The 144,179-nt window shown below is 33.7% G+C and overlaps 1 protein-coding gene across 1 annotated transcript; it reads left to right on the top strand.

Annotated features, from left to right (window-relative positions):
* Window positions 1-39,004: 39,004 nt before the first annotated feature.
* LOC149548095 (uncharacterized) lies at window positions 39,005-113,469 on the top strand. Its single transcript, XM_089792115.1, has 5 exons — window positions 39,005-39,921; window positions 50,220-50,256; window positions 50,390-50,626; window positions 50,738-50,785; window positions 112,401-113,469. Exons 1-5 carry the CDS (start codon window positions 39,620-39,622, stop codon window positions 112,929-112,931), a joined length of 1,155 nt encoding a protein of 384 aa, XP_089648241.1. The 5' UTR covers window positions 39,005-39,619; the 3' UTR covers window positions 112,932-113,469.
* The last annotated feature ends 30,710 nt before the right edge of the window (window positions 113,470-144,179 follow it).

The following is a 144,179-nucleotide window of genomic DNA, read 5'->3' as shown; positions in this document are numbered from 1 at the left end:
TTAGCTTTCAATCTACCATATTTGGGAAATTTTATCCCTTCTTGGTTCATCAAAATACCCAACTGTTCTATGTTCTCATGTGCATTTAAAGCACTTTCAAATTATTTTTCTTCTTTATCATCTTTTTCTTCATTTTCCAATTCTTGGAGTATCTATTCTACAAGGGTTGTCTGATCATCTATCTGTCTATAATCTATTGAAAGTGGTATCTTCCTGATACTACCCACCTAAATACCATCTCCTTGTACTATTATCAGTCTATGTTTGGTTATTTGTAAGGCTTTACTATTCTTATCTTCATCCTCAATGATTAGCAAATCTTTTTTTTAAGTCTTCAAAGGTATAGTTGTCTCCACCTAGTTTTAAACCTCAATGCATTAGATCCTCTTTCTATAATTCATTGCTTTTATCTATATTTTCGAAGTTAAATACTTGGATCAGTTCATCAGTTAATAGTTCCAAATTTTCTTTCTCAGTCTCATCTGAAATAACCATTTCCAAGTCTTCATCCCTTACCATATCATTATTCAAGAAGTCATGAAAATCTTTTGTTAAAATTCCTTTTATCTTACTCTGGTTGATTTCCTTTTCCTTGTGCTTTCTGAAGATGTGATCAAGTGATTCTCTTCTTGTGGATGGTGTCTGCCAAAACTTGGTGAATAGATTTATTGCCTCTTTATTGGAGATTATGGTTTCCCTCATAGGTTCTTTTTTCTATTGCTACGGAGTCTCCATTTTTTCTTCTATATACTTAGCCTTTCTTCATTTTGGAGCTACATCAAAAAATAGACAGTTATTTTCTATTTCTTCAAGACTACTAATCATGTTACCTAGGGGCTTTTTGTCTTGAGAACTAGATTCTTTTTTTGTTGATTTTTCTTCCCCTTTAATTACTTTTGTATTCTTGGCCTTCTTTACTTTCTTTGATCTTTTCTTAACCTTTTTTTGCTGAAAACTGTACTTTGTTGCCTTACATTAGCCATATCTTGATTAGTTTTTTCATTTCCTCTGTTTAGTTCTTTGGGGCTTTGATCATCACAAGTAGTATGAATTTTCAAATTAAGACTAGTTCCTTCACAATCCTCCATATTTAACAATTCAATAGTTTCTTTACTATTCTCTAATATTGAGAGCTTTTCCTTTCCTTTACTTTGAGATTTTTTCCTTTTATCCTCTTGTATTAGCTCTACTACTATTTTTTTATCTTTCTTGGAGATAGGGGATGGGCTACTTCTAATCTTTGTAGATGGACTTGATTGTATTGTCTTATCTTCTCTTCCTGCACCAATCTCCAATTCTAGAACTGCTTTCCCTATTGTATCATGATTAGTCTTCAAGAGGCCTTTCTCATTTATGGAATTCCTCTAGCATTCTCTTTGGTTTCTTATATTCATCATAGGAAAGGTATCTTTAAGGTTCACAGTTGATTGCAAATTTTTAAAAGTGATTTTTCTCTCATTATTTAGTCTGATTATTTCTAAAGTTTTACCTTCACATCTGTGGAAGTTTAAGTTATATATAGATATATTTGTTATTACTTTGATAGTTTGAATTCCAGTTAATCAACAGTTTGATATTATTGCAATATTTAAAAGAGGCATCCATTCCAATCAAATCACCAATTGAAAAACCTATTTTCCTGATAATTTCTAAATGCATGGAGATCTAGGTTGGAATCAAGAAGTTTAACATCTCTTCCTTAGAATCTGGAAACCACTTAAAGAATTTAACAACATATCCTTTAAATTAACTATCAGAAATAAAGAGGAAGTCTTATTTAACATATTATCATTGTAGTGAATATACACTAATCTATCATGATGGTGAGAGATACTTACCTAATTTTTGAAGAAGTCCTTTAGCCAATTAATGAGATTGATCATTTCTAATTTTGGCCCATTCCAGAATGCAAATATACAAACATTCTGACACTCCTGATATTGATCTTCACTATCCTAATTACTAATAATTAGGAACTTTTCCTTATATTTATTTGAGTTGGGTCTAGGAGCCATAAGGGGTTGAATATCAAGATGAGTAGGAGATTTGAAGAAAGAATTCCTACGATGAGGGGGGACATATGTTTTAGGAGTGGAGGAGGAAGGATTGAGACTTGTGATCTCAGTCTTCCAAGGATGAATCTTACAGAGATTTGAGGAATCCACGTAGGTTTTAGATAAAAAACCTATCTATTGAGAGAACAAGGAATTTTTATTTTGATCTGCATATTTAGTGTGATTAAAAAAGTGGATTTTTTTGTCAAGGCTTAAAGTAGAGAAAATGATATGAGGTCAAAAACTTTTCGGGCTTGGGGAATTGATTAATTTGGAAAAATCACTATCAACAATTTGAGGGTTTACTAGAGGTTTACTAATCTTATCCTAATCCAAGAGGATATGGAGTGAAGAGACTTGATTCGAGTCCATTTCAACTCAAGCTTTGATATTTCCATTGAATTTTGTCACTATCTAAAGCCCTATCCTCTCTGTATGTTTTGCCAAAATCTCTAAAAAGGTGGCCCCTAATTTTTTGTAATTTGTTCACTGCACATTAAGCTATTCCAGAACATTTGGCTCATTTAAGACCAAAAATGGATTCGTCATTTTAACAGCATACTTAAACTTTGCAGGGTGTTTGAAATTATAGGAAGGGGGATCAGTGTAGATTCTCCCCAACTTTTTCCTTTCCTTGCTAGGGTTTCAGGATGCCTGCAATAGATACAACACTAACTAAGAGTTAGGTTTTATGTAATTTACAAAAAATCCTATCTTTTTAGATTGCCAGCCTCGATAGTTTTGTCATTTGTCTTCGATTGCATTGTTCCCATTTTTTGCATTTCTACATCTGCTCTGATTGTCATTTTTTGTATGACATTTAGTATTATTAAATATATTTTTAATTAAAGATAAATTGTTAATATTTTTTACTATGCTTTTAACTATTAATTATAAATTAGTAGTTCATTTAATTATGAATATTGAAATAAACAATTGAGAATCCAAATGATTAATATAAATAGTAGAGAACTAAATTAAGCAAAGTATTATTAATCTTCCTATTTGTTGATATACCTCTTTAGAGGAAAATTGAATCATTTTACGATGTTCATCGAAGAGCCCAAAATGGTGAATAAAATCTTCCAAGCCATTTAACAAAGTGTCCTTTATCTAGGAAGATGTAAAGTGAAACCACAATTAATATAAGAAAGAGATGGTCCAAGAGTCATGAATGAGTTATGGAAAATAAAATTAACCTAATCCATTAATATATAAACCTTAGAGAAAGTACATGTGACTAATTATGCAAACATTTATTTGGTATTTTATTTAGTTATTTGTGTTTAGGTGACTAAATATCAATTCACTTACTTAGTCATTTATTTAGTAGTTTATTTAGTAATTTTTATTTGGTTGATCTTGTGATTTTACCTCGTGACCAATTTAGTCACCTATACCTCTGAATTGCAAAGGAATAGTAGAATGTGATCAATTTTAGTCATGTGACTAAAATTTTTCATGTTGTGACTAAAAATTTTGGTTACATATTTTCCAAAATGCACTAGTGAAGTTCAGGAGGCTCTCTTTTGGGAAGATTCATGGGATGGACTTCCTCCACCCAATAATTTTAATTTACCAGCCAACATTAAAAATACTCTTAACGAATATGTGGAGACATCATATAAGTGATTACAAACATATAATCAATGACGACCAACATGGTGATTGGAAGTGGAAATCCATTGAAGAGACAAATCTGTTAGCTCAAGAAAAATAATTTTTGAGCAACTTCTAAAAAAATAAGCAAGTTAACCACAAAATGGGATGGATAAATTAATTTGGGGTACTTCTAAGAGTATAAAATATTGTGTCAAAATATGATATGAAATGATAATTGATTCCCAATATTGGGAAAAGATATATATTCCTCTTAATCTCTATTGGGATATTGCATATCTTTCCAAGGCAAGATCATTTCTTTGGGTAGCTATGCAAAATAAAATCTTAACAGTTGACAAGTTTACAAAGATGGGTTTTGAGGGGCCTTCAAGATGCTCTTTACAAGAAAAAAATTTAGTCAACTAAACACTTATTGTTCATTTGCCCCTTTTCTAGGAAATGCTTGCAATGGCTATGCCAGAAGCTTACCTAGTTAACAACATTTCGTGACAACTTAAGAAGTGTTCTAAAAAGTTGGCCCAAAAATGAGTTTTTTAGGGTCTATAGTAATTTATGGAAAATATCTCCATCCACACTTTTGGGAAATATGGAAGGAGAGAAATAGAAGAATATTTGGTAACAAAAGGATGGATTTGACCTTGTTCCTTAGTAAAGTAGAAGCATGTATATTTATAGTGGTGGAAAATAATAACCTCATAATCTCTCGTAATGAATAAGGTTCCTTGTTTAAATGGGATGCAAAAATGTGCAAAATTTGGTTTTAGGTTTTTAACCCACCTATGACCTAATTTAGTATTTGATAAAGTCCACGATATTAAAAAAATTAACTTGATTAATTAGACATTATAATAATCTATTCAATATGGAAAGGGTCTGATGTTGAAGTTTGTATTGATGATTATCCAAGAAAAATATTTGAAATCTTGCATACAACTTTCACAATATGTAAAATTAATGAATTCATATTAAATTAAATTGCCAATCGCAACATCATTCACCATTCACCCTACAATGTGTTAAAGCCAAGTAAATGATAAGTTTGAATTATATTTCCATCTATGAAACTTATTTTAATTCAATTGCTTATTGAATTCTACTTGTTGCTTGTCATTGTTCTCTTTTGGAATCTACAAAAAAGAGAGCCATATATCTAAATCCAAAATCTGTACCATAGAGATCCCTCAAAATCAAATGAGCAACTAGAAATGGAACAAAATATTATTTATGTAACATGAAACTAAACCTAAACTCTTGGAAATAATTGATTCAATCTAATGTCATTCCTAAAAATAATAATAGTCTTTTTGATGCATAAATTATATGTTTGAGAGTGATGGAGAATTCTTCATGACATTAGGTTGGAGAAACTCGCAATTTCAACAAATTTTGTATTTTCCTTGCCAAAAAGAGGTAGCAAAAGAGCTTGTTTTAAACATTTTAAATAGAGAAACCAAAATTGCAATTAAAGCAATGCAAGATCTTGTTCCTAATGTTAAAAAGGCATATTTTCCAAAGATTGGAGATATGATAGAGAATTGAGCAAAAAAAATACAGCACATGTTACCTTAAAATAATAGATAAAATTTGAGGAAACTTTTTTTCTTATAAAATTGGATTGTTCAAGAGGTGAATCATGTATTAAGAAAATTCTAAAGTTCAATATAATTGAAGACCTATTTTTAGTGAGTTCTTGCAAATTCTGAGAACTGCAAGATCAGGCTCACATAAAACTTCATCATCTTCTTCTAGGTGCAAAGAGGAACTTGGTTGAACATATAATTTTGATTGATTGAACAAATACTTGAGAGTAAATCATTGAACATCAAAGAGATTAGTATGACTATCTTGAGGATATAGTAGAATTAGGGGCAAATCATGCATAGAATGCACAAGGAATTTCCTGGAATAATAGTATGACCTTAAATCCCTTTTATAGGACCCCTCCTTAACACAAGGTCTGAAAATGAGATTTTTAAGATTTCAAGATCATCAAAATTAAGTTACCAACCAACAAAATAGTATGGTTATGTTGTGTTAACAAGGAAGAATGTTTCACATTTCATGTGATAGTAGATATTTTTTTATTTTCAAATATTCTACCTGTGTGTAATTAACATGAACAATAGTTGTGTTTTACAATAGAGGTTGTATGTTTAATGTACATATGAGAGAGTTAGGCTAATCAAATGTGTGTCAATGCATAATTACGAGCTATGATAAATCAATATGTGAGCTTCTTTGATAAAAAATCAACTGGTGGGAAGTAGTATCTAGAATCATAGATGATATCATTATAGTGCAAGATGTTATTCTAGATAAGGTGAGGTTAATTTATCATAAACACAACCAAATTCTTTGTGAGCTCAAAGTCAAAAATCTATGTTCTAAACTTCTAAGCATTCAACAATCAATGCCCATTAACTATTGAGGGAATTCATTTTGATTTGGATTGAATAAGTCCATCAAAGAATATGATTACTATCCAAGCTATGGATCAAACAACAATATGAGGACCATCTAAGAATTTGGCATCCATTAAAAGAAGTAACTACACTAGAATTGTATATTGCATCTGCATAGATTTCAAACTAAAATTGAAGTTATTGTAACAATTAGGCAGCCATATAAATAATCCTGTAAATTAGTAATTTTATTGGAGATTGGTATTGATGATTATCATAGCCTTATGGTATAAAAATTCATAGGTTGGGAACTTTCTTCAATATATTAGCTAATGCATGGATGGCTTTAAAGTTCAATTCTATATAGTGTGGCAGTTGAGTGTTCTAACATTGGGAATAGTTCCTTTGATTGCACTTGTAAGAGGTTTGTATGTTTTTTTTATAACAATCCTTATGAGTAGGGGTAGAAAGGCTTATAATAAGGCATGGGACATTTCAAAAGAGGTGTGATTAGATTGAATTTATTTTCTTTTCTTTTTCCCTAGATGATTTTCTACACTTTAAAATAAAATGAGGTCATGAAAAAGTTTGTCCTAAGAGGAAAAATAAGATTATTGGTAATGTTTTGAATGTAGACCTAAATAAATTAGTTGTATTAACTGGCATAGGTAACTAGAAATTTTAGGAAAATTTATGCATTTATTAGGGAGGAGAAAGAAGTTAAAGCATACAAAAATGCTTTGAGGATGACACGTGAAATTGTGAAGAAAGGTGGGTTAGCTAAAGGTTTAGGGTTGAGATCCATACACACTCTTCTCTTCTTATTGTGGACATTATTGCTCTAGTTCATGAGTCAAATTGTGCACAAAAGAGTCATAGGTGAAGGGGAGGCCTTCACCACCATGCTTAATATATTCATTAGTGGCCTATAAGAAATGCATTATGTAAATTTGAAAGGCATTGTAGGATAGTAGGATGCTTGTAGTTAAATGCTAAAAGTTATGACAAAATTTATACAAAATTTTTTTGTAGGTTAGGTGTCACAATCTTAAGTTATCATTATAAGATGTATGTATTATATTCTTGCTAATTTTTTGGTATTCTAAAACATACTTGTTGGAACTCTCTACAAATGTAGTTCACTTGGGTAAGATGCACCAAGTTTAATCCATTTTGGATGGGCTTGGACATATATGCTTACTCAATTTTCCTAATGATATACTAGGATCATGTGCAAAATTGAGCACTATGAGTCAAAAATACTGCAAAAGGTAAGGAAACATATAATTATAAAATGTGTGCTTCATCTATCCCTCTCACCTAGATGTTATTATCTTTAAGAATCTTAACTTTTGCATTCCATCATGAAAGGTGGTGGTCATTATTGGAGGGAGTGGATCTGGAAAAAGTATTATCATCTCAGTCATCCAATGCTTCCATGATCCTCTTTTAGGTACAGTTAGATAAATAGCTTGGAGAGCTTCTAAAGAGAATGAGAACCACCTTTTGTAATCCACTTTTAGATATGAATTTATAATCTATTTACAAATGCATATTTTATAAATGAAGAGGATAAATAATTTATGTGTAAATGTAAATCCATGCCAAAATACTAAAGTAGGGTGCTTGGCATGGCACAATCTATTAATAGTTTAGTTTATTTAAGTGAGAGAATAACAATATGTTTTAACAATATATTTGGTCTATCAAGACAACTGATGTTGGATGGGCATGACATCCAAAGCTTGCACCTTAAGTGGTTGAGATAGCACATGGACCTCGTTAGTCAAGAGCTTGTGTTATTTGCAACAATCATATGAGAGAATATACTTCATGGCAATGATAGTGCAACAAGAAATGAAATTGAGTGGGTTGTAAAGCTATCAAATGCAAAAATATGCTTTGATTCCATTTAAATAATATTATCCTAGTATAGAAAATAAATAATAGTGAGAACATGATTACATTGAAAAAATAGAAAAAATTGTCAAGATGTCTATCATGAAGGGTTTGTTGTTCGAAAGGAGTCTATATAGTCTTTTAATGTTTTATGGAATTATCAATAAGTGGTTTTAAACTTTGGACATAAAGATTAATTTCCAACTACCTTTAAGTGTAACAGTCACAATCATAATTCACATCTTTGTCCCATAAGCTTTCTTCATTGTTATATGATTGTTTTAGGAGTTGATATGCATACAATAAACATGTTTCCATTGTTAATGGTCTCTTCCTATTGACCTATGACCATCTCACTAACAAAAGGGAATAGTCCTAGTCATAATTATAAGGATAAACAAATAGGTGGCATGTACCTAAGTTGGAGGCAAGGTTTCTATATTGAATAGGATCATGAAGGAAAAGTCTCATTATGTATTCAATATTCTAGGATGTTTGATAATTGACTATGATCTTTGTTGATTAGATAACTAGGGAGTTTGGTGATAAAAATTTTGTGAGTAATCAAGAGTTGTTTCATATAATCCTATTGTGGAAAGAGTCATGGTATAGTATCGTATTGTACCTTGAATCACATATGTCATATTTGTGTGTTTCTTAATAGGATATCACATTTCTCATTGAAATAGATTATAGCCCTGATTGAATGTTCATCAAAACATGGTCATGTTTGGGATTTCACCTTCTAGCACAAGAAAAAATATTTATGATCCAAGTGGATTTATTTCTCTCTCCCATAATAATATTTAATCCAACATTTCATGATTGCATCTAATTTGAATTATAAATACACATGGTTCAAGGACCTAAGGAGTTTTCCCCCATTTCATGATGTTTTCGTTGCTTTTATTTCCTGCTAACTAATTTATCTTGTATACATTGAAAGGGATTCTTAGCCTAACATCTATTAAAATATATTTCCTTCCTTCCTAATGAATATATAATCCTTCTTGGAGATTATGATGCTTGCATGAAGCTGCAATAAAACTTATTCATGATCTTGCAAATGATGGGCTTTATCTTCAAAACTTAAATGATGATAGATTTATCTTAAGGACTAAAGCTCACAAGCATAGTCTTATCATTGTTTATGGTAGACACCATCTTCAACTAGGAGTATCTCATAGTCTCCACATTTTAAACAAGCTTTCTTGTTTTCCTACTCTACTTAGATATGTATTCTTCCCCCAAATCAATGGTTATAGAATTTTTTGTTATGTTCTCATAAGAATATACTCCATTTTGACTCTTGTAGAGAAATATTTAAGAGTCTTTATTTTCCTTTATGTTGTATTAAAGGTAATGAGCAATATATAAACTTTATATGGATTGATAGATCCCATTTAAGTAAGATTAAAGAAAAAGATATCTATAAATAATTAGTTAATTCTTCTAATAGTTCTTATTAACAAGTGCTAGATTATTTAGATTTAGGATTATAAGTGGCATAAAAAAATTTAAGATTTTGTGGTCAAAGTGTGTTGAGCCTATAGGGTTTGCTTCAAAAGGCTTCTTTAATTATAGACTTCTTGATAAATTGAAGCAATTTCAATATAAGAACAAAGAGATTATTAGTAAGAATTCTTAATCTTATGAAAGCAATGACAACATGGATAATTCCAAAGATGATACTGGAGAGCATAGTCACCCTTGAAAGAAAAGATAGCATAGGCTTATTGCCCAGAAAATTCAAGAAATCAAAGTGTAAGATAAATTATGAGAGAAAAAATGAATTATGACATAGATGTCTTTTAGCTCTTTTTTGGCTCAATGGTTAGTCATTTTTTTGTTATAGAATTTTCAATAAATTCCCACATCCTAATGAAAAAAAAAAGGAAATAACTTAGAGTAAAGTTGGGTCTCGCTCCTCAACAAGTTAAGTTCTAGTTCCAAAATTGCCAAACATGGCTAAAAGTAAGTCATGAAGATCTTTTTTTTATTAGAAGATAAAAATAAACATAATGCTAAAATTCTAACATTTTGGAGGATGTCATGAAAGGGTTATACTGACAAAAGAAGATAGGGAATAAATTGATAAAAAGCATGGCCTAAACTTTCATACTTTAAAAAATGAGATACTCAAAAAAGAACCTACTTCATTGCATTTGATTTAGCTATATGGTTTTTCTCTCTGTCATAATTTAGCATTATATAGAATTATATTAGAAGGTAGATAAGCAACAAATATGTTTCTTAGAGTTTTTGTATTACATTTTAGTTCATTTATTTTCTTTGGAAGTTAACTACAATAATTGCATGGAAAGGTAAGAGATACTTATGCTCTTATTTTTCCTTATGCTTCTCAATTCTAAGTTTTAAAGTAGTCATGGTTCTTTTATATCTTGTTCACATTCTTGTGAAAAAAAAATTGCTCATTATAATTGCAAGTGAGCACTCTAGTGTAGTGGTATGTCTTGGTGAGTTGTGCAGTTTGGGTCATCCATGGACTTCTCAAGTTGCATCTCTACTAGAGTACTCAAACAGAAAATGAACTTACTAGTGGTCCAAAAGTTTGTGGCTTGCCATGTAATGCTAAATAAATCCCTCATCCTACATTTTATCTTAGACTTTTATGGAGCTCCTTAACTTCAAGGAATGTGAGAAGAGGCTATGGTGCAAGAATTAACATGAAATTACTAATATAGGATACATAATGCTTAGATCTAAGAAAATAAAAATAATGTAAATTTATAGCTTTAATTGTATATCAATCATTTAGTAGCTTAGGCTAATAAATTTCGAAGTATCTTGACTCCAATACTTTTAAAAATTAACATTTGAATAAACAGTTTTTATCATATTCTTGGTTTTGCAATTTTTTTCCTGATATTGGTGGCTCAATCCTTGATGTGCATCATGGTTTTTTTGTCGAGTATAGAAAATGTGTGATCTTTGTTTCCTTTTTTTCTTAATATTTTTAATTTTTGGTTGTGGCCAAGGTAAAAGCACTTTAGTAGCTTTAGAATATATGATAACATGGAGTTAGGAATAATTTTAAATGCATCATGAATTTGCAAGATTTGTTTCCAATGCTACAACAATGAAATATTTTAATTAATACGCAAAAATCTAAGGGATTTCCCATGCTATCTTACAAATAATTTTGTTGTTTACTTGTTCACTATAAGTTATGTGTTTGTAGCTCTTCTATATTTATGGGTGAGTGAGGGTAGAAGTAAGCCTTGGCCAATGGGACACAAATATGTGTTTCATAGCCTTTGAAATCTTGTTAGGACTCATCGAGTCCTTCTACATTTTGAGTTGAGTAATCCTAGCTAAGTCATAGGGATCCAAGAATTTCTAGAAACTTTCCCAATGAGAGAGACCCCAAATTCCTAGTTTTTGCTAATCCTTCCAAGTCTTATCAAGTCTAGAGTCAGTTTAGCATTGTTATGTTTGTGCAAAGTCTGAGTCTGATTTTTATGCTTCAAATTAACATGTTGAATCCTAATTATACTTGAAGCTTTCCTAGTAGTTGTTCGGGAAAGAGAAGGGAGAGGGGTTTGAATGCAGGTCATCATTGTGTATATGTTCCATCTTTACCACTCAACTTAGCTTGTTGGATTAGTGAGTCTGTAACTCTTACCATTATGCTTATTAATATCATGCATTTTAGCACTTCTTTATATCAGGCTACTCAAATTTACCAAACATCAAGGGCCTCAGTGAGAAGATATCTCATGCCACATATTATCAATCATCAAGGGCCAACACTATTTGTGGATTGAGTTAGCTACATATAATGAACTATTGTATATGAAATAAATCAAACATATACATAAAGATAGAACTCGGATTATGAAACAATTCTTCAAGCACCTTGAGCTTTTTGGGTAAGTTGATCCTTTCCCAAATTTTCACAATTAATGTTTAAAAATATTACCACATGAGGTTGGACAAAATATCCATTTAAACTCACCTCTAAAATTTCATGTAGTCTCCTTTGAACTTCAATATGCATCTAGAGAGTTGCAATGAAAAAGAAAAAAAACCATTGCAATACAATTAATTGAATTTTATTAGATACAATTCTAAAATATTATGATCAATGTAAGACAACCATTTGAGTGGACTCTTACTTTGTCATATTAGTTCCCATTATGTTTGGGGTAGTATTATTGGCACCTTGAATCTTAGATGTGCTACATGATGCTAAAGAAAATTTACTTTGTCATGTTAGTTCCCATTATGTTTGGGGTAGTATTATTGGCACCTTGAATCTCAGATGTACTACATGATGCTAAAGAAAACCTACGAGAGATCCTCCATGAGAGTTTGTTGCCATGAAACCTCAAATAATGTTGCCCCTATCCCATACAATGATATTTTCACTCTATATTTTGTACAAAGAAAGGGGAATGGAGGAACATAGAAGAAAGAAGAAAAATCACTCGAACTTTCAACCATGAATCTCAATGTCCTTGTGATATATGGTTTTAATCTGAAGATGCTTCCAAACCCTATATTTTTGTAAACATAAACATGTGTTCTATATTATATAATGATACATAGAAAATCTAATTTGAATTTTTTTGTAACTTACTTTAAGCTTGAAATGGATAAAAGAAAAGAAGCATGTACTCTTATGTATATTGATGTATAGTGTGTATGAATCAATACTAATCATAAATATTATGCTTAGAATTTCCACTTTATCTAATTCTATACCACCCCAAATCTTTCTTATATATGGAGATAACTTCTTTAGGTGGTAAAGAGTAAGCTCTTTAACACCCACTACTATCATCAAAGACTTTGGTGTCACCTCTAAAAACAACATAAAAGAAAATCAATTTTTAATGTCTTGATAACTAAAGAGTAATTTACTTTAAGATAGATCCAAGTTTTAACATTGTACACAATCAGTTAGTTATCACATTAAAAACAAGGCAAGATTCACATAGGAGAAAGCTAATTGAATTAGTCTTGTGTAGATTTGAACATGATTTCAAAATGATTATATCTTGATTCAAATGGTAAGTACACTAGAGTCATGCAAAATTCAACACTATTGAAAGATGATTAGATATAAATACTCACTATTTAGACCTCCAAGCTAAGAGGTTGCATTTACAAAGTGCTCATGGAGCTTGCATCGTGGATAGAACCATACCCATTTCTATGAGAGTTGGGTCTCTTTTCAATAGGATGGGCCTCTCACAATGAGAAGAGGTAGACCCATTTGAGGAAATATAATTATTAACCTGATACATGTTCTTCTATAAAGCTTAAGTGAGTAAGCTTGAATTTCGAATCAAAAATTTAGGAAAATTGCTGAAAAAACAAATATAGTGGAGACAAATGAAAGAAAGCCCTCCAATCATTTTTAGTTTTCATAAAGGGTGTAATTAGAAAACCCTAGGATTTGACAATGAAGGTGAAGGGAAACTCTAAAAACTACAATGGATATTACCTTCACTATGAAGTCCCTACAATCATGACATGAAGACATCAATTTAGAACTATACGATCCTCTTATTTTCAACAACAATTGTGTAGGTCTCACAACTTTGTCACTCTTTACAAAGGTGGCTTGTGCATATGTAGTCTTAGAAGATTTGGAAATGAACTAAATCAAAAATACCCAAAATATGTTGCCCTATGTGATTCATTTCTCTTTGTTGCCATTATGTTTTTTATTTTCCCCTATGATAGTGATTCCACCCTTTGCCACCATTGGTCTCTTTCCTACATAATGAAAAAATATGTGTTTTTGGTCTTCTTTTTAATTTAAGATTATTAATTATTAAAAATAACTTAAGTAATAACAAAAGCTATTAAATAAAATTATTCATACAAATAATATTAGTCTTGAAAAATATTATTTACTTAAAATAATTGATTCATGTTATTTTCAAATAGTATATCTCATTTATCAAATAATACTAATTGTAAAAATAAAGGAGAAATTGGGGTTTTAAGAGACTTTAGAACTTACCATATTTGACCAAAAAATTTGTTAATGCAAGGCATCATGTATAAGCCAGGCATAGAGATTAGTTGTTGAAAATTGGTGAGTCAACTCTAGGAAAGATGAATGTATACAAAAAGAATTGTTGGAATGAAACACATGTAACCTCAAAATAGGCTTTCATAGAGAAAATGCATATCCACTTAACTAGAAGGAAAATGACTAAAATTTGTCCATGAATTTTTACTGCAAAAATCAATTGGCTGAAATTCCCTCCAAATGAAAATGCATACCAACCGTTTCATACTTTATAAAAAAAATTAGCATTTATATGATAAAAATATTTTAATTAGTAATAAATTATCAAAATAGATACTATGTTTTTAACTACGAGTTATAAATTATTAATTCTTTTATTTATGAATATTGGAAAAAACAACTAAGAATCTAAATGAGTGATATAAATAGAAGAGAACTAAATTAAACAAAAAAATATTAATCGACCCATTTATTGATATGTCTCTTAGAGGGAAATTGAATTGGTTTGAAATTTTGATTAAAGAGCCCAAAATGGTAAATAAAATCTCTCTATCCTTTTAGCAAATTGTCTTGTATATTAGAAGATGCAAAGTGAAACCATAATTAGTACAAGAAAGAGAAGATCCAAAGGTCGTGAATGAGTTATGGAAACTAAAACAATAAAATTGACCTAATCATTAATAAATGGACCTTAGAGAAAGTGAAGAGATGAAGTACAAATGACTAATTATTAGTGACTAGTTATCCAATCATTTCTTTAGTCATTTATTTGGTAGTTCTTTATTTGTTTGTGTTTAGGTGACTAATTATTAGTGACCAATTATCCAATCACCTATTTAGTCATTTATTTGGTAGTCTATTTAGCCATTTCTATTTGGTTGGTCTTGCGATTTCACCTAGTAACCATATTAGTCACTTGTTTAGTCAACTAGAGCTATGAATTGCAAAGTTATAGTAGAATGTGATCAGTTTTAGTCTGTGACTAGAATTATTTGTGGTGTGACTATAAATTTTAGTCACATAGTCACATATTTGCCAAAATGTACTAGTGTGGGTAAGGCCACTACAACTAATTTAAGAAAGTTCTTTTATCTTGTAGTTAAGAACACAATCAAAGGAAAGAAGTCTTCTGATCAAATTAAAATTTGTACTAAGTATGATTCATTTGATCCTAGTAGTAGTAATAAATTTGAGTCATCTGATAGAATAGTTGATTGGAGTAATAAGTTTGGACAAACTTCTATGATGATTAATGAAGAGGAATTGTTGGTTAAGAATGAGCATGGGATGTGCTAAATCCATTCAAATGTTCATTAGTCCTTATAGAACATCTTTTGTCACCTTGGTTATCTGATGCAGGATCATCCTTAGGTTGTTGGCAATCTTGCATCACCCAAAAAGATATTTTCTTTGTTTTTTGTTTTTTGTTTTTGTTTTTTCCTTCTTGTTTGACACTTTGAGTTGCTAATTACTTGATTTCTTGTTCCAAATTCCTTGGACTTGGCTTCTTGTTGTGGACCTATCTTGGATTATTATCCTATATTCATAGAATTTAATGTTACATATGTTTGGATTTAAGTTTTAGCTTCTTTGGTGCTAATTTCCTTTGTGGTTTTTCCAATAATGCAAAGTATTTTACTTCTGCAAGGTTCTGTTGAAAGCAATTATTCAATTGTATGTTATCTTTGATGTTACACAAAATGTCAAGATTTACCAAGTAGTCAATATCAGTTGAGCTCACTCGGGCATTGAAGATAGTTTCTTGTGTATGCTAAGCATTCCAGTGATAACCAAGTTAAGAGTTGGTATCTACCAAGCTCACTCAGGCATCGAAGGCAGATCTTGTGTTAATCGAGTTCACTCGGTTACAAAAGGAAAGTTACAATGGATCCTGTATTGATTGAGTTCACTTGATTACCAAAGGATAGTCTATTCAAAGTCAGTATTGACCAAGTTGGGTCGGTTAATGAAGAGTTTCTCCGAGTTGACCGAGTACTCAATTATGTATTAGCTGACTGATAGCATAATGTTAGCAGACTTAAGGGATGATAATCATTTGATTATATGTATATTCAAGCTGACTTGACAAGGTAATTCATATAAGTATAAGGTCAAGTTGAGGATTGAAATGTGAATATGTGGAATTGAAGAAGATGAATTAAGGAAGCAAATTGGAAGGATATTTGTAAGAGGACAGAGTATGATTGGGCTACAAAAAACATTTGGATCAAGGAGGATCAAGTAATCAAGCTAGAACTAAGATTTGAATCAATAAAGTTAGTTGCATCAACAATTAGGTCAAGTCATTATAATTACTCTCTAATAATTATAATAGTGAATCAAATCTTCTAACAGAGATAGCCTAACATCTATTTGCCAAATCCTCTAACAAGGTGGCATTTCTAGATTGAAGTGTCTAAAGACCTCTAATAAGGCCACTCCTAACAAGGTGAATTAAATCCTCTAACAGGGTCACACCTACCAGTTTGTTTTGTAACCTTTAACAGGGCTGGCTCCTAATAGGGCTCACTTCATAAGAGTGAGAAATAGTAACTAGTTGCAATTGGTGGTTTTCCCAAATTGAGTTTCCACGCTAAATCTTGGTGTCTCATGTGTTCATGTTATTTCCTTTATGTTTTTACAACTAAGTTAATTAAGGTTAATCACATCTAATATCTTAAGGTGCATATTCAGTGTTAACTAAGTGGTAGTAATACATTCTATGCTAACTGAGTTACAGTAAGGATTTGTGTTAAAGTTTTGTTGACATCTTAAGGGATCTTGGATTTTTTTTTGTGGTGACTAACTCATCGCTCCCCTCTTAGTTATTCATTCCAACAATTGGTATCAGAGCATTTGGTGCTTGCAAACAAGGTTTTAAGGACCTAAGCTAAAGATCAAGATGTCTTACAGAAGGGAAATTTCTAAGTTGAACTGAGATAACTTCAAAGCATGGCAGGAACTTATGAAGCTGCATTTAGCAACCATTAGAGACAGAGGCCTAAAATACCTAGAGAATAAGTATGTGGCACCTACTTGACCTTTGATTGTGGAATAGATTCAAGAAAAGAAGAATCACAACATAATAATGATTGGCATTGCCTCTACTCTCAATTATGTTGAATTATATGAAGTCAAAGATTTTCCTACTGCTCGTGAGATGTGGATCAAGTTGAAAGATATCTATGGAGGAGATGAAAATGTGAGGAGAGCTAAGGTAGAAAGTCTAAGAGGTGATTTTGATCAAATGAAGATGAGAGAAGATGAAAAATATTACATAGTACAATGAAAGAATTAAAGCAAGTGTGAGTGCGATTAGAGCCTTAGAGGAGAAATTAATGATGTGACAGTGGTCAGCAAGGTACTCATAACTCTTCTGCATATTTATGTAATTAGAGTTTTAGCTATTCAAGAAATGGCATGTGATCCCAAACATGATACAACTTTGAATGCACTAGTGGGAAGGTTGGTCCAACCTTTGAGTTAGACAACTTTGATAACTTTGTTCCTAACTTTGGTAATATTGAGTTTGCATTTCATGTTAAGCTATCACTCAAAAATAAAGATGAAAAATCTAAAAGAAAAAGATCTAAAAGTGAAGATGAAGAAGATTTTGATGATGACCTTGAAACCATTGAAGCCCTACTTGTAAGAAGATGCCCTAAAGGCAAAGGAAAGTACAGAGGTAAAATAACCCTAATCTATTTTTCTTGTGAAGAAGTTGGTCACATTGTTGCAAGGTGTCCAAACAAAGAAGGCAAAAAAGAAAAGAAGTACAACAAGTATAGAGGCAAGAAAGATTTAAAAAGCTACAAAGATAACAAGGATAAAGGTAAGAAATCTTGTTACATGGCTAAAGATTTTGATAGTAGTGATGATGATGAAATGGTTTACATTGCTATTAAAGATGAATCAAATAATGAAAATGATAAGATGGCCCTCTTTTCTCATATTATCAAGAATGACACATGGATCATAGATAGTGGTTGTTCTCACCACATGACTCGTTATAGATCAAAATTTAAGCACTTGGTATATTATGATGGTGGGAGTGTCAGATTTGGAAAGGATGAACCCTATTATGTTAAAGGAAAAGGTTGCATTGCATTGACCAATCAACTCAGATGTGACAATCCCTAGTGGGTTTAAGGACTGAATAACAATTTACTTAATGTGGCACAATTGAACAAAGTTGGATTCAAGGTAGAATTCATGAATGGAAAGGCCAAGCTGTTGGATGGGAAAGGAAATCTAGTTGAACAAAAGGTAATCTATTATATCTAGATCTAACTGGAAGTTTATGTTTCCTAGCTCAAGTAGAGGAAAGTTGGGCTCAAGTAGAGGAAAGTTGGTTATGGCATTAAAGATTGTATCATGTAAATTTTGATAACCTAATCAACATAAGCAAGAATAGAAGAGTGAGAGGCATTCCAAGCCTAAAGAAACCTAACATGGGAATGTGCAAGAATTGTCAAATTGGGAAGATGGGAAAGACAAGCTTCAAAAGAAAGAATTATCATTCTAAAGAAGTTCTAGAGCTAGTTCATATAGACCTTTGTGGACCTATTAGCATAGAAAGCTATTGTGGGGATAAGTACTTTATTTTATTTGTTGATGATTATTCTAAGATTATGAGAATGATGTACTTGAAAGATAAATCTGAAATATTCAAAAAAATCAAGTTGTATCTAGCTAGAGTGGAGAAAGAAATAGGAAAGAAACTAAAATGTCTAAGGTTAGACAGGAGGAGAATTCATCTCAAATGAATTCAATGAAAGAAGAATCAAAAGATAGGTATCTACACCTGATACACCTCAATAGAATGGCATAACAGAAAGAAGAAATAGATCCATATGGATTGTGCAAGGACACTGATGATAGAGAAAAACATTGCAATCAAATAAAGGAAGGAATTAATCAACAAAGCAGTTGATACCTTGAACCGAGTTTAGCTGAAGAAAGATTTAGAGAAAACACCTTAAGAATTATGGTATGGCTATAAACCTAATGTCTGTTATTTCAAACTATTTGGAAGCAAATGTTATATCTTAAAGGAGACAAGGAAAGGAAAAATTGATGTGAAAAGTGATGAAGGCATATTCCTAGGACACTCCAACAAAAGAAAAGCATATAAATTTATGAATCTTACTACTCACAAGGTTATAGAAAGTGCACATGTAAAAATTAATGAGTTTGTAGAAAAGATTGAAGAACAAAGCAAGAAAGAACTTGAAAACTACAGAAACTTTATCTACTACAAACCTAGTACTTTACTTGAAGTTCAAGCAAATGTATTTGGAAAAATACAATTTTCACCGCTCGAGTCCCCTAAATGTCTAGTTCAACCTGAGTCATAATCTAAGGGACCCAAGTCTCAATTAGAAGGACCCGAGTCATAGACAGTGGGACCTGACCATGATTCAAAATATCATTTTGAGCATGGTGAACTGAGTTAATCAAGTCCAAATTCCAGAAGGAAGGAACCTATACTTGCTAGATATGTCAAAAGGTATCATGCACCTAAGAAAATCATTAGAGATCAGTCAAAAGGCATGATGGCAAGGAACAAACTAAAAGATACATGTTTTCTTACTGAGTTTGAACCTAGAACTATTAAAGATGCATTAGAAAATGAAAGTTGGATTGAGGCAATGAATGAAGAGATTGAACAAATTGAAAGGAACAAAACTTGGACTCTTGTCCTAGACCCAAGGGCAAAAATGTAATTGGCACAAAATGGGTATTCAAAAATAAGTTGGATGAAAATGGAGAAGTATCAAGGAATAAGGCAAGGCTAGTATGCAAATGTTATGCTCAAGAAGAAGGTATTGATTATGGAGAAACATTTGCTTATGTTGCTAGAATAGAAGGTGTTAGAACACTAATTGCTTATGCTACACATAAAGGATTCAAAGTATATCCGATGGATGCAAAGTCAGCTTTCTTGAATGGAATCCTAGAAGAAGAAGTCTACATCGAGCAACCAAAAGGTTTCATAGATACTAGCAAAAGGAATATGGTTTGTAGATTACACAAAGCTTTATATGGTCTCAAACAAGCCCCTAGAGCCTAGTATGAAAGATTGCATTGTTATTTGGTAAAAATTGGTTTTCAAAGGACAAATGACAACAACGGTCTATACATCAATGAAGGACCAGAAATGAAGATATTGCTAGTAGAAGTTTTTGTAGATGATATATTATTCACTAGACATGATGACTTGTGCAAATCTTTTTCTGAAGAAATGAGTAAAGAATTTGAAATGTCAATGTTTGGAGAGATTAATTTTTTTGTTGGCTTGCAAATTCAATAGAAGAAGGATGACATCTACATTACTCAATCAAAGTACATCAAGAAAATATTGAAGAAATTTGGAATGGAGGATTCTAGATCAGTTTGAACACGTATGTCTACTAGACATAAGCTTTCTAAAAATGATGATTACAAAGAGGTAGATTAGACTACATATAGATCAGTGATTAGAAAACTTCTGTATGTAGTGTACACAAGACCTGATATTGCACTAGCAGTTAATATAGTGGAAAGATTTTCTGCTAATCCCAAGGAAAATCATATGATGACTATAAAAAGAATTATGAGGTATCTAAAAGGTACTAAAGGCTATGGTTTGTGGTATAAGAAAGGAGGCAACCTTGAATTAAAATCCTTCACCGATGCTGATTGGGAAGGAAGTATTGATGACAGGAAAAAGCACTAGTGGTGGAGCATTCTTTCTTGGAAAGAGGCTAGTGTCTTAGACAAACAAAAAGCAAAATTGCATCTCTTAGTCTACAATAAAAGTAGAATATGTTGTAGTAGCAATCAATTGTTCCAACATCATTTGGTTCAAGCAACTATTATCATGTATGAAGGAATAAATCAAGGATCCAATAGTTATCTTTTGTGATAACACTAGTGCAATTAACATTTCAACTAATCCTGTGATGCATATCAAGACAAAACACATTGCAATAAAATATCATTTTCTAGGAGAATTAGTGCAAGAAAAAGAGGTGAGATTGGAACATGCAAATACAAAAGAACAAATTGCAGAAATATTCACCAATTCATTATCCAAGGATGCATTTTTGTATCTAAGAGGTAAGCTATGGGTCATCCCCCTATCTGAAGCTCCCTAAATAGAAGTTTAGTGATGCATCAATCGAGCATTTTACAGAGCAATCAAGTTGATGCAGTATTATCAGAGTAGATTGCATATGAATTAGTACATTAGGTACATGGCATATCCATTGATTGTTGTCTTTGGCATGAGATGTCAAAGAGGGAGAGTTTTTTGTCATATGAGAAATTTTGTATTAGTATAGAGGAAGAGTTTGCAATCATATCAAAAAAGCTCTCAGAAGGAGAGTTTGTTGTCAAGTCAAGAAGGAGAGATTAATGTTAGAGGGAGTTCTCACTAATAGAGGGAGTTCTAGAATCAAACTAAGGAAATTATCTTTACTTTTATTTTTCTCTAAAATTTCATTATACTATGACATGTTGTGTTTCCATCAATGTCAAAGAGGGAGATTGTTGAGAACAATTATTCAGTTGTATGTTGCCTTTAGTGTTACACAAAATGTCAAGCCTTGCCAAGTAGTTAGTATTATTCAAGCTCACTCAAGCATTGAACATAGTTTTATGTGTATGCCAAGTGTTCTAGTAATAGCCAAGTTCAATGTTAGTATCTATCGAGCTCACTTGGGCATTGAAGGTCAATCATATGTTAACCAAGTTCACTCGCCCACCAAAGGAAAGTTAGCATGGATCCTATATTGATCAATTTCACTCAATTACCAAAGAATAATATGTTTAGGGTCAATATTGATCGAGTTAGGTTGGTTAACGAAGAGTTTCTCTTAGTTAACCTAGTACTCGATTCTATATTAGCTTACTAACAACATATTAAGTTTGGTTAATGTTAGCTGACTTAAGGGATGATAATCATTTGATTATATGTATATTTGAGCCAACTTGACAAGGTAATTCATATAAGTATAAGGTCAAGTTGAGGATTGAAGTATGAATATGTGGAATTGAAGAAGATGAATTAAGGAAGCAAATTAGTACGATATCTGCAAGAGGAAAGAGTATCTGAGTTGACCGAGCTACAAAGAACATTCTGGATCAAGGAGGATCAAGTAATCAAGACAAAATTGAGATCTAAATAAACAAATTTAGTTGCATCAGTAATCAAGTCAAGTCATCGTTACTCTAATAATTGTAGTAGTGAATCAAATCTCCTAATAGAGTTAGCCTAACAACTATTTGCCAAATCCTCTAACAAGGTGGCATTTCTAGATTGAAGTGTCTAAAGACCTCTAATAAGGTCACTCCTAACAAGGTGAATTAAATCCTCTAATAGGGTCACACCTAACAGTGTGTTTTTTAACCTTTAACAGGGTTGGCTCCTAACAGGGCTCACTTTAGAAGAGTGAAAAATAGTAACTAGTTGCAATTGGTGGTTTTCCCAAATTGGGTTTCCACATTAAATCTTGGTGTCTCATGTGTTCATGTTATTTCCTTTATATTTTTGTAGCTAATTTAATTAAGGTTAATCTCATATAATATCTTTTTTGTAGCTAATTTAATTAAGGTTAATCTCATATAATATCTTAAGGTGCATATTCAGTGTTAACCAAGTGATAGTAATATATTCAGTGCAAATCGAGATACAAAAAGGATTTGTGTTAAAGTTTTGTTGACATCTTAAGGGATTTTGGATTTATTTTTGTGCTAATTAATTCACCCCTCCCCTCTTAGTTACTCCTTTTCATTTCCAACAAGTTCATCCCTTTTCACGAGGTTTCATGGCTTTGCATATAGTCTCTTGGATCATGTGAGGACATATTTCTAAGGTTGTAGATGTTCTTGTGATGTATTATCTATTTAGTCATTTAATCTTTATGGGTTAATTCTATAATATATAGCATGTTTTCTATTTTGGGATAATGTGAACTCAAATCTGACTTGTGTACCTTGATGGCTACATATGTAATGTAGATGTGTCTTGCAAGGGAGAGTATGGTCAGTATAGAGAAGGAAGTGACAACAAAGGCTCTAAGTAAAAGAGTTGGTCTCTAATCTGGATTATATGTACTATAATTGGGTAGGCTTTATACCCTGACATGTATGATGTTCATCTGATGTAATTTAATATGATCTGTTGTTAATAAAAGAGATCATTTTCAATTGTATCTTGTTTTTTATTTTGTGTTGTCTTTGTGTGTGTGTGGGGGGGGGTGTTGGAGTAACAACATTAGGGATACACCACCATTGTAAATCACTTTATAATGATCTCTAAAGAAATATATATTGAGAAAATGGATAGTGCAATCAATGAACCTAGGGTTGTAGCTTCAAAGGAGAATGATCTACATAGTCACTATGGTGGGAAGGAGAGGCATTCTAATGAGGGATTCTCTGATGTGGTAGATGGAGGTAGTCAAGATGGAGGGTGGTTGGTAAGTTTTAAATGAAAGAAAGAAACAAAGGCAAAAAAGGGCAAAGTATTTGATCATACATTGAATGCAGATAATTTAGAGAACCTAATTTGTTAACATGTCTATGGATTTTTCAATAAGTTTTTATTGGAGTTGGTTCCCCGATTTTAACCACCCCTAGTTTTGGAACAAGCTAAAACTCTGATATTTTAAAAATATTAACTCTTTATTGATTAAAAAAAATTTAACATATTAACCCAACATAAAGTTATATATATCTAGGGATGATACAATGATTTTGCATAGTTAAGTTGAAGAAATCAAACATCGTACTATAAACTTATTTGTTAATATAGTAAGCAATGTAAGTTTATGGGAATGTTTTTGAAAGACTTTTCTGTAATAAATTTGTGTGCAATTTATGTGTGTCAATGTTTACTTCATGAACTACTTTTCATATTTTGAATTATGTTAGCATAACTTCTCTTGTTTTTTTATTAAGGAAATAATGTTATTAATCAAGGATTGTTATTATTTCCTTCCACATGTATTCCTATATTTATTCTTCTGTAACTCACGTGTTGTGAACTGTTGTAACATTCTTGTCATGGACATACAAAATGCAATGCACAACAAATAATTCAACCAACCCAACTATCAAGGTGTCAGAGTGTATGTTTTACTTAACCCACACTTAGGATTAAGTCATACTTAGTGGTTAGGTCTAATTTAACAATAACATAAAAGGTTTTACTTTCAAGCTTAGATAATTTCTTGTCTCACCACATGTGCACACACGAGGTTGGAGACTTTGTCATGTCACCTCATTAAAGAATTATAATATCCCCTCCACTTCTTATGAGAGGTTGCAAATACCTGTCCATTGCCCTTCACATTTATACACATCAACTATTTACATTTGAGAGTTAGTCATAGTAGGTTCAAACCTTCTCTCCTTGCACTCATCTTGTACATATTCAGGTGTTTTATTTGATTATGTACATCACTAGTCTAGTTTATGTTAAATGATGTGTTGTTTGTTATTCATTCTAGTTTATCTATAAGTGATTATTTGTTTGCATCTTTGGGATCTTGATTTCTCCAACATGGCATTCAAGTCTAGGACCACTCTTCACTTGGGATTTTTATAATCAAAAATTGTGTATAAACTATATAACAAAGTTGCAAAACTTTGATTTTTTTAGTAGAGGCTTAATTTACTCTCTACCCCTCTCCCTATTGTAATCACCTAAAAATGGTCATCTAAACTATTAGCCCCCTTTTCAACATTTTGGCTAAATTAATTTAATCATTTACCTAGACCAAATTGCTAATAATCAATTTATTTGATTATAACCTATAGTTTGACTATGCTATCCTAAGTTCATGTCCCCTTTTAATTAAATAAAAGACCCCATTCTTCTAACCCACTTAAAGTGCACACATAAAGTCCTTTTTCTATTTTGCAATTAAAAAGAAAAGGCTTTGCGACTTTTGTCTTATATGACAAATCAACTTATATTCTATTGGTTGACTTGTGTGTGCACATGGATCACTCCTCTTTTCAAATTCCACTGTTGATCATCCACCATCTTCATCTTGATCTCTACCATCCGTATGACTTTAAAAGGGAGAGAGCTTTCCCCCTCAAAGCATCCATCTTTTGAGTATTGTTATGCTGCAGGTTTTCTAATAGGTTTCTTTGGAGCTTTGTGGAGAACTTCTATTTCTTGTCTACATTCTCTCATACCATAGCATTTTAGCTTAGATTTGTGTTGCATGTTAGTTTAGCTTCTATTTTGCAATAATCTATCTCACATAGCTTAATATTTGGATTCTAACACTCTCATACATGTTTTAGCATAGTTGCATTTTGCATTCTCATCTTAGCTTAGTTTCCATACTTGCATTGCATTCTTGAGGAACTCCTTGAGACATTTGCATTCTTGCATCTTGTCTTTGGAACCTCCCATTGGATGGTTTACTAGCAAGAAGAGTATTCCCAAGGCTCAGTTGAGAGCCCTTGAACTTGAAATACACTCTCTTGCACTCCATGGATAGGGAGCTCTAAGCCGGCATCCAAGCATTCCAAACTCATGGAATCATTTGGATAGAAGGGTTTAGAGTGGGACAGTTTCGAGTGTACACCTATCTATTTTTATTTTCTTCATCACATATACACACATGCAATTGGAGACTTTGTCATCTCACTTGATTAAAGTATTGAGATATTCCTTCCCTATCCCATAGGAGGTTACAAACATTTGTCTATCACCCCACACATGTGCACATATTCACATTTTAGAGTTATCCACAGTAAGTTTGCACCTTCTCACCTCACATAAATCTTGTATTTATTGGGGTGTTCTCATTTGATTATGTAGTTAGGTAATCTACTTTATGTTTATTGATATTTCAATTATTATTTGGCTAATTCTGTGTGTGAGTGATTACTTGGTCATGTCTCTTGGATCTTGGCATGTTCAACACCAAGAAGACACAATATATGACTTTGAATATAAGTAATTGACTAATCAAATTATTATGTATTATTATATCTTTACTTTTTTTGGAATTTTTTTTAAAATTATTTATTTATTTATTTAAATACGTAAAAGGCCACAAGGCCAAATGGTTAAAAATAAATTTGATGTCCATTTTTTTGAGATATCTAAGATTAGGGATGGATTATTATTCTTAATTAAAGTTTAACAAATTTAATCATTTGATGCTAACTTTTTAACTTCCAAATTTGTAGTTCAACTTTGTTGATATCCTTATTGAAGTACATGTCAAAATAAAATAGGCCAAGATCAACTTGTTAGAAGTGCAATTAGTACATTACCAAATACAAGTCAATATTTTCAAATCTATCGTACAATCAATATATACTGTAGTAAATTATTTTTATTATATATATATAAATTTATTTATTTATTTTAATTTTTGATGAAGGTATGCTCTGATACCACTTGATGAAGGGTGCTCAATAATGTGGAATTACATAATTTTGAAATACAATATGCAAACCCACATGGGTGTCTTCTTGACAATAATTTACAATGTAGATTTGCAAACTATCACCCAGAGTTGTCCTAGACAATGTACGAGCATTCCTTAAATAGGCATTTTCACACTACTTGGGAAGTTTCTAGACATCAAACCCTAACCCTTGAGACCGACTAGCTCTAAAATTACATATAGAGTCAACCCAATAGACCTTTACAATTTATTTTGGAAATTTTGGTTAGCCCAAATTTGGAAGGCCATAACTTTCAAACAATTGCTCTGATTTTCTATTATTTAACTACTTTTCAGAATCCTCAGCTTTTGATCTATAGGGCTTGACTAGCGCAAGCTCTAGTTAACCCCATTTTAGATTCCATTCATGACCTCTAAGGTCTTCAATGGTGAATCTAAATTTTTTATACCAAAATTGTACAACAAAAATCTATAATAAATCCATGAATACTCATGATATGGCACTAAGCCTCAATTGGTAGACTAATATATCCAAGATGTTTTAAAATTAGGACATTACAAGCTTGTATGACTGACTCACTAAGTAGCAAGCTACCAGAAACAACAACTCTACACTGAGACAACCCTAATTCAAGAAACAAAAAGGAAATACTTTTGGGTTATGCAAGATTGTTCTTACACCCAGGATGCTCTTGCATCAATTTTTTTTGAGTGTTTTAGAACATCTATATTTAATCTTTATTAGATTATATCCTAAATAAATTTTATCCCTCTACTATTATTACTATCTAAGTGTAATTGTCTTTCTAATTGTTAACTTATCAATTTTATCTTATTAGTATCTCTTCTCCATCCACTCCTTTATTAGCAACATTACCTGCTTCTTTATTACTTTCTCTAAAAATATATTTGATGATTGTTTCTTCAAACTAATCGACTCTATAATTTTATCCCTCTACTATTATTACTATCTAAGTGTAATTGTCTTTCTAATTGTTAACTTATCAATTTTATCTTATTAGTATCTCTTCTCCATCCACTCCTTTATTAGCAACGTTACCTGCTTCTTTATTACTTTCTCTAAAAATTATATTTGATGATTGTTTCTTCAAACTAATCGACTCTATCCAAGGCATACTCAAGTTTAGAATGTAGGATTCAATTAGGGTTTCCTTTTTTCTTAATGCATTTAAAATAATTTGTGAATCACCATCTATAATTAATTTATTAATTATGATATCTTGACTGAGTCTTAAACCTTCTATTAGGGCTTTTAATTCTACTAGATTGTTAGACATTAATCCTAAGGGTTTGACATGTTTAATTTGACATAGGTCCTTATCTGAATAAATTTTACATCTTAGGCTCGGTGATCCTAGATTACCTCTAGAAGCCCCCATGAAAATTTAATTTTGACCATCCTATAGGAGGAGGTTCCCATTTACATTCTTTCCTAGCAATCTTATTTGTTTTAGTATAAATCATTGGAGGAATTATTAGATTTAGATTAAACCAATTTTTTTGGATTTCTACATCCCAATCTCAAAAGGATCCTTCCTCCTTATATGAATTTCTAAGATTATTATTGGCTACTTCGCTTAAGTACACCTCTAATTTTCTAAAGAAGTATGGTAGATCAATCTTTGTGTTACAAAAAAATTCTTTTGTTCCTTTCTTTCCATGTTTCTCATAGAAGAATAGATGGGGATATTTTCCACAGATTATTATAAACATTAGAGCTTCCATATTTTGGCCAACTACTTCAAAAATTTAAAAGATTTTCATAAAATGCAGAATTCTAGTTTAATTTCTTACATACCCTATACCAACATTCTTTAGCAAATGTACATTAAAAAAACAAGTGTTCAGTTGTTTTAGATTTTTTTTCATAGAGAGGACATCTTGAGGGTCTTTTAAAACCCATTTTAGTAAACCTAACTATTGTTAGAATTCTCCTTTGAAGAGCTTCCCAAAGGAAGATGTATACTTTAGGAAGACATACCAAATCCCAGCATAAATTTAGAGGAATATCAATCTTATTCCATTGTTTTTAGTTTATTATCTTTTCATACCTTAATTTAACTTTGTACTTTCCATCTTTTTCTACACCCCAAATTATTTTATCTTCCCTTTCTTTATGGTTTGTCTTTTTTTAATGTAAAATTTGACTAAATATGTGATTCTCATGATCTGATAAACGGATTTCATCTAAAGATTTCCATTGCCATTTTTTGTAAAGGTTGTTATTTTTTTAAAATTTTGTAATCACATACATACTTACCCCATAGATTTGTCAAGATATGTTTTATGTTCAATGGTAGATTTGCACTATCTGGGGAAGGAAGCCCATCTCATGAGTCCTCCCAAAATAAAGCTTCTTGTCCTAAACCAATATCCCAAGTTAGATTTCTAGCTATTAAAGGATGACAACTTAACAGAAAGTTCCAAATTATTGATCCTTTTGGTAGATTTATTGTTCTAAACACAAACAAAAGATTATTGTTGTCTAAATATTTATGATATAAATTTTTGGCCCATTTACTATTATGTTCTTTGAACATTCTCTAAACAAGTTTAGCCCCTCATGCTTCATTTTGCCAACTCAAGTTTTTAATTCCTAAGCCTCCATACTCTTTATGTCTACATATTTTATCCCATTTTATCAATGCTTGTTTTCTCTTTTCTTTAGTTCCTTTCCAAAAGAATGTTTTAATTTTAGAGTCTAATTTCCTTTTAACACCTTTAGGTAGTGGTAGACATGACATATGATATATAAGAATAGTTGAAGAGCTACTTTGATCATTGTCATTCTTCCAACTTTAGTTAACCATTTGCCTTTCCAACTTCCCATTTTTAAAATCTATTTTTTCCATAATTGAGTCACAAGCTTTACCTTCTCTAATACCTTTTTCAAGTTGGATCCCAAGATATTTACGAGGGCATGTTCCTTTTCTATATCCCATAATTCTACAGATGACTCTTTCCATTTCCTCTTTTGTATTTATGAAGAAGATTTCTGACTTATTTTCATTTACCTTTTGTCCTGAAGCTTCCATGTAACTTTTTATTGTTAGATTAAAATTGTGAGCTTCTTCCTTAGTACTTTCTCCTGGTAAAATAGTATCATCCACAAATTGCTGGTGGGTTATTTTAGGAACATTTTGAGTAACTATAATGCCTCTTATCTTCCTTTTAGCTTGAGCCTTTGTTATTCCTCTACCAAAAGTTTTTGCCATAATTATAAAGAGGAAAGGTGAAATAGGTTCCCCTTGTCTAATCCCTTTATAAATACTTAAAAAACCTTCAGGTGTGCCATTCATCCGAAGAAATATTTTTGGAGTCAAAATATAATTGTATATTAAGTTCTTCAATTGACGAGAGAATCCAAAAGCTTCAAGAGTTTTATAAAGAAATATCCAATCTACTTTATCATAAGCCTTTTGAATACCTAACTTCATTAGCATGCAAGAGTCCTTATTTGTTTGTACATAGTGAATTAATTCCTGAATAATAACAATATCATTGAAGATTGACTTATTGGGAACAAAACCTGTTTATTCCTCTTAAATGAGTTTTGAAATAACTTTTTTAAGTCTATTGGCTAACACTTTTGAGAGAATCTTGTAAATAATATTACATGTATAACCCTATGGGCCTAAAATCTACTGGATCCTCATATTCTAAATTCTTTGGAATTAAAGCTAAGAAGGTATTATTAATAGCCCCTAATGCTTCATTTTGCCAACTCAAGTTTTTAATTCCTAAGAATCCATAGTCTTTAGGTCTACATATTTTATCCCATTTTATCAAAGCTTGTTTTCTCTTTTCTTCAGTTCCTTTCCAGAAGAATGTTTTAATTTTAGAGTCTAATTTCCTTTTAACACCTTTAGGTAGTGGTAGACATGACATATGATATATAAAAAAAGCTGAAAGAACTACTTTGATCATTGTCATTCTTCCAGCTTTAGTTAACCATTTTCCTTTCCAACTTCTCATTTTTTAATCTAATTTTTCTATAATTGAGTCCCAAGTTTTACCTTCTCTAATACCTTTTTCAAGTTGGATCCCAAGATATTTACAAGGGAAGGTTCCTTTTCTATATCCCATAATTCTACAGATGACTCTTTCCACTTCCTCTTTTGTATTAATGAAGAAATTTTTTGACTTATTTTCATTTACCTTTTGTCCTGAAGTTTCCATTATACTTTTTATTATTAGATTAAAATTGTGAGCTTCTTCCTTAGTACTTTCTCCTAGTAAAATAGTATCATCCACAAATTTTTGGTGGGTTATTTTAGGAACATTTTGAGTAACTATAATGCCTTTTATCTTCCTTTTAGCTTGAGCCTTTGTTATTTCTCTACCAAAAGTTTTTGCCATAATTATAAAGAGGAAAGGTGAAATAGGTTCCCCTTGTCTAATCCCTCTATAAATACTAAAAAATCCTTTAGGTGTGCCATTCATAAGAAGGAATATTTTTGGAGTCGAAATATAATTGTATATTAAGTTCATCAATTGACGAGAGAATCCAAAAGCTTTAAGAGTTCTATAGAGAAATCTCCAATCTACTTTATGCCTTTTGAATACCTAACTTCATTAGCATGCAAGAGTCCTTATTTGTTTGTACAGAGTAAATTAATTCCTGAATAATAACAATACCATTGAAGATTGACTTATTGGGAACAAAATATATGTCTGTTCCTCTTAAATGAGTTTTGAAATAACTTTTTAAAGTCTATTAGCTAATGCTTTTGAGAGAATCTTGTAAATAATATTACATGCATAACACTATGGGCCTAAAATCTACTGGATCCTCTTATTCTGAATTCTTTGGAATTAAAGCTAATAAGGTATTATTAATTTTGGTCAAAAGAGATCCAAAATTCCTAGTTGCCTCAATTGCTTTCTAGAGACCGTCTTCTATTATATCCCAACACTTTTGAAATTACAAAGGTTTTAAAACCATATGGTCCTAGACATTTATTTGGATTAAGTTGAAAAAGTGCATCTTTAATTTTTTCTTTGGTAATTTTTTTAATTTAAGCTCTTATTATCTTCTAAAGTTATTACTTTAAGAATTGATCCTAACATATTATTTTGAGCTATTAAACTTGAGAATTCATAATTATTAAGAATTTTAGTATAATATTTAACAAAAGTTTATGCTATCTCATCAGGGGTTTCCATTACCCTACCTACATGATCCTTGATTTTTACTATTCTATTTATATTCCTTTTATTGATAGTACTATTATGAAAAAAATTGTATTCCTATCTCCTTCTAACAACCAGGTTTCTCTTGATTTTTGTTTTCAATATATTTCTTCTTTTGTTAAAATAATTTCTTGTTTAGCCAAAAGTTTTTTTTCTTTGATAAATTTATCATTGTCCACTCCTCCCTTAATAAATTCTTCATTTAAATTTCTTAATTCCTCTTCATTCTATAATTTATCTTTAAAAATGTCATTAAAGTGTTCTTTATTCCATTTTTTTATTTATTGTTTCAAAATATTTTAGTTTTGATACAAAATTGAAAATTCATGATCCTTCAAAATCCTCTTCATACCACTATTCCCTAAGGGCCCGTTTGGCAACAGGAATACAAGCGGAATAGGCATATGTAAATTCTTAAAATTTTGAATTCTTCATTTGGATACACCAAATAAGAATTGGAATACGAAGTAAAATAGGAATACATATTCCAATTTTGGCCCAAAAATGGGGTTTTGCAATTCCACCCAAATAGGTGTTATTGGAATATGTATTCCTATTCCACTTTTATTTATTTTAGAAAACATAAATTTTGAGGTCCATGAATTCCCCATCAAATATTGGCTGAACCAAACAGAGAATAGGAATACGTAGCCCCATTTTCTATTCCAAAATAGTTATTCCTATTCTCTTATTCCTATTCCCATAGCCAAATGGGCCCTAATGTTATTGAGAAAATCTTTGTCTAAAAGCCACATTTTTTCACATTTAAAAGAATTTTTTAATGGTTTATGTGGTTCACCTATTTCTAGCCTAATTGGGTAATGATCAGATCCTACATTAGGAAGAATGATTGAACCAAAAGGGTGATTAAAAGAAATAAAATTTTCTTTGAATATAAATCTATCCAATATTTCTGCTATATTACAAAAACTTGCTCGTCTATTGTTCCAAGTGAAAGTTCTATTAGTTGTTGGGATATCAATACAATTTTCTTTTGCAAACCAATCTTTGAAGTCTAGCATAACCTGGGAAATGGTCAAGATATCACCTACTTTTTCTCCAAAGTCTAGGATAGCATTAACATCTCCCCTAATAAAATATTTTATAAAGGATTTGTTTCTAGATAATTACTTGTTTCATTCCATAATTCTTTCTTATTCAATGTTGGAGTTGGTCCATATACATTTATTAGAATAAACAAAGTTTTGTTTTTAAAGATTTTAACTTTTCCCCCATCCAATTACTTCTTGAAATGACTAGATTAAATTCTACCCTAGTAGGATCCCATAAAAAACCTATCCCCCCAGATGCCCTAGCTGATTCAACCAATTCTATTTTCCAAAATCCCATTTTTTTCTAAGTTTCTTTCCTTCTTCTTTATTAAGTTATGTTTCTTGAATTAAAATTATATCAAATTCAAATAATGACAAGTTATGTGTAAATGCTTTTTATTAGGGGCATTAAGATCCCTTGTCTTCCAAGTTGTTAACTTCATGATTAAGTGGAAGGGAGCTTCCCCTTTCCTACATTCAACAGGTTGTTAATCTTTTTCTGGTTGCCAACTAGACTTGTAGTTGCTCTAATTTCAGCTAAAGATTTTCTACCTCTTTTCCTACTTTGCTTGCCACATTTTGGTTGAACTAATCCTTGTATGCTAGCTTTAATACCTAGGTTATCTAGATTATTACTTGCATTCCACACACTTTTAGAAATAAAATCATCTTCATCTTTATCTAAATAATCCTCTTTCTAACTCTTTCATAATTTTGTTACTTATTTCTTTATCCTTTTCTACAACTTCTTTGATTATTGATTTCGAAGTTTGACAATTTACTTCGTTTATACTATCCTTCTCTTGTTGAAATACTTCTACAATCCCAAACTCTTCCCAATTTTGACTTCTATATTTATCCCTTTCTAATTCATCCAAACTCCCATTATCTAAGTCTTCTTCATGATTTAATAATTTAGGTTCTCTTAAAAACATCTCAACTTCTATAAGAATAAAATTACAAGTATTAGTTTCTACTTCTGCATTTCCTCTATATTCTGAAATAGAGTTTGAATCCTTTTGCTTGAGTTTATGCTATTTTTTGAATGTATTAGATGAATATCTTCTCCTATCCTTACAATAGTATTTAACTTTGACTCACTAATAACCTTAATTAGATTGAGAGTTTTTGTATTAGTCTCTAGATCTTCATCTTTAGAATCTTCCATATCCATTTCCATAATTCTTTCAATTAGCCATTTTTTTTCCTTTAATGCTTCTTCATTTTCCTTATTTTTTGAATTAGACTAAATTTACTCAAGATTATTTTATTTATCTAAGCCAACTCTCTCTAGGATAGTTTTAAGGGTCGTATTTGGAATTACTCTATCTAAATCTTTAAAAGGTTTTTTTCCATTGAGAGGTGTCTGCCAAAATTTGTAGAACTTTTGCTTAGATTTCTTAGCTCTATTTCTTATATCATTAAAGCCTTTTTTTGCTTCTTCTAATTTTTTTGTTCTATCTACTTGAAGTTCGATATCTTTTGTGGAATTATTTTATGTATCATTATTTATATTGATTTTTCCCCCATCTTATTTATCTCTAGTGATTTTGTCTCTTCCTGATTGTTGATCTGGTCAAACTCTTCTCCATCTTTTGAATTGTTATTAACATCTTTAGTTGATTTGTTTCTTTCTAATCTTTCTTGTATTCTTTCTAAATGCTTGTTTGTTATGTTTTATAAATCCAATAATGATCTTTTTTTTGTACATATTTGCTCATTTCCTTGAATAGGTTCTAGTTGTAGGGGTGTTAGACTCTCATTGTTCTTTTCATTATTTTGTTCATGACTCTCACCTTGACCCCCACCTTAGATAAATATATAACCTCTATGTGCTTCATCCCAAAGGGTTCATTGATCACTTAAATCACTTTGGATTAATATAAAGTCATGGATCAATGTTTTATGCATCTTAAAGTTCTCTCTAATATCTTCTATTTATATATTCTACTTTACACATATCTCACATAGTTGTAAATTGTTAATATTTTCCTCATCTACATAGTCCACTATGTCCTTATTGTACTTTGGAGATAAGTTTCCTAGATCCATAGACTGTTTTCCATTCTCTTGGTCCCCTACATCCTTATTTGACTATTTTTTGGATAAACTAAGAGATTCTCTTGATTTCTTTCCTTCCTCCTCTATTTCTCCTTCCTTAATTTCCTCTATGTGTTGGCATATCTTATTGGCTATTTTAACACTTAATCTATTTAAGCTCTTCTTAGTTCCTTCCTCTATAGATTCTATCAATCAATTCTCCTAATTTATTGTGATTAGATTTCTATTTTATTTTATTCCATTTGATAAAAAAAGGAAGCACTTCTTTAAAGTCAAAGCTTCTTTTATAAAACTTAAAATTACCTATTGTAGTATTTTGGAAAGGATCTAAAATGATAGTTTCATGAATCTAGCCATCATATTTATAATAGTTGATGTTATAAATTGATTTGTTTGTAATTACTTTTAATGACTTCAATTCTTGTAGGTTTGTTTCCATATTAATTAGGATTTTGATATTGTTTGAATTGTTATAATTCACTTCAAAACCTATCAATTCTCCTAAAGCCTGACCAATGCGTTTAAAATTTGAATATGTAGAAGCTCAGTTGGTAATGCTTTGATAGATACCCAAATGAGTGTTCGTAGTTTTTAAGCATTACATTCACTAAAGTTTGGGCTCCATTTTATGAATTTCACAAAATAACCTTTATAAAAATAAACAAAACATGAAAGGAAATAATCTCTAATTATTTTTTCTTTACATTGAATATATACTAATGTGTTAGATAGGGAGGATATACTTACCTGTTCAACACAGTGATCTTTCAACCATCTAGGTAAATTCATAATTTTAGCTTCTAACCTATTCCAATATATAAATAGCCCCAAATTCTAACATTCAAACCATCTACTTTCAGTGTAGTTATCGCTGATTATCAAGATATTTTCATTCTCTTTGTTATTTTTTATATTTGATTTTGGTTGATCTATTAATCTAGATGTGTTTTCTTGATTCTTTGAGCTTCCTTCCATTTTATGATTGAATGCAAATTTTGTCGTAACTATATCCTTTACAATTTTTTTGTTAGGCATAATGTACACATTGTCATTTTTGCTCCTCTTTACTGTTGAAGAAATTGTTCTTTTGTAGAATATGAGATCACCAGCTATTTGGATCCTTCACATTACTTCTTTTATGAGTTGTTACTATTGGAACCCGATTTGCTTTTGAGACATGATTTTCCAGGGTTCATCTCTCTTGATATTGTTGGATCTCCTCTATCTATTTTGAAACTTGTGAGGATTTGTGATTGTGAAGAATTGTCATCCCCTTCTTCTCCTTATAACAATATTTGGTTTTTTCAAAGTATTTTTTTTCTACTTTTCAATGGATATCGATGCTGGGTTTTTATCTGATTGGTAGGAGTTGTTGACCTTTATGATTTGATTATTCTCTTTGCTCTTTCTAGCCTCTAAAAATTCTTCCAATTTTCATAGTACTTCATATTTGTTGAATGTAGATAATGGTTTCAATACCACACATTTTGTTTTAACAAAGTAAGAAGCAAAAGAGTTTGTTTGGTAATTGGCTTTTCGCAAAGCCATTTGAAATAGATTTGGTCAATGCTTTATATTTATCCTTACCAATTCCTTTTATAATCGATCCCCTCTGTATGATGATCCACCTAATATTGCAATTGACCTATCATTTTATTTTATTTCCACTACTTCTTATTTGTTTGTTGCTTTATCATTTTCGTTGTTATTTATTCATTGCTTCTTAAGTTAACCAATTTATAGCTTTTCAATGGATCAAAAAATAATGATTGTTGGAAGTTTAGTCGTCCTCTTGTCTTCGAAAGATTTGTTGTTTTGAAATCTATTGTAATTGATGTTGGAAGGCTCTTTGGCTTATCTGTCGACGACTCTTCCCATCTATTTGTAGATATCTGTAATCGTGTTTGCTTGATATTATTATGCACTGCTTGATCCTCAGATTTGCACTTGTAGATGAAACCACTGTGACCTAGGCTTAGAGGAATTGCTCGAGGAGCTTTATGACTGATGTCTTTCTTGGTCTTCAAGTTTTATTTGCAAGAAAAATGCATGAGCTAAGACAAAGTCTTGATTGCTGTCGTTTGTGGTGATGTGTGGCACCAAGTACAGATTGGATCCACTTGAACAATGAAAGTTGAGAATGCAGATCAGTGTGTGGACTATGGTGTTTGGTTTGCAATGAGTGTCGAGCTCAATTTCCAACTTCATGGTAGAGGATCATATTGCTTGCCAGTATCCACCAATAAGTGTGCATATAGATGCCATTGTTGCACTAGATTGTGTGTGTTAGTAAATAATTTTTTCTCTTGATTTTAAACCATGAAGAGGAAAATTCTTGATAAACTAACAGATTGAATTTCCACAAAGGTGCAAGGAATTCTCTGCTTAGTATTGCTTTAGAATAATATTACGTGCAACTACCATTTGAAAAGATATTCATTAATTCCTCTTTTGAGGGAAAACCTTTCTAATGAGTATTTTTTCAGAAAATACTTAAAAACTTTAAACAATCAATTCATAAAAATGAAGAGAATGTGCAGGCTGAAAAACAATTCTCATCTAACAACAATAATCATCCACATGATTAATCATTAAAGATGAAAGCGACTTAAGATTTTTCCTTCTTCCCTCCAATTCTTTCAACCTCGAAACAAGATTTTAAATTGGAACGAGACAATGCAAAGCTTTTCACAAATGACTAATCTCCTTAAGAAAATATACCATTACAGAATATACAACAATACCTATTCCAAAAAAACTTTAAAATATAAAATTGCAGAATTTTATATTACTTGCCATAGCCAAAATTTGCATCAAAGTTCAAAGTGTAGACACTTAATTAAAAGTAGTTATGGTTTTGCATCTATCCAGAGTTAACCTCTTTACAATAAAATTTCCTACTTTTAAAGAAATCCTACTCGAGTAGTTTCTCAACTACCCTAACTCCCTTTCCTTAAAATCCATTTTCCAATGCCGTACAATTTTTTCACAAATACCTCCTATTACAATAATAATTAATTCTCTTAAAGAATTAATCATTTTAAATTCTCTTTCCAATTTATCCTACCAATGCAATTACAATAATAACAATTAATTCTTTAAAAATAATTAATTATTTTAACATTCCTTTCCAAATATAATCCCCTCCATCAACTTACCCGATTAACTCTTTTACTTTCACCCTCATATTATAATAATAATTAATTCTTTATAGAATTAACTATGTGAGAAATTAATGTTAGTTTGAATCAATTTGATATTTAATTACTTTGCATTTAACTTGAATGATATTAATAATATAAATGCAAAGTAATTTGTAAGTTTTAAAGGTTTCTAATCTCTCACTATTGCGTTAAGAGGGGGGATACTTAGGGTTTCAACAACGTGCTTGTCCTTCGCTGCCATTTTAGGCTCATGTAAATGAACTTTGTATGTTATTGTTTCTAATTCTACTTTTCGGCCTCCCTTATTATTTTCACAATTTATATTTATAAAAAATTATTCACATTAATATTCACCATTCGTAATAAAATAATAATATTTACATTAACAATTTAATCAAATTTTATAACACATCAATATTACAACATAAATAGTTAAAATTTTAATTATATCTACACTTAGAACCTAAGATACAAAAACAAACAAACAAAGTTTTATAACTAATTAATCTAAATAATTAATGCCCATTGGCATTCTACAATGGTAGAATGGGTGGAGTGAGATGGTGTGAGCGTGTTAATGTTAACTTTTATTCTTTTAGATTAAATTTGACAACCATCTACATGTCAAATGTTTAAATCTTATTATAAATAGAATATACTTTTAAAAATAATTTAATAAATACTACATAAAATATTTGTTTAAATTATAATATTTGGACATATCATTCATTTTTTAAGAAATTAAAATAAAAAGCTTAAGTTAGTAAAACATTAAAGAAATAGAGATCAAAGAAATATAAATAATTTTAGATGTTGTAAATTAGATTATAATAATTTTGTAGTGGATATCTATTCTTAGATAGATATTTTTTTAAAATATATTTTAAAATTGATTAATTATGACTAGTTGTTACAAGTAGTTATAAAATAAAAGTTAATTTATACCACTATCATTATCTTGTCGTGATAAGTATTTTCGATGGAGCATCGGCATGGATAGGAGCAGTCTTATTTGCTGTGTTGCAATAGTGGAAGACTTGTGGTAGGTAGGGTAACCATTTTAAAATTCGATTAAAATTCAGGTGCGGGAAAAATACAGCGCTCATTGTCTCCCGTCGCGGTTAACCAGTCTATTTCAACTTGAAAAAGTTGGAATCTTGAAACATAAATCCATTAAAATAATAGGGAAGGAAAATGGCTTTGACTGTCGTTCAAACATTTTTTGACGCCCGGTGAGTCGAACACCTGTCGTCTAAATAAAAATCCAAAAACAAATACTAAGTTTATCAATACGACGTCACCTGGCAAAAGAGTGGCGCAGTGTCCTAACATGACCACCGGCTTCAAATTTCAATCGATCATATGACCAGGGGATCAAGAGGCACAGAATCTGAGGCCTGGCGACCTTTCCTGATTATAGTTCTTCAGTTATACATCACGCAAGAAATCTAGAAAGCAGTGCTATCGCTTCTGCACGATCGGGCCAAGGCTTCGACTTCTGCTACATCTCGTCCATTTGTGCCCCGCTACTGACTGGATCGGACAATGGAATACCTTTGATACAGATCTAGGGCTAGGGTTAGAGAAACCGGACGATGGAGGAACTGAGCTTTTTCGTTTACCTGGCTGCAGGGCGAGCTGTCAACTAGACAGGGCGGGGGTTTGACGGCGGGTCTAGAGCAGGAGCAGGATTTGTGTTTGAGGGGGAGGCAAGAATGGGGGGAGTAACCTCTTCCATGGCGGCGAAATTCGCATTCTTTCCGCCAAATCCGGCTTCGTATAAGATAACGGTTGATGAGGAGAGGGGGCGGTTGATGATGACGGACGTTCCACAGCGGGAGAATGTGGAGGTGCGGAAGCTGCCGACGAGGAGAGGCCAGGAGATAGTGGCAATGTATGTGAGGAATCCCACGGCTTCCTTGACTCTTTTGTATTCCCATGGAAATGCTGCAGATTTGGGTCAGATGTACGAACTGTTTGTGGAGCTCAGCCTTCATCTTCGCGTTAATCTTATGGGGTTCGTAGCGCATGGATCTCTTTCTCTCAACGACATATATGATTTTTCCATACCTTGTTTGCTACGCTGTCTTATGTAGGATCCATTACATTGAGTTTTTGATTTTCGAAGAGTTACAAGCTTACATCCTGAAATTGCTTATTCTTTCAGTTTTACTTGCGTAGCTGTCTTCGAGACCGGGTTCATCTTCCGGATTAGATTGCGCGAAATTTAATATATTGACAAATTTTACTATTGAAAGTTTTCTTGAGCCAACGTGGTGCCTCGTTTATTTAATATGATCTTCATTACTGTTCATGTCAGTGTAAATTTTTATTTTTCAAGTTGGCAGGTGATACTCACTTGGTGCGCTAATCATTGTCTTCCTTTAGTTTATCATTGAAAATAGAGGGTTACCTATTCTTCAAATTTAGGATTTGGCTGATTGCAATTCCAGTGCTGCTTGAAGAATAAACTTTTATGGCTCTCGAGAGCTAGAAATATCTACAATTATCATTAGTAGTCTCTCGGTAATGCTGGTTCAATTCACATTATCATTACTAGAGTCTCGGAAATGCTGGTTCAATGCACATCTTTAAATGACAGATTTTACTTTTACTGCGACGATTTCAAGTTAGTACAAGTTGTGCTGAAATCTCAACTACTGCGATAACCTTTGAATGTGTGCTCTTCTGTGCTTGCGTTTTTTTGATCGCTGGCGAACTTTCTTTGAAAACCTGTATGGAATTTTTTAAAAAGAAATTAGTAGAAGTTGCGCGGAAGTATCAAAATACCGTGTCTCCTCGTGTTTTTTGTAATCTCCAGCTAGCTTTCTTCAGTATGCTAATTTTAAAATCTATAAATCCATACGCACTGTTATACTGGAGCCAACAAATTGTTATCAACTTAGAATAATTTTTTTATCAGGTGAGATGAATTTTTTTAGTATTTTCTAGGGTGGTTTTGATGCTTATAGGATTTTTGGAGAAGTGCGTTCATTCTGCAAGTACGTTTGAGAGAACTTAAGCACTTCGAGAACACTTATTCTTTCTTTCTTACAAGAGAATTAGAGCCAATGGAGCTTAGTGTATTGCTTTTTGAAAAAACAATAAACAGTTAGGGGTGAAACTTAATGTTCAGACATACAGAAAATACCTCCTAGCCACGAACTGATGTGTATTTGATGGTCCCATATGCTATCATCGGGATGGGGCATGCATGCTTTTCAGATGTTAAATGCTTAAAAAGAAAGTAAAGAAGAATTTTCAACCACAAGTGCTTTAATAAGGGAAACAATGAATGGTTTGCCAGGCCTTCCACAGCCATGAACTAAATCTTTATTAAGGTATAAACTAAGCGGGTGAAAGATGAATTACAATTCTTGAATGAAGAGTTTAACTAATACTTTTTACTTCAGCATTTTATACGTATTCCAATATATTCTGGAATTATATAATAATTCTACATGACATTTCTTGATAATTGCTATTGCAAGCAAGGCTCTGCTTGTATTCATATACATTGTATTACACCAATCTTTTTACAAACATTTGCTTTTATATGTCAGTGAAAGATGAATTAGCATTCTTGAATGAAGAGTCTGACTAATTCTTTTTACTTTTAGTATTTTATACACATTCCAATATATTTTGGAATTATGTTATAATTTTTACATGACTTTTCGTGATAATTGCTATCAAATGTAAGGCTGTGGGTCTTCATATACCTTCTGTGTTACACCAAAAGTTTTACAAAGATTTGCTTTTATAGATCGTTGATAGTACATTCAATACTTGAAAATCTTTTTTGTTTACAGAAAGGAGTGTTATTGTGATTCACGAATCCAATATGGATTTGGGATCATTTGATGTCTCTATTGTTCACCCTAAATGGGATTAATGAATGAATCTGGGTAACATATGTGCTGCTTTGGTTTTTTCTGACTATCTGCAGTCGGGTTGTTTAACTGTTATTTTTTCACAGTTCATTGTTACTCTGCACAAGAACATAAGTCTTTTGATGCTTAATAGTGGCTTTGTTAATACTTCTCCATAATTTCGTTTTATGCTTCATTGTTGTAATGTTGTTATTGTTGTAATGTTGTTACTCTGTTAATGCCAGCAATCTTTTATAATGTGATACAATTGATGACATTTATGAGACACATGCTTATAAAAGGATGCTTATCATTCCTTAGGTTTGTTTCCAAAAATTTCCCCCAATACTGCATGCTAAAGAACCAAAACTCAGAATCGGCAAGGTCGACTTGAATCGTGAATCGGCTACAAATCGGCAAAATAAAAAACCTTGAAAATTTTAACAATTTAAATCTTATTTCATGCACCCTTCATCAAATAGAAGCTGACATACATAAACAAGGAACATAAATGATAAATCCATCATATACGTAAAATGTAAATTGTAGCTGAAGTAAATAGAAATAATAGGATCATAATGAGTCATGACATAGATATATAGAATTATAAATGTTGTCAAATCATAAATGAATGTAAGATGAAGATCCATAAAACCAATGACATCAAATCATAAATGTATGTAAACTGAACATCCCTGAAACGTATTTCTCTCTGTAAACAAAATGAAAAAACAAGTCTCTAGATCAAGCCTCATTCATCATCATCCTTATTATTAAAAAAAAGCTATGTTACCCGGGGATGCGTTTCTGGCAAAAATTGATCCTATCCCCACATCCCCCCGTCCTGGAAACTCGGAAACTTCCAGAAACCTTTCCCTTGGCTGTCCCATAAAATTAATGTTTCAGTTTTGATAGTTTGTTTGATTTCCACCCTCATGTGAACTGTAAAGTTAAATTATTTAACACAAACATTATATGTTAAGGTTCTAAAATTTATATAAGCATGCATTATCCATGTTTTTATACGAATATTTAAAATTTTTCTGTATATTTAAAATTTTCCCTACTTTTTATATAGCTGTTCCCACTGCTGTCCTTTGCCATCCCCTGCTCCGAGAAAAAAAAATCTGTCTCGGAAACCCATTTCCCCGTCCCCACGTCCCCCTGTCCCGAAAACCTGGGGTAACATAGAAAAAAAGAAAAAAGGTAAATAAAAATCATCACTTTTTTTTTTAATGCTTTTGAGTTGACTTTTTTGGCTGCTATGCAGCCGATGAATTCAGAGAAGTTGTAGACAGGTCTTGATGAAGCCACTAATGGCTGGAGAATCTTTCACATTGCACATCTTCCCAAGAAGCGTTACAAACTCAAAACATTTACCCATTTTTTTGACAATCTCCCCAACTATTCAAAACACAGTGAAAATGTGCCCATGTGTCGGCACCAAGCTCGAGCGATGTTACACTCGGGAAATTATTCAAAGCGACATCACTCTCGCATAGTCGATATCCAATAACCACTTCAATGCTCTGTGCTCAAAAATATTATAGCTTCCTATGAGTGCACCAAATCTGTGCTCAAAAATATTATAGCTTCCTATGAGTGCACCAAACTTGACGAAGAACCATTTTTCCAAAATTTCTTACATTTACGGCAATGGACTAAGTAGAGCTCTACAATTGTTTCTTACAGAAAATTCCTCTGCTCAGAAGCTCCGTTCATGATGGGAATGGTCAATCTTTTAACTCCAAACTATGAGCCCACACAGCCAGTTCATCCAAATCTTTGCTTATGTGGATGATAAATATTAATCCTTTGCTTCTTCTTTGCACACCACACTAACGGCAAGGCAGGTAAGAATTTACAGAAATGCAAGTTGCTAATATTAAGATAATATCTTATACTTTCTATAATGGTCAACTACTTGTCTGTAGTCCGTCTTTCAGTCTAGATAGGAATGTTTCCTATCCTGTCTCTTTTGTCTTCAGTCCAGATAGGAATGTTTCCTATCCTGTCTCTAGTTTTGTTTCTAATTTCGTTTTCTGCCTACAAAAGAAACAACGTCCTTGTAATTCTTTATAAGGAACACATTTGTTCCTCTATTAATCAATCAATCATTTGGAAATCCGTTAATCTGCCAACTCTTCTTGAATCTTGTAACATGGTATCAGAGCTATTACTTAAATTTTTCCGTGAAATTATTTGTTTAAATTTTTTCAAAATTATTTGTGTTGAATTTCTCTAAAACCTGCTTAGGGTTTTCGGCCTAGAGAAATTCCCGAACTTGGGTCTGCCTGTGTTTGTTCAGCACACTCTAGCCCCATTCGTCCATGCACATCGATCCTTGAAGAAAAATCTGCCATTTTTTATCAAGAAATCTGAAGTTTTTTCAAACTTTTTTCAGCTAGGGCCGTTTCTTTTCGAAACCCTAATTTTTGAGGTCGAAAAAATATTTTGTTTGCAGATACTTGGTGGGTTTTTCGAGAGCTCAACTGGGTTGTCGTCCGTTTTTTCTGGGTGCTTCGATTTTTGTGCCTCGATTTTCGAGCCAGCGGATCCAAAAAACGACAACAGATTCCTTCTGGGTTTTTCAAGCTCTCTTCTAGGTCATTCTCTGATTCTTTTGGATCTTTCGTATTTTTGCCTCGAAGAACCTGCCTTCACAGATTTTCACAGTTTTTCATTGGAAAACGTGCCATGGCATCTCTGACAAATATTTAGCTCGAACATAATTCCAAATTCAATGGTCGCAATTATGGAACTTGGAAGCAGCGCATCATCACAATCTTCGAATATCGAAACACCGATCAACTTGTTCTGGGTGTTACGCAGCGTCCGACTTCTCCGGGTCCTGATCAAGGTGAAGCTGCATTTTTCGCCTTCTGAATTTGTTTCTGTTTTTATGGGTTTGTTGATTTTCTCCTCAAAAATCATTTCAAGTTGTCTGTAATACGCAAGGTTGTGTGAGATTCTGGGTTTGTTGATTTTCTCCTCAAAAATCATTTCAAGTTGTCTGTAATACTCAAGGTTGTGTGAGATTTTGGGTTTTACCGTTTTTTCCACAAAAACGAAGTTTTGTAATTGCAACTTATTTTGAGTCATAGCACTCTTCTGGCAAAGCTTCTTGGTTTCAGCATTCTGTAGATCCAAGGAGGCTCTCAGTTATCCCAAAATGTTCCGACATCCGTACGTTGACCATTAAGGGAGGGTATTAAGATAATATCTTATACTTTCTATAATGGTCAACTACTTGTCTGTAGTCCGTCTTTTAGTCTAGATAGGAATGTTTCCTATCCTGTCTCTTTTGTCTTCAGTCCAGATAGGAATTTTTCCTATCCTGTCTCTAGTTTTGTTTCTAATTTCGTCTTTTGTCTACGTTGTTTCTTTTAGAAACAACGTCCTTGTAATTCTTTATAAGGAACACATTTTTCCCTCTGTTAATCAATCAATCATCCGGAAATCTGTTAATCTGCCAACTCTTCTTGAATCTTGTAACAGCTAACAACCGGAATACAGTTCCTCACAAAATGATTATGCCTGGTCAAATATTTGCCGATCAAGTATCTGCTCCCCAAACCAATGTTCCTCCAAACATTATAATATCGACCTCAGCATATTGTAGATGCAACTTGAATTACCCAACATAATAGACAGCTCCAAGGACAATTTTAACAGTAGATCAATTCATTTAGTCAAGGAAGTAACAATGAAGGCTCAATGCTTTTCAATAACCAAGGCACTGTATTCCCCAGCAATCATTTCCTTAAAAACATTGAATCTGTATAATTCCGACAACAGGCAATACATTCGTCTAACAGTAATAATGATCATTTGAGACTAGATTCTGCTTAGAAACCTTCTTTCACTTTGCATGAAACCAGGATATCTGAAGCTTTGGGTGCGGTACTTCAACAACACATACAATCTTCTACAGTAGCAGCAAATTAAAAAAAATTCCCAGGTTCTGCAACTGAGTTTGTCTCCTCACAGCAAGCTCTGCCTTCAATATACTATAGTGTGACAGTTTCTTAAATGAGTCCCATATATTAATTTTTCATACAAACATTTCAAAGCCCGTGACACAACATGAATTTATTTATTCGCTCAGTAATCCTCAGGTGTTGAGCCTATTAAGAAAGTTAATCTTCTTTTCAGATATTAACACTTCTAAATAACTATATAATGCAAACTCCCTTTTTAGTCAATTTGCTTCCAAGGAAGTTTCAATAACACCTTCTAAAATGTTTTAGCACTTTTGTCCATGTGCAATTTGTTTTCCCAAAAAATTACAAAACTGTAAATTTTTTTCTGATCACCAGGCAGTATGCAACTGAAATTACATCTGTAAATATTTTGCACAAATTTCATGGGATGGCAAGATCTATGCTCTCTGATACCGCTGAAATATCCCAGTAGGATATTTATCTCCAAATTTTCTAACAAACAGTTTCAGAATATAACAGAGAGAATATGCAATGGAGCCCAACAATATCAACCAGTAATTGCTCATATAAATTCTTCACAAATACGTTATTGCATTATACGTCAGAAATACAATAACATGAATAACATCTAATCCAATCTTAAATACAGTCACATAGTCAGATTGGAAAGAAACAATAAGATGCACCTGTAGACTCAAATGTGAATCCTCTGTAGTGGATGAATTGGGGCTACGTCCAATCCACCTTGAGAATCTTTAAGGTTTCCGTCCTCTAGCTTCAACAAGAGAAAGCTAGCAGCTTTCCAAAGTTCTGCAATGAGAAACCAGAAAATCAATCTCAAAATCCAAGCATGCTGAAAATGAATGAGACTTCCTTTCTTAATGCTCAACATTGACCCTTTAGCTGCCTTCTGTATTTTCATCTTATTCCCGCTTTATGTCACTTTGGGCCACTTTATAATATTAAATTGACCCCTTTTTAATTATGTATATTATGTTCTCATAAGTTAATTTAATATTACATGAACAAGTCCTTAATTTCCTAATGTCCCAAAAAGGGGACATTGCAAATTCTCTCTTAGTAATGTCGATTTGCTTGTCTTTGCTATAGGCATCCTCGGGGGTATTGAGCTTCTTTGAAAAGGCTTTTTGGTCTGCTCTTACTATTGAATCTGTCCCTTGCCAAGTTGAGAGCTGGTGTCATGGTTTTTTTGAAAGTTGTAGGGTTTAAAGCTTTTAGTAACCCTTTAAGAGGTTCAGCTAAGCCTTCAACGAAGAGCTCTATCAACCTCCTTTTTGTCACATTAGGCCCCATTACAATGAGTTTTTCAAACTCAGCTACATAGTCTTCTACTGTGCCTTTTGTCTCAATTGGGTTAGGTTCCTAAAATGTATTTCTGGGTTTGCCCTATCAAATCTCTCAATCAATCATTGACAGAATTTCTCTATGGTTGAAATTGTGTCATGTCCCTGAGTTGCCAACCAGTGGTTATATAATTCATGAGCTACTCCTTCCAAATGTAAGGTTGTGAATTTGATGGCCTCTAACTACGCCATTTGGTTTAATGAGAAGTAAGTGTCAAGTTTTGGTAACCTCAATCCGGCTGTGGTGGTGCTACTTGTTCCATCAAAGTTGGGCTTTGTAATTTTCCCCAAACAGTGCTGAATATCCTTCCTTGCATACCCTTTTGTCCTATGCCCTCCTTTTGCTTTTAGTCCACAGTATTTGGTAAAAGTCATCCCATTTTTAACCGCTTCACTTAGGGTGTGGTATTCAGCATGAAGGCAATCCATTTCATTGATTTGACCTAATTGTTCCTCACCAACTTTTTCGTTTGTCAAAAACATATATCTGAATGTTTTGGCTGAGATTTTTTCTTCCTTGGAATTGTTGTTCTCATCATTATTAAGAAAGCTCCTTTCTCTCCTATCTTTTTCAGACTTATCACCACCAGGATTTTGATGGATTTCCTTCAACAATTGGGCCACTTCCTTTAATGTCTCATTCACACTGAGATGCAGCTCCTCAATCTTTTAAAGAAAGCCCTTACTTCGTCATCAGGATTACCCATGTTGGTACCTCTGCTCTTTTTCTCTCATTAAATAAACCTATAGCTGGCAGGATTTTTAGCTCTGATACCACAGAGAGATTCCAGATATAAAACAGCAAACTTTCTTTGCCAACACTTAATAACAATGTTCTATGTTAATTTCCAACAAGAGATTAAATTATCCATCAATTTGAAGGAACAACATTTACAATAATATTGATTTCCATTATACTGGTCCTGCTTGCTCATAGATCTAGAGGTTGGATTGCTGGCTTACACCAGAGACTTACAAATCAGACTGATCTACATCTTTTAAAAGTCGATACTTTGGTTTCCTCAGACTCAAATAGTCACTGATCATTCTGATATTGCTCGGTCACTGTTCTTGGTAGAGATGCTATACTGCTTTTGTTGGAAGGCACACACATGTGATCTGTGACGTGTTAACAGTCTGTAATTCCATGTCTTCTGTCTCCAGTAATTGTATCAGCAGTATGCTGAAGGTTTACCTTCCACTCCGCAACCTCCTAGTTTCAGGATCTTTTGGTTCCTGGCCTCACACGTTTCCAGTTTCCCTGTGCTTGTAACATGATGAATTGTATTTGATGAGACTCAAATTGGGTAAATCTGCCCAGATGAAACAGCAGCGAAACTAGGGTTTGCGTCCTACATTGCTATGTCTCCAGAGATAATCATCCCAGCAGACAGGTGCTATGCACTCAACAATTTTATCTAGCATGCTGTAACTAAACAAAGGCCTCACCATCAACAAGTGATCCAGCCAAGTCAGCCTAAAAAGGAAATAAAAATATTTTATTTCTAATTTTCAATCACTTCTTAAGTCAGTCAAGGCCGACCCTACTTGATATTACTTTGTTTAAATATCATTTATAAAGCAAATAAAAGAGTGCTAATGAGCACTGCTTGGCTGGCCGACCAGCCCTTTTAAATCGGCTTTTGCACAAACCTGCAACAATATTCACAGATAAAACACCAAAGCTGATCTTCATTTTTTGGAATACAGAGGTCCAGGATGCCTATCAATGGGGCAAATCACATGTATCACAATAGGTGGCATATGAAAACAGTGAAAACACCATGCAGGTGGTATTAATTCAATTTTTTTTGTCCTTTGAATTCGTCCTTCATTAAAACTACTGATATGTTCCACCAACATTAAAGATTGTTCTCATTGCAAATGGACTGCTATCTTTGAAAGAGAGGGTTTCCTTTGTCTAAAATGATACTGTCAACTGGGAGGTTGCTGAAATTTGCTACGATTGGGAGTTGTTCAATGGCAGCATTAACAACAGCTACAAACTATTTGCAACCCAACTGTATTACCTATAACATTTCCTAAAGGTGACTGAATTGATGGTTAGACGCAATTTTTGAGCTTCCTCTAGTATTTTGGTCAGTTTCCAATCTATCAAAGATTTTTCTCTTAGTCCTTCAATCAGATTTTTCATTTGTAGCTTTCTGCAACCCCAAAAATACTGCTCTTTTAAGGCCTTCTAACACTGCCAAATGTTTCACTTCATTATTCAAGTTTTTAATAATTGTAATTTTCAATTTAGTCGTGTATTGTCCAAATGTTGTAGTTCACAATTAGCCTTGCTTGACTAGTGAGCTGGCTGTAATGGTGAAAGACTGAGTTTTAACCTTACTCAGCCTGTGAGCAGGCTATCATATATAATTGGCATTGGATACTAAATTAAATAATGGATGGATGAGTCAAGAAGATTGGAGGAACTGAGATATCAAACAGATGACAACAATGATTTTAAGGAGCTTGATTTAACTAGAAGATGCTATAATGTACAGTGATACACAGTTATATCTTCTGTTTAAATATAATCATCATGAAAAAAGAGTACTGCATGGTGCCAATAGAGTGCATTTAACATGATTTATCTATCATTGCAGAGAAATACCTCGTATAAGAACTACATATTTTAGAAATTTCCGTTGAGCTTAGGTTTGGAATGTAACAAATGTTCACAGATCAGGCAGAAATAGATCATCCAGATAATTTGCATTTGTTCAGTCAATTTTGTTGCTGTTATGGTCTTTACCCTCTTGTCCAGCCAATGCAATGCCATGGCAGCATTTCCAAAAAGTATGATTATGATAACATGGATAATGTTTTAACTGTCCTCCTTTGAACCTGTCTGCAAAATTGTAAGGCCAACACATGGCAAAATCAGGGATACTGCATTTCAGCATTGGCAGTCTTCGTAGTTGACCTTAATGATTTGGTTTATGCTAATGTTATATTGTATCAGTCCATCCATGTTATGGTAACTATTGTGGGATGATGATAGAGTTTCATTGTTTTGAAATAGATATGTTTTCTGGTTTCAGTTAAATGTTCTATTACTTGCATCAATAGGAAATTTGTTTAGCCAAAGTTTGTGATAAATCAGGTGTCAGGTGCTTGTTTTTGCAGGTATGATTATTCTGGGTATGGTCAGTCTACTGGCAAGGTGAGACTTGTAATAAATACCCACTCATTGTTCTAATTATCAGGATGATATCTGACAGGTTTAAAATTTTAAAAGTGATATTCCATTGTTCTTGTTCTGATATAATTTTACCTTTCTTTGTGTTCTGTAATAGCCAAGTGAGCACAACACTTATGCTGATATTGAAGCGGCCTACAAATGTCTTGAAGAGCAATATGGAGCAAAAGAGGAGGATATTATTTTGTATGGCCAGTCTGTTGGAAGTGGTCCGACTTTGGACTTAGCAGCACGGTTGCCTCGTCTGAGAGCAGTTGTCCTCCACAGCCCGATACTCTCTGGCTTACGTGTTATGTACCCAGTAAAACGAACCTACTGGTTTGATATCTACAAGGTATTGATTGTTTTATATTCTCTCCACTCAAATTGTTATGCTAAGTCAGTGCGTATTTACCTGATGCTAGGTATGTCACTGAGCAGATACTTGTGCCATTCTCATGTGCAGAATATTGATAAAATCTCTCTTGTGAACTGTCCTGTGCTCATCATGCATGTGAGTTATCTTATTCCGTTTTTTTTAATCTACATTGAAAATCCTAGATGATTACAACATCCCCAAGATATGATGATTATTCTAGTGGCTGATGATCTCCTCAAAGTCTTTCATTTTCTTTGATGTTTTATTTATTTTCAGGCTACCTCCATAAATATTTTTGTGGAAGTTCAAGCTTGATTTTTTTCCTTTTTTTTGATCAGTAAAAGGCTTGTGCCAATATTTTATTTATATTTTTAAAGATTACACTGTTTTTACCCTGTTCAGTGTGCAAACACTGGGGGAAAAGAATGGGGAAGAAAACCCCCAGTGTTGCCTGAGACAATAACATCCCGTCTACATAATAATACATTTGCCTCTGATTCTTAACAGAGGATTTTGGGAGGGTATACCCTCCTGTATGTATGCGTCAAATTTAGCACATTTTACATAATTTCATTATTACAAGGTTTTGAGAAGGCATACCTTCTCTTACATTTGTTCATGTCTTTTTTGTAATTACATTTTGATTGTAGAGGTATTATGTTAGCTTAGGGATTTGTTTTCTCTTTTCACTGCTGTATTTCCTTTGAGTGTCTTTCATATGTCCATTGTTGATATCCAATTTCATTATATTGATCCTTCAAAATTGGTGGATCATATCTCAATATTTCAAACCTTTGAGCCTGTATTGTTGTAATTATTATCATGGATAAGGACTTCATACCCTGCCCCTTTACCTCTAGTGGTCTATTATCTTTGATATTTGCACCTGTTATTGAATTTGAGAAATACCTGCATATACTCATTCTTGGCCAAGATTGTTGTTAGATCAATGTTATATTCTGTCCACAACTATGTCTATTCATCCCATTTCTCTTTATTTTAATCTGAATTGTTAAAAGGACTAGTAAAAGGTTTATTTCATCAATAATTAGGAGAATGCTCAAAGCTAATTTTGTTAAGGAAGAAAATAAATGATTTTGAAGATAACTGAAGATCAACCAAATTGAGAAATTAAAAGGGTAGGACTGATGCTATGGATGAAAGTACTAAAAAGCACTGAAACCAATCAGGCAAAGATAACAGAAAATAAGAGGGGGACAAGGAAGAAAGGAAACAACATGCGCAAACAAGAAAGGCAAGGAAGAAGAGATGAGAAGCAAAAATCTTGAAGAAGGATACTTCCCCCATCTTGTTGTAACCATCGATCTCCACTCTTGGGTACAATAACAAAAGAGGAGACTATATTAGAACAAGAAGGAACAAAACAGAGAGAGAATAGGGAAGAAGGATGCAGAAGGGAAAGCGTCAAAGCAAAGAAGAACCAAAGAAAATAGGAAGAAGGATAAAAAGAGAAACTAAGAGGAAGAGACTGGAATAGGAAAACGAGACCAAAAACACAAAAGAGTAGAAGAGAAGTTATCTGGGGACGTGGTAAAGTTCGGAAGCCTTTAAGGCTTTCGAACATACTATATCAACCAAATAACCATACTTTTAAAGGAAAAAGTAGCACAGGATAAAGGAAAAAAGCCTAATTTATGAAGGAGCTAAAAGCTCAAGATCAGCTAAATCTGACAAAGAAAGACAAAAGAGAACAGTTGGTAGAGAAATCTGTCAGAGAATCAGAAAAGAGGACAGAGAAACAGACACCAAAAGTAGAAGTAGATAATGTTATCAACCAGTGATTAGAAAATCGGAATTAACATTGAGCATTACTAGATCTATCTTCAGTGATTGATATTTAGCTGAAAAACTCTAGCTGATTAACCGATATGAGGTTATATTGTTCTAATACTGTTAATTATGAATGCATTTTAATTCAAGAAAATTGATTAAATGATAAATAGTGATTCTAAAGAAAGCAGAAAGTGACTTCAGATTGAAACCACAGGGCTAGATGCTCAGCATGTTTGTAGAGTTCAAATGAGCTTATTGTTTGCCCAGACCGAAGTTTTTATATAATGCTTATTGTAAGACTAAAATATACTTTTGAGAATGATGACAATCTGGCTTAAATTGCAAGTTGTGATCCGAGTGTTCAAAAATAAGACCTTCTTGAGGTTTGGTGTATTTTAACTGTGAATCTCCTATTCTTCTCAATGGATAGATATTTGCTAATGCTCTTACTATATTTTTCATAATGCCCTGTTGAAACTTAATTGAATATCTGTCTTTTACAGCTTATACAATTCCTTTGTTGAATAAATTTTAATCTTTAAGAAGCTATGAAGAAGTATGTATTGCATCTTTATTAAAATATAGATACTTATTCTTAGTAATTTAGAAGGGTGAGGAAGGCAATGAAAATATTATAGCTCAGATTATGAGATGCCCCTGTCTCCTTTGTTTTGTCTATTAGTATGGATTGCCCTCGAGTCGATTAACATATTGTTCCCCTTTTTTAAATGCTAAAATGCATTATGTGAGCCTTTACCATTTCTATTTAAGATAACTTGAGGAGAGATTCATTCATAACATGCATTTTGGTTGTTCTCCATTCATTTTCCTGAGTATATCTACTGCTTTAATAAACAAAAATTGCTGTAAAACTGTACAGAAGAAAATTGACATTTAATTCTTAAGGGTTCGTGTATTTATTTTGATTAACTAGTTTACAATGTTCTGTTACGATTCTTCCAAAAATGTCTTCTGACATATTTCAGAATCAAGAGCTCATTCAACAAATTAGAAACAAAACAGGGTATTAGCTTATCTGTCTTACTGACCTTCCCAAACTATATATCAAAATCAGGATTCCCCATATTACTAAGATCAACATATTTACAGACCTATAGCCCCTGCCGACAAAAGTTAGGACCTATCATATCTTATGACCAGTCTAATTCTTGTTAGCTAGGTATTTTGTAGTGTTTCTAATAACTTAAGCTTTTAAAAGAATATTTTCCCCCTCCACACCTTTGTTTGCAAGATTATCAGCTTCTTTATTCCCTTCTTAGTATATGCGCCTTATAATGATCTCTTCGAATTTATCCATTATCGATATTGAATATTCAAGTTTAGAGTTTAAGATTCACTTGGGGGTGCTCCTTTTTCTAAGTGCATTTAAAATAATTTGTGAGTCACTGCCAATGATCAGTTTCCTTATACCTATTTCTTTGCTCAGGATTAATCCTACAATTAGAGCCTCTAACTCCGCTAGATTATTTGACATAACTTCGAGTGGTTTAGCTCGTTTTAATAAGCATAAGCCTTCATCTGCTTGAGGAGTGCATCCTAGGCCTATCGGTCCTGGGTTGCTTTTGGAAGCCTAGTCAAAGTTTAACTTGAACCAACCTGTAAGGGGAGTTTACCATTTACATTCAGCCCTGGCTAGTTTATTTGGTTTTGAATATATAAATGGCGGGGATCAAATTAAGTTGTACCATTTCTTCCCTTCTGCACCCTAGTCAGAAAAGGAACCTTCTTCCTTTTAGGTGTTTCTAAGATTATTATTTGCCACTTCTATAATGCATGATTCTACTTTATTTAAGAAGGAACTTAATTTCATTTTTTCATTACAAAATATTCTCTTGTTTCTCTCTTTCCATAATTCCCATAAGAGTATGGATGGTGATATCCTCCATAAATTGCTATATACCTTCGAGTTGTCATGTTTAGGCCAGCTTTCAAAGTTAGTAATGAGTGTGTCAGGAAAGGCTGATTGCCAATTTTAGTTGTTGACATAACCAGTTCCAACAATTTCTAGTGTAAGGGCAGTTAAATAATAACTTAATAAGTGATTAACTGTCTTAGAGTGATTCTCGCATGATGGACATCTTGATGGGCACTCAAAGCCCATCTTGGTAAATCTGTTTGTTTGTGAGGATTCTATTTTGTAAGGCTGCCCAGAGGAAAATGCCTGCTTTTGGTAGACTTGCTGGATCCCAGCATAGATTGAGGGGAATATCAATCTTGTCCCATTGTTGGGAATTTACTATCTTAGCATATCCTATTTTAAGCTTATAGTTTCTATCCTTTGAGGCTCCACATATTAATTTGTCTAGCCTTTCATTATGATTGACTTGTCTTTTGTTCAGAAATTGTTCAAAGGAATATTTCTCCAAAGGTGATAATGGTGCATTTTCAAGGGATTTCCATAAATAGCCTCCATATCGATTGTTGTTGATTTTTATCTTGTAATCACTAACTCTCTCACCAAAGGTTTTTGAGAATATTTTTGATGTTTTATGGGAGATTTAATTTATTAGGTGCAGGGTTCCCATCCCATGTGAGGTTGTTAATTATTAGTGGACGACAACTCATCATGAAATTCCAAGTTCTAGATCCTTTTGGCAGGTTTTTGGTTCGAACAAAGTAATAGGATTGGTATTGTTCAAATACTTGGGATTCATATGATTTTCGCCCATTTGCTATTGTGTTCTTCACACATTCTTCAAATAAGTTTAGCTCCTAGAGCCTCATTTTGCTAGCTCCAGTTTGTTATCCCTAGGCCTCCACATTCTTTAGGTCTAAAAATGTTGTCCCATCTGATCAAAGCTCGTTTCTTCTTTTATGAAGTATCTTGCAAAAATAAGTTTTTTAGCTTACTATCTAGCTTCTTTTTAACACCTTTGGGTAATGGCATACATGAGATATGGTACGTTGGGATGGCTGACAAAACTGCTTTAATCATCGTTGTTTTACCTTCTTTTGTTATCCATTTTGCCTTCCAACTTTCCATTTTCTTCTCTATCTTTTCAGATATCAGTGTCTTCTCTAATGCCTTTATCTATATGTATTCCATGATATTTACATTGAAAGGTTCCTTTTTTATACCCTGTTATATTACAAATGTTTCTTTCTATTGTGGCGTTTGTATTAATTGTATGAAGTTTAGTTGGAATGACTTCTATATTCATATCTCCCACTAATACTGGGGTGATTTCAATTCTTAATTTTGGATTTTCTATGTTTAACTCTTCTTGAAATGCAGTTGAATCTTCATTACTTCACTCTCCTTTTGATACTATTTCCTTATTCAACCTCAAGCTTTTTTCCATTGTGGGTCCCTTCTCGTTATGGTGCTTGCTGTGATCCTCTTTCAACAATTTGATTTGATCACATCTGTCGTTATATACTAACATAGTTTCTCTAATTAATTTGCTGTGTTTTCTTATATTTTTTTGATTTCTGATGCATGTGATTTCTGATCTGAACAAATTTTCACAATGCTCCAACTTCTTTATCTTTCCTTGCAGTGTTGTTTTTTCTAAAAAATCCTTCACATGATGTGTCATAATTCCTTTATTTTTGTCTAACCTGTCAGATCTAACTTCATGGATCTTCTTGAGATCTATTCTAAGTGGTTGAGGGGTTGTCAACTGAGTTTGGACCGAGTCCTCTATTATTTCCTCTTCCTCAATTTCTTGTTCTAGAATTTGAATCTTACTAGTTAAACACTTCTGCATAACTTCTTGCTTTTCTTGACTTTGAAACCATTATTCTCTTGGTATTGTGGTTGCTGTTCCAAATTTTGATTGCTTATCCCTATATGAAAATTTCCTGTTTAGCTTAGTTGTCTTTGGAACCACCTTATGAAAGCATATTTGCTATTTCTAGAATTTGGATCGAAAAGGATGATTTTTTGAATGTAATCTTGGAATATTACAGTTTGTAAATATATATTGATCTAATAGTCATAATCTTGATTGGGGTCAAAGTTCAAGAATTCGTTTTCATATTAACTAAGATTCTAATATCATTCAAGGTTTGGGAACTATATTCCAATTCTAGGAATTCTCCTAGGGCCCGTTTGGCAACGGGAATACAAGTGGAATAGGCATATGTAAATTTTTCGTTTGGATGCACCAAATTGGAATTGGAATACAAAGTAAAATAGGAATATGTATTCCAATTTTGGCCCAAAAATGGGGGTTTGCAATTCCACCCAAATAGGTGTTATTGGAATACGTATTCTTATTCCAGTTTTTATTATTTTAGAAAACATAAATTTTAGGGTCCGCAAATTCCCCATCAAATATTGGCTGAATCAAACAGAGAACAGGAATACATAGCCCCATTTTCTATTCCAGAATAGCTATTCCTATTCGTGCAACCAAACGGGCCCCTAAGAAATTACCTACTGTTTTGATTACATGGGTGTGAATTAATTCTAATGGGAAATTTTTGATTTCAATCCAAGTAGGTTTGTGTATTTTGCTTACATGCGTACTATCAATGTTAGGGACCCATTCATAAAAACTGACATTGTAACCTTGGAGGAAATAATGAGATTCATGTAACGTTTCATCCCTAGTTTGATTATTATTACAATGTAGATATGCTAAAGTATCAGAGAGAGAGAATACTTACTCGATCCTTGCAGCCTGAAATTAACTATTCTTCCAAAGAAGTTTTGTCTGGTTTTGGGGTATTCCACACAACGAATAGTCCTAGGGTTTTGCACTGGAACTCCCGATCCTCAGAGCTGGGATTGCTTATTATTAGAATGTTTTCCTGCTTGTTTTGGTTCATATTACCCTGTTGGTCTGTTTTCTTTAATTTCTCCTTACTTTCTGATTCTCTAAAACCCTGAATGGTACTGTTCTCTAAGACAAATTCTTCTCTCTTCTTGTGATTATGCAATTTCCAGCTATCTGAATTCTACATCCATCTTTTATTTTCCTTCTGTTTTCTGTAGGTCATCGGTTTAAAAACCCTATTCCCAGAGTATTGTTTGTAATTCTTTGTATCTAATTCTGTTGGATGGGACATCTTCTCCTGCAAATCCGCTTCTGGACCTTTGAAAACCCTTGATATTTGTTTTGTTCCTAATGGAATTTGGTTAGCTTCTTAAATTTTATCTTTAGCATCTTCGGCTGTTGTGGGTAATCATTTTTGGGCATCTTTCTTTCAGATTGTAGTTTGCCTTTTTCGCAATGCAGAGCGCCATTCATAATTCCTTTTAAGTAAACTTATAATTTTTCTTAATAGTTTTATTAGTATTGATCCTATCCTTATTTATGAAGTACTGAAAGAAATTAATTTTGTCTCAAGAAAATTTCAGCTAGAATTTATATTTCTCCATGTACATGATATGAGCGGTTGATTATCGTTTATAACAAGCATTACATACATATATGTTGTTTTAGAACTTAAAACATGGGATACCATACAATGGAGAATATTGTGATTGGAAAGTTTCTTTTATTAGTTAGATCATCTATCCTTTGTATTAATATTATCTTACAAAGAAATCAGCTTGGTATTTGAAAGCTGTCAATGTATCTGCAGCCATTTAAGTTGAAATCCTTCCACTTTCGCAACTTTCTGACATTTCCTGCAGGTGTATATTTCTGCCTGAAAAGCTCTAAACAAATCTCCCCCCTCACATAATTGCCCTGGTAGGCTACATGTTACAAAAAACTTACAATAGGATATACTACCTACATCAGTAATTATGTAATTTGCCTTTTTTGTGATAACCCTAAGTCTTGCCCTAAAATCACAAACTTTATCAAAATATGAAATTTTATATAGTAAGATAAATTCTGATTTATTTTTTAATTTGTTTAAAAATAAGTAGTTATCCAATAAATTATCGAAATAGTTTACCATAGCGTTATATAGCATTATAAATAAAAATTTCATCATATAGATCATATAACTAAATTCTGAAATGTATATGTTTATCAAGTTTGATTCAATAAAATATAATATAATTATATTTAATTTAATTTAATATACCAGTTTCTTAAAATAAAAATAGGCAACTAATAAAACGTAATATTTAAATTTTTTTATAGTTGTTTTTAATATACCTTTTTAAAATTTATGATAATTGAAAATTTAACTTATCAGCATTTCAATACAATTTAATTTGTAACTCACAAAATTTAAAGCATATCGAGTGCTTCAAGACAATCCTAAGAAAAATTCAAACAAAAACAAATCACAGTAAAAGTTGAACAGGGAAAGAATGCGGCGGAGGAAAGATTGCAGGAGAAGTTTTTATTGATTTGAGAATGAAGAGTTTGCTAGCCACAGAAAGCACTCTCCTCTCTCAGTGTGTCTCTTAAGTGTGTCTTATGGACGAGCTGTAGAAAATGACGGAAATAAAAGACACAGAATATTATTTTTTCACCCAGCAGTAGAACTTAGTGAGTGCTCACATTGACTTGCAAGCAAGAATATTTTTTAATCGCCCAAAGTGATTTGTGTGATCAATAGGGATAGAGAACTATATTTTATTTAAAAAGCAAGCATTTAAATACTGTTCAAAATCCTAAAAAACACTTAATTTAACATATTTTACAGTATGAATAATTGACCGAACTTTACCAAATTCTGCAGAAATATTTGAAATTTGGTAAAATTTGAGTTTCATCCATGGAATATATATATATATAGAAATTTTTTAGTAGGGTTAATAATCACAGATTCTCATCATAAATCATTAGATAGTTCATGTCACACGTTCATTTTTTAATATTGTAATATATCCCCTCTTTGAAATGGATTTAATTATATTTAATAATAAAAATATAAAAACATAAAAATAAATAATAATTAAGTATAATATATTATATGTAAAAGAGTTAATTTAGGAAACTATTTGTCCAAATCATAATTCCTGAAGCTCGAACTTAGCTTGGACTTAGCAAGGCAGACTTGACTCGTGACTCGGCCATGACGCCAATGATTTGGCTACGACTCGACAAAATGAAAAAACCCTTGAAGTTTAGAGATTTAATGATTTCAAACTATTTTCATGCACCCTTTATTGAATATAACTAAAAAATACTATAACATCATCAAATGGAAGCTAAACATACATAAACAAGGAACATGAATGATAAATCCATCACATATTTATATTGTAAATTCTAGCTGAAGTAAATAGAAAACATAGGATCATATGACATAGATATATAGAATTATAGATGTCAAATCAGGAATGTATTTAAGATCCATGAAACTAATGACATCAATGTTCCATGAAACATGTTCGTGTAATTATAAAGTGTGAAGTATAAATAGTAACACTGTAAACAAAAACAAGTCTATATGCTCCAGCTCTTACTTAAGCCTCATCCTTAGCCTCAACCTCATCCTTTGAGTATCCTTGTTTGCCTTCTAAAAAAGGTGTCTAAGGTAGGTCCTAAAGGATTGAGTAGCCATAGCCCCCACCCGTGAGGTTGACTCATGATCAAAATCAACAATGTGTGTGTTATTACGATAATAGTTAAACGTCTATTATTAGTTAATGGTAATCTATTTGTAAATGGTAATCTATTTGTAAACTTGTAAATATTAAAATGTTTCTAATATTTAAGTTAGTTGTAGATGATTGATAGCTAGAATAGAATGTTTCTGTTCTTTACTATCATTTCCTAAGGAAACATCATTCCATTCATTTGTATATATGACCTCTTGGTCTTTGTTAATAATAAGCAAGTATTAACTAATTACTTTGTAATATGGTATTAGAGCCAATATGCTCAAGCTCTTACTTAAGCCTCATCCTTAGCCTTAGCGTCAACCTCATCCTTTAAGTATCCTTGTTTGCCTTCTACAAAGGTGTCTAAGGCAGGTCGTAAAGGACTGAGTAGCCATACCCCCGCTTGTGAGGTTGACTCATGATCAACATCAACAATGTGTGTGTTATTATGATAATAGTTAAACGTCTATTATTAGTTAATGGTAATCCATTTGTAAACTATTGTAAATATTAGAATGTTTCTAATATTTAAGTTAGTTGTAGATGACTGATAGCTAGAATAGAATGTTTCTATTCTTTATGATCATTTCCTAAGGAAACATCGTTCCATTCATTTGTATATATGACCCCTTGGTCTGTGTTAATAATAAGCAAGTATTAACCAATTACTTCGTAATATGGTATCAGAGCCAATACTTATATTTTTTTCGACAAATTTATAATTTCTGTTGAAATTATTTGTTCAAATTTTTCGAAATTAGTTTTGAGATTTTCTCTACAACTCGTAGGGTTTTTGTTCTTGAGAAAATCGTCTAGGGTTTCATAGTGTTTGGCCTTTGTTTGAAATTTGCGCCATTAACCCTCTACTTTGGTCGTTTGTTTGCTTGCTCGAAACATCATCAACAACGATTTTTGTCCATCTGCATTTGAAAAATATGAAGTTCTATTTGGTCCTATTTTGCGATTTCTTTGGGGTAAATCGCGCACATACACAAATCGCCGCAAAGGCCCATTTTTTGGTGTTTTGTTATCTGCAAATCACGTGTTACTCAGTTGTTTTTTGGTCATTTTTTCCAGTGATCTTCTGCTCTACTTGTATCTCTATCCAATGCCATTGTTTTTGGGCAGCAAATCGTGGTTTTTTAGTTGTTATTTTGTTGCAAATCATGCTATTTTTTGCATTCCATTCTTCAAACATGCGCTTTTTACACTCTCTTTGGGGTCGTTTTTGCTTTGCCAAGCCAAAAAAACCTTAGCTTGGCTATTTGCACCCTTAGATCGCATTTTTTTGACCTACCAAACTCCATTTTTTTGCAAATCCGAGCTTTCATGGCTACCGCCTAGGATTTTTTCGAAACCCTAATTTTTGACCTCGAATTTTGTTTGATTAGAGATTCCTGGTGGGTTTTTTAAGAGCTCAACTAGGTTATTGTCCATTTTTTTTGGGTGCCACGATTTTCATGCCTTGATTTTCGAGCCAACAGATCCAACAACTGACAACATATTCTTTTTGGGTTTTTCGAGCTCTCTTTTGGGTCATCCTTCACATTTTTTGGGTCTTCCATTTTTTTGCCAAGCATTTTATCGAGACAACATCACGTCTTTTGGTGTTGATCTAAAGTTCATTGATCTTTGCATACTTCTGCTTCAGCAAGATCGGTAGAAACAACAATTCGATAGCAGTTAACCACACCCCACATACCACAACAAAACAATGTAGTTGAATGTCGGAACAGAACACTCACCGAGATGGCTCGATCCATGCTCGAACATAGACATGTTCGAAGAAGTTCTGGGCAGAAGTAGTTAACACTGCAGTTTATTTGTTCAACTGGTCACTCACCCACAGTGGCAGTCAAAGGTAAAACTTTAGAAGAGGCTTGGTCAGGTCGCAAGACCAGAATTAGTCACCTAAAAGCTTTTGATTCCATAGCTTTTGTTTGGACTCCTGACGTGTCACGCACCAAGTTGGATGGTAAGAGTTAGAAATTCATGCTTGCTGGATACAATAGTTTTCACAAAGCCTACCGCTGATCGACACTAAGACATCTTGGCTCATCTACAGTCGTGATGTAGTCTTTGATGAGCAATGAGGACATTTCATGCTTGTTTCTTGTGTTCCTCATCCAACAGACCAGCCTATAAAGGCTCATGATTTGGGAGTTAGGCTCCTATCAGGTCCACTTGATAGGAGGGCTCCAGTAGCAACTGTAGCTCCAACTATACCAGTGATCCTTGTACAAACACCTCCAACTTCTCCTGCAGGATCTTCGTGATGATGAGCTCATTGATGGGAGAATTGCTCGGAGAAAGAGCAAACCTATAGAGTCTGTTAACTTTGCTCTCATGGCCAACATTCATAGTGTGTTTGATCCTCAAACATATTATGAGGCTAAAGGAATTCCATAGTGGGAACAGGCCATGACATTTGAACACCAAAGCCTATTGAAGAATAATACCTGGGTCCTTTTTGATCTTCCACGAGGGTAGAAACCCATTGGTTGCAAATGAGCTTACAAAATCAAATACAAATTGGATGGTACTTTGGATAAATACAAAGCTTGTTTAGTTGCAAAGGGCTTTTCTTAGCGTTAGGGCATTGATTATGAGGAGACTTTTGCTCCTACTGCAAAGATGAACACCATCAGATTAGTCCTAGCTATGACAACACAATTTGGCTGGAAGGTCCATCAGAGGGACCTCAAGAGTGCTTTCCTGAATGGTGATCTCCACGAAGAGGTCTACATGATGCAACCTTTTGGTTTCAAGGTTGCTGTTAAAGACCGTCAAGTTCTTAGATTGCTCAAAGCTCTCTATGGCTTGTAGCAGGCCCTTCGGGCATGGTACATAAAAATTGATAAGTACCTCTGTGATCAAGGCTTCCAGAGGAGTTCTTCAAACTCAAATTTGTACATCAAGACTACTGACAGTGACATCATCCTTCTGGTCATTTATGCAGATGATTTGATCATAACTGATAGTTCGACATCTTTGATTCAGGGAATCAAATAGAATTTATGCCAGTCTTTTAATATGACTAACCTTGGGTTCATGCATTATTGCCTAGGTTTGGCAATAGTGTTCTGGTATATTCATTTCTCAGTCCAAATATGCCAGGGCTCTGTTAGACAAATTCTGTATGCAGGATTGCAGCTTGCATCTACACCTATGGTGAAATGTCTCAAGTTATCTGCGAAGTTTGATTCTCCTTCCGTTGATGATACTACATATAGGCAACTAGTAGGCAACCTCATCTACCTCTCTGCTACTAGGCCTGATATCATCTTTGCAGTCAACTATATCTCATGCCTTATGACAGATCATTGGTTGGCCGCAAAGTGTGTGCTTCATTATGTGAAGGGCACTTTAGAGTATGGACTTCTGTACTCTCAAAGTTCTAATCCTAGACTCAGTGGGTTCACAGATTCAGATCGATCAAAAGTCAACTTTTGGATATGAGTTCAGTCTGGGATCCATTGCAGTCACATGGAGCAGTAAGAAGCAGTAGGCAGTTTCTCTCTCCTTTACAGAGGCCAAATACAAAGGCGGGATGTGAAGCTGTTGGCTTTTTTGGACGCTTGGGGATATGCAGATGTCACCAGCAGGATCGATTACTCTGTTTGTTGATTATGAAGGTGTTATCAAGTTAGCCCAAAATCCAATCTTCCATGAATGAACCAAGCATGTGGATGTTCACTGTCGCTACATACGACAACTGGTTGAAGACAAAACAATAGATTGACAGTATGTTCCTACTACAGATCAGATTGCAAACATTCTCACCAAGCCTCTTGGTCTTGATAAGTTTGTCAAATTCAGAGGACAGCGTGGTGTTGTTGATAGATTAATCATTATGGGAGGGTATTATGATAATAGATAAACATCTATTATTAGTTAATGGGAATCTAATTGTAATCTGTTGTAAATATTAGAATGTTTCTAATATTTAAGTTAATTGTAGATAATTGGTAGTTAGAATAGAATGTTTCTATTCTTTACGATCGTTTCCTAAGGAAACATCGTTCCATTCATTTGTATATAATGACCTCTTGGTCTCTGTTAATAATAAGAAAGTATTTACCAATTACTTCGTAATATGTGCGCGCGCGCGCGAAAGTGTGATCTATCCTCCTCTGCCATATCCATATCCATAGTCTTAGCCTCTATATTTGCCTGGTCAACCTAGTCATGGTCCACCTCACTGAAGATTGGATCAATGGCTTAAGTGAGCCACTCTAACTTTGGATTGTTCTCTAGAGTGACTAGAGAGGAGTCGATGTCCAAAATTTGTTTGTTCCTAAGAACAAAGACAAGATCGTTCAACCTCTCCATCGACAATCTATTTGACCTCTTCGAGTAGATGTGCTCACTCACATCCATAAGCGTTGCTTGGCTGACTCAAAATAAGAATGACAATTTTTAGAAGATTTGGGTTGAGGGCCCAAACATTTGCCATCAGCTATCTGAAATAAGGAAAAGAAGAAAATTAGTCTTATTAAGAAGTACAATTTTAAGGCTAAATTACAAAATTAATAATTAAAATGCTTAACTTATAAAGTTATATGCGATAAACATAAGAATATATTCTTTTGTAGTTGTAATTTTGTTTGAGCATCCGTGCACATCTTGCTAGAGAAAATCACCCCTTCTTGATTATTATATCTATCCAGCTCAATGGTTGTTTGAGGCTGTGCCATCACTACACATCTTCTGCATTAGTGTATAGGCTAGTGAGAACTGCCTCATTTGCCTTGAAGTTAGGACGAAATGAAATGTCAGATTAAGGTAAGAAGCTGCTGCATGGATGGCCTTGTGAAGCTAGTTTTGCCATCTCTTATCAATGATCTCCCAAATGGGGCCATACTTTGCATATTTGGATCATATGGTCTCATTGGCTCTATTCATGTTGTCATATATGTAACCCATAGTGTAATAACCCCAACAGGTTATAGCTTCTTCAAACACCCAAAAATCTTTATATTTCAGTGGTTTGACATTTCGTCAAACACTTTGCAAGCAAGCTCTGATACCACTGTAATGACCTTCCTCAAATCTGCTCTCAAAAAAATGCTGATGAAAGCTCAAGGAATTTCATCAAACAATTCACATGCAAGGGACGTATGACTGATATAGTATTTCAGCTAGCTTTAAATGACTCTTTTTTAATTTGCATCAATGAGAATCTTGTGCTAGAAGACTCCAAATGGACTACACAATGGCCTAACATGAGTGTGCTACTAATTTTGACAATATTCAGTGCATATATATGCTCTAAGCATGAGAAATGAACACCTACAACCAACTGGCATTTTTACAAACAGTTGGTGTGAAAACTAACTAGCTGATAAATAATGATATTGAATTGCTTAAATGACACCAGCAACTATTATCTTCTTAATTTGCAAATGAAATTTCTAATACAATGCTCATGAAATATGGCCAAGATTTTTGGCATTTACATGGATTACAAAATGATAATGCTGGTATAATGCACACTTACAGCTGAAACCTATAACATCCTAGAAAAACAATACTAATAAAGGAACCTGGTTGTAGATGGCTGTAATAATTTTCTTCAATGCTGCCCCTTCTGCTTTGCTTTTCCGATTTGCTTTTTCGGTTCCGCTTTTTCGGACTGCTTTTTTGGTTCCGCTTTTTCGGACTGCTTTTTCGGTTATGCTTTTTCGGACTGCTTTTTCGTATATGCTTTTTTCAGACTGCTACCCTGTTGAATCTCAAGACCATATCTTTCAATGGCGTCAAGATTTCCAGCTTGAAGGGATTTCGTCTTTCAAACTATTGAAACATAATCTTCAGAAAATTTTCCAATTTCTTTGATATTTCCAAGCATACTTAAAAGAAGTTCTTCCCTTTCTTTTATAGTGTTCTCACAAGAGCTCAATCTTTCGTTTTCTCAATGTGGGATAAAACATCACTCCCTTTATGTAACTTATGTCTCCAATGTTATAAAACTAAGTTACACGGGTACCCCTCCCCCCCCTCCGAACCTCGAACTGGTTCGAACAGGTTCGAGATTCGGGTCTGGTTCGACCACGGTTCACCCAGGGTTCGGTTTTCGAATCCTGGTTCGAACCCGGGCGGACCAGGCTGGGAAAATCGAACCAGGTTCGAACCCAGCCAAGAACCCGCCCACAGACGCGAAATTAAAGTTATTTATTTGCATTTTAAAATAATTTTTGGGGTCCACGTACCCTAAAAGGTGTTATGAATTGGTTTTTTGCTCTCTCATAGTCATTTGTTGTTTCTAAATAGGTTGTTTTGCCTTGAAGGAGAGCACATAAGTTTTTGAGCAAGCATCCGGTTGTGCAAGGAGGAGTTTGAAGATTGACTTGTTGGTGTTTTTGAAGTGTTTGTGCATCATTTATACACATTTGCAAACTTGCAATGGCTGGAAAAGGACCAAGAGGTAAGATCTTATTCCATTTACTATTGTTTTGTTCTAGTTTTTCCATTTTTTTTCATTTCTCTTTCAATCTTCATATGTTCTAAGTTCTTGAATCTTTTCCATTATTTCAAAATTCGTCATTTTCTTGCATATAGATTATGAACATATATCTAATTAGTAATTTATTGCCATAGGGAAAGGTTCGAAAGTAATGTCATCTACCTCTTCATCAATAGGCAACACCGAACAAAGAATGGAAACCAACTCTGATTCTCCTCTATGGAAGTATGTAGACATTATAAAACCCATTCCAGGAGGTGGTGCATTCCGTTGGAGATGTCGAGGATGTGATGTAGAAAGAAATAGTTCTTATTATCGTGTGGTAGGCCATCTATGTGGTTATACTGGAAGAGGAGTCAAGAAATGCCTTGGCAAAAATGGTGTCCCTATACCAAATCACACCGTGTTAAAATATATTGAAGAGCATGAGGCAGCAGAAGAGAGAGAAGGACACAGGGCAATAGAACTCGGTAGTAGTAGCAATAAAAGTAAAAAAGCTAAGGGAATGCAGCCCCCCTCAGATGTTATTGTACAAGACCATCCCTTCTTCAATACTACAATGGACACTGACACTGAATCTGTCCCCATTGTACACAAAAGAAAGGGGCCAATAGAAACTTCTTTTCAAAACAAGGCTCGGGATATTGCTGACATTAAGGTGGGAAGATGCCTCTATGCAAATGGGTTGTCTTTTAATGTTGTCCGCTCTCCATTTTGGAAGGACATGTTGAGGGGTGCCAATGAAGCTCCAAAAGGGTATTGTGGCCCCGGTTATGAGAAAGTGCGCACCACCTTGTTGGATGATGAGGTCCAACGGATTGAAAGTCAATTGAAGCCCATAAGGGACTCATGTGTTGAGACAGGGGTGACAATTGTTTCAGATGGCTGGAAGGATTCTAGGAACCGTCCCTTGATCAATGTCCTTGCGGTGTCCCCTAAAGGGGCAATGTTTCTGAAAGCGGTGGATTGTGAGGGCAAAGTAAAAGATGGGCCATTTATTGCTGATATCTTAATTGAGGCCATTGAACAAGTGGGTGCAAGAAACGTTGTCCAAGTCATAACGGACAACGCAAAGAATTGTAGAGCAGCAGGTTTGTTGGTTGAATCACGATATCCACATATCTTTTGGACACCTTGTGCAGTCCATTCACTCAATCTTATGCTACAAAAGATTGGGAACCAAATTGAGTGGATCAAAATAGTGTATGAAGAGGCTGAGGACATACAAATGTTTGTCACAAACCACCACATGACTCAATCTCTTTTCAGGAACTACTCAAAATTGGAGCTATTGAAGGTAAATGAACTTGAACTCAAATTAGTAATTTAATTTTTAATATTTGACAATTTCTGATTTTTCATATTTTACTTGTGCAATTGCCAATGTGTATACTTTTCTTAGTTTTTTAAAATATGTATCTAATAGTTGTTTTTTGCTCTAATTTATGTCACAGGTTGCTGAGACCCGTTTTGCATCACATATAATCGTCTTAAGACGACTTGTGCAAGTGAAAGATGCACTTCAAGGTATGGTAATCAGCAACAATTGGGGTGTATGGAAGCAAAAGAACACTGAAAGGGCAAACAAAATAAAGGATAGGCTATTGGCTGACTCATGGTGGGAACGTGTGGAATATCTCCGTAAGATCGCCGAGCCCATTATGAGCATGCTTAGGTACACTGACATGGATAGGCCTTGCCTTGGAGAGATCTATGATGGCATAGACTCAATGATTGAGAAGATCAGGCAAGTTATAAATGAGCAGGAGCAAGATCCGCAAGAGACCTTTTTCAAACAAGTGCAAAAAATTATTGATGAAAGATGGAACAAAATGACCACTCCATTACATTTGCTTGCCTATGCCTTGACCCCCAAATACTATAGCTCACAATATTGTGATCTACCAGGAAGGTTGCCACCATACAAAGATATGGAAGTGTCTGACGGGTACTAGGCAACATTTAGAAGAATATTTCCGGATGATGATATAAGAGATGTAATCATGGATGAGTTCATAGCATTTGTCAATGCTACAGGTCTAAGTAATGATGCTCTTCGTCATCGGTTCAAGAAGCATGCTCATGGTTGGTGGTACCTCCATGGCCAAAAATTCCGAACATTGCAGCCCCTTGCAATCAAAGTTATATTACAAGTAAGTTTTATTTTTTTAAAAATTAGCTCACTTTATCTTCAAAAGAATTTTTTAATAAGATTGAATTAATTCCTTTTTAATTGCCTACCCTATGTTGTCTTTATAGGTTGCTAGTTCTTCTGCATCAGAAAGAAATTGGAGCACCTATTCTTTCATCCACTCGCTGAAGCGCAATAGGTTGCAATAAAAAAAAGCCGAGAACCTAGTATTTGTGCATAACAACTTGCGCCTTCTTTCACACAAGAGTCAAGAATACAAAGAAGGGGAGACAAAGAAGTGGGATGTAGATGCAGAGATTGCGGACTTGGATGCTTCCACTGCTGCGCTTACAATTGATGATTTTGATAACTTTGATGCCAATACCATTGTTGATTCTGCTGCTGATCCCATTGGCCTTGGTGCAAGTAATAGCGTAGGCGAAGAAGGAGGAGATGAAGAAGAAGATGAAGAAGAAGAAGATGAATATGAAGAAGATGAAGATGAAGAATGAAGAACTTAGAACTAGGAATTCAGAATTTTAATAGATTTTCATTCTATTAGTTACTGTTAAACATTGAACGTGAAACAATGACACTTGAACTTGATATTTTAAATGTTTTGAATCTTTCATCTTTGATGTTGAAGTTGATTGAATTATGTTACTATATGATGGTATGCTCACCATGATACATTGAACTTGGTATTGTTTATGCTGTTTTAAAGTTTTAAATGTGTTTATGGTACTATGCTACATTCTAATTTTAACTCATGCTTCATAAAAATGTATATATATATATATATATTTATAATTTTTACATGTTTTTGTACTAACGAACCCAAGCGAACCCAAACCCCTTTCCAAAATTTCGTCGAACCAGCGAACCGGTTCTCGAACCCGAACCCGGAACCGAACCATGAACTGGCAACTTAGTTATAAAATAAAGGGGACTCTTTTAATTTAAATATTTCTCACAAACTATAGTCTATGCATTAATAAAGTTAAATATTTAAATTTAACTTTATAAAATAGCTTTATCAATGCAAAACAAATCTTATCAATGATAAACAAGTCTTTTTGCCAATTTTAAACAATTACCATCGACATACCGCTGCCACTGGATGTCCACCCATGCCCAAGATGACTTACTATAAATAGTATGCCCAAAGTTGCCTCAAAACCCCTCAGAAAGACCTACAACTGAAACTATCTAGGCCAAATGGCCTCTAAGTCCCTTTAATATCCTGGTTAGCCTACGGGACCGTGGGGAACTAGGCTAACAACATCATGCTATGAATGCTAAAAAAGGGGACATTACAGTCCGCCCTTCCCAAAATTGCTTGTCCCCAAGCAATGGTCGAACAACAACCCAATCAATCCACCTGGATCCCAAATGTAGTCATGAACTATACTGCTGTCAATCAGCATAGGCTCTTGCAACAACCTCTGAAAATTAACCAAGAGGAATCCATAATCAAATTGGCGGATACAACTCACCCAAACTCCAAAGTCAGGAACCCATGAGGAACAAGCTCCCGAAATATCAGAACACAAGTAGAGTAGATAACCCAAACTGCCAACATAGTAAATACCATAAACACATCCCACTGGCCTATATGGAATGTACAGTCCAACTCTGCAACAATGGTGACCACTCCCACATGAAATTGCACCAAATACAAAGAATCCACACACTGTACATCTACTGCAGTTAACACAACTCTGTAGATTATCGGCCACTGTCTCATAACCATAACTCCCATGCACCGTTGATGGTGAAAAGACATCACAAGATAAATAGCAAGAAATGGAACCCAAACCAAATCTGCCTGCCATCAACTCCTCAACGCAAGGATCAAATGCTAACTGATGTACATACCCTGCAGTATAATGCTGATAAAAAGAACCAACCCCAGTCAACAGCACACCATGAACAAGTGATATAGCCCACTGTGACTGATCACCAGTTAAGTCAGGAGATGTCATAGCCAAAGGCGTAGAATCAATAACAATAACCGCTGAAGCATCACTCCCAAACTCTTGCTCTAAGTCATGTATTATCAAGCTGTCAACTGTAGAACCTATCGCCATGTCATGCCCATCACAACTCTCATTCCAAGGTGTCAAACCGTCCCGTAAGTAATGACAAGCACTAGGAACCAAAGTACATCTCTGTATCATCATCTCATCAACATGGTCATCAAAGGTAAATTGATGAGCATACCTCACAGTGTAATGCCGATAGAATGCGCCAATCTTAGTCAGTGGCTCAGACTACAATCGATCATTTACCATGTTGGAACTGACTATTACCTCCGAAGACATCACCAAGGGAGTAGTATACTAGCAGGAACCATGCCAACTGCCGGCTCACCAATATCACACATGATCTTTGATACAACATTTCTGGTCTTCGTGCCATCAGTACTAGAGGCCACCACCATGTTAGGCATAATACAACAATCTGCTGCAGCACCCAACTCAACTGATCCTGACTCTAGTGGGAACGAACCCGATATGCCAATGTTAGTATCAAGGATGGATGCATTCCCATCTCCACTATCTTTGACAATCTCGACCATGGACATCCTCGGATCACCAGACACCACAGCTTGTGACTGTACAGAATCTGGTAAAGACTACAGTCGCTCTAACTCCACGGTCACCTTAGCCAAATGAAATTGTGACTCCTCGAAAGCCAACTATGTACTCTCAAGAATCTCAGAAGTCACCTCGAGCTGCTGACTAAGCTCACTCACCTCATCTTCCTTGGCCAATAATGCTTCGTATGCTGTACCCCCCCACTCCATAAGATAATCTTTGTTGGCTACCAATTGCATATAATTCTGTCTCAGAATCCGAATAGCCTCCCATAAAGAGTGGATCTCTGTCAAGGAAAGATAATTGCCTCCCTGCTCATCACTAGTAGGAGAACCCCATCCATAAACTGCTAACAACTGGCGAGCAGCATCAAAATGTTCGTACGCAATAGCAATGTCTCGCTTGCCAACTCTCAGCTGACTAGACAGATGATTGTGCCGATTGGTCGAACTCTTGTACTCTATCCCTGGTACACTGTCCAAAGGAGTAACCTCAGAATAGCTATCATCTGTAATACTCTGATCTTGGGACTCTCTTGTAAACTCTATCATCTTTGAGAAATCATCAACATGTGACTTGACTGTAAAAGAAAACTGAGTCCCTGCTATATGCACTAACCCTCGAATTGAGCTCACCTTAAGACAAAGCTCGTCCACATGTCTCTCAGAACCCTGGAGAGCCAACTGAATACACACCAAGGAATTCCGAGTATCCTCTAGCTCATGAGAAAGTCGGTCAACCTCCCCCTCCTTCTTCTTCAATGCATCTAAATAGATCCCTGCAAGATTAAGGGGATGATCGCGATCTAAAAGTAGGTGTAAGTAACTTACCTTCATTGCCTCCATGCCTTCCTTGATCTGTTGTAAGTCGTCACAAGAAGAACCTGGTGTGACTCCTTTCTGTCTCTCCTGCAGTTGAATCATCCAAATGTGATTCTCAATCAATCCATGCATCCTGTCATGATTAGATAAAGCCGTGACAATATCCTTGTCCCCTGTCTTCAGCTGGCTTGCCAAACCAAGTGAAGAGCCACTAGCCTCTATCTCATGTGAAGAAGCATCCAACTGTGCTTGATACTCATTTTTTGCAAAGTCCCGAATGCTCACTTTCTGATCAACTGTACTATCCTCAAACATGACAGTATCCTCAACTGCTGTAACTTCATCCAGCCCAACTGTACTGGAATCACTATTTGTGTCAATCACGCAATCCGGTGTGCCTATGATATCACCTTCTGATGCAACTGGCTCAACCTGCACAACATCTGAAACCCCTTCTTCTTGTGAAGATGATGCAGGTAAACCATTACTTGAAGATGTGCTAATGTCTCCTTGTATTGAATCAGCATGTCTGTTAAACTCCTCATACAAGTTTCTGCCTGCCATAGGGAAGGTACGATCCTTAGGCCTATCAAAACGTTCAATCAGTCTCTCCGTAAACTCCACATATGAGGTAATGTGTGCATGACCCATAGTGACCATACCATGATGCCACCACTTGTGTGCTAACCCATCCAGGTCAATTGCTGCATACTTAATAGCTTCTTCCTCAGGCATAGGGTTCATTTGAAAGTATGTGTCAAGCTTTTGAACCCAAGCTCTTGCTATAGCCTTCCCCGAGCTATCATAATATGGTAACTGAAGTTTCTCTACTTTCTTCTGTAGCTCATAGCTCTAGTTCTTGTCATGTCCACGTGGCATACGCTTCATCCGCACATCTATATACTCCCTAAAGGTGATTGCAGCAATAAAATCTGGACCTCCGGCTTCCCAATCTCTCCTCAGCTGGTCCTGTATATCAGTGATCTGGGGCTTTGGTACGGGCTGCTCTGGAGCTCTAGGAGGAAATATGGGAATCATAGGCTGCGAACTCATTGTCCTAGTTTGCTGGGGTGCATGACCGAAATTGTTCCCAACTTGTTCGCCTCCATTATGTGCCCCATCCTGATTATTACCATTCTGATTATTTCCTCCACCCACATTAGCATTCAACTCCATTTGACAAGCCATCATCTGCATCATAAGCTCCAATCTTTGACTCTGTTCCTGTGCTTTCTGCTCTGCTAATCGCTGTCCCTGTGCCAAGGTGTCTAATAACTGTAAGAATCTTTCCTTTCCCTGATCTGAACTGATATACATGTTATCAAACATTTTTTTCTCTCTATCCAGCTATTCCAAATAAGACCTCCACAGGATGGAAGGACTTATGGTTCTGATACCACTGTAATAACCCCAACAGGTTATAACTTCTTCAAACACCCAAAAATCTTTATACTTCAGTGGTTTGATATTTCGTCAAACACTTTGCAAGCAAGCTCTGATACCACTGTAATGACCCTTCTCAAATCTGCTCTTAAAAAAATGTTGATGAAAGCTCAAAGAATTTCATCAAATAATTCACATGCAAGGGACGTATGACTGATATAGTATTTCGGCTGGCTTTAAATGACTCTCTTTTAATTTGCATCAATGAGAATTTTGTGCTAGAAGACTCCAAATGGACTACACAATGGCCTAACATGAGTGTGCTACTAATTTTGACAATATTCAGTACATATATATGATCTAAGCATGAGAAATGAACACCTACAACCAACTGGCATTTTTACAAACAGTTGGTGTGCAAACTAACTAGCTGATAAATAATGATATTGAATTGCTTAAATGACACCAACAACTATTATCTTCTTAATTTGCAAATGAAATTTCTAATACAATGCTCATGAAATATGGCCAAGACTTTTGGCATTTACATGGATTACAAAATGATAATGCTGGTATAATGCACACTTACAGCTAAAACCTATAACATCCTAGAAAAACAATACTAATAAAGGAACTTGGTTGTAGATGGCTGTAATAATTTTCTTCAATGCTGCCCCTTCTGCTTTGCTTTTCCGATTTGTTTTTTCGGTTCCGCTTTTTCGGACTGCTTTTTCGTATCTGCTTTTTTCAGACTGCTACCTTGTTGAATCTCAAGACCATATCTTTCAATGGCGTCAAGATTTTCAGCTTGAAGAGATTTCGTCTTTCAAACTATTGAGACATAATCTCCAGAAAATTTTTCAATTTCTTTGATATTTCCAAGCATACTTAAAAGAAGCTCTTCCCTTTCTTTTATAGTGTTCTCACAAGAGCTCAATCTTTCGTTTTCTCAATGTGGGAGAAAACATTACTCCTTTTATATAACTTATGTCTCCAATGTTATAAAATAAAGGGGACTCTTTTAATTTAAATATTTTTCATAAACTATAGTCTATCCATTAATAAAGTTAAATATTTAAATTTAACTTTATAAAATAGCTTTATCAATGCAAAACAAATCTTATCAATAATAAACAAGTGTTTTTGCCGATTTTAAACAATTACCATCAACATACCGCTGCCACTGGATGTCCACCCATGCCCAAGATGACTTACTATAAATAGTATGCCCAAAGTTGCCTCAAAACCCCTCAGAAAGACTTGCAACTGAAACTATCTAGGCCAAATGGCCTCTAAGTCCCTTTAATGTCCTGGTTAGCCTACGGGACCATGGGGAAATACGCTAACGACAACATCATGCTATGAATGCTAAAAAATGAGACATTACACATAGAGGGCTTCTCCCAATTAACAACTCATAGTAAAACTACGAGCAACTCAATAACCTTCGTATAATGTAAAAAAAATAGTTAAGTCGCAAATTAAATAAAAAATAAGCAAATTACAAACTTGCAAAACAAATAAAAATATGCATATAAATTAGAAGTTTAACTAAACTATCAAACGAGTAAATGCTAAATGTTAAATTTTAATAAATTTACTTCCAAATTTCTTGAGAAGGGGTCCAAAAGCCAACCCTATCAAAAATGAAATTTGCCACATCTATCCTTGTAGTAGTAGTAGCAAAGGAAGAGGAAGTCCACTCCACCCCAACAAACATATGCCTCAAATCTCTCCTTGATGTCCACCCCAACAAACATATGCCTCAAATCTCTCCTTGATGTCCACAAGGATTTCAATGTGTGAAAACTTCAGGCAAATCTTGTGATATCAGGACGAGCTAACTCCTTTTGACCAATGTATTGCCTCATTGTGCTAAGGATCAATGCATCATTGTAGACAAACATGCAGATATTCTTGGCCCTTTCAACACATGATTTGACCTAATCAAGCATGCCAATATCCTCCAACATGAGATCAAGGCAATGGGCCACACATGGAGACCACAGAGTTTTGGGGTGCCTCTCCACCAAATTTTTACCTGCAACAATTTTAAATTAATTATAGATGTCTCTCCATCAAATTTTCAAAACTTGAAAAGTTAAAACTTAAAAGTTTACTTGCAGCAACATAACTTACTGTATTATCTTTCACCACTGCACCATATTTTCTTTCCCCACCTCTTCTATGACTTCCTCAATAACTTCACATAAGTATGTAGTGTGTTTAACATGTGAGGAAGCATCAATAGATTTTAGGAATATGGTTGATCCTACAAATTTAAATAGAGCAAACAAATTAATTATCATGGATCAATCAACAAATCTGAATTTATATTATTTAATCACAATGCATGTAGGGAAGCTAAATGATCAATCACCTCCATAGGAAACAAGGAAATTTAGGAGTGCTCCTATCCGTCCAACCATTTGTCATCATGGTGCAACCCTTTTCGGTCCATGACTTTCGATGGTCCTCTAGCTCAAGTTTGCTATCCTCAACCATTTCATCTAAGAGGGGGCCACTCCACTTAGCATTAGTAGGAGCTTTAAACCCCACACCACAAATGGCTATGACATGTATCCTAACTTGCCAATAAGGAGACCTGTCAGAAATAGATTATGATTAGATGACAAATCATTATGAATCTATGATTAGACAAAGTTGACTTCAACTTCAAAGTCTCAAATTTAAACTACGGATTGAAAATTTTGACTTTAAACTTAAAGCAAACAAATAAATAAGAATTACTTGGATGCAACAAATGGAATGTTGCAAAAGTACCAAAATTTGCAAATTTGTTTTTTGGCAGCATCATGAATCTCCTTGTTCCAACAAGCAAGGGTTGTATGCCAAGAGTAGTACATGGCATAAAATAACTACCCAATCTTGACTTCTGCACTTTAGGATGAAATGTAATAGTGCCACTATCAGGTGCAAAAACACTAGGACGAAATTGAGGCCTAGTAGAACCCCCTCCAACACAACTTGCTGATGCGGATGTGGGAGCATGGGATCCAATAACATTTAACTCATCAAGTTGCTTCTTTGTAGTTATCTTTTCTTGTTCATGTGTCTCTAAAAGGACATAATAAAAACATTTTGCCTCAGCAGTTTGTTTAGTGCACATAGTAATATCATGCTCAAGAATGCTAGCAACAATGTATTTGAATCTATTGATGCCACTAGAATTTTTAGTTTTACAAATGAAACATTTTGTTTGATTTTTTTTCTGCCAAGAAAATCCTTGGTATATTTCCAAGCCGGATCCTTTGTAGGCATTGTGGAAAATGGAAGTTATGGTTACTGCAATAAGTAAATTCAAAATGTTACAAAGTTATAACATTAGACTAATAAAATAAATCAGAAAACCGTACATTTTTCTTGAGAAAATTATAGATACATGTTTGCAAATTTGTTCGAAAAAAATTGCAGGGTTTGCTTATGCTTCTATTTACGCAATTTAATAAAAAACATTCAAGATTTACAAATTAAAACCTAAGTTTCCAAATTCTCTCCAACAACCCTCAAAGTCTGGTTTGATTATGTACAGGTCTGGGCCTTGCAAGTTCTCTCCAGCTTCGCCCACAGAGCTATGAATTTGCTGTAAATTCTGTCAGAGGAACCCGTGCAGTTTTTGCAGCGAATTTTGAAGAATTTGCTGCCCAACGGCCAAACCTGGGCTGAATTTAGTCTCAAAACATTTTCTTTTAGACCTTTTAAAGTGTTTTTTTGGGCCTAATTTGGCCTATTTGATCCTTCCAGCCTTAAAGTGACCACTTAAAATACCAAAAAGATGGTTCATATGTCATTTATGCATTTGTGAATGAAAATGAAACTTTCTTATAGAGGGAATCCTAATTGACAATAGATGACATCCTAATTGACAATCATAGAGGATTTTCTATAAAAACAATATGATATCTTTGAATTGGGTTTAAAATTTGAATCTCAACATATTATATAGCCTGGATGGAAATCCTCTTACTAATACAAAATAAAAATTCAAATAACTGCACTTACCTTTTGACAATTCCTTCCATTCTCAAACTGTCCCCTGGATATGGAAATATGTCCCATGCATGTGACCAGGGAAGTGTATCATGTTGTATGTATGACTAAATGGTGTAAGTAATATTCTATTGAACTGAAACATAGCTATGGTGGTGTATTTTGCTATGTTGCTTTACTATTAGCATAGTGATGTATGGACTTATTTGTTGCTGCATATATATATACACACATTTGAAAAAAAATGTTTTTGTATGGATGAACCAAAATGAAATTGAACCCAACCCAAAAAAATTTGGACGAATTTAGAACCCGCATCCGCACCAAAATCCAAACCGGCAACCTTAACTTAGAACTTAATAATATTACAAACAATGAACAATACATTAACATACAAAATATAATCAAGAAAATCTACAAAGTTTAACACTTACCTCTTGCAAATGAGTTGGGAAGTGTTGTTATTTACTCCTTAATGCTCCCAACACTTACCTTTTGCAAATGAGTTGAGAAGTGTTGTTATTGACTCCTTAATGCTCCCAATGCAAGCTTATTTTTCCTCTCCCCCCCCCCCCCCCCCGGTGAAATTGATTTGTGGTCTCCTTGATGCTCTCTAACTTTTCCTCTCTTCTTCCCATATCTAGCAATTAGAAGGCCTTGTAAGGTTATAAGAAAAAGAAATGTGAAAAAAAAATCCAGTAAAGAAATGTTAAATTTTTATGTTTTTTTGCTTTACAAAATGTTTAGTCGCGTGGCTGAGTCATGGCCCATGTAACTCAACAAGTTTGGAGAGTTTTGCCAACTCGCTGAGTTAGGTGAGTCATGAGGCAAAGTACGGCAAGCCGGGCAGCTGAGGTGCCATTACTTGGGAAGGCTGACTCCGCTTGCCAGATTGCCAAACTCGTGGCGAGTTTGATATCTTTGCTCCCTATTCTGCAAATTAATATTTGTTACAATGAGATACTAAAGGAAATTTATAAGAACGACAATGAGTCGTATGGTTTACACAACCAAGGCTTAATTGATGAATCTTCGCAAATGACTAGCTCGAGGAACTGCACCAATATTTTCAAAAGTGTTGCCACTAAGCTGCTATACATATTTTATCTCGATCTCAGGTCATATTAAAGTTTATTATGAAATATTAGGCACAAATCAAAATGATTCAATTGTGTCATACAGTGATATCTGTCGAAGAAAGTATTCTTAGGGATGGAGGGGCTGAACAACGTAGCATATAAACAGTGACCATTAAGCAGCAATTAGAATATATCAATGATAACTAAGAAGTTAACAATTAGTAAGAAGACCAATCGATAAATTTGTGAATACATTGATTTGTAACAAAGAGGTGCATTGGGAAGGAGAAACTAATGAGACATAACATTTGGTGTTGTGTCTTTTCACAAGATATACGAAGGCACTCAGCGTCATTCATTCAGATCATCATCAGAATATGACCTCTTTTACTCAGCCCAGTTTGGATCTGCTCTATTCGAGTGAATTGCCTATTGGAATAACTGGTCAGATACTATCAAAGGATCATAGAGGAATGATCAGAACTATTATTTTATAATTGGTGCTCATCAAAGGATGAATATAGAATGAACTTTGGATGATCAAACTGATGAGAAATAATAATACTAACAAGATAATATTATAAAATATGAAGAATATTCTTCATTGAAGCTATACAATCATTTACTATGAGCCTAATTCATTGATTTTTGAATTAGAGCCTAATTCATTGATTTTTAATGATTGAAAGCTATCATATGATCTCATATATATATATACAAGGGTAAGCTTCGAATTGTAATTATATATTACTAATGGTCAGCGCAAAATTATAATTATATATCTAAGTTGCCAGTTCGGATTCAGGTTCAAGATTTAGGTTCGAAATTCGTTCAATTTCTTTTTGGGTTGGGTTTGGATTCGTTTTGGGTTTGTCCATACAAGAATATATATATATATATATATATATATATATATACGTAGCAGAAAAAAAGTTCATACACCAATATTAAAGTAACATAGCAAAATACACCACCATATCAATGTTTCAATTCAAAAACAATAATTTTAACATTGCTAATCAGCTATCATTGATCAAATATCATAAAAAAACATCAGGTAAATCATCGTTATTTTGCTGTTGCAAATTAGAAGCACAAAAAGTAATGCTGTAAGCCCATTTTAGGTCAAGGTTGTGATTTTTGCTACATTGTAAGCTTCACACATTACTATCATACTTGATGATTCAAAGACAGCGGCTTTGGATCAGATTGGATTAGCCAAGAAAGCAAGCTTTGTATCTAGAATTATCCACAGTAAAGATCTCTTTAAATTTTGTTCAATCTATAGTTTTTTATACATGTTAGGCTATATGCACGAATTATGGTATTACATACATTCCATAATAGATGTGTGGCACTTTTATGCAGCTCAATTCCTCTTCTCAAGTAGCATTGAATTCAAATTAAATATGATTAATAGTAATTTGAGTCTAATTTGGCAAAAAAAAGCTTTTTTAAAAAGTAAGCAAAAGGGTGTATTTCAAACAAATTCTCTCAAAATTCTCCTAAATTCTGTTTGGGTTCCTCTGCTGGAAACCAAAGTTGCCCAAAAGTTTTCTAAATTCTGCCAGGGTTCCTCTCAGAGAATTCTCAGTTAAATTCAGTCTCTACGGCAGACTTTTGACAGAATCTGATACAGACCAGACTTTTGAGAGAATTGAACTAGGAATTCCTAGGTCCAGGAGAGAATCTGGTAACTTAGTTATATATTAATAATGGTAAGCCTGAAACTATAATTATTATATGGATATGTAATACTATTTTTGAATTCTTATAGAGATATGTGTTCATATATGGACTAATGTGTGTAAATATTATATGTATGTTAATCATACTGAAATCAGAATTGTAAATTCATAATAACAGAACAACAAACATTTAATTAGTATATATGTTCATATATATATATATATATATATATATATACACTCAGTCCTATTACTATTAAATTGAGAAGGAAAGAGAAAGATATTACCAAGGAGTGGCTTGTATAAATCCAAGCAATGGTTATTTGTCCCAAGATAGGGTAGAGATCAGCGACCCTGAGTACCTTGCGTGCATAGTCCCAAGATAGGCTAACAGCTTGTATCTGTAAATTTTAAGGGAGCCAATTGCAGTTGGTATCTAGAACCTTGGATAACACCTACTCTTTCTGTCATTAAGTTGTCCTGGTAATCAGATTGGAAATGAGTGTAGTAATGTTCCATACAGATAATTTAATCTGATTAAATGAATTAATTATTCTTTTTTTTTTTATGAATATTTTAGCTTGAATCATTGTATCGTAGGACATACAATGTAGAATTTGAGTTATGTAATAATAATGTTTGAACCTAATAGGGGACATTACAATTATTCAATCATAATAGGGTTTGAATGAGGGAGCATGATAGGTTGGGCTGAAGCAATCCTCACGTTAAGCTCAAGAGTGGACACAAGCCCTCTTGGTCCCCAGTAGCCGGGACATTGGACATCCAACATGGGGTGGTTTACATAGTGGGATTCTTGTATCTGCCCTCCCTATTCGTGTTTCCAGTTATTAAAGATGATAGGTTGGCCTGGAGTAATTCTTACACTAAGGTCAAGAGTGGATACTTACCCTCTTGGCCCCAAGTGATAGGCACATTGGATATCCAAAATGGGGTGGTCTACCTAGTGGGGTGCTTGTATTACTGTTAATCATATTTAATTTGAATTCAATGCTAATTTTCTTATGACTGTGATTATCCCCTTATTTTTACCTTTTAAGCGAATCATTGCTCATAAACCTTATTCAGTGCTCTGATCTTTAAGATAATTGCTGCCTATTGTTTGTTTCCTATTCATGTCTCCTTATTCATCCTCTTATGACTGTGATTATCTCCCTACCTTTTACCTTCTAAGTGAATCGCTGCTCATAAACTTTTCTCAATGTTCTCTGCTCTTAAAGATAATCGTTGCCTGTTGTTTGTTCTTGTTTGAGGTAATCACACGACTCTACTCCTCAACTACATGCCCTTTGTCTTCATCTCAAGGGAGTTGGTCCTAAGAAAAAATACATTTAATTTATTTAAAAACAAATAAGTTGGTTGGCAAAGATAATAAACCCAGTCAGCCCCTTTTGACTTTATAATGCTCCTTTCTGTGTAAACAATGCTTTCATGGCATGGGTGTGACAAGTAATTGTCTAAGTTTTACATAAATCCCATTGTGGATAGAGTATTTTGGATTTCATCTATAAATCCAAAATATCCTGCAAAGAATATTTTAGTTTTTTTGTGCTTATTGAGTCAATTTCTACTAGATAGGAGATGGTATATCTAGTTTTTAGATCAGTCCTTATGCATTGGTCTTGAAATATCCCTAACTGGATATTTACGGATTTCTTTCACAGAAAGCATTTAGAACACATATATGTGAAGTTGCATAGTAAAAACCAATAATATAAATCCTAGACAATATCCCCAATAGTTGTAAACCCAATTGTTTCCTCAAAGCCAACTTAAACCATAGGCAAATGTATTATGAACAACAATAGGAAAAAAACAATAGATCCTCCAATAGATATAAACCCGTTCTTTTCAAAATTATAGTTAGGAATTCAAGCATATAGAATGCGTTACAAACCAACAGCACAAAACCAATAAACTCTCATAAAAACTCCTTAAAACAAAGTTATTGTATTATACAATAGTAATACAATAACCGGCTTCCAAAATCCAATCCTAAATAAAGCTTTACAATCAGATTGGAAAACTTAAGAGAAGAACTTGTAAGCACATGCGGGACACCTGATGTGATGTCTCCAAGGACAATGGGTTTGCGTCCACTGTCTACCGGCACAAGGGGCTATGTTCTCATACTAGTTGAAAGTTGAAGCTTTCCAAATACTCTCGCAAGAGAGAAATTGAAAACTAAATAATAAATCAACCATACCCAAATGAAAGGGTCTCTCATCTCCTTCTATCCTCATAGCTGTGACTTTTAGACTTCCCTTCCGACTTTTCGTCTTATCTCTCCTTGTCCTTTTTGCTCACTTTGTAATATTAAATTGACCTTTAATATTTCGAGTCCACTCAATTTTAATATTATGCCTTTTATATTTCTAATGTCCCATAAAGAGGACATTACAAATCTCCCCTCCTTGAAATTGCTTGTCCTCAAGCAATTAATACCAGGATTCCCTATAAATCTGTAGGTAGCTCTGTAGCCCGATCTGAGGATAAGTCCTGGCATACTAGGAAGGAAGGTGTCAAACTGCAATCCATCCATCAACTAGATCCTTGGATCCCATGTTAATCCAAGCAATGTCATTGCCCCTGAGGGCTGTAAACTATGAATGCCATTGTAACCAAACTCAAATTGAGTAGAATTGCGACCCAACTCTCAACCAGCCATAGATATATACGGCCGACACCTGGATCCCAAACACTGATGGCATAACCAGATGATATAATGAGATAAAAATGTATCCAAAAGCTATGTATACCCCAGTAGGCGGTGACGACCCATCCTAAATAGATGATGTAGGAAACGAGCTGCCCAAAAGTTGAAATCAACATCAAGGGCACATAAAAGATAATATTGCCATCATCACTTTGAAGAATCCATAAATACATAGGGGTCATGAGAAAGAATGAAGTTGAAAAGCATTCCCTATGACCAACACATAACTCTCCTCAATCCTCCGCCAGGACCTGTTTAATTGCTGAAATAAGAAATCCATCCAACCTCTAAATAAGTTAGAATTCGGGACCATGTAAAGGTTGAACGAAAGAGGAGCAGCTGTAGTCACTTCACCACACCAATCTTGTGACCAAGGTTCGCTGTTAAGAATTGTAGCTTGATCTGAATCTCCGAAGTCAAGGTCATTCTCTTCAAGAGGAACTCTCTCTTCTACCTCAAAAAATGGGTTATCGGAAATCCAAACAGCATGTACCTCAAACAAAGGGTCTATAAATTGAAAGTGATCTGAAATTTTGGAACTTGGTTGCTTGGGGCAACTATCCAAATCATACGTCTGCTGAATACTATCAAGTTCATCAATTACCTCTTGGAAAAATCCTTACGTCACTTAATCCTCATGTTCCCTAAGATAATTTGTGCTCCGAATCTAGTTTTTTGCTTCTTGAAGAGAAAACTGAGTATCAACCAATGCCTCACGAACATACTTAAGCTCCCTGTTGAGCTTCTTAATCTCATTCCTTTCTTTATTCAATTAGTTGATAAAGTATCCAACAACCTTAAGATTATAATCCCTGTCGGAAAGCAAACATAAGTAATTTGACTTCATAGATTCAAGGGCTGTTTTGACCACCTGTAGATCAGCAACAGGCCAATCTCCTTTCTTTTCCCTTTTTGCCTTCTTGTAGAGATTCTCAACCATCATGTGAGTGCTGTCATAATGTACCATAGATGCCACAACTCGGTTCTTTAAAGTATGCATTTCACGAGTGTCATTTTGAAGCGGTTCATCGCTTTGCAGTGTCATCTCCGTATGTTCGTCTAATTTTATGTCATGGGCATAAGAAATACATGGTTCATCACATCTCTCAAAATCATAGGCATTCTTTCCCTTGTTTTCTAGATTTGTATGCAAAGGCCAAAGTGTTGCCATGTTATCATTTGCATACAAGGGCTCATCATACAAGGACCCCGACCTGCTATTACCTCGTGTGCAACCTATCTCATCAATTTGCCTGTCAAAACTAACCTCCAATTCACCAACAGAGAAACTTGCACCCTGTGTAACAACTTTTGCGTGATCACGAGAGGACTGCAAATCAATGGTGGTTCACTGTTCTTTTTCAAGATCCTCCATTAGATGAATTTGGCCTGTTGGAAATTCTTCATACAAATTTGTGCACTGGTCTTTTTCAAGGAGATCTTGAATTAACTCAAAGTACTTTCTTTTTGTCATATCTGTCTTATTTTTCTTTTCTAGATGAAGTTCCAAGTAATCATTGAACGGTAAGTCATTCATAACTTGGTTAAGAAGTTTTTGATATTCTTTGTGAATGTCGAGTATTTCTGCTCTTATATCCGAATTCTGGGCTGACTGCTCTTGTAGCTTCATAGTACCTTTCTTGATTCCTATAACTGGATATCCTTCTTCAGAAGATGTTCGAACTATATTAGATTGGTCATATAAAGATTTTGAGACCAAATACTCTTGAACAAATACCAAGGAAAGACAATACACATATAAAAGCTAGTCTAATATTCTGAGAATTCCAACTCTCCTATTTTATGATTATAGACGGTTAACATACAATGATGATCATACAATAGTATAGCAAAACATATCTCAGGAATTATTATCTCAACCACATACTCTCATTACAACAAAATATCTCCATCAGTATATCCCACAACAAGTATACTCCCATCCACAGATGCCCAACAAGCACAACAAATTTCTTTCTCTTCATCGCTATCATTTGCTTCTACCCCTATTGTTTCATTTCTGATCCTTGTGGAACTGGCTGCATTATCATTCTTTAAATGAAGATTTGCATCACCTCTGACTGCAACAGCATATGCTTTATACAAATCCCACAGAATAATCAATCCATTTTCATATGTAAGAACCACCCTGGTGCCAGAAGAAGATGGTTGTGGATAAATGCCAACCACAGAAGATGGAAAACGATCTAGATCTTTTGAAGATTCTTGTACTATGTGTATAGGAATATGATAGGGCATCCGAGAAATTTCACCCTTTTCTTGTTCATATTTGGCAATAGCAACATTTCCTAGGTCATCACCAAGATACATGCAAGAAGTTCCCTGAATAACAGTAAATGCAATGATGTTCGATTCCTACTGGATATAACGTGCTAATGCTTGTCTATTCAAATCCCATACCTGAATATCATTTCGACTGGTAATGCTCACAAGATATCCTTCATTATTCATAAACTGTAAGCATCTATACCCATCCACGAATATAACTCAATGATTGCTTTTTGCAATTACTTAACTGCAAGCATATTGAGGTTTCTTCCGCAAACAATATCGTCTACTAAACCACCCGTTACCAAATATTCTTATGTTCAGTTGTTATGTTTCATGTGATTATGCAACTCCCACTGCATCTATAGTTACGTCCAGGCTGGACCCGACACCTCACCGGGTTTAGTTTTAACGCATGAAATAACTTATTACGCCTTCGATTTTCTACTCTGTTTCGTATGGGATTCTTGCCATTTAATTTTGCCATCTCACCTGCCACAAGAAATATCAGCTTAAGATAGTGCTTTTAACAATTCTCTCTTTTTTAATCCTGCCCGAACGTGTCTTAAAAATGACTCTGCAAAATAATTCCGCCCACAGAATTGCTTATTCTTGCATTAAATCAGATGTGTGGATATAACCAAAGGATAATCGTATTTGGATTCTGTGTGTGAGGAGAGCTTGTTGTCCGCGTGATTCCTTCCTTATGCTCATACTTTGTCTGATTATGTGTCGTGAGGAGGTGACACTCACGAGACGCTTTGGAGTGAATGCTATGTTCGGAGAGGTTTGTGCTATCTTGAGTACTTTTTGTCAAGGATGCTCACTATTTAGTGGCCCCTAGAGTGTATGCTTGGGTGTGTTGGATGGCTGACTTCCAATGACCATGCCTAGTGCTGCTGCCCGCATTAGATTTTCACTCTCGTACTGACTGCCAATGCTGTATTAATTATACTGTCGTCTATCCTAGTCAATCAACTTCAGTCTGGCTAGCCTGACTACCCTCAGTTTCCCCTTGCATGTGTTCAAACTTCCCTCCTAACTATACTAGAGCCGTCTACTAATTTCATAGTTAGCTAGATGTGATTGTGCCATCATCTTTTGAATGGCCGATATCGCAAGTTGCCTCCATGTTGGCATTTTTTAGAATAATTGAGATGGGGGGTGAATCAATTATCCAAGGTCCAGATGTACAATTAAAACTTTTTACACCTTAGTGAACCCATATCCATAAAACATGTTCATCATGCATGCATCCATTAGATTAAGCAATCACTTAAACTTGTAGGTTACTATCAAATCAACTTGTAGAAATGTAAACATGAAACATAATAGATTCAATAACACATTCGACACAATGATTTAACATGGAAACCCAATTTGGGGAAACCCACCAGTAACATGCTACTCATTCTCACTCTTCTGAAGTGATGTCTTGTGAAAGGTCAACCTTGTTAAAGGTTACAATACACACTGTTAAATGTGACCCAGTTAAAGGATTTCAATCACCCTATTAGCAGTGAGTTTTGTTAAAGGACTTTAGATCATTCATGTGGAATGTCACCCAGTTAAAGGATTTACAAATGACTGTTAGGTCAACCTTAATCAAAAGGATTTACCCTAGACTGGTACAATGATTAGAAAGTAATAGTAAGGCTTGATCTGATAACAACTTACAACTCTATTTGTAGATTACAGATCTCTCTTTCAGTCTTCCATTCTGCTTGCCTTTCACATGCTTCAACTCTGATAGCTTGTTCACCCTTCAAGCATCCATACCCTTAAGCCTTTTTGCTTTGCTTGCCAATGCAATCTCTTCTCTTAGGTCAGTGAATGAAGCAATACCCTAGAGGTTCTCATACATGACAACCCTTGCTTCTGACCAACCATCTCTATATATAGAGAATTAAGATATTTTGCCGTTCATTTTCCATCATCCTTTTAGGGTTAGGTTGGATTAGGTAGGATTCAATGAATTTACCCCTCATTTCATTTTATTCTCTTCTAGAAACTTCTCCTTTCAATCCACTTTGAATTAGCCTCAAAACGATTCATCTTGAATTCTGTGCCATCAGCTCATCACGCTTATCTTCCACACAGTTCACACAATCCAATAAATCAAACTTGTTGGCTCAGATTCATCGAATTCTCAATCTTTCTCATAATGTTGACACTTGGCATTAACTGACTTCTAATGCTTGATACATACTGGGTTGCTTGACATCCATTGTCAAAAAAACTCATCAAGGTTGTCTTCCACACTGTTCACACAATCCAAGAAATCAAACTTGTTGGCTCAGATTCATTGAATTCTCAATCTTTCTCATAATGCTGACACTCGACATTAACTAGCTTCTGATGCTCGACACATTGCGTTGCTTGACATCCAATGTCAAAACAACTCATCAAGCTTATCTTCCACACGATTCACACAATCCAAGAAATCAAACTTGTCGGTTCACATTCATCGAATCCTCGATCTTTCTCATAATGCTGACATTGGGCAATTAATTACTTGGCTTCTAATGCTCGACACATACTACGTTGCTCAACATCCACTGTCAAAACACTCGGCACAACCTAAAGTTTACTGGTGTTCGACATCAACTAAACTTTACTTGGCTTACACTGTTTCACTCGGCTTATACTGAAATTGTCTTTTCTTGACCCCAGCTGATTTTCTGCTTGGCTTACACTAACTTTGCTCGGCACCTACTGTGCAGAATGTTAAGCTTGACATACAAATTTCATTTAACTTGTTCTTTTGAACTTAATCAGTGTAACCATCCTTTGCAACCATAAGTAGATTATCAATGCACTATAATATCATTGTCTTAACTGATCCTTGTACTCCTTCTGAATATCATAGCTCAACCTTTCCTCTAGGTGTTGTTGTTACCTCATTTGATCAAATCCTCTTCATGAATCAAACAATAAATGATAGTACTCAAATCATATAAGCAATTGTCTTACTAGTAAGTAGCACATTTGACATCAGTGACAAAACAATGATTGAAACATATTTATCATACTTGTATCAATTTGTTTTCAACAATCTTCCTCTTTGACATTGATGGCAAACCAAACTGACCAACCTTAATCAGTATGACCAACAAAATACCAAAAAGAAAATAATTCTCTGTATTGAAATCTCTCCCTCTATAAGCAACTTTCATCTTCTTAATAGGTTACAAAATTCTGTTCTGATCAACAAACAATCAATCAATCAATCAACTCATCATATGACTCCCTCTGGATCACTTCTTATATCTCCTTTCACATTAACTCCCTCTTACTTGGTACATGTAATCAACAGGTACACTTTCTCCCTTTTGAGTAGATATTCCATAGTTTTGTATCTTCTATCTGGATTTCTCCCTCTTTATGTCTTTTTTCTCTTAATGATTTCGTGAACTTAGTACACTTTCTCCCTCTTTGACAAAAATGCCAAAGACGTGTCGTCTTCATATGCAAATATGAATATTTTCAGTTTCTCCCTCGATCCCCTAGCTTGTGACTGATTTGTAACTTCAGCTCTTTGATTACTTTTAGGCAGCTCCTAAAGTAAGATTCCGTGCATCAATGTATAACATATGTCAATCATCTTGTTTGATGCAGGGCACTCCTCATACTTCTTAGATAGCCTTTGATAGGGTATCACCCCTAGTTTACCTCTTAGATACTCATGAGCATATTTAGGTAATGCTTTTGTGAAGATATCAACAATTTGCTCTTTTGTATTAACATATTCCATCTTCACCTCTTTATCTTCAACTAATTCTCTCAAATAATGAAATTTGGTTGTAATGTGCTTAGTCTTTGTGTGCATCACAAGATTCTTTGATATATTTATAACACTTGTATTATCACAATAAAGTATCACAGGTTTAGTGATTTCTTCCTTCATACCTTTAAGTAGCTGTTTGATCCATACAATGTTTGTACAATTTACTGCAACAACATGTTCAACTTCAACAGTAGATTGAGATATACAATTATGTTTCTTGTTAATCTAAGTAACTAGCCTTTTGCCTAAGAAAAATGCTTCACTGGTGTTCTTTTTGTCATCAATATTTCCAGCGCAATCAGCATCAGTCTAGGCCCTTAATTCAAATTTCTTATTTTTCTTGCAGTATAGACCATAGCCTTCTGTTCCTTTTAGATATCTCATTATTCTGTTAACAACCATCAAATGATTCTTCTTGGGATTAGTAGATAATCTTGCAACTATCCCTACAGATAATGCAATATCAGGTCTATTATGTACTACATATTGTAATTTGCCAATCATAGACCTGTATAATGTTTGATACACCTCAGCTGAATCATCATTCTTTGACAATTTATGTTTTCAATCTTCCAATCCAAAAGTTTTCAGTATCTCCTTATCATACTTTCACTGAGTGATGTATATACCATACTTCATTTGATGTACTTGCAAACCCACAAGGAATTTAATCTCTCCAAACATAGATATCTCAAATTCTTTTTTTATTTCATTTGCAAAAGCCTTACATAAAGTATCTTGACCTCCAAATATGATATCATCAACAAAAATTTCAGATAACAAAATACCTTTGCTTTTTTCTGTCTTCAGGTACAGATTGATGTTATCATCAGTTCTCTCAAATCCAATTTTCACAAGATAATTATGAAGCCTTTCATACCATGCTCTTGGTGCTTGCTTCAAACCATATAAAGCTTTGTGTAGTCTACATACCATGTTTTTGTTGTCAGCATTAACAAATCTTTTTAGCTGTTCTGTATAAATCTCTTCCTCTAATATACCATTCAGAAATGCAGATTTTAATCCATTTGATAAACTTTGAAACCTTTGTATGCAGAGTAAGCACGCAGAGTTCTTACTCCTTTCAACCTTGCAACAGGAGCGAATGTCTCTCCATAGTCCATCCCTAAGCACGCAGAGTTCTTACTCCTTTCAACCTTGCAACAGGAGCGAATGTCTCTCCATAGTCCATCCCTTCTTCTTGTGCATGTCTTTTACATACTAATGTTGCCTTGTTCCTTGTGACTTCACCTTTTTCCTCTAACTTGTTTCTGTATACCCACGTGGTACCAATTACATTTTTGACTTTTGGTGTAGGAACTAGAGTCCATGTCTTATTTTTCTCAATTTGTTCAATCTTTTCTTTCATGGCTTTACTCCAATTCACATCTTCTAAGGCATTTTTCATTGTTTTAGGTTTTTGCATGCTCAACAAACATGTATCACTTCTCAACTTGTTTTTTATCATTGGTCTAGCATCTTTATCATTAATGATTTGTGCAACAGGGTGATGTCTCTTGACATACTTAGACAATCTTGGTTCTGCTTTGTTTTCTTCATTTGGTCTCTCAAATTCAGAATCACTATGTAGATCTCTGTCAGGTAGTTCAACATCTCTTTCATGTACACTAATCTCAAAATTAGAATGTGCAACAACTTCGTTCTGTAGCTTGACACTTGAATGTAGCTCGGTTTCTAAATGCAACTCGACATTCATAGTGTGTGACTCGACAGTCACTGAAACTTGCTGTTGGTTTGCAACTTGATTTACAACATCTTCTTCAGTAGGCTTACCTTTATAAAAATATACAAATGATTTATATTCTTCTAGTTTCTTCATAGGTTCAGCCTCATATACTTCTGTATATTCATCAAATTTCACATTTGCACTTTCCACAACTTTGTGAGTGTTAGTATATAAACTCTTATAAGCTTTACTTCTTGTGGAATAACCAAGGAATATACCTTCTTCACTATTTGCATCTAGTTTACCATTCTTGAAATCCTTAAGAATATAACACTTGTTTCCAAATACCTTAAAATATTTTACATTGGGTGAGTATTCATACTATAGTTCAAAAGTGTTGAATGAGTACCTTTCTTGACTTGTATATGGTTCAAGGTATAGACAGTTGTACTTACAACTTCTCTCCAGTATTTCAAAGCAACATTCTTCTCCATCACGAGTGTCCTAGCACAGTCCATTACAAACCTATTCCTCTTTTCAACAATTCCATTTTGTGGAGGGGTTCTAGGAGCAGATGTCTGTCTTTTGATTCCTCTGTCATTACAAAACATCTCAAACTCATTTGATGTATTTCTCCTCCTCTGTCAGATCTCAAACATTTCAGAGTTTTACCTGTTTCCTTCTCAACCCTTGCTAAGTACCACTTAAACATTTGGAAAGCATCAAATTTCCATTTCAGAAACATAACAATTATCATTCTAGAATAATTATCAACAAGCAACATAATGTACTTATCTCCTTTATAGCTTTGCACTTCAATTGGTCCACACAAGTCAGTGTGAACAATCTCTAATATTCTTTTAGAAGTATGAGTCTTACTCTTAAAACTTGACTTAGTCATTTTACCTAACTGACATTATTTGCAAATTATATTGTCTGGCTTCTTCAACTTAGGCAAACTTTTGACTTTTCTCATGTTACTGATACTAAATAAGTTATCAAAATTAACATTACATAACCTCTTGTGCCATAGCCACACATCATCAAATTCTACAATTAAACAAGTAGCATCCTCTATATCAAGGTAGAATATATTACCTCTAATTTGATAGCCTTTTCCAATCAGTTTTCTATCAGTATCATATATCTAAACAATCTTGTTCTTAAACTCAACCTTACAACCCAAATTATTCAGTTGTGACACACTCAACAAATTATAGTTGAGTCCTTCAACATAATAAGCATTGTCACAAATTTTTTTCTGTGAGCTTGATAGAACCTTTTCCTTTTATTAGACATGGTGCATCACTACCAAACCTTACACTATTTCCATCATAATAATTCAAGGTAATGAACTTACTTTTATCTTCAGTGATATGATGTGAACACCCACTGTCAATGATCCATCTGTCATTCTTGTGCACACAAGACACTAGTGTTGTTGCCTCATCCTCAACGGATTCATCCTTCATTACAACATACACCACTTCATCATCATAATCGTCAGATCCATCTCTTGTTTCCTCTTCAACGATGTATCAAGATGTCTTACCTCTTTATAATCTTTGCTGTCTTCAGATCTTCTACTTTTGTACTTGTCTCCACCTTTCTAATTATTCTTCTCTGGACATTTAGCAATAATATGACCAACCTCATTGCAATTGAAACACATAATAGGTAACTTACCTTTGAACTTGCCTTTACCTCCGTGAAATCTCCTTGCCAGTAGTGCTTCAAGTTGATCTACATCTTCCTCATTTGTATCACTGTCATTGGACACAACTTTTTTTTTCTTCTTCTTCTCATCAGGTTCCTTTAATGACAACTTAGCGTTGAAAGCATATTCAATATTTTCATGTCTATAATTATCAAAGTTAGATAGCTCAAAAACAGTGAGCCTACCTACCAAATCTTCAAGAGTTAGATTATTCCCTAACATACATCTCAATTCTTGTATTGCAGAAACTCTAATAGCATATACAGGCAGCAGTGTTCTCAAAACTTTGTTTAGTATAGTATCATCATCTATTGTACCAGTAGCTCCTCTTATTGCATTAACATCTTTTATCCTAGAGCAGTATTGAGCAATATTCTCACCTTCTTGCATTCTTATATCATCGACCTTACCTCTAAGACTTTTAGCATTGGCTCTTACAACATTTTTGTCACCTCTATAGATGTTGTGTAGAGCATCCCACATTTTCTTTGCACTATCACAATCCTTGATATCATCAAACTCGACATAACTTAAGGTAGAGGCAATCTTCAACATTGCTTGGTTGTGTTCTTTTTTCTTTATCAGATCTTCAGTAGTTTGGGTTCCAACAGGATTGACATGCTCAACAACAATGGTAGTGTATGCATGATCTCCAAGACCTCCTAAGTGTAGCTTCATTAGACTTTGCCATGCAGGAAAGTTATCTCTATTAGGCTTGGGTACCTATCTTTTTGACATTTTGATCTTTGTGCTTCTAGTACCTTCAAACTAGTCCTCTTAAGCAGATGACTCTGATTCCAATTGTTGGAATTCTTTAGAATAATGAGAGAGGGGGTGAATCAGTTATCTAAGGTTTAAGATGTACAATTAAAACTTTTCACAGCTCAGTGAACCCATATCCATAAAACATTTTCATCATGCATGCATCCATTAGATTATGTAATCACTTAAACTTGTAGGTTACTGTAAAATCAACTTGCAGAAAAGAAAATATGAAACATAACATATTCAATAACACATTTGACACAATGGTTTAATGTGGAAACCGAGTTTGGGAAAAACCACCAGTAACATGCTACTTATTCTCACTTTTTTGAAGTGATGCCCTGTGAAAGGCCAACCCTATTAAAGGTTACAATATACATTGTTAAATGCGACCCGGTTAAAGGATTTCAATCACCCTATTAGGAGTGAGCCTTGTTAGAGGACTTTAGATCATTCACTTGGAATGTCACATGGTTAAAGGATTTACAAATGACTGTTAGGTCAACCTTAATCCAAATTATTTATTCTAGATTGGTACAATGATTAGAAACTAACAGTAAGGCTTGATCTGATAACAACTTAGAACTCCATTTGCTGATTACAAATTTCTGTTTCAGTCCTCCATTCTGCTTGACTTTCACACACTTCAGCTCTGATAGCTTTTTCACCTTTCAAACATCCATGCCCTTAAGCTTTTTTGGTTTGCTTGCCAATGCAGTTTCTTCTGTTAGGTCATTGAATGAAGCAATACCTTAGACTCCTTGTCTTCCTTAAGTTCTCGCACATGACGACCCTTGCTTCTGATCAGCCATCTCTATAAATAGAGGATTAAAATATTTTGCTGTTCATTCTCCATCGTCCTTTTAGGGTTAGGTTGGATTAGGTAGGATTCAATAAATCTACCCCTCATTTCATTTTATTCCCTTCTAGAAACTTCTCCTTTCAATCCACTTTGAATTAGCCTCAAAACGGTTCATCTTGAATTTTGTGCCACTAGCTCATCAAGCTTATCTTCCACACAGTTCACACAATCCAAGAAATCAAACTTGTCGGCTCAAGTTCATCGAATTTTCAATCTTTCTCATAATGTTAACACTTGGCATTAATTGGCTTTTGATGCTTGGCACAAATTGCGTTGCTTGACATCCACTGTCAAAAAATTTGGCACAAACTAAAGTTTAGTGGTGCTCGACATCAATTAAACTTTACTCCACTTACACTGTTTTACTCGGCTTATATTGAAATTGTCTTTGCTCGGCTCGAACTAATTTTCTGCGCGGCTTACACTAACTTTGCTCGGCACCTATTGTGCAGAATGTTAAGCTTGGCAAACAAACTTTGTTTAATTTGTTCTTTTGAACTTAATCAGTGTAACTATCCTTTGCAACCATAAGTAGATTATCAATGCACTATAATATCACTGTCTTAACTGATCCTTGTACTCCTTTTCAATATCATAACTCAACCTTTCCTCTAGATGCTATTGTTACCTCATTTGATCAAATCCTCTTCATCAATCAAACAATAAATGATAGTGCTCAAATCATATAAGCAATTGTCTTACCAACAAATAACAAGTTTGACATAAGTGACAAAACAATGATTGAAATATATTTATCATACTTGTATCAATCTATTTTCAACACTTCATTCATGCTGGTTTGAACTAACTTCAAACTATCAATCGACTTCCACTATCAATATCTTCTCTACTAAAATGACTTGACTTAAGCTATTTATTAAGCTTCACCTTTTGTACCTGATTCATATAATACTTGAAGTGAAGCTGGTCACTGTTTTCCTACACCTGTGACAGAGTTAATAAACCAGAATGAGAGTAACTCAAGCCGTCCGCTGAGTTCTCTTGCCTCCACACCAGAGATTGTCGTCGGTTCCTTTATTGTTGAGGAATTGTTGAAGTCTGATATCCTACACACCAATCATTGTTTTTCCTCACGGTATTGGTATCCATGTAACTATGGTGATAAATGACGGGTTTGTTCTACCAATTGAGAACGAGTATACTTGACGCCGACTCCTATTGTTACCAGAATCTAATGAACTATTAATACTTGTTCGATGCACTACTTCTTTGGATTACGAATAGCTGAGACTCTTCAGACTGCATTTCCTTGGATTTCGAATAGCTAAGCCTCTTCAATCACCGTTTTTGAGGTGGAACTCCAACCTTCTGCAAATCGATGTATCAATCTGAATCTCAGTTATGGAAGTGCAAATGTGAGCACTAGGTTTTTCCAAATTTCATAAACTCAATAACCTTACAGAATGGAAAGATGCACAACTCTGATACCATTGAAATATCCTTAACCGGATATTTACGGATTTCTTTCCCTGAAAGCATTCATAACACATATATGTGGAGTTGCATAGTAAAAACTAGTAATATAAAACTTAGGAAATATTCCCAAGATATTTACTCGGTTGTTTCCTCAAAACTGATTTTCAGAAGCTAAACCATAGGCATATGTATTACGAACAACAATAGAAACCAGAAGATTTACCAATATAAATAAACCTGTTCTTTCTCGAAAAAAGATTTAGTATTCAAGCATATGGAAATGCGTTAGAAACCAACAACATAAATCGGTAAACTCTCATAAAACCCCTTGAAACAACAATACAATAAATGACTTCCAAAATCCAATCCTAAATACAGCTTAATAGTCAGATTGGAAAACTTAAGAAAAGAACCTGTAAGCACATTCGAGACACTTGATATGACGTCTCCAAGAACAATGGGTTTGAGTCCATTGTCTGCGAACGCGAGGGGCTACATCCTTATACTAGCTGAAAGGTGAAGCTTTCCAAATGCCCTCGCAAGAGAGCAACTGAAATCTGAAATAATAAATCCAAGCATACCCAAATGAAAGAGTTATCTCCTTTTATCCTCACTACTGTCACTCTGACTTGCCTCCCAGCTTTTCGTCTTATCTCTCCTTGTCCTTTTTGCCCACTTTGTAATATTAAATTGACCTTTAATGTTTCGAGTCCTCTCAATTTTTATATTATATATAATATGCCTTTTATATTTCTAATGTCCCAAAAAGGGGACATTACAGCTCTCAAATTTGGTCTGTTATATTTTCTTCGAGGTAGAAACCTATAATATCCAGAACCAAATATTTACTTTAAATTTCTCAAATATATTTCAGAAATAAATAGTGAACTGAAATTTATGCAATAGATTTCAAATTTGTACAACATAAATACCAAACATATAGAGATGAAAATATAACCTTAGAGATGTTATTTCACTTCAATCCTCAACTATACAATAACCAAATCCAATCATAGGAAACTATAGCCAGATTGGATAATATGAAATAGAGATTTAAAGCACAAGTGAGATACCCATGTGATATCTTCAACAAACAATGGGTTCTCGTTGACTGACTCTAAGCTCGAGGGGTCCTGTCCTCCCATATGCTGAAAGATGAAGCTTTCCATAATTCTTTAAGAGAGAAAATGGAATCCAACTCATAAACCAAGTATGTTGCAAATTGTTGAAGATTGTAGCTGCAATTGAGATCATTATCTTTGATTTTATTAAAAATAGAAATATGACCATTATGGTCATTTTCAATGGAAGAAGATATTAATGATAATATTCAAAATAATATTATATGTAGAGACATGTGACATGTATAGAGGAATGCATGTGGAAATATTAAGAGTCTTGTATTTGGAAATTGAAGATACCTACGGATGTAATAAGAAGAGAGTCTCATTTCAATCTATTTATTTGATTGCTTAGTGTATTGTTAGATGTATCAAGTGAAAATCATTGTTACTTGGAACATATTGTTAGGGTTTTTCTAGGATAAATGTAACGACAATGTGTGAAATCTTCCGACTGTTGGGATAACAAGCTCGTGCAACAAATGTTCGATGGGGGTTTTTTGCATGACGACATGCTTAAGCTGATTGCTTTGGTGGTTACTACGAAGGGCAACAGTCTGCGTGAGTTGTTGGGCTCTCTCTAGGCTCGAGCATTGCTGGGCTTTTGGCATTGATCAAGATGAAAAATGACAACAAACTTGGTGGTAATGAGAGGAGTCAAATGCTACACACTCACGGGAAACATAAGGAATGAGACGTTCATAATTGATATGCAAATAGGAAGCCATTAGACATCTTTGCCATGAGTTATAGAGATGGTGCAGACCCAAACAATGACAAAACAAAGCACTCAATACTTCTAAAGAGACATTTGCAGACGCTGACAAGAAGGTAAGCAATGCCATTACTAAAGCATGTTGGGTCATTGTGGAAGTTCTAATGACATAGGGAAGAAAGAGTCTTCAAGTTTTGGGTATCTCCTGTGACCATCTTAATGTTTATTTGAAGCAAAGACATTTTTTATTGCAAAGATATATATTTTTTATAATTTTGGGACCATCTTTTGTAATGAGTATTTTGCATACTTGTCTATCTAGCTTTGAAAGAGGTTGTTAGTTTATGTTAGTGCTGGAGGGATGTGGTTGGTGGTTGTAACCATCACCTCTTGGCTTTTTATGAGAGAATGTTTAGTTTTTGCGTAGTCTCTATGGTTATATTCATTTAGCAAGGGACTTTATTATCGTATTTCTGTGGAGAGTAGTATGAGGAGTATCGAAAAACTTTGCTTGGAAGGCTTCTCACAAGGATATATTAATGGATGTTGTTGGGACTCTTGTCATCCCTTCCTAGCCAACAACTAAAGGACATTGGAGCTTAATATGATGTGAATTATTTAGAGGTCAAAATCAGGTGGTTCATGTGGGCCTATGAACAACCATGGGTGAATTCTCGCTTACGATTATTGATAATGCTCTTGCCTCTTTGGATGAAAAATTGGAGACTCTTTGTACTCCATGTCTTAGTAAAAGAGCACGTGAATAGTTACGAGGGATGTTGATTTGACATTCTAGCCGAGGATGCAATAGTATTCTGAATCAACATTTTGGAGATTTTGAGTTTGTATCTTTTTCAGAATGGATGTTATTGAACTAAGGCAATAAGGTTGTTGAAGAGAACGGAAAATTCTTACGGAACCATTGACTGATGAGTTTTACTCTATTTCAGCCTTGCCCTTGATAAGTGTGTGGGTGTTACCATTGAAGCAAATAAAAGGTTCTCAAGATTATTGATTGGTAATATATATGTTGCGAAGAACACAATTTATTTTATTTGGTATTAATTGTATATGCTGGTTAAATAGTTGATATGTTCAACAGGATGCTTCATTAGTATTCTTATTTATATTATATGATTTATGCAAGATACTACGATTAGTAACTAGGTTATTCAGATGGCTTCAACAAAGGTCGAACTTGGAGATTTGGTTGATATGGATTGTCGATTGTCATTGAAGATGCACATCATTTGTAGGAAGTGGCATTTAGATATTTAGAGGGGGACTTTTCAGCTTCAAAGGGGGGTTACATGGCATAGGGAGATGTCTCATTCTTTGCAAGTTTATGTGGTAGCATAACCGCTAAAGCAACTTGTTTGGTCAAATTGGAATAAGCTATTATTTTTGTGATCAAAATTGTCCTTATTGAGAGGGAATATCTATTGAGAGAGAGTCTCAACCATTCTTATTCATGCTATTAGTGCATTCTTCTCTAGGAGAAGTCTGAGGTGGAAGCCTTTGTTCCACTCTCAGCGAGTAGTATGGTGGACCACCCTCTGCGAGTATGCATGGTGGAAATGCATTCTTCTTTGGGAGAAGTTTGAGATGACAACCCTTGTTCTACCCTCTGTGAGTAGGTATGGTGGACCACCCTCATCGAGTATGCATAATTGAAATGCATTCTTCTCTTAGGTGAAAGCCCTCTTTCCATCCTCTGCGAGTGGGTATGACTTTAATTTTATATGCTTATGAAGTTACTAAGGTGAATTATATTATGCTAAGATAACATGTTTTTATGTGACGTGAATTTATCATTGACATTTTTTGATTGCAGCTACGTGTGTTTGTCATACTAAAGATCTCTCTCTCTTTCTCTCACTTGTTAAGAGGGAGTGTTGAAGATTGTAGCTGCAGTAGAGATCTTTATCGCTGATTTTATGAAATAGAAATATGATGTTATGATTATCTTCAATTGAAGAAGATATTTATGATAATATTCAAAATAATATTATATGTAGAGACGTGTCATGTGAAGAGGTATGCATTTGGAAATATGAGGAGTTTTGTATTTGGAAATTGAAGAGACCATCAAGTGTTATATGAAGAGTCTCATTTCACTCTATATATGTAATTGTTTAGTGTATTGTTATAAGTATCAATCGAAAAGCATTGTACTTGAACATTTTATTATCAATAATAGAGGTATATTCTAGTGTGGCTTGGTTTTCCCCTTCAAGTGAAAGGATATTCCTAGGATAAATGTTTTGTGTCTTATGTTCTTGTTTTTTCTCTTCTTAATTACTATTTATCATTTATTTTGGGAAAAACATTAACACAAATGAGCTCTCTTTCTTCTTTTTAAGCACAACCTGGTGACACTTCACATTTCTTTGTTTGTTTTTTATTTCCCTTTAATATATCCATTTTTCTCCACTTAAATGAATAAAGTGCTCTTACAATAATAAAGTGACATGTAATTAGATGAACTTAAGTTTAATATTCACTTTATTAATATAAATCATTGAATGTTTAGGGATTAAAATTACTGATCAAATGGACTCTAATTATCATGTGTGATAGCTCGTTGGAAAGGTCTCGATGAGATGCTACCAATCCAACAATGAAATGCCAAGAATTCTGAGCTTTGCTGACTTACCGTAAATAGTATTTGGAAACCTTGCTGAAATAACTCTGATTGGTTTGAAACTGAAATTACCTGGACCAATTCTCACTCTGATCCATGTAAAGTCCTGGTTAGCCCACAAGACCAAGACAGAATGGATTAATGACACATTTAAATTAATGGCCTGAAAAAGGGGACATTGCAATTCTCCCTTTTCAGAGATTGCTTGCCCTCAAGCAATTTGCACCTGCTTGCTGAAACTAATAATTGTCTAAATCCCATATTTGCCTCAAGTATGATGCTTTACCCATATGCTGTACTACATTGGTATAAACATCTCTAACCACGGAGTTGTGAAGCAACTCATCATGAACCAATGTAAGGTTAGCTGAATGCCAGGATCCCAAGCCATCTTGCGTGCATACTTAGTCAGGTCAATCTGCCTTGTGCCTCTATCATAAAGGAAAATATTCTCTATCCAACTGAAAAACTCACTCCAGCTGAACCCAAAATTACCTCCAAAGACACATGATGATGAGAGCTCATTATTATGACAACCTTTGCAAGAAAAGTATCTCTCTAACTAGCTCCCTGATATGAAAATGAAAATGAAAAAAATAAAATAATGTAAATTGCTGCTTCTAATGTGCATCTCCCAACACTGCATCAAAATCATAGTATTTTGAGTCATTGCCATTGTCACACTGCTCCTCATCCAAAGAAATTCCAACCAATCCTGTAGGTGTCTCATCAATCGTACCCATATTTTCAAGATGAACATCCCATTGTAAAGCTAGAGTTTGCTGATACTATGAAGTTTGACATCGTAAAGTGAAAGAGCACTATGCACAATCACTAGCTTCTCTACTCGTCTAGAGGTAAGTCTATTCCTCTCGAGGGAGTGGATAAAGCTATATGTAGGTGAATTTTTTTTGCAGCAGAAGAACTGGCAACTTGTGCAAGGAGGCAAGTGGCAAGCATCTTCAATTGTGGTGCATCCCTTTTGTGCCACGTCCATGTTTCATTAAAATCTCTCTGAGCTAATATAACTCTATCTAACCTCACCTCTGGTTTCCTCAATATTGGACCACAAGATTTGTAAAGTTGAGAAATTGTGTTTAAAGTATGGAAGCTTGCTCCTCTGAATACATCTTATAATTGGCTTTTTTATCCATCTAATACTTGGTTTGTTTACCCATCTAATACCTCTTGATTATCACGTAGAGGGACCCTTCCATCCATTTCTGCATACCATTTGGGCTGTAAAGCCTAGGGTGCCATATGAAGTGGGGTGTTGATTGTGTTCCATCTGTGCATAACAATGGGCCTAATATGCTGCTAATATTAACCCAAAGTAGGATCCACAACCAAAATTGTATGTTTAATCTTCCCCAACATACTGTTAATTGTCTCATAGATCTCTCCAAGAATAAGAGTCTATATTGGCATATCTAATTGCATCTACACCAGATGCAATGACAGAGCAAATACATTTGGAAAATGCAAACAACAAGTTCAAAATAATTATAATCAGAAATTTAATATTGGTGCAGGAGCACCTAGATGATCAATTGAGCACTTGAAGTCTTAAAGAGGCAAAGAAGGCATGAAGACATCAGGATGAGTCAATTATGACATTTTGGGGCCTATTATGGGTTTTGATTGTAATGACTCATATGTATTGGCAAAATGTCCCGATGGTCGTAAAATGACCTTAGGAACTATAAATTTAAAATGCAAGGATTATAAGGGTCTTGGATGGAAATGGGTAATAACCCTCATAAACAATGTAAGGGGACTTAGGAGGATAAAATTGGATGGAATTAGAATTTAGGAACTCAAATAAACGAAGTTGCATATTTTTGATTTAAAGGGTAACAACTAGTTGATGGATTAGGCAGTAATGACAAACTAGTGTTGTATAGAGGGGTACAATCACTCCATACTGATCAGAATCGGTTGAGGGAGTTGCATTTCATGTTATAAAGCCTGGTCAAGGCCTGGAGAATATATGGTGAATGATTGGAGAAACACGTTTGTATGGACAATGATAAACCTACAATAAATCAAACAATTTTCTACAACATTTTGTAAGTGGATGATTTGTTGATTGTTCTCATTGGATTTAGCATTTTTTATGACTTGAGAATAAAGGTTAAACATTATAATAACATTGTGTGTGATCTAAGAACTCAAGCATTCCATATTCTTCAATTTACCACTCTTAGACTTAAGAGATTCCTAAATATTTTAATAGTTCCGAGTGTTTCATTGGTTCAATGACCATTTAATGAATGCCTATATTGTGATTTACTTGGAATGGTCATAATTCAACTCGTATCTTATAATACTATCACAAAATGTGCGGAGAAGTGGATGGATATGGGTGATCATCGTGGAATGTATGCTGAAGGAACACAAATTTGAGGACAATGGTATTGCAGTAGATAAACTACCTTAATAAGGGTAAGGTGTTGGGTTGGATTTTAATTGTACATGTCCTATATGAGGTGTAGAAACTTTGTTGGAACCAAAGAAGTGATTCGATAAAGGAGAATTAGGATGACTTAGTTGTAGCAAGGGTTTTGGGGTTTTGGCTATAAGATGAAGTCTTGGGGTCAAACAAATTTTAGAATCCTTTGATTTGGAACATTTTGTGACACTGTTGAAGGTTACAAGGTCTGGTGATGAGTTTACAATAAGGTTACTTTTTAAAACATGGCTAATTAGACCCCTAAAACAAGTAGTTTTGGCATTTGGGTGGATTTGGTTCAAAACAATAGGGGTTGAACTTTGGATATGTTAAATAACATTAAAAAGTGTATGCAAGAATGTATTTTGGTTTTGAAGTTCTTTAAAAGTTTTGGGAGAAAATTGGCAAATATTGTCTTTGGAGACCTAGTTGGTAGAGTGGTCTAGAACAAGATAGTTTGGGTTTATCTATGTATTGAGTATATGGAACTTGGAGAATTGTTTTTCTTGATTAGGTTGGGAATACATAGATGTCATTTTGAACCAATGGTTGCCATTGGGAGCATTATGGAAAAAGCTTAACATTTCAGCATTTTTGTCAAATATTTGGCCTTAGAGCCCTAAAACCTCAAACCCTTGGCATCAAATATGAAAATCAATAATCTAATATCTAATTTTAAATAATATCATGAATGTATTACCTCATAGTGGACCAACAATTGTCATCAAGGATCTTTTGTTTGATTGATTTTCCTTGAGGAGTGCTTGAGTTAGACCATCTTGTCCACTCTGATTTTACCTTAATCAATTGCAGAGGTTTAAGCACCTCAAGCATTCTACCTATATTACATATAACATATTCAATGCAAAATCAAATATAAAGCTTTCAATTCAAATGTTTGAAGTTCCAAAATATTTATCTCCTAATGTTTTCTTATATTAAGATTCAAATAATTAATAAAATTTATAATTAATTAATAAGATTCACAAATGTGACAACCCCACACCCTATGCTTCCTTGAATTATTATCTCTTTGGATCCTTGGCTATGACATATTGGAGAAGTGGTTTTTTTTTAGTGGGCCTTTTGTATAAGTTTCCATGATTGTTGAAGGGCACTTAAGCAAGTTGGGTTGCTTTCTGCTACTAGCATCAACACCTACACTTCTATTTCTACCGACCGCTTCCACTTTCACCAGCTGCTCCCACTTTATTCTTACTAGTACTACTGCCATCCTCACAATGTTGGCATAAGTGTCTCAAAGATTGATTGGTAGACAAACCGATAGACTTAGTGTCAAGGTCTTGTCATTGATGGCAACACATACAAAGGAATCAAGATTGGTAGAGAGAACAACTGGCAAAGCACATTGGTATGCAACTCAAGTTCACAAAGGTGATCCGAGGAGGAGAAGAAGTGCGGGCCCTGTAGAGGCATTGACAGAGATGATCCATTTAGACAAGGTATGCTAAGTGAAGTCCGCGTAAGTGAAAGGAAACATGAATTGGATTGGCCAAGTCAACAAGGCAATCATGAAGTTGAAGTAAGTACCCGTGACTGCCTAGTCATGTAGAGGGTAAGAGTGCACTCAACGTTGCATTTAATGGTCATAGGGGAATGAATTGAGGAACAATCTAAAGAATTCAAATTTGAATTATTTCCAACATTGGCAAGTCATCAAGGACACATGACACTCGTGACTCCTGCACGAACACACTGCATCTGACAACATCGACACACAATTGCAACAAAGAGCTGAGCTTGTAGTAGGGGTGAGAATTCAAATTTTGAATTTGCAGTTTAGGGCTTCCAAGAGAAGTTAGAAGAAAGTATAAAAGGAGGCAGAATTGAAAGAAGAAAGGTTAGATTGTTGAGTGATCAGCCAAAGAGCCAGAAGAGTTGAGTTAGAAGGAATCTCAAGGAGTGAAGGAGACTGACAAGAGAGAAATCACCTTCAGAGTATCGTGTTGAGGAGAAGCTAGCAAGCCCAAACAAGACAAGGTTATCATGTGCAAAAGAAAGGAGAGCCAAGCGCACAAGTGATCAAGGTCTATAGTTGCAAAGCCAAGGCATAGTTACAGATTGGTCAAGAGAGCTAAAGAAGGATCTATTCCAAGCTAAGTGTAGTAGCTATTTGTTGGATCATCCCTTTTTGTTTACTAATCTTTGCAACAGTAAATTTCGTCGAGGGTGAACCCTAATGGGTTCTTCGTATCAATCATTTAATAGGGTCACACATTAACTTGTGTTCTAAAGTCCTTTAACCAAGCTGCTCCTAACAGGGCAAGACTTTAACGAGTCTTATCAAAATCCCTTAATTGGGTGACACCTAACAGTGTCTTTGTAATCTTTTAACACTTGATCGGACACACTTTAAAATAGTGCAAGCTTTGTGAGGATCGACTCACACATTGTGGTTTTCACCCTGGCTAGGTTTCCACGAGATAAACATTGTGTTATGTGTTGTTATTTTCATGTTTTGTGTTTTTGCTTAACCCTAACCGGTTGAGTTATAGTTAGTGCAAACCCATAGATAAGTGTGAATTGTGATTTGAAGTAAAAAGTTAAAACTAGTGAATATAGTGATTTCCCCCCCACCTCTTAGTTTACTGACCTGCGGTAGGACCAACATGCTACTGTTCATTTTATTTGAAATTGAATTCTGAAAAAATGCAAAAAAGTAAAAATAAATAAATAAGGCATTTCAAGCTTCAAGAATTGAAAAAAAAAACAATGAAACAATGCAACTTACCTCTTTTTCTGCTCTTTCGAACTTGCTGCTGCTCCTCTTTCAATGGCTTTCTCCATACCCTCCGGCTGCTGCCTCACTTTTTTGCTATGAAGGAAATGGTCAAATGATTCCTAAAACAATGCATATGTAGTTGTATGGAAAACCTAGGAGGAGGAGCCCTCATTGCATTAAAAAAAGAGTGTTTTCCAAATGAAAAGTGAGTTTTTAAAATTTTAAATGTTTTCTCCTGTCAAGGATGGGCATCTTTGAAGGGAGAGGGCAACATCCCCTCATTTCAGGAATGTTTCCTAGTGATTTGCAGAATTTTTCAGGGGGAGATGTCCTGTGGCCATCCCCAAGTCCCCATATTGTTTCTGATATGGGGATGGGGGTTTTAGAGTTGGGGATGTGTCCCTGGGTAATTCTACTAATATTTCTACTCACTCAAATCAATCCAACCTACTTGTGGAAACATTTATTTTCAATGCACAATTCATTTGTAACAGGCATAAAATCAGAAGATGACAAATGAGAGATATGAGACCCTACCTCATTTTGCTCCAAAATGAAAATGAAAGAATCTCCCAACATACCAAGTGAAAATGCATTTCATTTTGACAGCATGAAGATTTTCCAAATCCTATTCCAATTCATCTAGGCTCACAAAAATCAATGGACAATTGAGTTCAAACTCCTAATTCCAAAAAGTAGAGGGTTTTCTCCTCCAAAAATTGACGAAGTCTTCAATGAACTGTTTTTAAAATAACATCAGTATTCACTTTTTAAGAACAATCACAATAACTTAATAATTAAAATGTATTTTTAATTCCCAAATAACCTATTACATGAGCACAAATATGCAACATTTTAACTCTTTTAAAAATTAAAATAAGCACTTTTTAAAATTCAATTGCATATTAAATATTAGTTTAAATGGACAATCTCTTCATTTTAGCCCTTGCTTAGACCCACACTCCAAAAATACTCATTCAATCAATTATTTCATCATTAAAATCATCCAATACATCATTTAAACTCCATGAATCATAAATAATCATTAGATTGCAAAATCAATAATATTGAAGCCATTTTTACATTTTAGCAATGGTATTCATATGAAATGAACTTAAACATAAATTCACTCTTTACAGGGTATTCACACAGGGTTAGTTTCACCGGTACCATATGGTGGTAACCAGGGTATGATGTGGGTCTCAATTTAGGAAAATCACATTCGAGTATGGCAGGTTAGGCTTAAGATAGCCAATATGTCATCTCTTAAATAACCCCATTGGGCAAATTGGTAAACTTAATGCTTGTGGAGCCTAGTGGTGGCCATTCCCTGTACTTGCAAACACTTAGGTACTCTCTCTCTCTCTACACACACACACCAAAATTTCATTCAACATCATGTAAACAATATTACAACTGCGTTAGCTACTCCTCTAGTTACTATCTAAAATATGCAACTCAATAGTTTGGGCAAGCCCCACATACATACATATTATATGTCATAACATCTAACATAATATCATTTAATGATCACTATTAAATATGCTTATCTCCTTTACTTCTTTTTGCATTCAAGCAAAGGTTCAAAACCACAATACCTTGTTAAATATGATGCGGTCAGAAGGATATCACACAAGTATTGTTTTCTTTCTAGTGAGTAAAATGTCAAGGAAAGGGAGATGGTTGTCAAATTTATTCTTCTTGGTGTAAGAGCTGTCGAGGATCGAGTTATTTAGGCGGTCATGGAACTCTTCAAGTTTTCCCAATCCATATGGCCAACAAACATTGATATAATCCACACAACGTTTTTACCCCCTTGGCATGAGAGGGAAAGAGAAGAAAACATGTTTTTCAAAATGTTCCATAATGTGGTTAGTGAGAATGGGAAAGAGAGGGGAATCCATGGCTGCCCATCTACTTGCTCATAAATGACTTGTGGGAAAGAAAAAAATGAAGATCCTAGGCAAAGTTTTACTAAAGAGGCTGAATCATCATCTTGTCCTGTATTTAGCAATCTCATAGTCAAGAAGGAGAACTTTGGTGAAATGGGATGCCACATCAAAGCTCAAAAGGAGGTACGATTCTCTAATGTTTGGTCTTTAATGAAGTCTTCAAAGTTAGTAGAGTCTTTGATGAAAGAATTCGTTTTGCTCAGAAGGAGAGAAAAAAAAATTATAGCTAAGGAAGAAGCCAACATTTAAGGGGGGGAGCCCATGGTGTTCATTTTGTAGCAGGGAGGGATGTCAACCTTGTCAATTTTTGGTACTCTATAATTTTGAGAGTTATTTCTTTTGAGAGGACCAAATTCTTTTTCGTGAGCTCATCAAATGGTGAATTCAAGATGGCTTGTTTTGTTAGTGGGAGCCCAAGGTGTCCATTTTTTTGCAGGGAGGGATGGCGACCTTGTCAATTTCTAGTACTCCATAAATTTGAGGGGTTATTTCTTTTGAGAGGACCAAATTCTTCTTAGTGAGCTCATCAAAGGGTGAATTCAAGATAGCTTGTTTAACTATTTTAATGATTCCTTGGCAGTGGTTTGAGGGTAAACTGTGTAGCTTGAGTCAGAAAGAGGACAGAGCATTTTAGATATTTAGTCCTACTTGTCCATGAGAATGGTGGCATTATCGTTCAAGAGCTTGTTAAAGGGAGCAAGATCAAACTTACAAATATTGCACTTAGGGGATTTGGCATGTCTAAGCGCAAAAGCATAATATTGAGCAACCTCCTTGACAACAAAAGAAGGGAGGGAACGGATTTTGTTTCATTTCTGATAAGAAATTCAGGATGGGTATACACAATGAAATTATAATCAAGGGATTTATATCTAACTCTTGTGGGTGTTGACTTAGCTTCCTAAACAACTAGCTATAGATCTCTTTAGACAAGATAGCATGTACAATGCATGGGAAGTGAAAGTGCTATTGTAACTAATTATGGTTTAAATAAAAATGAACCAATTGTAGGCTTGATGCTTTTAATGAGAGCTATATGAAGACTATTAAATATTGTTTGTAATTATCAATGTTTATTCCCCATCATGGTTTCCTTGTTGAAATTGAAATTGAAATTGCAATCTGTTACCTCTATATTGTTGCAAGGAGGTTAGGCAAAAATGCGCCTTTGCGCTTAGAGACACCGAATCCCGCTTAGTGTAATATTCCTAAGTTAGAGCATGTTGTGAGTTGATCCCTAAGAGGCTAATGTCTAAATAAGGTTAGTAGGGAACTTTGCAAGACTGGGACCTGGTGCGCCCTGCAAAGCAATCACCTGGATTTTAGAAGCGGCCTATTCATAAATTGTTTTTTTGGGAAAAGGGAATGAAGATATAACATAGAAAACAGCTAAAGTAAGTTGATGCACCAATAATCTTACAACCTGTTTGATTTCCCTTCAGAAATAGCATGAACAAGCAACCCTAAAATATTGAGTACAACGCTACAAACTCTTCATGTTTGAAAGAGAACATAAAGCAAAAGTTAGACATCTCTGAGAGAAGCATTTGTTAAGCCCGGAGGAATTCCTATTTTCTCACTGAAACAGTTATTCCTCGACATTTTTGCTCACCCAATGGCATTGTATACACCCAAGTCAGAAATATTACAGATGATTGAGAGAGTATGCAACTTGTTTTAAAAATTTGCGCATCTATGAAAAATAATAGCTACGTGATTTAGAATTGACACAGAGCCTTAAAAATATCCACAAAGCCGAGGTAAACACACTGTATAGGAAACTAGTATGGTCTGATATGTTTCCTCTATTGACAAACTCAATACAAAGCTAAAGTATTGTAAAAAAGACTCTAAAAAACTTATCTAAAAACTCCCTCATTACAATAGAACAGCAGGCTTATTTAGGAAAAAATTCTCTTCAACCAGTAAAGGTTGCTGCATGTCTACCACATGTAGATCTCAGGATGGTAGTTGTTACTATAGTTCAAAATATCGTTAATTGTATTTTATCATGGAGGGCAGAAAAAAGATATTGAGAAATATTGGAAATAAATTGGAAACTTATTGGGGACTTCAAATTTCCTAAATTTAATTAGAAATACATTTTATTTTTGCCAAGGAGATGCATCTAATGAGTCAGTAAACAAGATAAACAAATCAATTAAGTTGATCTAGATATACATAAATGCAAATAGGGAACAAAGTTGCCTCCTCATGTGGAATGCTGATGGCTGGCAGCTATAGTTTGATAGTAGGAACTCTAAATAACAAATTGTCTTTGTAAAACTATAAGCAAATGCTATTACAATATCAAAATAGTCTACCCTTTCTCTTCTCTCCAAGCCTGTTTATGCAATCAAAAAAATTATGTTTTGTCCTTTTTTGGGCTGTCGCTGTATATATGCATCAGTGGGCAATAAGTTTCTGCCTTATCATGATAAAACATCAAGTTATCGCCAATATTTCACCAGTTTCTCTGCAATATTTTCTGCCAGAAAGTTATGTAAATTCTCGTGCCGCAGATCTTCTTGCCATAAGTGAACTTATGGCAGAGGAATCTGCGATATTTTAATCTATAGTTGTTACAACTGCCTCAGCATGCTGATGATTTACTTTGATGACCTTATCTTGTACATGTGACTTGAATGTTGGTTGTACCTTTTTCAACTTACTTGTTATAATGATGAAATAAATTTCCAACCCCGCTTGCAATGATATGTACCTTTTGGTGTGTGGTGTGTTTGGCAATAGTTTCTTGGGATCTTGGGATCAAATCCGCCTCAAGATGCTCTGCTGGATCGTGGCATCTTGCCCTGCATGTTCTTTGACTGACATGACTGCAACTTGGAAATGTGTCGCAAAGGTGGGAGCTTTTGGATCTTCCTTTGCTTGAAGTGGGGTTGAGGGTGTGTGGGGATGACACATTGCATATTGGTGGGATCTGTTGAATTATATTTTCTTTCAACTTTCAGAGCCTTCTTGGTGCAGACATGTGGCACTTGCTACATGGAGCGCTCTTTGAAAGTAAAAGCCTTGAAGGAAAAGAGCTCAAGAATTCAGTAGAAACTGTGCCACTTTGGCATCTGGTGATCTGAGCTTGGCTGGGGCACAACTAAATGATTGGTGCTTGGAATTCCAAACTGCTTACACTGTTGGAAAGGTCTTTGAAAGATATAATTTCAGTCCCTTATCAGAATGCATTCGACAAATCGAGCTAAGGGATTGATGACAGTTTTGAGCCTGAATTCTACTTCAAAGGCCTCTGAAAATGCAAAACATAGAAAAATACCAAAAAATATATTTTCAATTTTCTTTCCTTTGCCAACTCTGTCACTTTTGCAGGGCCTTAGATCTCGTTCAGACTGCTCTGGATGAAGGCCGTCTTAGATAACATCCACATTGCCCTTAACAATATACAATGAAAATTGCAACCAATATTTGATAATCTTCATATGTCTCTTTATCAAAAGTAGGTTCATTTTCATTTGAACCATAACTAGTTACAAACAACTTCCACTAGCCATTTATTATACTACCTTGTCTAAAGAGATATATAACAAGTTGTGCAGCAATAATAATGTCTATTAAAGCAAATAGATTTCCACAATCTATGTAATATAGATAATGCAGTTTCTGGATTTGATTGTGTGAGTTTTTTTGTATCGATGTTTTGAATCACACTCTGTGATCCATCATCAGGATGAGAAGAGAGCTGAAAGAGCAAAAATGGTATATTGTTGCAGACCAGTTACATCTAAAGGGGAAGGGGAGAGAATAGCGTTCCTTGCCTTAGCATTGTTCTCATGTGGTTCGACTTCATCTGATCTATAAGTGGAAACCCCAATGGGTTTGAGGGGCAGCATGCATCATGGGGTTTTGGGTACAACCTCCAGCATGCTTGAGGCGTAGAATCCCTGTCATGCTCCTTGGCATGATACAACGTGGGGCAAGGGACACAGCCCTGCTACCAAGTGCAAATTAAGGCTTATGAAACTACTCAAACCTTCATGATGCATGCAATCTTTACAATTGTATCGCTTAATGGTGAAATTTGGTATTTAGGGGTTTAGAGATACCTGGTAATAGATCTTGGAAGTAATTTTATGAAGTATATCATAAATAAATGAGCATATCCATATTGGGAAATTTAGCACTTCTGTCCATAGGTGCAAATCAAGAAATGTTAAATTGCTGGCTGATTTGCTCAACTGTTTTTGTAGAAGTTAAGAAAGTTTGAATTCCTGGCTACTTAAAATTTTTTCTGATAGGATACGGAAACGTTTGGCTGCATGGATATTTCCTGGCTTGGATATATACTTGAAAACTTGTTTGGCTGCATGGAATGATAATCTTGATGAATTTGGAAACCTGGACGATGTGCCTCAATCAAAACCATTTTGGATCTGATAGCATGAAGAACTAAAACTTCCAATAAGCTTGCATGCAATGTTTCTTGTCCAAGATCCATTATTCTATTTCCAAAAACAGCTCGAGCACTACATCCATGGGTGTATACCAAGGGTTGCAAGTTTTTATTTTAAATTTCTCATTTGGTTCTGCATCATAATTTGACTGGCTTTTATTTTGTACAATTTTCATTGTATGGCTTGATTTCCTAGCCAGTGGTCTTAGGCTAGCCATCTACACTTTTTAGGTTTCATCTTTTTTTTTTCCAATTATCTTTGAATGATTTCTAAATTCTTATGATCAAGTCATAATAAGCCTTATATTATAACATCTCCCCTTTCACCTGATTCATTCAGCAAGAAATTCAGATTTCTAAACTTCAAGTCCAATCCTTGAAAAATCTATTAAATTTTCAAGTATGTGCCCTAATTTATTTTATCTATGGGTCTGCTGCTTCCTTCCATTGATCTGATCTTCTTTTCTGGAGAAGAAAGAGAGAGGAACAACCTTCAGGAGCAACTGTGAGGTGCTCTGCTGACAGCTCTAACTGCTGTGTACTCATGAAGTACTAAAACAAAATCAACATGTGATTAAATGTGCATCTAGGAAAAACTTGTGAGACAATCTACAGATCTGGCTGCTGTGAATGTCTTTGTAAATTTGTCTTCAATAAGCTATACTTATCCAAATTTATCTCCAAAATTGTGGCACTATGTAATAGCATTATAGCAGTGCTCTAAAAATAACAAATATCTGCAACTGGGACTGATGAATGACTGAAAAAATATTGCCTTTGGAACTATAAAATATCCGAGTCTCCAAAGCATGATTTTAAAGGAAACATTTTGCATGTGTTACTGTTTTTTTTTTTGTCGAAAATATGTTTACATATTTGCAAAAATGGTTACAACTCACATCTTTGGTATATTTTTTGATATTTCTGGAGAATGCTCTAACTTGGATCTTTCTTCAAATATAGGGAACATCAGATGAAGTTGTTGATTGCTCCCATGGTAAGCAACTTTGGGATCTGTGCAAGGAGAAGTACGAGCCACTATGGCTGAAAGGGGGCAGTCATTGCAATTTGGAGCTCTATCCTGAGTATATAAGACATCTGAGAAAATTTATTTCAACAGTTGAAAAATCACCTTTTCTGAGAAATGGTTCAAGAAGAAGCACCGATCATTCTGAACCATCTAGGAGGAGCACAGATCGGTCTGAACCTTCAAGAAGAAGCACTGACCGCCGTGAGAAGTCCAGACACAGCACAGACAGATCAGAGAAGTCGAGGAGCAGTACTGACCGGCGGGACAAGTCAAGGACAAGTGTGGATAGATCAGAAAGGTCAAGAAAGAGCACTGACCGTCCAGAAAAGCCAAGAAGCTTTCTTGATTGGCACGAGAAGTCACGAAATAGTGTTGACTGCTATGACAAGTCCAGAAAGAGCATAGATCAGTTTGAGAAAGCGAGGACTAGCATTGATCAGTTGGAAAGAACTAGGACAGGCTAGAGTGGAAGAACCCAGGAATTTGTAAAGATATAGTTTTTTTTGCTAATATTGACTTGGATTCCTATGGGTACTGTTGCACTTATGTGTGTAGATCATTTCTTTAGTTTGTTTCTGGAAGCTAGAGGATGGGAGATCCTCACAAAAAAGATATAGAACGTTAACAATCAGAAGTGCATCCTCAGGTCTGACAGATAAGCATAGGTCATTTGAAGAATTTTGCTTGTGCAATCAATTTGCAGTACCAGTAGTTAAAGGTACTGTTAGTGTGATTTAAGACGTACAACTTGTGATTAACTACTTTGTATTTATGAAGTTATATTGATCTTCGCGACTGCTTTACCTATCAATATGCAATGTAGTCCCGCTCACTGTATTTTACAAAACATCAGAAATTATTTAATATTGGAATTGCATTTCTCCAGGATTCCTCCTAAACAGACTTGATCTTGCTGAATTTTGTATCAAGAAACTAGCCATGACTTTGGCTCCTAAAAGAAGGTTGTTTGAATGGATAATAATAGTGTTCACGAATTTCAAATATAGTGTTTCTTAGCAGAATCAAGGAATTTCTTTGGAAATTGACTCTTTTAACATTATCAAGGGCTTTGTTTGGAAATTAAGTCTCAATACAGCTCAGCCATATAATTTCATAGACAATCTGAATCAAAAGCTTTTTTTTTTCACTTTTTTATTTTATGGGGCTATGTTGAAATTGGTGTTCATGTTATTTGGATCCCTTGATTCTTGCTAGGGTACTTATTTTGTATGTGCAACAAATAGTTAATCTTATTGGATCGTGATTGGCTCTGATCTCTATTTGAGAATTCCTTCTGTCAGATCATGGTAGCATCTTGCACTTCGATTTATTTTGTATGGTCAGTCATGACTGAATGTGCAATGCTTGACGTGGTGTTGTATATTACTTGCGTTCCCATGAAAATGCCCCAATAAGGGGTTGGGGTATATTGGTTAGCGAGACAGCATTCCGTCTGTTGGTGTGAGCTACAACATTTTCCTTCACGATAACTTTAGTATTGTTGCTTTTTAATATGCTGTATTGAACACCACAATTTAGTGGGAATATTGTTCGGATGATGTGGCTTCTTTAAAATATTTGCCTAGGCTAGTCTTATTAAAATGAAATGAAAGGGGATTTTAATGACGTCTACGAGAGGTCTAAGGGCCTAAAAGAACAACTAAACAGGCTGCTGAAATTTCTCCAAGTTTCCATCGAGTTTTTGAACCTGATTTTTAATTAGTAAATAAAGCAATTTTTCCAACCAATTATAGTTTGGTATGTTTTCTATTTTATTAAAAAATTCATGGTAATTTTAGTTTAAAGTAATTTTTTTAAGTTTAGAAATTGTAAAAATCATTTTTTAATCATATGATATCTATATCAATTAGAATTTTATCATATGATTTTTAGAATGTTAAAATATCAAGAATTTTATTTGAGCTTTTTTAAAGTGATATTGCATTTTTTTTCATAACTCAGGACAAGGGAAAAAGAAAAAAAAATTGGTGGCAAAAATTTAAAATGCGAAGTAGTTTTTTGGTTTTCAAAGCTATTATACTCTAATAAAATAATTGTTGTAGGTTAAAAGACATCATACTATTATTTATATCCTCTATAATTTTGGTTTGTGATATTGCTATTAAGGTTCAATTGTGTAATTTCTGATTCACCATGAAAACTATTTCCTACTAAATAATTTTGGCTGTTGCATTTTCTTTAGATTTTTAATCAAAATTCAAAATTTGATTTGTTTTTAAGTTTTGTACGTCATAAATTTTTGGATGAATGTAAATGTAGATAAATGTTTCTGTCAGAGTATTGTACTTCAGTTATATCTAGTGTAAGTTGTAAGTTTGATAGTTGCACTTTTTTTTCAATTCTTTTTAAAATTTAACTTTTGATTTTTGTATGAGTTTTTGATATATAAATTTTCTGTCATAGATTCAATGTGTAGTTAAATAAGAGAACATGCTTTAATTGATCTTTGTACTAGTTAAGATAAGGTTTTAATAAAATATAGATTTATTAATGGGTTGTTTTTAGTTTCATGTGACTATTTGGGTTGGATACCACTTCCAAATTTTCTTCGGAGTAGTCTTTCTTGTTTTAAAAAAATATATTTATTTTTTAAAGTTTCCTTACAAGATTTAAGGCCTTAGATACAATGCTTTGGATTAAATTGAACACAACAAATAATGGTATAAGTTAACACAAGGTATCAATCACAAATTACTTCCACTACACACATTTGTAGTCATCTTAATTGTTCAAACACGAAGAATCATTTCAAATTAAAAATATTGGATTAAGTAAATATTAATTTAAATACTACTCATACTAACCTTCCTAATCCTTTGGAAGAGATCATTTACAAAACACCCAACTCTCTAGTGAGAATTGTATCTCGATTAAGTAATTATCATATAAAGAATGTCTTCCTTAGGCCTCTTTGGGATCTCTACTGACACTACTTGGTAGAGATCCCACCTCTAACCAAGTCTCTTATCTCTAACATATGCATATGTTTGACCACTACAATATATTGTGTCTCTAAGATGCTAAATAAGAAATGTTCCAATATAAATCTACATTCCACATTATAACATGATGTCAACACACTCAAATTCTACTTTTTTGTAGTTTCCATTTTCACACACAACCAACAACATGAGTGCCAACCATTAATCGAGCTCAAAAAATGGAGAATCTCAAAAGCAAAAAATAAATAAATCCAAGCCTACCCTTTTGGTTCTTAGGTGCCCAACACCCCATTTCTAACCTTTAGGCATCAAAATAGCTAACCCAAATAAAATTTGATTGTACAAATATGACAAGCCCACACCCTACTCTCCCTTGAATTTGTATCTCTTTGGATCCCTAGCTAAATAAAAATACAAATTCCTTTTGATAACATGAAGATTTCCCAATTCCAAATCCAATTTCTCTAGGTTCATAGAAATCAATCGACAATTGAATTCAAACTCCTAAATCCAAAAAGCAAGAATGGAGAGGGTTTTCTCCTCTAAAAATTGACAAAGTCTTCAATTCACTCTTCTCCCTTTTTAAAATTAACACTACTATTCACTTTTTAAGAATAATCAAAATAACTAAATAATTAAAATTTGTTTCTAATTCCCAAATAACCCATTTCATGAGCACAAATATGTCAAATTTAACTCATTAAAAAAATTAAAGTAAGCACTTGCACTCTAAATTGAATTCCATATTAAATTGTATTTAAATGGACGATCACTTACTTTTGGCCCCTGATTAAGCCCAAACTTCAAAATTACTCCCTCAATCAGTTATTTCATCGTAGAAAATCATCCAATACACCATTTATACTCAATGAATCATAAGTAATCATTAAACTGCAAAATCAATAAATAAACTATTTTCTCATATTAGCAATGGAATCCATACGAAATGAATCTAAATATGGTTAGGGTCACTGGTAACATGTGGTGGTAACTAGGGTATGATGTGGGTTTCAACATAGGAAAATGACATTCAATTGAGTATGATGGGTTAGGATTAAGGTATTTAGCCAATATATAATCTCCTAATAACCACCATTAGGAAAATTGACACACTTAAGACTTGTGGAGCCAAGTGATGGCCATTCCATGTGTGTGTGTGTAAATACATACATACATATATATGTATGTACGTATATGTATACATACATACGTGTGTATATACATGTGTGTGTGTATATACACGCATGTGTGTATATTACCTCATTTGGTTCTTTTTACATCCAAGAAGAGGTTCAAAACCATAATACCTTGTTAAGTGTGATATAGTTAGAAGGATGTCACACAAGTATCGAGTGGATTATGGTGAGAAAAATGTTAAGGTAGGTGAGATGGTTGTCAAATTCATTCTCCTTGGTGAAAGAGATGTTGAGATTGAGTTATTTAGGTGGTCATGGAACTCTTCAAGTTTTTCTAATCCATATGGCCAACAAACATTAATATAATCTACACAACATTTTTACCCCCTTGGCATGAGAGGGAAAGAGAAAATTACATATTCTTCAAAATGTTCCATAAAGTGATTAGTGAGAATGAGAATGAGAGGGGAGCCAATGGCTACCCATCTACTTTCTTGTAGATTACTTGTTGGAAAGAAAAAAAGTGGGTCTTAGGCAAATTTTTACTGAAGAGCCTGAATCATCATTGGTCTTGCATTTAGCAATCTCATAGTCTAGAAGGAGAACTTTGGTGAAATGGGATGCAACATCGAGTCTCACAAGGAGGTCACAATTCTCTAATTTTTGGTCTTTAATGAAGTTTACAAAGTTAGGAGTGTCTTTGATGAGATAATTAGTTTTAGCTAAGCAAGAAGCCAACTTTTAAGTGGGGGAGTCCATGGTGTTCACTCTAGGGTGGAGAGGGATGCCAACCTTGTCAATTTCCAGTACTCCATAAATTTGAGGGGTTATTTCTTTTGAGAGGACCAAATTCTTCTTAGTAGGATCATCAAAGGGTGAGTTCAAGATGGTTTGTTTAACTATTTAAAAACCTTTTTGGTAGTGGTTGGAGGGTAAAACTTTGTAGCTTAGCTTTAGTTAGAAACATGAGAGAGTATTTTGGATATATAGTCCTACTTGTCCATGAGAATGGTGGGCATTGTTGTTCAAGATCTTGTTAAGGGGAGCAAGATCAAACTTACAAAAATTTCACTTAGGGGGTTTGGTGTGTCTAAGTGCAAAAACACAATCTTGACGAACCTCCTTGGCAACAAAAGAATGGAGGGAATTCACCGTGTTTCAATTTTGACATGAAATTCATGATAGGAATACATAATGAAAATTAAAATCAAGGGATTGAGATCTAACTCTTGTGGGTGTTGACTTAGATTCCTAAAAAACTTGCTATAAATCTCTTTAGACAAGACAACATGCACAGTGCATGGCTAGTGAAAGTGGTATTGTAACCAGTAATATTTTAAATGAAAAATAACTAATTGTTGTCTTTGATGCTTTAAATGAAGAGCAATACAAATATTATTAAATATTTTTTGTAATTATTATCGCATATTATCGCATATTCCCTATAATATTTCCTTGTTGAAATTGAAATTGAAATTTGTTACCTCCTTTATTTTGTTGCCAAGGAGGTTAGGCAAAAATGTGTCTTTGTGCTTAGACACACCAAATTTTGTTAAGTGCAACATTCCTAAGTTTGAGCGTGTTGCAAGTTGATCCCTAAGAGGCTAATGCCTAAATAAGATTAGTAGGGAACTTTGCAAGAGTGGGACCTGGTGTGTCATGCAAAGCAACTGCCAAGATTTTAGAAGAGAGCTCTTCATAATGTTGTTTTTGGGAAAAGGGGAACAAATATAAAACATAGAAAACAACTAAACTAAGATGACACATTGATTTTACATCTTTTTAAATTTCCTCTTAGAAATAGAAGGAACAAGCAACCATAAAAGATTGAACACAATGCCACAAACTCTTCATTGTTGGAAAGAGAACATATGCCAAAATTTAGATAGAAATAGAGCACAATATATAGATATATTTGTGAGAAGCATTTGTTAAGGTTTGTAGGAGTTCCCATTTTCTCACAAAAATAATTTTTCCTTGACATTTTTCCTTACCCAATGGTATTTAAAAACTTGTGCATCTATGACAAATAATAGGTACATTATTAAAAATTGTCACAGAGGCTTAAAAACATCCACAAAGTCAAAGTGAACATACAATATAGGAAAACTAGGCACAGTCTGATATGTTTCCTCTATTGAAAAACTCAATACAAAGCTAAAGTAATGAAAAAAAGACTAAAAAAACCTGTCTGAAAAATCCCTCATTACAATATAATAGCAAACTTATAGAGGAAAACATTTCCTTTAACCAAAAAAGGTTGTCACAACTGAAAAGGTTGGTGCATGTCTACCACATGTAGATCTCATGATGGTGGTTGTTACCATAATTCAAAGTATTGTTATTGGTAATTTGTCGGTGAGGGGAAAAAATATATCAGGAAATATTAGAGATAGGTTGGAAACTTATAAAAAACTTACAAAATTACTTTAATTTAACAAGAAATACATTTTTTTGGGTGAAATCTACTATGTAGATGCATTTAATGAGTCAGTAAACGAGAGAAACAAACCAAACAAGCTAATCTAGATATACATAAATGCAAATAACGAACACAATTGCATTCTCATGTGGAATGCTAATGACTGGTAGCTATAGTTTGATAGTTTGAACTTTTAAGCAAACTAAAAATAGAAAATTGTCTCTGTAAAACTATATAGAAATGACATTATAATATCAAAATAGTCTACCCTTTTTCATCTCTCCTAACCTAATTTTGTAATCAAATAAATTAGTTTTTTCATTTTTTTGGCCATAGCTATGTAATATGCATTGGTGGACTATAAGTTTCTACCTTATTGTGATAAAACATCAAATAAAAATTACTGATATTCTGCCAGTTTCTCTACAATATTTCTTGCCAAAAAGTTATGTAAATTCTTGCGCCACAAATCTTCTCGTGACAAGTGAACTTATGGCAAAGGAATCTGTGATATTTTAATCTATTAATGTTGGCTGTACATTTTTCAACGTCTTTGTTATCATGATGAACTAAATTTCCAACCCTAATTACAATGATTAGTCCTGTTTGGTGTGTGGCAATAGTTGTTTGGATCAAATCTGCCTCAAGATGCTTCACCAGATCCTGACAAATTTCCTTATAGGTTCATTGGCTAACATGACCACAAATTGGACATGTGTCTTAGAGGTGGTAGCTTTTGAAATTTCCTTTGCTTGATGTTGGGTTGAGGGTGCATAGGGATAACACATGACATATTGGTGGGATATGTTGGATTTGTTTTCCTTTCAACTTTCAAAATATTCTTGGTGCAGGCATGTGGCACTTGCTACATGAAGCACTCTTTGAAAGTAAAAGCCTTGAAGGAAAAGAACTCACGAATTCAATAGAAACTATGCCACTTTGTGTTAGGATTTAAAGAGACATAAATAAAAATTACATGCAAATATAACCAATACCAAAAAATAATAGAGCACGCAAAAGAGAATACAAGACACTCATATTTAATGCAGTTCACCCAATTCATGGGCTACATCCACCAAATAATGAGTCCAATATTCTTAAAATCTAGCGATTAAACCCTGATCACAATTTGTAATCCCTTACAACCCAATATTGTCCCAAGAATCTACTATCTCATTATACATTATGAAACACCTATCCCTAAGCCATTTTATACAAGCCTTTTGCCACTTACAAAATTAAGGTTGGATAATTTTAACAAGTTAACCTAAAAATACTTAACGAGTCAACCTTGGGAAATGGTTGACGAGCCAACTAAATAATCCTTGACGAGTGAAACAATTTTTTTTTTGGGGCTATGCTCTGAACCGCAAAGAATTTATGAAAAGTGTACAATACATTCCTAATCAGTCACCACATATCAACAATCTCCCACTTTGGGATTGATCAGGATCTACACTAAGCAACAACCATATTCAAGTATACAAATAAGAAAAAAAACTACATATATAACATATTATCAATAAAATAATATTTAGCATACTATTTAAAATAATTAAATATCAATAATTTTACAATGAATAAATAAATAAAATTAAATACAAGAGATTATTGTAGAAAGTATGTTATCTTTCTAAATAAGATTTAATAGTAAGTAATAATAAATATAAAATAGATAAGTAAATAAATAATATAATATATATTAACTAAATCTAATAAAAAGTCAAGAGATGTAATAAAAAGATCTCTCTTTTAAAACTAAGGTATAAAAGCAAGGAGAGTTCATTTTAAAGAGTAAGGAAGAGGAGAAGAAGAGAAGAGTTAAAGAAGGATTATTAGAAAAGGAATGAGAAGAAAACAAGTGGCTTTTTTCAAATATTTTCAATGATGAAAGGATGTGACTCTTTGAAAGGGTTGTAATTATGAATGGTTGTGATTCTTAAAAAATATTTACTATGAAGAGTTGTGACTTTTCAAAAGTATTTTGATTATGAAAGTTTGTGACTTTTTAATAGTATAGTGATTATGAAGTGTTGTAATTTTTTGGTAGTATTGTGATTATGAAGTGTTGTGACTTTTTAAAGGATTTTGATTATGAAGTGTTATGACTTTTCTAAAGGATTGTGATTATGAAGAATGAAGGGTTGTGACTTTTCAAAAAGATTATGATTACGAAGGTTTTCAACTCTTTGAAAAGGACACGGACAATAAATAAAATATGGGAGGACTTAAAAATAATTATGCCTAAGAGAGTTGAACTAAATCAGAGTAGAGAAAGTAAAGAAACTAAACTAATATATATTGAATGTTGGGAATTGAAGTAATATATATTCTATGAAGGATTATAAAATGAAAAAACTAAAGGGAACTAGACATGTGTTCATTTGATATGTTTATTTCATAAATAAATAAGAATCATTTAGTAGATAAAATTATCAAGAGCAAGGAATGAGATGAGAACTTTATAGTTCTCATAGAGATCAAGTAAGAACCTGGCAAAGGGCATTCATTAGAATGTCGAGTTTCTTTTATGAGAACTCAAAGATTAGAGAACATTCTTGATTGAATGTCAAGAATTCGAATTGGAACCCAGAGAGAGATTTGTAGAGAATCTCTTAGAGACAATATATATTGTAGTGGTCAAACATATGCATATGTTAGAGATAAAAGACTTGGTTAGAGGTGGGATCTCTACCAAGTAGTGTTACTAGAGATCCAAAAGAGGCTTAAGGAAGACATTCTTTATATGATAATTACCTAATCAAGATACAATTCTCACCAGAGGGTTAGGTGTTTTGAAAAGAATCTCTTCCAAAGGATTAGGAAGGGTAGTATTTAGATTAATATTTACTTAATCCAATATTTTAATGTGTTTCACATACAATTTTTCTATATTATACTAACGAATGGTTGTAGGTTACAACATTCAAATTTAATTTGGAAGAGGAGACACTATAGTGGTATTAGAGCATGATCTTGTCATCGTGTAGGGTAAAAGAGGAGGAAAATAATTCATATGAGAGACTAATATAAAAAGCCAATAAAAATTAGAATAAGGTTAATCATGCCAATAAAAACAACCTAAAAATTTAGAATAAAGGACATACATCTTTCAAATCAATAAAACAAACTATCTAATTACTTGTGGACAAGCAACTTGAGGAATAACAGACTATCATGTCCCCATTTTAAGATATAATTTTAATAATAGTTAATAAATAATGATAATAAAGTCATATTCAAGTATAGAAATAAGAAATAAAAATTACACATATAATATATTATCAATAAAATAATATTTAACTTAATATTTAAAATAATTAAATAATTATAAATTTACAATGAATAAATAAGTAAATAAAATTAAATACAAGAGAATATTATAAAAAGTATGTCCTTTCTAAATAAGATTTAATAATAAATGATAATAAATATAAAATAGATAAGTAAATAATTAATACAATATAAATTAACTAAATCTAATAAAAAGTCAAGAGATGTAATAAAAATATGCAACTCTTTTAAATTAAGATATAAAAAGGGAGGCAAGTTCATTTTAAAGAGTAAGGAAGAGGAGAAGAAGAGAAGAATTAAAGAAGGATTATTAGAAGAGGAATGAGAAGAAAACAAGTGATTTTTTTTTCAAATAATTTCAGTGATGAAAGGATGTGACTCTTTAAAAGGGTTGTAATTATAAATGGTTGTGACTCTTCAAAACTATTTTAACTATGAAGAGTTGTGACTTTTCAAAAGGATTCTGATTATGAAAGGTTGTGACTTTTTGATAGTATTGTGATTATGAAGTGTTGTAACCTTTTACTAGTATTGTGACTATGAAATATTGTGAATTTTTAAAGGATTTTGATTATGAAGTGTTATGACTTTTTCAAAGGATTGTGATTATGAAGAATTGTGACTTTTCAAAAGGATTGTGATTATGAAGGTTTGCAACTCTTTGAAAAGGACACATGATAAATAAAATATGGGAGGATTTAAAAATAATTATGCTTAAGAGAGTTGAACTACATCAGAGTAGAGAAAGTAGATAAACTAAACTAATATATATTGAATGTTGGGAATTGAAGTAATAGATATTCTATGAAGGATTATAAAGTGAAAAAACTAAAGGGAACCAGACACATGTTCATTTGATATGTTTATTTCATAAATAAATATGAATCATTTGGTAGATAAAATTATCAAGATCAAGGATTGAGATGAGAACTGTATAGTTTTGATAGAGATCAAGTAAGACCTTGGTAGAGGGCATTCATTAGAATGTTGAGTTTCTTTTAAGAGAACTCAAAGATTAGAAGACATTCTTGATTGAATGTCAGGATTTCGAATTGGAAACCAGAGGGAGACTTGTAGATAATCTCTTCGACAATATATATTGTAGTGGACAAATATATGCATATGTTAGAGACAAGAGACTTGGTTAGAGGTGGGATCTTTACCAAGTAGTTTTACTAGAGATCCCAAAGAGGCCTAAGAAAGACATTCTTTATATGATAATTACCTAATCGAGATACAATTCTCACCAAAGGGTTAGATGTTTTAAAAAGGATCTCTTTCGAAGGATTAAGAAGGGTAGTATTTAGATTGATATTTACTTAATCCAATATTTTAATGTGTTTCACATACAGTTTTTCTATATTATACTAATGAATGGTTGCAAGTTACAACATTCAAATTTAATTTGGAAGAGGAGACATTGCAGTGGTATCAAAGCATGATCTTGTCATACCATATGGTAAAAGAGGAGGAAACTAATTCATATGAAAGACTAATATATAAAGCCAATAAAAATTAAAATAAGGTCAATCATGTCAATGAAAACAACCTAAAAAATTAGAATAAAGGACATACGTCTTTCAAATCAATAGAAGAAACTATCTAATTGCTCAAGGACAAGCAATTTGAGGAAGGGTAGACTATCATGTCCCCTTTTTAAGATATAGTTTTATTTATTTTTAAATAACTAATGATAATAAAATCATATTCAAGTATAAAAATAAGAAATAAAAATCACATGTATAATATAATATTTAGCATAAGGCAACAACCTGTACACTAGAAAGTGTGTCACACTCTAAACCCTTCTATCCAAATGATTCCATGAGTTTGGAATGCTTGGATGCCGGCTTAGAGCTCCCTATCCACAAAGTGCAAGAGAGTATATTTCAAGAATAAGAAGGCTCTCAGATGAGCCTTAGAGATACTCTTCTTGCTAGTAAACCATGCAATGGGAGGTTCCAAAGACAAGATGCAAGAATGCAAATGTCCCAAGGAGTTCCTCAAGAATGCAATGCAAATGAAGATTAAGCTAGAATGAGATGCAAAGTGGAGCTATGCTAAAAAATCTATAAGAATGTTACAATACCATTATTAAACTATGTGAGATTAAGCTACATGTAAAAATGAAAGCTAAGCTAAGCTAGAATGCCATGATGCCATGGATGAGAGAATGTAGACAAGAAATAGAAGTTCTCCACAAAGCTCCAAAGAAACTTGTTAGAAAACCTGCAGCATAACAATATTCAAAATGAGGATTGATTGAGGGGGAAAGCTCTCTCCCTTTTAAAGATGTATGGATGGTAGAGATCAAGATGAAGATGGTGAATGATCAACGGTGGAATTCGAAAATAGGTGTGATCCATGTGCACACACAAGTCAACCAATAGAATATAAGTTGACTTGTCATATAAGACAAAAGTCTCAGAAGCCTTTTCTTTTAATTGTAAAATAGAAAAAGGACTTTATGTGTGCACTTTAAGTGGGTTAGAAGAATGGGGTGTTTTATTTAATTAAAAGGGGACATGTTCTTTTAATCAAATAATGAACTTAGGATAGCATAGTCAAACTATAGGTTATAATCAAATAAATTGATTGTTAGCAATTTGGTCTAGGTAAATGATTAAATTAATTTAGCCAAAATGTTGAAAAGGGGGCTAATAGTCTAGATGACCATTTTTAGGTGATTACACAACCTACAATGCAACGGTAAATTGCGAGCCTCCTATGTGGGAGGCCTTGGGTTCGAATCTACTCAAGATTAATACATAATAATAATAATAATTAATCACAATACATAATAATACCAATGAATCTTGGCTTCGGCCTCTTACTGATAAAAAAAAATTAAAGGCAAAAAAGCCTACAACGCAACGGTAACTTGCAAGCCTCTCATGTGGGAGGTCTTAGGTTCAAATATACTTTCACTTAACATATAATAATAATTAATTCCAACAAATAATAATAATTAATATAGGTTTTGGCCATTTACCAATTAAAATATTAAAAAAAAAAAATTAAGTATACAAATAAGAAATAAAAATCACATGTATAATATATTATCAATAAAATAATATTTAGCATAACATTTAAAATAATTAAATGATAAAAAATTTACAATGAATAAATAAATTATTAAAATTAAATACAAGAGAATATCTTTCCAAATAAGATTTAATAATAAATGATAATAAATATAAAATAGATAAGTAAATAAATAATATAATATAAATTAACTAAATCTAATAAAATGTCAAGAGATGTAATAAAAATATGTGACTATTTAAAATTAATTTATAAAAGGGAGGAGAGTTCATTTTAAAGAGTAAGGAAGAGGAGAAGAAGAGAACAGTTAAAGAAGGATTATTAGAAGAGGAATGAGAAGAAAACATGTGATTTTTTTTTCAAATATTTTCAATGATGAAAGGATGTGACTCTTTGAAAGGGTTGTAATTATGAATGGTTGTAATTTCAAAAATAGAGTTGTGACTTTTCAAAATGATTTTGAGTATGAAAGGTTGTGACTTTTCAATAGTATTGTGATTATGAATTGTTGTAACTTTTTGGTAGTATTGTGATTATGAAGAGTTGTGACTTTTCAAAGGATTTTGATTATGAAGTGTTATGACTTTTTCAAAGGATTGTGATTATGAAGTGTTGTGAGCTTTCAAAAGGATTGTGATTATGAAGGTTTGCAACTCTTTGAAAAAAACACATATGATAAATAAAATATGGGAGGATTTAAAAATAATTATGCCTAAGAGAGTTGAACTACATCAGAGTAGAGAAAGTAAAGAAGCTAAACTAATATATATTGAATGTTGGGAATTGAAGTAATAAATAATCTATGAAGGTAAAATTAAAAAACTAAAGGGAATCATACACATGTTCATTTGATATGTTTATTTCATAAATAAATATGAATAATTAGGTAGATAAAATTATCAAGATCAAAGATTGAGATGAGAACTTTATAGTTCTCATATAGATCAAGTAAGAACTTAGTAGAGGGAATTCATTAGAATGCCAAGTTTTTTGTAGTGGTCAAACATATGCATATGCAAAGAATCTCTAAGGGCCCGTTTGGTGAGCAGAATATGTATACATATTCTAGAATACGTATTCTGGAATACATATTCTAGAATACGTATTCTGGAATAGAACGTATTCCTGTTCTCCGTTTGGTTCAGCTAATATTTGATGAGAATTTGCGGATCCAAAAATTTATGTTTTCTAAAATAAAATAAAATGGAATAGGAATACGTATTCCAATACCACCTATTTTGGTGGAATTGCAAAACCTCATTTTTGGACCAAAAATGGAATACGTATTCTATTTTTGCTTCGTATTCCAATCTCGTTTTGTTGCATCCAAACAAGAAATTCAAAATTTTTGGAATACGTATTCCAGAATACGTATGCCTATTCCGCTCACCAAACGGGCCCTAAGAGACAATATATATTGTAGTGGTCAAACATATGCATATGTTAGAGATAAGAGACTTGGTTAAAGGTGAGATATATACCAAGTAATGTTACTAGGGATACCAAAGAGGCCTAAGGTTCAGATGTTCTTTATATAATAATTATTTAATCGAGATACAATTCTCAACAGAGGGTAAGGTATTTTGAAAAGGATCTCTTCCAAAGGATTAGGAAGGGTAGTATTTAGATTAATATTTAATTAATCCAATATTTTTAATGTTTTCACATCCAATTTTTCTATATTTTACTGACGAATGGTTGCAGGTTACATCATTCAAATTTAATCTAGAAGATGAGACATTTTATAATACTGCTACCACATGAGACTCCCACTGGATTGAACCACCTTGGAATTAGTTGTTCCTTTATCTTGTTTAGTCTAGAAGACAAACTAAAGCTAAAGAGGAGTTCAAATTCTCTTTTGTTACTACCTTTGTAAACATATCTGCTGGATTATCATTTGTATAATCGTCCATCATCCAAAATTGATCAAATGAAATGGTACCACAGCTGTATGTGCTTTGTCTTTGAATACAAAGAAAAATTCTTGGCAAGATGAATGACACTCTCAATATCTATATAGATATAACTATCCTTATGTGGATGTTCTAATTCATTCATGAAGAATTGAAGCCATAACATCTCCTTTCCTACCTTTGTAGCAACAACATACTTTGCCTCTATAGTGAATAGAGTATTCACCTTCTATAACTAAGAAATCCAACTTATTGTTGTTCCACCAACAATAAATAAATATCTTGTAATATGCCACTTGATATCGAGATCCCTTGTCAAATATGAGTCAACATAGCCTTGTAAATAAGTAGTAGAGCCCCCAAAATGTAAACATTTACTAGATGTTCCTCTCAAATATCTCAGAATGGCTCATATACTTGCTAATGACTTCCACTACATTTGCAATATTTGACCTAGTGAATACCATAGCATACATTAAGCTCCCTACTACTGAAGCATAAGGTATCTTGGACATTTTATTCTCCTCTTCGTATGCCTTTGGACACATCTCCTTAGTCAATTTCAAATGACTGGGAAAATGTGTGCTCAAATCTTTAGAATTCTCCATAGAGAAACATTGCAACACCTTCTCAATATAGTCAACCTAAGATAATGTTAATTTTCTGTTCTTCTTATCTCTGCAAACTTTCATACTAAGAATTTGTTTTTCTGCCCCCAAATTTCTCATAGCAAATGACTATGCTAACTGTTGTTTTAACCCCTTAATGTGATCTATGTTAGATCCAACTAAAAGCATATCATTAACATATAAACATAAAATAACATAGTCGTCATCATCTAACCTCTTAAAATAAACATAATGGTTTGAATGACACCTAGTGTATCCATACTCATGCATAAAACTATCAAATTTAAGATATCATTGCTGAGGGGCTTGTTTCAATCCATAAACTTTTTTCTTTAAAGAACTAAAAGTCTTCTTTCCTTTGACCTCAAATCCATGTGGATGTGCCTATATATTTCTTTATCCAAATCATTATGAAAAAAAGCCGTTTAAACATCAAGATGCTCTAAATGCAAATCATTAGTAGCCAAAATACTTAAAACAATACAAATAGAAGTTATTTTAACAATTGGACAAAAAATATCATCAAAATACTACCCTTTTTCTGTACAAATCTTTTCACAACTAACCTATCTTTAAATATTTTCTTACCTCTATCCTCTTCTTTCATCTTCTGAACCCATTTATTTTGTAAAACCCAAACCTTCAGGTAGCTTACATAAATCCCAAGTCTTATTTTTTTTTTTATAAAAGAGTCCATTTCTTTTATCCTTGCAAACTCCCATTGATTCTTTGTATCTACCTGCACAACTTCATCATAACATTTGGGATCACCAACATTTGTTAATAAAAATAGAATACAACAAGGGAGAAAATCTATTTGGAGGTCCACTTAGCCTAGTTGACCATCTAGCATTCACTGGGGTGTGTCATATTTGTTGTGTTGTTTGGAAGCATGAGGAACTATTAGAACACCATCCTTTTGAGTATCATCCAACACTACATAATTAATTTCTTTCTTCTTCTGTTGCTGCAATACATCTTTGTACATCACTTTCTCATTGAATATGACATCCATGCTTCTTACAATTTTATGATTTGCAAAATCCCAAAGCCTATAACCAAACTCATTAATGTCATATCCAACAAATACATATTTCTTTGACTTAGCTTCTAGCTAGGTTCTATTTTCAAAATCTATATGTGCAAATGCTTCACAACCAAAGGTCTTGAGAAAAGAATAACTTGCCTTCTTACTAGTCCATGCTTCCTCTGGAATACCAAAACCCAAAGGAGTAGATGGACCTCTATTGATTAAATGTACAACAATATTTACAACCTACACCCACATGTTTAAGGGCAGCCCAACAACATTCAACCTCATGTTACTTGCATGGTCCATTATTGTCCTATTCATGTGTTCAACCACTCCATTTTCTTGTGGAGTCCTTGGAATAGTTTTCTACCTATGAACACCATTAGTAGAATAATAATCTTCATATTCATTTCTGTAATATGAAATAAAAATGCCCAAAATCCCCTTGGACATAATCAAGAAAACAACCTCTATGCGGAGTAGCATGAGATGAAGCCTCTAAATCATAATCTATAATCCATTACAAGTCAATACCACTACAAAAATATGCTAGCTCATCATACATATGAAATCCATAACCCTAGGCCATTTTATACAATCTTTTTTCCACTTACAAAATTAGGGCTAGATATTTTTGACAAGTTAACCTAAAAACACTTGATGAGTCAACCTTAGGAAATGGTTGATGAGCCAACTCAAAAATCCTTGACAGGTCAACTAAATAATTTATGAAAAGTGCACAGTACTTTCCTAATCAGTCAATGCATATCAACACTATGACATTTGGTGATTGGAGATTTTCCATGCCATAAATTTTTGTCTAGTGCTTGGAATTCCAAACAAATTACACCATTGGAAAGTCTTTGAAAGATACAATTTTGGTCCCTTATCACAGTGAATTCAAAAAATCAAGTTAAGGGATCAACAAAAGTCGTGATCTTGAATTATACTAAAAAGGCCTCTAAAAATGCAAAACATAGAAAAATACTAAAAATGAAATTTTCAATTTTCTTTTCTTTGCCAACTTTGTTACTTTTTTGGGGTTCTTAGATCTCCTTCAAACTATTTGGATGAAGGCTATCATAGATAACATCTACATCACCCTTGACAATATACAATGCAAATTTTAATCAATATCTGATAACTTTTGTATTTCTCTTTATCAAAAGTAGGTTTTGTTAGAAATCTTTAAAATAACTGAGAGGGGGGGGGGGGGGGTGAATCTTTTATTCAAGGTCCAAATGTCCTAATAAATTTTTTTCACCAAGTAAAGTGAACCCACTAAACTATTCATGCATCCAAGCTATACATTCATCCTAGCAAGTTACTGAAAAATCAACATGCAAGAATAAGACATGAAAGATCAACACATAACACAGTGATTTATGTGGAAACCCAACTTGGAAAAAACCATCAATAACATGCTACTCAATTCTCACTCTTCTGAAGTGATGCCCTGTGAAAGGCATGCCTTGTTAAAGGCTATATGTAACACACTGTTAAATGTGACCTGGTTAAAGGATTTCAACCACCTTGTTAGAAGTGGGCTTGGTTAAAGGACTTTAGAACATTCACCAAGCCCACTTATTGTTACTCTCTAACAACTCCAAGAGTTAGATCTCAATTCCTTGTTACCCCCTTCATAATAATCAAGTTTCTTACATGACAATATATCCTAATTACTAGTGGGGAACTTTTAGTAAGACAACATTGCCCTATAAGTTTCATAAGAGCCTCCGATAGAATTGACAATTTCATTTACCTGATGTAGGTAATATTTTGTGTTCTCATCCTCATAAATTATTAGTCTTAGGCTTGTGCTTCAAAATCTACAACATAACCTTCTCAACCTTCCTCATCAATTCTACGAAGCTTCTCTGAGACATCAAATGCAATTTCGTAACCATGAGTTTTAGTGATTGAAAGCCACCTAGGCTATTGATGATAACATTCCTTACCTTCACATTATTTTCATGTGCTTTTACTTCATCTGATCTATGAGAGGAACTCCAAATGGGGTTGAGGGGAAACATGTACCTATTGGATATAATTATTCAATTGTGTGTTGTCTTTGATGTTACACAAATGTCATATCAGTCATCAGATAGAGTCTACCGAGCTCAGTTGGTCAGCAAGGCAAAAGATAGAGTCTATCGAGCTCAGAAGGTTAGCAAAGAAGGTTTACAATGTCTACCGAGCGTTCTCAGGCTTTACCTTGTGTAGATAGTTGTTACCAAGCTTTCAAGGTTAAACAAGGAAATTCAGTTGTTATCAAGCTCACTCAGTCATCAAAGGGAAATATGGCAGAGACAGTTCTTACCGAGCTCTCATGGACAGGGAAGGAAATTTAGTTCTTATCGAGTTAACTTGGCACCCAAAGAATTTCGCAGATTTTGTAGTATTAATTGAGTTAAGATGGTTAACTCAAGAATTGTTTCTAGAAGTCGTACTTACCGAGCAGGGTCGGCCAATGAAGGATTTCATTATTTTGTGGAATAAAGTTTATTTGTTTAATGTAATATTTGTAGTCGACTAATGTATGGTTTATTAGTAAATGTAACTTGTGAATGAGATGACTTCATAATCTAAATGGTATATATAAGAGGTCAAGTTGCAAATTCTAAGTGTGTGTGATGGATTTGATGTGATTCAAGTGTGAAGGAGGACTGATTATTGGGAAAGCAAATTTTGAAGAATGATCATAGATCATTGAGGAGCAACAAAGCTATATTTGATTGAGGAGGATCTAATGGTGTAGAATAGAGATCTGTAATCAACAAATTTAGTTGCATCATATTCAGGTCAATTCATTGTTACTTTCTAACCATTGTAGCAGTAATTTCAAAATCTCTTAATAGAGTTGGTTTAATAGCCATTTTGTAAATCCTCTAACAAGGTGATAGTTCAGTTCAATTGTTCTAAATACCTCTATCAAGGCCACTCCTAATAGGGTGATTAAATCCTCTAACAAGGTCACACCTAATAGTGTGTATTGCAACCTTTAATAGGGTTGGCTCCTAGCAGGGCTCACTTTAGAAGAGTGAAAATTGGTAGCTAGTTACTTGGTGGTTTTTCCCATATTGGGTTTCCACGTTAAATCCGGTGTCTCTTGTGTTCATGTTATTTACTTTTGCATGCATACTAATAATTATGAATGTTTAAAGATTAGTAACAAGTTAATCTATCAAGTTACATCATTTTTGTGATGTGTTTACCGAGTGACAATAGTAACTAGTTATTTAAGACATCTAAGTGATTAGGATTTTTTTTTATGGTAACTGATTCACCCCCCCCTCAGTTACTTCATCTATAATCCCAACAATTGGTATCAGAGATCTTGGTGCTTGCGGGAAAAGATTTCAAAGATCTAAGCTAAAGATCAGGCAAGATGTCTTCCAAGAGGGAAATTCCAAGACTTAACAGGGTCAACTTCTCAGCATGGTAGGGATTGATGAGACTTCGTCTGGCTTCTATTGGTGATTCAGGGTTGAAGTACCTTGATAAAAAATATGCATAACTTGTTGGTACATTATCTATCAATGATATTGCTAAAAAAAAGACTCACAACAACATGATGATAGATATTGCATCTGCTCTAAGTTATGAAGAATTTGATGACATCAATGATTGCAAAACTGCCTTTGAAATGTGGAACAAATTGAAAGAGATCTATGGAGGTGATGATAATGTAAGAAGAGCCAAAGCAGAAAGTTTGAGAGGACAATTTGATCAAATGAGGATGAGAGAGAATGAAAACATAGCAAAATATGTTGAAAGAGTTAAAGCAAGTGTTAGTGCAATCAAAGCATCTAGAGAAGATATCAAGGAAGAGACAGTTATAAGTAAAGTTCTTAGAACTCTACTTCCTATCTATGCAATCAGAGTTTCTACAATTCAAGAAAGAAGATGTGAAGCAAATCATAAGATAAATTTAGAGGCCATAGTTGGAAGATTGACTACATTCAAGCTAGAAAACTATGATAATTATGTTCCAGCTGCCAAGAACATTGAATCAACATTTGAAGCCAAGCTTTCACTCAAGGAGAAAGGCAAGAAGATAAAGGATCCCCAGTTAGATAGTGATGAAGAATCAAAACAGAGTTTAGGCAGTGATCTTGAGGTGGTTGAAGCTCTGCTAGCAAGGAAATATTCAAGAGGCAAAGGGAAATACAAAAGTAAAGTTACTCTAATCTATTTTTCTTGTGAAGAAATTGGACATATTGCTACTAGGTGACCAAATAAGCAGAACAAAGATGAGAAGAAAGGTCACAAGTGTAATGGCAAGAAAGACTTCAAATCATTCAAGGATAAAGGTAAGAAAACATGTTTCATGGCTAAAGATTCTAATGATTTTGATGATGAAAAAGAAGATGAAATTGTTTACATTACTGTAAAGGATGAGTCTGATAATGATGAAGAAATGGCACTCATTTCTCATGTGAGCAAAAATGATACATGGATTAAGATAGTATTTGTTCTCATCACATGACTGGTGATACAAATAAGTTTGAACATTTTGAAGACTATGATGGTGACAGTGCGAGATTTGGTAATAATGAACCTTGTTGCATAAAAGGAAAAGGAAGAATCTCACTAACCCAATAACTTGTATGTGATAATGCATACTGGGTAGAAGGACTAAAACACAATCTGTTGAGTGTGGCACAACTACTCAATAATGGATTCAAAGTGGAATTCATGCATGAAAAAGCAAGACTGCTGGATGGAAAAGGAAAGCTGATTGGATTAGGCACTCAAACAAAAGGTAACTTGTTTTATCTTGAACTTGGTGAATGTTTATGTTTTATTGCTCAAGTTGAAGAAAGTTGGTTATGGCATAGGAGGTTGTGTCATGTGAACTTTGATAACTTGGTAAAAATAAATAAATTCAGGAAAGTAAGAGGCATTCCTAACATAAAGAAACCTAAGGTTGGTCTATGCAAGAATTGTCAAATTGGCAAGATGGGAAAGACTAGCTTCAAAAGAAAGAACTATTAGTCTAAATTTTTTTCAGAAATTGTGCATACTAATTTTTGTGGACCTATTGGCATTGAAAGTTATATTGGTGAAAAGTTCTTCATTCTTTTTGTTGATGATTACTCAAGAATGATGATTGTCATGTATCTAAGAGAGAAATCAGAAGCATTTGAAAAGTTCCAATGGTATTTGGCCAAAGTAGAGAAGGAAACAGGCAAAAGACTAAAGTGTTTGAGGTCAGATAGAGGCGGTGAATTCATTTCACATGAGTTCAATAACTTTTGCATTGAAAGGGGAATCAAAAGATAGGTTTCAACACCTGGAACTCCTGAACAAAATGGAATAGCTGAAAGGAGGAATAGATCTATCATGGATTGTGCAAGAACCTTAATGATTGAAAAAAACATTGCAATCAAATACTTGAAGAAAGCTATCAACACTATAGTTCATACCTTGAACCAAGTACAGTTGAAGAAAGACTCATTCAAAACCCCCTATGAGTTATGGTATGGTTACAAGCCCAATGTAAGTTATCTAAAAGTATTTGGAAGCAAATGTTACATTTCGAAAGAATCTAGAAAAGGTAAATTTGATGTGAAGGGTGATGAAGGAATATTTTTGGGATATTTTTGCAAAAGTAAAGCATATAGATTTTTGAATTTGTCTACTCACAAAGTCATAGAAAGTGCACATGTAAAAGTTGATGAGTTTTCAGAAAGAACTAAAGAAGAAAGCAAAAGGGAACCTAAAGACTACAGGAGATTTGTTTTCATTGAACTTGATACAGTGCTAGGCACACCTGTCAATCAGAAATCTTCTACTCTAGAATCTTCTGTAACCGAGTTGCAAGAAGTTCAAACTGAGCTAATGCCTACCGAGTTGCAAAGGACCCAAGTTACAAATAGAAGCTACCGAATCAATAGCTATTGAGCCTAAGCAACCAGAACCAGAACCAAAAGTTGAAGCACAAAAGGATAATACAAGTCATTCAAAAGGCAAGGAACCTGTGCTAGCCAAATATGTCAAGAAGCATCATGCATCAGATCAGATCATTGGAGACAAATTTGAAGGAAAAATGACAAGAAGTTGAAAGGCACTTGTTTACTTGTTGATTTTGAACCTAGAAATGTCAAAGATGCATTAGAAATTGAAAGTTGGATTGAAGCTATGAATGAAGAGATAGAATAGATAGAGAAAAGTAAAACATGGACTCTTGTACCTAGGCCTAAAGACAAAAATGTGATTGGAACTAAGTGAGTATTCATAAACAAGTTAAATAAAGATGGTAAGGTGTCAAGAAACAAAGCTAGATTGGTATGCAAATGATACTCTCAAGAAGGTGTAGACTATGGATAGATTTTTGCTCCTATTGCAAGATTGGAAGGTGTCAGAACCTTACTTGCATATGTTGCATACAAAGGATTCAAAGTTTATGAGATGGATGTCAAGTCAACATTTCTCAATGGTATACTAGATGAAGAGGTTTACATTGAACAATTTGAAGGTTTTGTTGATCCAAACAAGAAGGACATGGTCTGCAAATTACATAAAGCATTGTATGGTCTGAAACAAGCCCCTAGAGCATGGTATGAAAGATTGCATAACTGTCTTATTCAGATTGGTTTTCAAAGAACTAATGATAACAATAGCTTGTACATCAAGGAAAGACCAGATAATAAGATTATTTTGGTATAAATATTTGTAGATGATACTTTGTTCACAAAAAATGATGATCTTTGTAAAGAATTCTTAGACCAAATGAACAAGGAATTTAAAATGTCAATGTTTGGTGAGATCAAATTCTTTGTTGGTCTTCAAATTCATCAAAATAAGAATGACATCTACATCACTCAATCTAAATACATCAAGAAGATACTGAAATTTTTTGGTATGGAAGACTACAAACCAGTTGGGACTCCTATGTGTACTGGATTGAAACTTACCAAGGATGATGAATCAAAGGAAGTGGATTAGACATTGTATAGATCTATGATTGGAAAGTTGTAGTATGTAGTTCATACAAGGCCAGACATTGCCCTTGCAGTAGGAATTGTAGCAAGATTCTCAGCAACACCAAAAGAAAATCACATGATGGCAATCAAAAGGATCATAAGATATTTGAAAGGAACTAAAGATTTTAGATTATGGTATAAACTTGGAGGAAATCTAGATTTAAAAATATTCACTGATGCAGATTGGGCAGGGGATGTTGATGATAGAAAGAGTACAAGTGGAGGAGCTTTCTTTCTTGGAAAGAGGTTGGTTTCTTGGACAAGTAAAAAGTAGAACTATACATCCCAGTCCACAACAGATGTTGAATATGTTGTAGCAACAGTAAACTACTCAAACATTGTGTGGTTCAAACAATTATTGGAAGGTATGAAGCAAGGAATCAAAGAACCTATTGTTATGTTTTGTGACAATACAAGTGCAATCAACATATCCAAGAATCCAGTGATGCATTCAAAAACCAAGCATACTGCTATAAAGTATCACTTTGTTAGAGAATTGGTACAAGATAAGGAAATCAGATTGGAATATGTCCATAAAAAGGAACAATTTGCTGACATATTCACAAAGCCTTTACCTAAGGATGCATTCTTGTATCTAAGAGGTAAGTTAGGGGTCATTCTCCTATCTAAAGCTCACTAAAATACAATTTTAGTGATGCATCAATAGAAACAGAATTGAAGATCTATCAGTTGATGTAGCAAAGCAATGAAGATATTGTATATGAATCAGTACATAAGGTACATTGCTGTTCATTTGGTTTGTGTTGTCTTTGGCATGTGTTGTCAAAGAGGGAGAGTTTACTATCATATCTTTCTAAAATTTGCAAAAAAAAGAGAGTTTATGTAAGAGGGAGAGATTACTATGAAAGAGAGAGATTATTGTATTTGAGGAGTTTTGTATAAGAGGGAGAAGCATTCTGTCAAAGAAGACTTGTTTTCAAATTTCATTCTGCTATGACATGTTGTGTTGCCATCAATGCCAAAGAGGGAGATTGTTGGATACAATTGTTCAATTGTGTGTTGTCTTTGATATGACACAAATGTCATATTAGTCATCAGACATAGTCTATCGAGCTTAGTTGGTCAACAAGGCAAAAGACAGAGTCTATCGAGCTCAGAAGGTTATCAAAGAAGGTTTACAATGTCTACCGAGCATTCTCAAGCTTTACCTTGTGTAGATAGTTGTTACCAAGCTTTCAAGGTTAAAAAAGGAAATTCAGTTATTACTGAGCTCACCTGGTCATCAAAGGGAAATATGGCAGAGATAGTTCTTACCGAGCTCTCATGGACAATGAAGGAAATTTAGTTTTTACCAAGTTAACTCAGTAGCCAAAGGATTTTTTAGATTTTACAGTATTAACTGAGTTAAGATGGTTAACTTTGGAAATTGTTTCTAGAAGTGGTGCTTACCAAGCATGGTTGGCCAATGAAGGATTTCATTGTTTTGTGAAATAAAGTTTATTTGTTTAATGTAATATTTGTAGCCAATTGATGTATGGTTTATTGGTAAATGTAACTTGTGAATGAGCCAACTTCACAATTTGAATGGTATATTGTCAAGTTGCGAATTCTAAGTGTGTGTGATGGATTTGATGTGATTCAAGTATGAAGGAGGACTGATTATTGGGAGAGAAAATTTTGAAGAATGATCAGAGATCATTGAGGAGCAACAAAGCTATATTTGATCGAGGAGGATCTAATGGTGCAGAATAGAGATCTATAATCAACGAATTCAGTTGCATCATATTTAGGTCAATTCATTGTTACTTTCTAACCATTGTAGTAGTGATTTCAAAATCTCTTAACAGAGTTGGTTTAACAACCATTTTGTAAATCCTCTAGCAAGGTGACAATTTAGTTGAATTGTTCTAAAGACCTCTAGCAAGGCCACTCCTAATAGGGTCACACCTAATAGTGTGTATTGTAACCTTTAATAGGGTTGGCTCCTAACAGGGCTCACTTCAGAAGAGTGAAAATTAGTAGCTAGTTACTTGGTGATTTTTTCCATATTGGGTTTCCATGTTAAATCTGGTGTCTCTTGTGTTCATGTTATTTACTTTTGCATGCATGCTAATAATTATGAATGTCTAAAGATTAGTAACAAGTTAATCTACTGAGTTACAACATTTTTGTGATGTGTTTACCGAGTGACAGCAATAACTAGTTATTTAAGACATCTAAGGGATCAAGATTTGTTTTGTGGTAACTAATTCGCCCCCCCCGCCCCCCCAGTTACTTCATCTATAATACCAACAGGTACCATGGGGGTTTGGGTACAACCCCCATCATGCTTGAGAGGTATAACCCCTATCACACTCAACATTTTATATTTGTCATTTATTTTGAAAATTTAGGTGAATACAAAGGTAGATAAAATAATTTGTGAGGTTACAAACATCGTACATAAATAAAAATCTTGTGCGGTTGAAGACATCATACCATTGTTTATATCCTTTATAATTTTGGTTTGTGATATTGCTACCAAGATTCAACTATGTAATTTTTGATTTTCTATAAATAATACCTTCTACTTAATAATTTTAGTTGTTGCATATTTTTAATAATACTTTTCAAAATTTAGTTAATTTTTGATATCTAAATTTATGTTATACAAGTTCCTATTTGCCATAGGTTTCAATGTGTTATTTCAAGAGAATTTTTTCTGTATGATGTCTTAAAATTTTGGGTGAATGCAAAAGGTAGATGAAAAATCTTGGGAGAATTTAAAAAATGTTCTTTTAGTTATATTCTATGTAATTTTGATAGTTGCATTTTCTTTACAATTCTTCTCAAAATTCAACTTTTAATTTTTATCTAAGTTTTGTATGATGTCATAATTTTATGGATGAATGTAAAAGTAGATAAAAAATCATGTGACAGTTAAAGAAATTGATCTTTTAGTTATATCCTGTATAATATTGAAAGTTGTATTGTTTTGACAATTCTTTTCAAAACTTAACTTTTGATTTGTATCTAAGGTGGTGACATACAATCTCTCTAATTGTCATAGATTTCAATGTGTAGTTCAAAAAGAGAACATACTTAAATTGATCTTTGTACTAGATTAAGAATAAAGGTTTTGATAAAATATGGATTAATTAATGGGTTGTTCTTAGTTTCATTTTGTGAGTATTTGGGTTGGATACCACTTCCAAATCTTACATGGAGTAGTCTAGTTTAAAATATTATTATTTTTTCCTTATTAACAAGATTTAAGGCCTTAGATGGTTTAGATTAAATTAGAAGATTTTTTTAGATGTACATAATTTAGGAATGTATTTTCAAGTTTTGATTATTTGAGTGCAAGTTAGAGATTTTACACTTGGATCAAGAATTCCCTCTTTCTATGATGTTTTGTATGGCATGCTTCATTAATAACCCAAGTTGCTGGTGAATATTTGAGTATCCACTGATTAAAGTCTCTTGTTGCCTTTTTATCAATTTGTATTTTTCTATTGGTTGAGCTTTAAAGATAGTAATAGTTATAAATATTGGGTAGATCAAATGGTAATTTTTTGCATTGCCAAAATGCTTTAGATTTTATAATTTAAAAAAAGGATGCATCTTAGTACATGAAAATACATTCAAAGTGATTCAAAATGCCAGGTGCAAAAAGTGTCAAGTTACTTTTCTACATTATGAGCTTGCACTTACAATCAATCTTGATGAGTAATAAGTATTTCAAAAATTTTCTTTCAATTAGAAATCGACCATAGATGTATTATGAAAGAGGTTTCCATCTAGGTATTGTCTAGAAATGTGTCACCACATTTAGATAAAGTTTTTCTAGATTTATAGGAGCACAAGATCAATTATCGTTGTGAGGAATGTATCAACAAATAGAAAAAAAAAGATTTTTTAGTGTCTATTTAACTTAAAAAAGTAGGTTGTGCTTCACGTTTCCTTAAAAAAGGAAAGAAAAAGAAAAATTTGCACAACTAGCATAAATGCTAATAAAATAGGGGTTTCTAAATAATAAATTAAAAGAGAAATGCCAAATTCAAAAATTTAAAAAATTATATCAATTTTATTTAAAGACAATTGAACCAATTTAACTCATATTTTGAACTAAACCTCCATAGACACACTATATTGTTTAAATTACAATTTTTTTGACAAAATAGTTAGATTCAAAGACAAGCTATGATTACTTGCAAAAAATTCATAATTATTGCCTCTAAGAATAGTTGCTTACTACTTTAAAGTTCAATTATTCAACCATATTCATAGTGTATTAGGTCATGTTATCATATGGTTGTTACATGCATACTATGAAATTTTCATGTGGTATAACATGGAATACAATGTGACAATTGAAGTTTAGGTTCTTCTTGATGACAGTGAAAAATCGAGATATATTGCCTCTACTGAAATGGTTAAGTGAAAACACTTTTGAAATCTTATTTGATTTTTTTTTGAAAACTATTTACATATTGTATCTATGACGTTGTTCAACTTTAATAATATTTCATAGAATTTGTTTGAGATAACTAGTGCATAAATGGTTAATTATGTGAAATCTTGTCTTAAATTTTATTTGATAAATGATTCTAAAATTTTATTTTTAAGGATATTTTATAAATGTTGTGATCATAGCTCTAACGAGTATGATATTGACTTTATCTCATTTTGAATATTAATAATTTAAATATTATTAAATACTCTTATTTATGTTGAATTCATTAAAATGCACAATCACTATTTATGAATTTATTCGTTGTATTGTGGGTTACATTTTTCACTACAAGATCAGTACTATCAACTCATTATTATTTATAAATATTAAATATTTTCAAACCCGATCTTAGTGTATATTAATTAGAATTTTAAAATATATGTACGCTTGTTCTTAGCTATTCTTGATTGAAGGTAATATGTGTTACCATTGTTTTTATTTTTTGAGCTGGCTTTTATTTTATTTACTACGCTAAAATTTTCTTAAACCTTTATCATTTTAAGTTATCTTAGAGGCTAATGTTGTTTATTTCTACTTTATGTCATAAAATTGGTAATAAAAAAGTATACAATTTTCTTATTATTATAAATTTGATAAATATACACTTAAAAGGTTGTTGGATATCTAACATGCGTATCATTAGATGAATGTTAGGTATGTGAATAAGATAACCATACTAATAATTTTATTATGTATGTTTTTTTTACACTGTCCAATGACCACCTTGTGTATCTTTGATAACATTGTTGGAATAAGTAACATCAACTGGGCAAGCGGTGAGCAAAGATTTCAAGTATTGAGTCAATAGGATGTGTTATCATTGATTGACAATCAGTTAATAAGAAGTTACAAAGTGTTACAAGTGAAACCAATAGTAGACTGACATATTGGGCATGGAAAAGAGTTAAGGTAGGTGTGGAATTTGAATGGTTATAACTCATTCACCATTGATGTGATGATACAAGAGGAAATTTAAATGCGACATGACAAGCAACAAAGAAAAGAGACATAATGCAACTGAAGCATGTAAGGTCCCAGGTCTAGTTGTAGATTTACAGATGAACAATCTCACCTACAAGAATAGGTATCTATGGATGGGTAGTCATGTGTGTCTTGTACTGTGCTAACTATTCATTTCAAAATTCTAATTATAGTTTGAGCGGGTTAACTTTTAGGATTTCCATTCATAATAAGAGGACACGATTTAAGGATCACTTGTCACTCATTGAAAAAGTTGTTCGCTGAAAAATAAGAGTAGAAGACTACTACCAAGAAGAGAATCCGAGAACGTTGTTGTTACTACAACCACATGAACTAGAGAACTAAGCATACAAGGCTAGTTGTGAACAACATACAAAAAAAGACAAGTTTATGATAGAATGATTTAGAATAACTAAGAGGGGGGATGAATAAATTATCCTAAGGTTTAGATATACCAATTAAACTTTTAATCACTTCAAATACTTGAGATCTAGACATTCAGTATCTCAGTCTCTATAGAAAATAATTAGTAACATAAACTTGGAATTCACTATCCTAATAGTAAAAAACTTACAAAATGTAAAATATTAACAGTAAAACATCTCAGATAACATCCACACAAGTATGACACTAGGATTTAACATGGAAACACAATATGGGAAAAACCACCAGTAACATGCCACCAAATTTTCACCATTACAAAGTGAGATTTGTTAGGATTTAACCCTGTTAAAGGTTACAAAACACACTGTTAAATGTGACCTTACTAAAGGATTTAATCACCATGGTAAGAGTGACCTTGTTAGAGGGCTTAAGAACATTCTGTTAGAAAGTCACCTCGATTAAATGATTTACATATGACTATTAGGTTAACCTTGATTATTAAAGGATTTCAATACTGATACAATGGTTATAAAGTAACAATAGCTTGATATGACAAATACAACTTACTTTGCAAATACAGATCATAGTTCAATCCAATAATTGACTCATTATCTGGTCTCCATCAACATCTCCACAATGATTCACTTGGAAATCCCTTCAAGCAATCACTCTTCACCTCAGCACTTCACTATTCATCCTTCTGCTCAAGTTTTCCAATAAAAAAAGTCAACAATAGTGTCATGCCCAAAACTGGGATAAAAACAAACCAAAAAGCTTTAAAAAAAAAGGTAATAATGATTATGTTAACACACATACTGATATCAAATACATTGTAGAAAGATGATGACATGATAAAGTTGGGTTCAAGTCATGAGGTTGCACAATTAGTTTACTAGAGTTCTAGGGTTTTTAGTTGTTAGATTAAAACATTGATTTGGGTAAAGGTAAATAGGTGTGGGCAAGGTACTCATAAAAGATATCATTATTGTTTCTAGCTTTAAGCACACAATTGAATTTTAATTACATTTTGAAAGATGCAAAGTTGGTATTGAAACATACTAAACTAGTTCAAAACCCCAAGTTATAGTGCTACAGGAATACTTAGCATGGGTTGATTAAGTTCGATTGGTTAAACCATAGTTTCATGTTTACTAAGGTATGAAAACATGTTTGAGAAGTATTTAGGGTTTTTAAATCTTTAAGTTGAATTTTGAGTTATATAGGTTTAGTTTTAGTAAGGTTTAAATTCACATGTTTCACTTTCCGACATGAGGGTAGAAAGACATCTTACCATTGATACATTTGGGTTTCAACCCTAATTAATTGTATATCACCTTAATTAACTATATTGTATATCACATAATTAGATTTGATCAATTACCTAAGTTACAATAGGTTTGAATTCAATACTATCCCCTAGTACCCTATACTAGGTCAAACCAGTAAAACAAACTCATTTTGCATTTAAAGGTCAATCTATCTTTGATAATACTCAGTTCCAATTATGATAATAACCTATTAGAAATAGTTAAAACATTAAATATTTACCATTAAAGTAATTATGACATATAATTTATCTATAAAAAAACCCAAATTATCCTGGGTAAAGGGAGATGTAAGGAGGGAGTGGGTCCCCACGTGCTGCTTCAAAATGATTTTGCTTCTGTATGATGGGAGGGTTCTTAAATGCAAGGGGAAAACTAAAGGATTTTAAAAAGGTGTCAATCTTTTTTGTTTAGGAATTTAACCTATTTAATCACGGGGCTCTTTTTAAAAAATATTTTATTGTCTGTTGCAAAGTGGAAATTGGTATATGAGGAATTTATTTTCCTCCCATACAATTTATAGAGACTTGTAGGTGATCATTTGGATTTTTTTTCCAATGCATTTGTTTTTTGAGTTTTGCAAATTTCCTAATGAGTTTTATGGGTATATTTGTAACTTAGATAGAAAGTATTTAGGTGCATTTTATATTAGTTTTAGGAGCTGATAGGAGTGATATGCATGCATTTTAGATTGGATTTAAATGTTTATAGATTTCCTTACCATTTAATCTTTTTGGTTAAATTGAGGTGCATCTAAAAGTTAGATATATACATTAGAACATTGGATTCAAGTCAAGTACTTTTATGAGAAATTGTTCAAACAATAACTTAAATACCACATACAAAACCAAGATCCTATTAATATCAATTTTTTCTTACATTATTAAATTCCAAGATTTCAATGAGTAATTTATGGAATAATGAACTCTCAATACTACATTAAAACAATGTATCAAATGACAAGAATGAATTGGAATCAACTGAAATGTTGTCATATAACTTACATCTTTTCATAATAGGAGTTCATCAAAATATGAAATTTACAACATAGAACCTATTCCATAGATCTTCACCAAGTTCCAAATTCATCATCAATGCATGAATGCAACATACAATAGGAGGTAATATAATGGAGAAGT

This window comes from Cupressus sempervirens, chromosome 7 (assembly GCF_028749045.1).
Source record: "Cupressus sempervirens isolate cs-2001-9-10 chromosome 7, ASM2874904v1, whole genome shotgun sequence".
Lineage (NCBI taxonomy): Eukaryota > Viridiplantae > Streptophyta > Pinopsida > Cupressales > Cupressaceae > Cupressus > Cupressus sempervirens.
Note: the sequence above shows the minus strand (reverse complement) of the source record. Positions and strands in the feature narration are given on the sequence as shown.

Bases quoted from the DNA above. Each gene is read 5' to 3' on its own strand.
- LOC149548095 (XM_089792115.1), top strand. From the start codon at position 39,620: ATGGGGGGAGTAACCTCTTCCATGGCGGCGAAATTCGCATTCTTTCCG. The intron at 39,922-50,219 runs GTTCGTAGCGCA...TTGTTTTTGCAG, and splicing joins CTTCGCGTTAATCTTATGGG to GTATGATTATTCTGGGTATG. The intron at 50,786-112,400 runs GTGAGTTATCTT...CTTCAAATATAG, and splicing joins GTCCTGTGCTCATCATGCAT to GGAACATCAGATGAAGTTGT.